Source organism: Diceros bicornis, chromosome 9 (genome assembly GCF_020826845.1).
Source record: "Diceros bicornis minor isolate mBicDic1 chromosome 9, mDicBic1.mat.cur, whole genome shotgun sequence".
NCBI lineage: Eukaryota > Metazoa > Chordata > Mammalia > Perissodactyla > Rhinocerotidae > Diceros > Diceros bicornis.
The window spans coordinates 34,969,925-35,114,103 of NC_080748.1; the positions used below are offsets into that span (position 1 = coordinate 34,969,925).

The 144,179-nt window shown below is 37.5% G+C and overlaps 3 protein-coding genes and 1 pseudogene across 10 annotated transcripts; 3 read left to right on the forward strand and 1 right to left on the reverse strand.

Moving 5' to 3' along the window:
* Positions 1-249: 249 nt before the first annotated feature.
* On the reverse strand, positions 250-69,572 carry NAA16 (N-alpha-acetyltransferase 16, NatA auxiliary subunit). 5 transcript variants are annotated; one of them, XM_058548249.1, is made up of 21 exons: positions 69,301-69,572; positions 65,326-65,410; positions 63,598-63,702; positions 61,444-61,601; positions 58,672-58,806; positions 49,326-49,479; positions 45,491-45,610; positions 44,139-44,165; positions 42,681-42,776; positions 36,689-36,795; positions 20,581-20,653; positions 17,883-18,052; positions 17,386-17,538; positions 13,464-13,592; positions 7,524-7,737; positions 6,448-6,641; positions 5,108-5,216; positions 4,576-4,674; positions 4,090-4,209; positions 2,219-2,316; positions 250-1,641 (listed from the first exon to the last, which is right to left on the reverse strand). In XM_058548249.1, the coding sequence occupies exons 1-21, from the start codon at positions 69,352-69,354 to the stop codon at positions 1,444-1,446; spliced, it is 2,598 nt and encodes an 865-aa protein (XP_058404232.1). In that variant the 5' UTR covers positions 69,355-69,572; the 3' UTR covers positions 250-1,443. The 5 variants fall into 5 exon arrangements, with proteins under 5 accessions (XP_058404232.1, XP_058404231.1, XP_058404234.1 ...); XM_058548248.1 differs by having other exon boundaries at positions 4,090-4,233; XM_058548251.1 differs by lacking the exon at positions 63,598-63,702 and having other exon boundaries at positions 4,090-4,233.
* Positions 69,573-82,517: 12,945 nt separating this feature from the next.
* Positions 82,518-121,973, forward strand: MTRF1 (mitochondrial translation release factor 1). Of its 4 annotated transcripts, none has more exons than XM_058548253.1 (10): positions 82,518-83,049; positions 84,655-85,080; positions 89,578-89,669; positions 91,092-91,173; positions 91,365-91,472; positions 100,541-100,713; positions 106,191-106,308; positions 112,529-112,665; positions 115,302-115,400; positions 119,585-121,973. In XM_058548253.1, the coding sequence occupies exons 2-10, from the start codon at positions 84,663-84,665 to the stop codon at positions 119,696-119,698; spliced, it is 1,341 nt and encodes a 446-aa protein (XP_058404236.1). In that variant the 5' UTR covers positions 82,518-83,049; positions 84,655-84,662; the 3' UTR covers positions 119,699-121,973. The 4 variants fall into 4 exon arrangements, with proteins under 4 accessions (XP_058404236.1, XP_058404238.1, XP_058404237.1 ...); XM_058548255.1 differs by having other exon boundaries at positions 82,518-82,785; XM_058548254.1 differs by having other exon boundaries at positions 82,518-82,750.
* A 2,833-nt stretch (positions 121,974-124,806) lies between these two features.
* On the forward strand, positions 124,807-125,715 carry LOC131409946 (mortality factor 4-like protein 1; annotated as a pseudogene).
* Positions 125,716-129,206: 3,491 nt separating this feature from the next.
* KBTBD7 (kelch repeat and BTB domain containing 7) lies at positions 129,207-134,194 on the forward strand. Its single transcript, XM_058548258.1, has one exon. The coding sequence runs from the start codon at positions 129,802-129,804 to the stop codon at positions 131,839-131,841; it is 2,040 nt and encodes a 679-aa protein (XP_058404241.1). The 5' UTR covers positions 129,207-129,801; the 3' UTR covers positions 131,842-134,194.
* The last annotated feature ends 9,985 nt before the right edge of the window (positions 134,195-144,179 follow it).

Here is a 144,179-nt window from a genome sequence, read left to right on the forward strand (position 1 = left end):
GCTGAAAGTAACATGACAAATTACATGTTTGCCAGTATATTTAGTGATGAAGATTGATTAGTTCTAAAATTATTAAAACACTAAAAAGAAGCCAAGCTGCTGTGGCACCAGAATATACTGGTAGGTGCTTGTTTTTTTATAAACTTGAAAAAATTAAGATGATTAAGTTTTTACTCCTTCAAAGAAAAAACATTCTGCAAAAATATTTTGATAGTGTTAAATGATAACAAAACACAAATACAAATAAGCAACTGTGTACAAAATAATTTATTACACATTATATAGGCTGGCATTATTTTACAGTGAGTTTTTTGTCTCTCAACAATTATGAATCTAAATAGCTTAGAGTGAAGGAAAATCATTTTAATTAGGTCTATTTCTCTAAATAAAATCTCCCTTTTTGAATTTATATTTGCCTTAAGGGGGAAGTATTAATATTACAGACATATTTACACAGTTCTGAAACATACTGAATGACTCCATTACTGTTTTCTGTACAAGATAGAGCAAAAAGCTATCCTCTCCAAAAAATATTGCTCAACAATACTATGTTTTAATAGTTAAACGAATGATAGTTTAAATTCTCATTTTGCTGATACAAAAACATACTTAACAGTCAATGCATGGCTATAAGACTAAGAATGTTTCATTATAACTTGTATGCTGCCGTATTATGCTCCCTTGAAGCACACCACTCAGATATAAACTACTTGTTAACACGCAAAGCAATTTACTCAAGAAAGCATAATTCTTGCCTGTGGGTCTTTAAGACCAATCAGAGATATGCAACAAATTTACCAGTGAATTTCCATGATTAAGAAGCAAAGAAAGCCCCACATTCTGAATCATCTACATAAAAGTGGAGTACCCTTATACAACAGAAAGTATCATTTTCATAGATATTAAAAAGGAAATGGTAAATCATAAAAAAATTAAGATGGAAAAAAAGGCAAACTGAAATAAATTTTTAAATAAACCTCAGTATCTGCCAAAAGGAGTTCCATATTGTTTTGTCCATATAGTTAACATTTAAAACTGATGTGCTTTAATTAAAAAGCAAGCAAGTAAACAATAAAACAAACCAGTAAGGGATCAAAACATAGATCCTAAAACCAGGATCTAAAGAAAATAATACAACGGGGCTGTATACAACTTAGCTTAATAAGAGATCATCATATTTATGATACAGAAGTGACAGCACCCATCACAATGCTGATAATTTGCGAGTTTAAGAAAACTGTACAAGTATAAACAGGTAATTTTCACAGATGCTTATGTAAATTGGCAGAGTCAGATAAAGAATAAAATAAGCTTACAGAATACTCCATTTAAAAATTCTCCCCAATTTTCTCATTTCATATCTATATTAAAATATATCCTGGAAAACAAACCCTGATCTGAATTCAGCTTTGAGTCTTACAGGAGTCACCTTTCTATGGGATTTCAAATTTCATTTGCCAAGACATCATAGTTAGCTGTGTGGTTTAGTGCCACATTATGACTGTCGACTTCATTCACAGCAGGCAGGAAAGCAGACGTAAAGGGAAACAGGTTATGACAGGCCATCCTGTATTCTTCATATTGGGAATTACAGTTCCCAAAGCTGCCATCAAGCAGTGTCTCAGAAACCTTTATTAAAGTCTTTTGAAACAAGGGGAAAATAAAAATTATTAAAAAAAAAGTTTGGTTAACAACCACTTTAATCAAAAAATGCAATTTCTTAATTAAGCAAGAGAAAACTGACAAGTCTAAAATAACTTCTTGCTATCTGTAGTGAGTAATCACTCAAAAAAGGAACACTTTAAAAATCAATTCTGCAAAGCCTTAAAAAAACAGCAAAATTCTAATACTTGAAAAAGTGAACCTCTGAAACTGTGATCACTAAAATGAAAGTGTTTTTTATGAATAGCTGTTCCCATTTACTGGGCGCTCACTATGTGCCAGGCAGGTATTAAGCACTTCACAGTTTATCACTTCCGTTAATCCTGATACCAACTCTGTGAGATACATAGTATTTTCATGCTCATCTTACAAATAAGGAAAAGGAAGCTAAGAGAGGTAACTTGCCTGGTGTGACACAGCTCATAATTGGTGGCACTGAGATTCAAATCCAGGAATAACTCTGAAGGCCCCCCCAAGAATTATGTCGTAAAGACATGTTTTGTTAGATCACTACGTATCCATAAATTTGCAGATATCAGCCTGTGAAAATTCTTACCTTTACATTTTTATCTTTTATAGTTTCATCCAGTCTAGTGGCAATAGCAATTGCTTTCTCTTGCCTTGACTTGTCCAGAAAATACATCATTTTAGCACCTAATACCAAAACATTTCAAAATGAATAATTCCTATGTCTTACATTTGAGCTGATTTACATTGACCAGTGACTTAAAATATGGTTCCAAGTGTTTAATCAGCGGTGCTCTGGTGAGCCAACTGTGACATTTCTTCCCAACTCCTTATTCAGTGACATCCCATTGATAGCTTGGGGCCACAATGGCAGTATTTATATTATGGCAAAACACTACAAATCAGGGCTTTTTCAGTCACCAAGAGATGGTTACTAAACATTTACCAGGAGACCAGATATAACAACTTCCCCAACTCAGAAATGATATAACAATGTAAATATGGGCTGCCCCATGGCATCAATCAATATTTCAGCTAAAATCATTAAAAAAAAGATAATACCCTAAGATAAAACATCTAAGGAACAAATTATTGTTACAGAGTAGTATGGTGGAGGGACAACAGAAAATGTCTGCATATTCACAAAGAAAAAAAAATTAATTTTTAAAGCTATTTTTAAATAAAACCCAGTTTATATTTCTCCTGTAAATTACATGGTCCACATACTACTCTCATTTTTCTACTGGACTTTTATTAATTTATATTGTTTATTGTTAGTTTTTAAGAGCTCTATGTATCTTATTAGCTTTTTATCAGTTACATTTCTGTGAATATTTTTTCCCAATTGGTCTTCTGACTTTCTTTATGGTGGCAAAAATTATCTTTCCCTTAACATTTCATATGATATTTGGAAAGGAATAAAGAAATGGTTTTTTCCATTATCTTGTGTTCTCGAAGAGAAATTCTTATCTGCCCTTACTACCAAGAAGTGTAATTTTTCACAGGAATTAACTTCTTTCCCAAGCTATCAGAACCTAGACGTTTCCCTTTACAACAAAAAAACTTAGGTTAAAATATTTAAATAGATGGCATAAAGTAGGAGCATACTTCATTATACTATGCACTTCATTTTGTCCCCAACTCCTTTTGTACAATCTTTTGTCCAGTTTGCATTTATGCCATCTTGTCATTTTAAGAATTTGTATAAACTGCTTAAAATCCTTCCTGTAACAAGGCAGGATATAAATAAATCCTGAAAATACACAATATGTAAAGTAATAAAAACATAAAAAATAAATCATTCATAACCACAACACCCAAAAGCAATCATTAAAAGCTTTGGTACAGACTTCTTTTCAGCCTTTATCTCATGTGTATTTCTACCTAGTTGAGATTATATTGTATGTTAATTCTGCATACGTATTACAGAAGAATTTGCCCATTATTACAAACTTTTTGAATAAACATCACTTTATATGACTACCTGGTATTCCATCCTACAAACCTACTGTTTCCCCTATTACTGGACATATATTACATTTGTTTCCATTGTTTTCCCCATACTTAAACACAGCATATCAGTTAACATCTTTGCACTTATAGTTCTTTATTTGCTTTGGATTAATTCTTTAAAGTTATTTACAAAAGTTACAACTAAAACAAAAGACACAGATAACATGAAGCTCTTGATAAGAGTGACAAACTGCTTTCCTAAATGGCTGGGCCAATTTACACTTCCAGCAGCAAAATACAAGAGGACTTGTTCACCACATCTTTACCATACTTTAATCTCTTTTTTCCAAAACTAAATCTTTTGCTAATTTGAAAAATCAAACATGGTATTGTATTCATTTCTTTTTCTCTGATAATTAGTGAGGTTGAACATCTTTCCAATTTTTTTTCCCATCACATTCTAACTTTTTTCCATAAACATCTCAACTTTGGGAGCTAAACACCAACCTGAAAGTAGATGCTGAAGAGAGGTAGCATTACGTTTGAGAAAATCCTCATTAAAACTTTCCAAATCCTTGTTGACAAATATTTTCTGCATTTCTTGAGATAGAACTTGGCTCACAATGTCTGGAAGATTACTATGATTAGATACTATAAAAATAAAACATTTGCAATTAAAAAAATTTTTTGATCTGTCCTTTGACACAAAATCAATTAAAATACATTTATTTTCATTACTAAGTTTGATATATTTTACACAGTAAAAATACTGTTCCTTTGAAATATAAATACATTCTAGCTTATAAATGCACTAATTTCTCGCATGTCTTTGCTAGCATATTTAATTTATAGAAACACCTTCATTTAAAATACTATCAACATTATCTTTTTTTTGCTTTACATTGTTGCAAATCTCTTAAACATCCAGTTTAATGGAAGACAGCTAAACTGTCACATTTGCTTTTACTTAAATATTAACTTTTTTATACTTACCAGATTTAGAAAATTTAATTAAACATTCATGTAACCATGGGTTATTACTGTTGATGGCAAAAGCTCGTTTGACAGACTGTAACATTAACAGAAACTTGCCTGTGTTAGAAAAAAATACGAAAGTAATAGCATCAACATTTACGCATGTTATTTTCTTCACTTTATTTTAGCCTCACTTAAAATTCACTAAAGAAATGTTACCTTTCCTGTAACATTCATAAGCAAAATTCAAAGCTGACTTTGATTATCAAAGACAACCTTCATTTTCTAAAGAAAAGCTTGAAAAATCATGAAGAACTGCTTCAGGTGAACAGTTTGTATGATTGTTCAAACTATTCTTAAAATGGATTTGACCATAATAGTCTAATTTATTACCCAGTAAAGTTTTGGGTAGCAAGGGGAAAAGGGATTAAGAGCCTTTGTGGAAGATTAAAATGGAATTCTAAGAAACAAAAATAGCTCTAACTGACAAAGATTACTGAATGTGGTCTCCAATATAATTAAAGATTAGAAACTGAATTCAAACTATTACCTTTTCTAAAATATATTTCAAATGCTAATAGATGAGTGTCAATGTTATCAGCAACAAGGTTCTTAAGAGGTATAAGGAACTTGATAGCTTCTTCTAACGGATTTTCTGTCTATTTTGAAACAGAAAGGAAAATTATTATGTTTAATAAACAGCTACACAAGCCAAATTTCCCTTAAAATTTTAAATACATACCTGAAGTTATTTAGACAGTTCTCTTTATAGAACCAAACAAGCAAGAAAACATTTTAAAACTATCTATAAACAAATTCAAAGTAAACAGTCAACAATTATCAAAATGAAAACAGCTCTATTTTTCTGATTGTAAAATCAATATAATTTTATAAAAATCCAAAATACAGAAAAGTATTCCACAGACTTAAGGAGATGGTATACCAAGAACTGACAGTCCCTTATACTACAAAAATCTAAAGGAGACAAATATAATTGCATCACATAATTGAAGAAAAGTAATGACAAATTTAAAATACTTATCCTAGATTCAGAGTGAATAAACCAGAAAGCTAAGTATTTCCCCAAATCTGGTCCCTAAATAACTACTAATACTTTGAGAAAATCCTGGAGATGAAGTGCTATCTCTTTGTAACTAAAACGTATCTGGCAAGACATATAGAATGCTTTCATATTTAATAGACAATTGTATTGCTGCTGTAACAAATTAACAAAAATTTATTATATTAAAACAAATTTATCATCTTGCAGTTCTGTTAGAAGTCCAATGTGGGTCTCAACAGGCTTAAAATCAAGGTGTCAGCAGGACTGCACTCCCTTTTGGAGGCTCGAAGGGAGAATATGTTTCAATGCCTTTTTCACCTTTTCAAGGCTGCCTACATTCTTTGGCTTGCGGTTCCCTCCCCCCCTCTTCAAGGCAAGCAACAGCGGGTTGAGTCCTTCTCACACCACTCTGACCTCCCTCTCCTACCTCCCTCCTGCACTTTTAAGGCCCCTTGTGATTACATCGGGCCCAAGTGGATAATCCAGGCTACCTCTCTATCTTAAGGCCAGTTAATTACAACCCTAAATTCCATCTGCCACCTTCATTCCCCTTTGCCATGTTATATAACATATTCACAGGTTGCAGAGATTAGGACGTGGACACCTTTGGAGGGCCATTATTCTGCCTACCACAACTATAATTCTATGAATAATTTGTATTAGACAAAATTTGCATATTACCACTCAGAAATAATTGATGACTATCATAATGACTTTGAAATATTACAAATGGCTTCTGATTTATAGATTTAAATGAATCATGTTTATGGCCAGAATAGAACAAATAACATAAATTTTACCAAATAAAGGTAGTAAATTCATCTCACCCTTTCTAATTTTTCAGGTATAAGTTCTTCTTTGAGACCACTGGCTTCTTCTTCTTCTTCATCTCTTTTTTTCTTCTGATTTTTTTGTTGACGTTCTCTTTCTGCATGCTTTCTCTGTTCTTCTAATTTAGCCTTTTTCTGAGCTCTTCTCTGCTTACTAAGCATTTTCTTCAATTCTTTGGCTGACAGGTTTTCTATAAATATCCAAACAAATGAAAATTCTGAATCAACGTTTCTATTTTCCTCATATTCTTCTGTAATACACACTATTAGTGTAGTTTTTGGGGGTAAAGGGGAAGAGGCAACTACATAGAAGTTTTTAGAAAGTGTATTCCTAATGACTGGCACAAAACCTGGCACACAAAAGGCAACCAGCAAATGCTGCATCGACTAAAGTTAACCAATTCTAGGCCAGTTCTGCTGCCTACACCATATACAACTGTAGGCACATCACTTCATCTCTCAGTCTCAAGTCCCAAGCTTTGTAAAGCAGGGCTGATAACACCAACTATCCTCTTGGAATATTTCAAGGATAAGTGAGACGATGCATATAAACACACTTGTGATCTCTAAATACTATATAAATATTAGGAATGAAATATTAGAAATATGCCTCCATACTATTTCTCAAATATTCCTAGATATTAACATTATAGTGAATAAAAACCTGTACAGATATTCTCATTGGCATTATTATTTTTAATCAAAAGGTACTAAAAGTTTTAAGAAACATTTTTCCCTAAGGGGCTCAAAGTTATTTTCAGTTACAATTAAAAAAAAAAGACCCCAGCCTACAGACATCTCTATTGTTCCTGAATTAGCCTTACTAAGGATAAAAATAAAAATGATTGTGAGTCATTCCATTAGGGTGATTTAGAAGCATCAGCTACAGAAAGAACATCATCCTGCCGACTTTTTCTAAGTTTCTCCCCAACTTTTTTTTTGGCATATCAGTTATCTAATGTTGTCTTCACATCCATTTGACAATATACTTTTCTATGTATTGTTTATGTTAACGACGTTCTGAAATTTAGCGTTTTTTCCAAATCTTTTTAAGTAAGTACCTTTTCAGTTACCTGAATTTATTTCTTGTTGTTTGCTTTCATTGGTTAAGGGATTATCATACAATTTCAAGTATATTTCAATCGCTGATCTAGCAGCCTTGAAGTAGAAAGCATGTCTTCTGAGTACATCTTCTAACCTCAAAAGGTCAACATAGGCACGAAGGGTCATCTTTCTCATGCAGTATGTATGGAAGTCAAACTGATCGTCAGTTATCTCAAAAAAATGCTTAAAAACAAAACCACAAAATTATCCTTTACATTTACGTCAATAATGTCTACTTTTGAAAAGAAAATCATAAAAAGCTAGAAAAACAATTTAAACAGTTACAATTTCACTTAGTTGCCCTCGCCACTGTTCAAAGGACATCAAGTTATTCTTTGCATTCAAGTGAAGTTTCTCTTACTACCTTCAATCCATGCTCATTCCCTATAAATCATGTTTTGTGATGATACTCAATTTCTATATAATAAGTCAGACGATTAGGTTATTTTTTAAACCTGGAAACTAGTACATACTGATATTTTAGTTTTTTAATGAAATATTTCTTCCTCAGTATTTCCCAAAAATCAGCATGGCAGAGTTAAACAGCTCTGAATGAAGACTAAATATATATAGGTTCACACTAAATATTTACAAATCAGACTGTTCCACTCAACTCTGAGCTCTTAGAAGGCAAGCAAGCCTTCTCATCTCTATCCCCACTGCCTGGCACAGGGCCTAGCATAGCGGACATTCAATAAGCACATTATTTGCCAACTCAAGAGATAAGCTACTTCTCAGGCATGTGACCTCTTAATTTCCTAGAGCCTCAATTATTTAATCTAAGTTAGGAATAAAGAAATCTATACAGCCAATTTCATAAGGTTGTTAAGGGATAAAATAAGAACATATTTTAAAGTTCATTCTAAACATTACTATTATACAAATGCACAGCGTTATGGTTTTTTCTCACTCAATAAGCTCCCATTAATATACCTACATTCCATTTTAGCAAATTCCATTTTAGACTCCATTTAGCTTCATCTGGAGTCTGTGTGTAAACAAGCATAACATTTTCCTAAGGGGAGAGCTCGAGGCTTTCATCCAATTCTCAGAGAGTCCATGGTCCAAAGAGAGTTAAGAACTAATCTGCTACATGGAAAGAAGACCACTAACTCCCCTAACAAAACAATTCACACTTTTAGTTTCCTCCCCACATACAACTCTACCACTGTCTTCTTCCTTTTCCTCTATTGTAGCTTCTCCAAAAACATACAGAAAATGAATGATTCCATACACAAACACAGATCAAGCCTTTCTACTACTTCATCTTCTCTCTGTCCTGTGGACCTAGTAACTCACTGTGCAGAGGACACATTACTCATTGTCCATATCATTTGATAATTTTAGTTGTCTTGGTAATTGGAAATACATTATACACAGAATTACAGTAAGTACCTGAGACTTAAGGGACGAATTCTAAGATAAGGAGAATAAAAGTACACGGTGTGGCAGGAAAGAAATGAAAAAAAAAAATGAACATTTCACAATAGAATCATGCTTTAATGATGTTATATTTGAAAACTGCATTCCTCCCATCAAGAAGAGAAATCAACTCTTAAATAATAACATAAACTTAGTTTTTTTTTTTAAATCAAAGGATTATGTATTTCATAAAGCTGTTCATGGTTAATGTAAATCAAGTTATGACTAGCACCATAATACCTTAAAATTCAATACAACTGACTGAGGAAAAATGGCAGGGCCAAAAATGATGGAACACATAATGAGTTCAAAACATCTAACAGCTTACAGGACTTTTTTTAAGCCGAGAAATATTTATGTGTAAAAAAGGCAGACACGGGTTTCAAGAGATATTCCTAGCAGCGACACAGATTTTAAGTCAAGTCTCGGAGGGAGCCATATGGAACCACAAACATTTAAGCCGCCTCTTTATCAGTAACAGCCCACAGACTGCCTCTCTCCAGTTAATGTCTTCCATACATAGGGTAACCAACTTATCCCCGTTTGCCTGAGGTTTTCTCAGTTTTTCCACTGAAAGTCTGCATCTCAGGAACCCGCTCGGCCCCAGGCAAACGTGGACGTTGATCACTCTATAATAAGCTATTAGTGGTGGACAGAATATGGCTAAATTAGAAAAGGTAGGATACTAAGCAAAATTATTTTGCAGTATCCTACATTTTCTAATTTAATCTAGCCATATTCTGTATTGCAGAATCCTACTCAAACACAACTAAATAACCTTAGGTTTTCTTTTTTTTTTTTTAACTTTTTATCTTGGAATAATTATAGTTAAAGAGGAAGTTGCACAGGTAGTATAGAGATGTCCTGTATACCCTTCCTCAGTTTCCACCAAAAGGTTACATCGTACATAACTATAGTACAATGTCAAAACCAAAAAACTGACATTGGTACAATGTGTGTGTGTAGTTCTATGTGATTTCATCACGTGTAGACGCATGTAACCACTACCACGATCAAGACACAGAACTATTCCATCACCACAGAGATCTCCCTCGCACTACCCTGTGGTGAGTTTTTAAGTCTCCAAATTTATAAAACATAAAAATACACTAGATAATAACACAAACAGGTAAAGTGAGTTTCCCTGCACTTCAGCCAAACATGAACAAAAGGTCACTTATCAGCTTGCTGTAGAAACTAAGTACACATACATTAACATACAGTTCATGCCCTCAACTCAATTTTCCCTTCATCATAAACACTAGTTCTCTCTTTTTTCTTTGTGGGGGCAGGGATTAATGCTAGCACGAATTGTTTAAACTGTCAAAATTAGGCTTGAGTCAAAGTAAGACAAGTCAGCAAAGAATTAAGAAATGCAATTCACAGCTTAAGAGCGCGGGGTTATTTTAGGAATTTCCTATTAGCCTCTCTCTTGTGACTCACATTCTCACACCCATTACTTCTCAGAGTTCTGGAGGAGACAAGTCAGAGCTCACCACAGAAAGGCAGCAAAAGCCTCTGGACTTAGATAATAACCAGCCCAACTAGGGTAACAAGCTATTCTATTTCTTTTATAGAAAATCTATCATTATAAAGCATGTGTCAATTTGATAAAGATTAAGATGCACTAGAAGATAAAGTTATGAACTTTCTATGGTTTTGATCTATCAGAAATCCCAGATCTTATCAAAAAGTTTTAGAAATATGTATTGTTGCTCTATTTCAGATATAACTCAGCACACTAAAATAATGAGAAATCAACCACCTGAAAAAAAGGAAAATAAAGAAAACAATCCTTAAAAGATAAAATAGTTTAAGATGTTATTCTGAATACAAGTTTATATCCAATATTTTGAAGACAGTTGTTTTGTTTTTAATAAAACCCAAGTTCTAAACATCAGACTGGGTTGGACTATATAACCTTTACATATAATCCTAAAATCCTATGACGAAGGCAAGATGAAGACAGAAAAAGTCCCACAGTGTGGCCACTCTAGAATTCTAATTACTAAAATTCTACTCCAAATCTAATAAGAGTGCATAGCAGTATGTGTCCTAGCCAAAACTGCCTACAATGCAGAAGGCAGAAGGCAGAAGAGAGACTTAGCCCTTACTGGAACTTATTTCTCTATTCACTGACCTTCTATTTAGAAGGTAAACTGCAAAGTTTTATTTTTAAAACTCATTTCTTTACTAAAATATTTAAAACCCAGGCACAAAAGTAATTCAGGGAGATCTCTGAATTCTGTAATTACTCCTAAATCCTTACACTTATATCATTAAGCATTTTCTTTTAGAGTACATTAATTTTACTAGAAATTAATTTTAGAAGTATTAATCAGTCTGCAAATAGTTAATCACCCTATTTGTACTAAGCACTCACATTTCTACATATAAACACTAGAAGTAAGTCTTATTTACATTTAGTATAAATGATTCACTATAAAGACTAGCGTACAAGAGGCATAAGAATAGGCTCTTTTCTTGCTTATCTGCTTCTAGTTCTTTCTATGCTCAAGCACCAAGAGCAAATTCTATAATGGTAACGCTTCTAGCAATAACTATGGCCCAGAAGGCAACATGACTTCTGCCACGCTTTAATCTCTGACAACCACTGATTTCCTTTAATTTTTTTCCTTCAGAAATGCTTTTTACCAGTCTAATCATATTTCTTGAACTGGAAGTAGTTTATGGGACATTATAGAATTTTATTCCATGCTACTCAGCCAAAATCACTAAAAATCTAAGGGAAAGCATAATCTAAATGAAACTTAGTAATGGAATAGCTATTAATCATATTCTAACAATACTCAAAAAATATTAAAAAGAATAAAGTAATACAGTTATTAATGTTAGGAGGAATGGGATTGAAGCTGGAGAAGTTCACAATTATAATGATGTTAAGTATGTTCAAACTTCACTTTCACAGAAAATCTGGTAAATTTCTAATTATGGTCTTGCTGGAATGACTGATCCATAAGTGCCTAGCAGCCTCTTCACTCAGGAAACAATCTACCACTCACTGAGAATGCTCTGGTTAATAAAAACGTACCTTTCCTAAGCAGGGTGCTTTTAAAGTGATAGTCATCTAGGAATGTTGAAACAAGCTAACGACCTACCGTTTTATCACAGAAATAAGAGCCTGATTTAAACTAGAATGCTTGGATATTGACTGAATATTTCACGTATCATCCGAGGGCTTTATGTTTTTCAAGGAGAAGATGAGAAGGATTTTCCCCAGAGATATAGCCATCAAGCCCAGGATTAAAAAGGAAAAAAACCCAAAACAAAGCAAAAACTAGGTTTTTTTTTTTTTTTTCCGAGGAAGATCAGCCCTGAGCTAACATTCATGCCAATCCTCCTCGTTTTGCTGAGGAAGACCGGCTCTGAGCTAATATCTATTGCCAATCCTCTTCCTTGCTTTTTTTTCCCCCAAAGCCCCAGCAGATAGTTGTATGTCATAGTTGCGCATCCTTCTAGTTGCTCTACGCAGGACGCGGCCTCAGCATGGCCAGAGAAGCGGTGCGTAGGTGTGCGCCCGGGGTCTGAACCCAGGTCGCCAGCAGCGGAGCAAGCGCACTTAACCGCTAAGCCACTGGGCCGGCCCCAAAAACTAGGTTATTTCTAAAAGGGCTCAGGTATAACCCTAGTTCCAGTTCCCATCAAAAGCCACCCCCTAAGATTCAGCCTTTCTTTTGGGTAACCTCAGAAGTTTCACATGGGAAAAAGGCCAAAGTGACTGCAGAGTGCAGACATCAGGCTCACCTGACTACGACGCCTGTGGGTTTATACTGCGTCAGCATGGGAACAGTGTGCCGAGTGACCCCACAACTGAGGGCTGCTGAGGACTGCCTGAGGGGTGCATTTGTGGCTCTTTTCCTCCTGTTGTCCATTTGGAAGGAGAGTGCTTCAGAGATGACAAAGAACAGGAAAACAAAAATTCACACAAAGGAAAAGAAAAGTCCCCTCACTAAGGCACATCACACACATAATCTTAAAAGCAAGTAATAAAACACACCTGGCAAACCAACCAGTCTGCTGTTCAAAGTACTGAATGTGAGAACGAATATCCTGGGAAGACAAACTGGAGAGAGGCTGACTACGGAGCAGATCCTGACGTAAAGGGGAAAGAGGTGGCCATCAGCTTGTGTATCCTTCTAGGCTAGTGGTGAAAATCAAATAATGGCCCAATGAAGGAACAGAAATTTTGAATATATGTTAATAATAGCAATAATGGCTTACTAAATGAATTTTTCCTTCTTCCTTCAGACAAAAATATGTAGACATTGAAATTATAACCGTATGAGGAGCAAAAGAAAGCAATCATTTATTCACAACTTCTGAATGTCTGAAAGGCTAAAGATCAAGAATTTTCTTCACAATGAAGTTTCCAAGGTAGTTAGAAGAGGCAGATGATCCCATGTAGAAATTTACCTGTTTTTGTCACATAACAGGAGAAAAATAAAGTCAAAATTCTATCAACTTACCCTTTCTACTTCATAGCATTTTTTCAAGGCATCCCCATATCTCCCCAAACGCTGATAAGCTGAAATGCACTCTGTTTGAAACCACATACACTGCATTTCATTGAGATTTTCCATGGCAGATGTTCCTTCCTGAAATGGAAGCATTCACAACTATAGGAAACACACAATAAAAGAGATCCTAAAAATCTCATTTTCTCTTTTACAACTATGGCTACAATTATTATTATGATAATAAATAGCAATTAACAAATAAATCAATGTGCTTCCAAAAGCCTCTCACCAATTTAAAATTACATAAAGTCCTATTTATCCAGCTCTGTTGGGGTATTCAACACTCTACATAGAAAAGACTCCAGATTACTAAAGCTAAGTTTTTAAACATTAAAGTTTTTAAACTATTTCAGACAGCAATCTTATGAAACATTGCCTATTTTCTGCCTATTAAGCAAGTTACTCGACCTTTCCTTGCTGACTCAGAGTCAGTATTACATACATCCATCATTGTCAAAACTGTTAGTACCAGTTCCAAGCCTGCTATTCAGTTTCCCAGTCTCCTCCCTCCACATTAGGCTATCAGCTGTCCCTTTCTTTTGCCCATGTGTCTGCTTCTAACAGCATCTCCTATTCCGTGCCGAGCCTTCTCCTTTGCAGTAGGCTGACAAAACCAAATAATGAAATTTGTTAATCCGGGCTCAATGTGAATTCTGAGAAGAGTGTAAGACATAAAGTACCTAGTTTCAGTGTATGGGGACTGAAGTTTTGTCACATATTTTCTGTGAGCCCAGGAATGGATGGCAAAGGTACATTTACATAAATAATTTCAGCCCTCAGTTCTTCCTCACACCTACTTTGAGTTAGTTCAATTTCCAGAATTCTCATTAAAAGTGTAAAAACTGGTTACCCCTGAGTGAATGGAAGTATGGATGTATTTTATTTCTTTTTTATGGTTGCATATATTTTTCATTTTTTGATGACTATATATGTTTATAAGAAATTTACATTATTTTTCATTTCAAAAACTTCACCAACTAGAACTATCTAACTTGTATTAGCAACTCTGTACAAAAATTCTCAACTGTGAAAAACTTGCAAGAAGGAAATATGAGCACTTTACTTATTTATTAGCAAGCAGATATTAACTGATTATTCAAGGTCATTAGCAGTTTTCCTCCCCTGGCTTACTATGTTATCCACCACACATTACGGACATGCCTAGCCAATGAACCAGTATGGATAAACTGAACAAGCTCTCCATATGGCATGGCAACTTGTCAAGAATGAATGACTAGAGGCAATTATCATGAGCAATCTGAGCCACAGATTTTGGTGACTACTCTCCTCAAACAGGGAAACTTCCCCTTTCTTTCTCATTCTCCTGTGCCTTTTCAGACACATCCTAGTTGTCTATGTGTTTTTTTTTTAATCATTGGACTTATTTAACTCAAGAAGTTTTGTATACTCATTTTTTTTTTTAATAATTTTATTTTATTTTTTCCCCCAAAGCCCCAGTAGATAGTTGTATGTCATAGCTGCACATCCTTCTAGTTGTTGTATGTAGGACGCGGCCTCAGCATGGCTGGAGAAGCGGTGCGTCGGTGCGTGCCCGGGATCTGAACCCGGGCCACCAGTAGCGGAGCGCGCGCACTTAACCGCTAAGCCACGGCGCCAGCCCTGTATACTTATTTTTAATTGTACTTTATTTCTAATCTCTACTTTAGCCTTCCAGGTGGTATTTTTCTCTACAAACATCATTGCTTTTACATCTACTCTTATATTGTCTTTTAATCTTCAAAATTCTGATGCAGTGGAAAGGGCATCAAAGAGTTTGAACCCCAGCACTATTTACTATGTGACCAAAGATGACTCAAAAGTAACGTCTTCCGAGCCTCAATCACCTTGCTGTAAAATGTCAAACACTTGATTAAGTGCTACATAAACAGTATTACTATTTTCCTAATTTTACTTTTTTCTTCTAAAACCCATCATTCTTGCTAATACTTTTCCCCAACCTTACATCTGCCACTTTGCATCTGCTGTTGATTCTACAGCATCTAAGTTTCAGAAACATTAGTCACTGCAGTTTCTGCTCCTACTACACAATTCTAAAACAGGTTTTAGAGTGCGAGACACCTAAGCTAGAATCCTGGCTCCGAATGAATGACTAGCTGGGTGATGTACACTGGCACAGTACGTGACCTCTCTAAACATCTTAACTGTAATATGAGGGTAATGATATCATAAGATCATTAAGATTAAATAATATTGATAAAGTATTTAGCTCAGTGCTTAATAAGTGTTAAAGCCACTTTTCTATTTCCCCTTACAAATGGTATACAAATTATTAGCATTACTCTAAATATCAGAAAGTAGAAGTCAGGCAGCCTCAGATTAAAAAAAACCCTTTTTGGGGCCAGGCTGGTGGCATAACAGTTAAGTTCGCACGTTCCGCTTCGGCAGCCTGGGGTTCGCCGGTTGGGATCCTGGGCACAGACCTACGCTCTGCTCATCAAGCCATGCCGAGGCGGCATCCCACATAGAGCAACTAGAAGGATGTACAACTATAACATACAACTATCTATCGGGGCTTTGGGGGGAAAAAAAAGAAAAAGAGGAAGACTGGCAACAGATGTTAGTTCAGGGCCAATCTTCCTAAAAAAAAAAATGGTTTCTACCTCAGGCCGTAAAGATAAACTTCTATATTTTCTTCTAAAAGTTTGAAAGGTTTACTTTCCATACTTAGATCTCTTTTTGTGTGTGTGAGGAAGATTGGCCCTGAGCTAACATCTGTGCCAATCTTCCTCTACTTTTTGTATGTGGGACACCACCACAGCATGGCTTGACAAGTGGTGTGCAGGTCCACACCTGAGATCCGAACCCACAAACCCTGGGCCGCCAAAGCGGAGCACGTGAACTTAACCACTACGCTACCTGGCCAGTCCCCATACTTAGATCTTTAATCTACCTGAAATTGATATATTTGCAGTATAAGATAAGGATGTCATTTTATTTCTTTCAACACAAATAACTAATTGTCCCAGCAATCTTTTCATCTCTGATTTTTAAAGCACTTCTGGCTATATACCAAGTGTCCCAATATGTGTGAATCTGTTTCTGAGCTTTCTATTCTGTTCCATGAGTCTTTTTAACCATAAACATGTATTATTTTTATAATACAACAGAAAATCTATGTTGAAAAGGATACGAAAGGATGGTGAAGGACAGAAAGGAAAGGAATGAATGTTTAGCCCAACAATTTCAGAGAACTTAAATTCTTGAATGTCAGAGACTAGTAGTCCCCAAAAGTTAGTTCTACATAGAAAGAACTCTATGAGCAATTCTGAAGTAAGATACTGTAAAGGAGAAATTAAAACAGCAGTCACAAATACTAGTGAAACAAAAGAACTGTAAATCGAATATTACACATAAGCACTAAAGTATGGCATATTGCTTATCTTTGTGTAAAAGTATTTTGCTTCTGCTATTGTTTTTTTTTTTTTTAAAGATTTTATTTATTTATTTTTTCCCCCAAAGCCCCAGCAGATAGTTGTATGTCATAGCTGCACATCCTTCTAGTTGCTGTATGTGGGACGCGGCCTCAGCATGGCCGGAGAAGCGGTGCGTCGGTGCACGCCCGGGATCCGAACCCGGGCCGCCAGCAGCGGAGCGCGTGCACTTAACCGCTAAGCCACCGGGCCGGCCCTCTGCTATTGCTTTTTAACCATCCTCCACCAGAAGTACATGCACACACACACACACTCAACCACAGAAAGAAACTATACTTAGAATATGAGCTAAATGAAATTAAAAAAAAATAATAACAACAAAAATGAATTCTTAAGAACTTCAGCAGCAAACTTCATAAATCGCCACAGAACTTGAGTTTAATTTTTACTAACTCAGAAAATTACATGCTATTTCCTACCCTTGTGAACTTGGAGCACATTTCCTCTGCTTCTTTTATCATATTTGCTCGAAGCATGTATTTTGCACATTTGGAATTGATAAATCTATCGGCTGTGTCCAAAGACTGTGCTTCATCCATCCACTTTGCAGCCTCTTTGAGATTACCTATGTGCTTTAAGAGATGAAAGTATTAAAGAAATCACAGTTCATGATTAAGAGAATATGGGTGCAATGTAAATGGAAAAAGTTTACTAAGACAAATTAGAAATTTGGTAACATTTCTGTCAAATTTATCTAGAAATCTTTACATAAATTACAATTTACATTTACTAAGAGCTGAATCAAAGGATTAACACTGATTACAAAACTAAGAACATAATATTCCTTAGGATTATTAGATTACTATAAATAGATTACCAGAGTGCCCCAAAAGTTATTTCTATACAGAGAGAACTCCAAGGGTTCTTAAAGTGGCCAAATTCTTCAACTATTCAAAATACATGACTAAGATTTTACCTTGTAAATTCTTGCCTTCATATAGAATAATTCTATTAGAGTTGGAGTACTAGCAATTGCAGCATTAATATAATCCAAAGCCAAAGAATATTGCCCAAGTTTATCAAAGTGCTGTGCCAGGAAATACTGAACCCAGAGTAGTGTCGTTGGCGGTTCCTTCTCCGCATTCTCTGCAATCAAACAAATACAAAATTACGATGGGGAAGAAGGCAAAGTAAAGCAAATCATTACTTTCTCTCTCCCAATGCATAATGAAATTAATAATTATTACAATAATAAACAGTAAAAACTCAGCAAAAATGACCAATTTCAACAGAAAGAGGTATGACTTCATGCCAAAAAGTTCAAAAAGTGGCAGCCAAGCACAGAAACAAGATGTTAGTTCCATAGGCTTCTAACTCCTACTGCACTCCAAAGAAAGAATGCTGGGGAAAAGGGGTCAATCAAACTCAATGAGTTCTGAGGCTGACAGCATAATGCAGAAGGCCCAGGAAAAGTCCGGGAAAATAGCCTGGACAAAAGATGTCCCTAACCACTACTGCAAGATTTCCACAGAGGCAAGAACTGCCAGGGTTTAGCAGTGTCTAGGCCTCGATACTGAATCAGGGAAACCCAAAGTTGAAGGGCTTGAGGAGGATATATTCCTGACAAGGTGACATTAACGCTGTTATGTGACAAAAGCCACACACAATCAGCTGAGCTCTGTCCTGTTCCCCATCCTGTACCCTCAAGCTACAGAAGAGCAGATAAGAAATACCAAGCTATTAAAATGGATTTTAGAAGGGAAGACATACAGGTACAAAATGAGGCAGAAAGAGTAGAAAGGAGAATTTACCCCCACATCAGGAAAAAAAGGTCTCCTAGACTAGCTAAACAAATGAAATGACAACAATGCACAAACTAATTAGCATAAATTAAAACACAAATAATAAAGGCAAAGAGCCAAACATTTATCTTGCTCCTCTTATATAAACTATACTTCAGGGGAACCAAATATTTGATGAGGGAAAGTTCTTTATAAGAAGAATTCCAGCTAATAAATGCAGACGAAATGATGATTAGAAGTAAGCGACTGAGGCAAGGATCCTCAGTGGCTGCTAAAATCATTAGGTGAGAGGCCGGTGAGGAACTTGTTAATGGGCAGATCAGGCTGACAACATCTGAACCCTGATCAATCTTAACATCACAAAGAGAGAGACAACCAGAATGTCTTCTGCCTCCAGATGTGATATAACAGGAAGTACAAAGCATCACGTATGAAGCACTCACATGGAACCCGAATCTACTCAAGCCTGTGAATCTAACTATAAAGTTTACAAGAACTGTGGATGATAGCAAAATACATTAAATGTTACCATGAGAAAGCAATCAGCCAAATCCAGAATATGGGACATTCCACAAGACAAATGACCTTTCAACAAATAGCATTTCTTTAAAAAGCGAGGGGAGGGTACTGCTTAAGATTAAAGACCTAGGGGCCAGCCCCGGGGCATAGCGGTTAAGTGCGCACTCCACTACTGGTGGCGGGGGTTCGGATCCGGGCGCACACTGACGCATCGCTTGTCCGGCCATGCTGAGGCCGCGTCCCACACACAGCAACTAGAAGGATGTGCAACTATGACATACAACTATCTACTGGAGCTTTGGGGAGAAAAGGGAGGAGGACTGGCAATAGATGTTAGCAACATCTTCCTCAGCAAAAAGGTCTTCCTCAGCAGAAAGAGGAGGACTGGCATGGATGTTAGCTCAGGGCTGATCACAAAAAAAAAAACAAAAAAAGATTAAAGACCTAACAACAATTGTTGTCAGAGACCTAACAATCAAATGTAAAGTGTGGACTTTAGTTGGATCCAGATTCAAATAAAACAATTATACCAAGATATATATTGTTTAAGATAATCAGGGAAATTTGCATGTAGTCTGGGTGTTAAGATATTATGGTATGAGAGCTAATTCTGTGTGAGATAGCATTGTGGTTAGGGCTTCTGTTTAAGTGTTTTAAATAGTTAGAGATGCATACTAAGGTACTGACAGGTGAAACAGCATGTCTGCTTTAAAAATACTCCACAAGGAAAAGCAGACAGAAGATACTTCAAATAAGACTGCCAAAATGTTGATAACACAAGCCGGGTGATGGTGACACAGGCATTCATTATTCTCTTTACTTCTGTGTCTGTTATTTTATTATGAAATTTGTTTCAAACTAACAAAAACAAAAGGGCAATAACATGTAAAAGACACATGAAGAAACCAGACTAAAGTTACCAACTGCATGACTGAAAAAGCATTCTAGCGTGTTTTCTAAATTAAGTGGTTTTGATTTACATATGCCCCTACAAATAGAGAAACAAAACAGGATTTAAAGTAATAAGAGTAGAAAGAGCAGAGAAGCGGAGATTCAGGAAAAATAAGTTTCAATACATAAACTAACTGCATGATCTTGGCCAAGCCACTAAAACTGTCAAGTCTGTTTACTCATGATAAAATAGGGTTAACTCCCACCTCACAAGATTATAGAAAATTTAAATTAAATAAGATTGAAAGTGCTCTTCTCATTTCATTCACTAATTCAAAAACTATTTAGTAAACAGCTATCACGTAGTATGTACATAAGAAACATAAGATAGTTCTACTATAAGTGACTAAAAATGGATTGAAATGAGTAATCAAATTCCAATCCAATCTAATTTAAACTTACCATAAGGGCTAAAAAAGTCACACGTTTTAAGAGAGGCTTCATAATTAGTAACAAGGTCCTGGATTATAGAAATCTGTTGAAGAAACATAGTTTTAAAATTTAAAAATATTTTATGAAGGTATTTATATTTATTATGGATTAAATCAGATTTACAAACAATATACAGCTTATTTCAGAACTATAAATTAACTAAATTACTAGGCTGTCTGCTTTTCCCCCCTCCCTGTGTAGGAGCAAAGTGAGAAAAAACACAGAAAATGTACTGCTCTCTTCATTAACAGTAAAACAGGAACTCGTAATTTCTCATCTCAATAAGTAGTTTCAGGTTTTGAAGGACAAATTATCACTAGTTACTACAAAATCCTTTTTCTGCCATTTTATACACCTGTATAATTTATTAACAGTTAATTTACTTATCTTTTGCTTCCTGCTGTTATATTGTGAAGTTGTAAGCCATTATATATGTATGTTCAGCTTTTCTAAAATGTCACTCATTACAAAAAAGTCAAGTGAAATGATCCAAATTATACAGTGAGTTGATGGAAGAAGAGGTTAAGTAAACTCCTAACTAGACGTTTAAACTACCTTTGTTTTGAGTGATCATTTTGACAGAATTTGCATTTCAATGCTCAATCAGGTGGGACTGAAATATTACAAACTACACAGTAAATGTGCTATGCCCTGAGAGTGCCAACAGTGACATGAATTAGAAGTGGCAGGAGGAAAAAAAAGCGCTTATGTGTACAGTTGGCTTTAAATGCCTATTGATGTTAACTGTTCAGAATGAGTTGGAAAATATAATCATCTTATTTGTGAACTTCAAAAAAAACAAAGGTCAAAAGTGAAGGAATATTTTCATATTAATAATTTAGAAAGTTTTGTAGTTTTAAAAAATGGTCCTAGGGCCGGCCCAGTGGTGTAGCGGTTAAGTGCGCGCCCTCTGCTGCGGCGGCCTGGGGTTTGGATCCTGGGCGCGCACCAACGCACTGCTTGTCAAGCCATGCTGTGGTGGCGTCCCATAGAAAGTCGAGGAAGATGGGCAGGGATGTTAGCCCAGGGCCAGTCTTCCTCAGCAAAAAAAAGAGGAAGATTGGAGACAGATGTCAGCTCAGGGCTAATCTTCCTCACCAAAAAAAAAAAAAAAAAAAAGGTCCTAATGCTACCAATATCACCAGACAAAAAGAACATATAGATAGCGGAACAATAATAATAAGCTAGTAACCGTTGCAAGTGCTTTACATGTTTTATAGTAACAATTATATTAAAAGTCAACCCTATATGGCACTTGCTATGTGCTACGCACTGTTTTAAGTACTTTACTTGTATTAACTCAGACTCAAAACAACCCTCTGAGGTGTGCACTATTATTAAACTCCATTTTACAGGCAAAGGGAAAACAAAAATAAGCTGAAAGTATGCAACGGCGGAGCCAGAATTTAACCCAAGCAACAAGGCTTGAGTTTAGCTTTTAACGACTCTGCTCTATCAGTCTCTGGTCTACGGGACACCAGCACATCTGTTACTCAAGGGCAATTCTCCTTGACTCACAGGGGTACAGTAAGACTAAAGACTAACAGGAAGACAGGAACCTTGCCCCAATCAGTTTTAGTGCACAAAACACCAAGTGGTACACATTAAATCAGCCAGACCATGGAAAATACACTAAGTGCACCCAAACTGAGCAGGGGGAAACTTTACACACACACATCCCCCCACACACACACACACAAACTGGGTGGACAACAGAGAGGGAAAAGTTTGCCAGAGAGGAAAAAAAAAGTAAGAGAAGGCTTAGGAGGGACAAACTTATAACACTCTTATGTGGCATTAAGCAACACACTTTCAAATACACATTTCCAAATTGAGTCCCCAAAGAATCTTAATGAGTTCTTGAAATTTAAAGAAGTTTTGCTGTGTTTGATTTGGGGGTGGGAGTGGAGTGTGTTACAGAGGGACAAACCGGCCAGCCAACGAGCCTCTCTTTAGGAAGTCCTAACTGCCTATGTCTCAGCGTTCTGTATGTATTCTGATCTCTAATATCAAATGCTATATATTAATTGTATCGTTAAAAAACTGTGAACTCCTATTTCAAGTTTGTGAACATTACAACGTCTAAAAACAAGCAAATACAAAATTAACAAAATAGACATTCCATTTATGAATCATTGTTAGTATGTCTACAAAAAAATGAAAAAGGTTTGAAAAGTACAAGCAAAATTTAAAATGACTGATTTGCTTATCACTGTCATCAGCCCTGGTAAAAGGCAGAAAATGAGAATCAGTACTTAATACAATTATAGGTTTTCCTATCCAAATTCACTTATCTATCTACTACTAAAATAAGGTCTGAAACATTGCTTACTATTTTGCGGAAATTGGGACTTTAGACATTTTATTTTCAGAAAAATAATTATACTTTTCTTTCTAGGCCTCTTTACAAACTAATCAAAATTTACTACAGTTTCACTGTCAGTGAAGAGCATACCACGTATTACAAAGTCCTAAACAAATTTTGGTATATATGGCTATGAAAGAAACCACTTCACACATTCCGTGTAATACAAGATGGTATGATTTAACGAGTTTAATTTTGAATCCAAATTAGAACCCCGCTCCACAAAGTCACAGGGTATAGGGTCCATAAAGCCACTGACAATCCCACTGACACCAGTCAAAAAACAAAAAAAGACCAAATTAAAACACTTTTCAAGCCTACATGGTATCTTTGTGATACGATGTTATGTTATATGGCATAATTTTCTGGGATAGAAAGGCAATAGGAAATAGGTGGGACCATACGTTAACAATGAGGAAAAATACGTAACATACAAAAAGAGAGAACACAAAAAGAATTTGCACACAGTATGACTTCACTAAAACACGTATGTATAAAGACATAGTCAACAAAAATACAACCAAATGGATTAGGGTAGTAGGATATGGGTACATTCTTTTGAAAAACAATAATGCCGTATTGTTTCAATAAGACTTTTAAAACAAAGACTGTTTAAAAACAATGTTTCTTAAAATGTGAATAGACCTACAACTAGTAAGGAGATTGAATCAACAATCAAAAATTTACCAACAAAGAAAAGCCCTGGACCCAGGGGCTTCACTGGTGAATTCTACCCAACACGTAAAGAACTAATACCAAACTTTCCCAAAAACTGAAGAGAAGGGAAAACTTCCAAATTCATTTTATGAAGCCACCATTACTCTGATTCCAAAGCCAGATAAAGACATCATAAGAAAACTACTAATCAATATCCCTGATGAATATGGATGCAAAAATCCTCAACAAAATACAAGAAAACAGAATTCAGCAGGACATTAAAAGGATTATACGTCATGACCAAGGGAGATTTATTCTGGAATGCAAAGATAGTTCAACATATAAAAATCAGGGGCCAGCCCCGTGGCGTAGCAGTTAAGTGCCTGCCCTGCACTGCTGGCGGCCCGGGGTTCAAATCCCGGGCACACACTGATGCACCGCTTGCAGGTCATGCTGTGGCGGCGTCCCACATAAAGTGGAGGAAGATGGGCATGAATGTTAGCCCAGGACCACTCTTCCTCAGCAAAAAGAGGAGGATTGGCAGATGTTAGCTCAGGGCCGATCTTCCTCACACACAAAAAAAGAAAAAAATCAATGCAGGGTGCTGGCCCCATGGCATAGTGGTTAAGTGTGTGTGCTCCGCTGCTGGCGGCCTGGGTTTGGATCCCAGGTGCGCACCAACGCACCGTTTGTCACGCCATGCTGTGGCAGCGTCCCACATAAAGTGAAGGAAGATGGGCACGGATGTTAGCTCAGGGCCAGTCTGCCTCAGCAAAAAGAGGAGGATTGGCATGGATGTTAGCTCAGGGCTGATCTTCTTCACCAAAAAAAAAAAAAAAAATCAATGTAATATGCCACAGCAACAAAATGAAGGAAAAAAAACACATGATCATCTCAATTGATGCAGAAAAAGCATTTGACAAAATTCAACACCCTTTCACAGTAAAAACACTCAACAAACTAGGAATAGAAGGATACTACCTCAATATATCGAATGAACGCCATATACGAAAAACCCACAGTGAATATCACACTCAATGGTGAAAGACTAAAAGCATTTCCACTAAGATCAAGAACAAGGCAAGGACGTCCGCTTTCCACACTTGTATTCAACACAGTTCTGGAAGTTCTAGCCAAAGCAATTAGGCAAGAAAAAGAAATAAAAGGCATCCAAACTGGAAAGGAAGAAGTAAAAATATCTGTTTGCAGATGATGTGATCTTACTTGTAGAAAATCCTAATGATATCACATAAAAAAAAAACCTTTTAGAACTAAGAAATGAATTTGGCAAAGCAGCAGGATACAAACGTCAATACACAAAAATCAGTTGCATTTCTATCAAAAATCAGTTGTATTTCTATACACAAACAATGAACAATCTGAAAAAGAAATTACAAAAAAAAATTCCATTCACAATAGCATCAAAAAGAATAAAATATTTAGGAATTAACTTAACCAAGGAAGTGAAAGACTTGTACAACAAAAACTACAAAATGTTGCTGAAAGAAATTTAAAAAGACATAAATAAATGGAAACACATCCCATGTTCACGGATTGGAAGACTTATTATTAAAATGTCAGTACTACCCAAAGATAACTACAGATTCAATGCAATCACTATCAAAATCCCAATAACTTTTTTTGCACAAATAGAAAAACTCATCCTAAAATTCACACGGAATGTCAAGGGACCCAAAACAGCCAAACAATCTTGAAAAAGAAGAAAAAGACCAGAAGACTCACAGACTGATTTCAAAACTCACTACAAAGCTACAGTAATCAAAACAGTGTGGTATTTACATAAAGACTGACATAGAGACTAAAGGAATAAAAGAGCCCAGAAATAAACCCTCCCATATATGGCCAAATGATTTCTGACAAGGGTGAGAATGGGGAAAGTACAGTCTTTTCAACAAATGGTGCTGGGAAAACTAGATATCCACATGCAAAAGAACGAAGCTAGACCCTCACCTAATATCATATACAAAAATTAACTCAAAATGGATCAAGGAACTAAATGTAAGGCCTAAAACAATAAAACACTTAGAAGAAAACATGACAAGAGTTTCATGACACTGGATTTGGCAATGATTTCTTGGATATGACACCAAAGGAACAGGTAACAAAAAAAAAATAGACAAATTGGACTTAATGAAAATTTTTTAATTTCGTGCATCAAAAGACACTACCCACAGAGTAAAAAGGCAACCCACAGAATGGGAGAGAATATTTGCAACTCATATATCCAATAAGGGATTAATATCCAGAAGATATGAGAACTCCTAAAACTCAACAAGGAAAAAAAAACTTGATTCAAAAATGGGCAAAGTACTTGAATACACATTTCTCCAAAAAAGACAGACAGACAGCCAATAAGCATATGAAGATATGAGCAACATCACTAATCATTACAGAAACGCAAATCAAAACTACAATGAGGGCCAGCCCCAGTGGCCTAATGGTCAAGTTCAGCACACTCCAATTCGGTGGCCCAGGTTTGGTTACCGGGCATGGACCTACACCACTCTGTTAGCAGCCATGCTGCACTGGCAGCCCACATACTAAAAAGCAGAGGAAGACTGGCACAGATGTTAGCTCAGGGTGAATCTTCCTCAGCAAAACATAAATTAATTAATTTAAAAAAATACTACAATGAGATACCACCTCACTCCCAGGAGGATGGCTACTATCAAAAAAACAGAAAACAAGGGCCAGCCCCATGGCCTAGTGGTTAAGTTTGGCGTGCTCTGCTTCAGCGGCCCAAGTTTGGATCCCAGGTGTGGACCTACACCACTTGTTGGTGGCCATGCTGTGGTGGTGACCCACATACAAAATAGAGGAAGACTGGCACAGATGTTAGCTCAGGACAGATCTTCCTCAGCAAAAAAAAAAAAAAAAAAAAAACCAGAAAGCAACAACTGTTGATGAGGATGTAAAGAAATTGGAACCCTTGTGCCCTACTGGTGGGAATGTAAAATGGTACAGCTGTTATGGAAAACAGTATGGCAGTTTCTTAAAAAATTTAAAATAGAATTACCAAATGATCCAGCAATTCCATTTCTGGGTATATACCCACAAGGGTGGAAAGTAGGGTCTCAAAGAGATATTTGTACACCCATGTTCATAGAAGCATTATTCACAATGGCCAAAACGTGGAAGCAACCGAAGTGTCCATCAACAGATGAATGGATAAGCAAAATGTGGTAGATACATACAATCAAATATTTTTCAGCCTTAAAAAGGAAGGAAATTCTCTAATATGCTACAACATGGATGAACTTTGAGGACATTAAGCTAGGTGAAATAAGCCAGTCACAAAAAGAAAAATACTGTATGATTCCACTTACAAGATACTTTGAGCAGTGAAAATCATAAAAACAAAAAGTATAATGGTGGTTGCCAGGGGCTGGGAGGAGGGGAAAATGGGAAGTTATTGTTTAATGGGTATAGAGTCTCAATTCTAAGAGTTCTGGGGATGGACGGTGGTGATGGTTGCACAACAATGTGAATGTATTTAATACCACTGAACTGTACGCTTAAAAATGGTTAAGATAGTGAATTTTATGTTAAGTGTATTTTACCACAATTAAAAAAAAAACAACAGCGGTTCTTAAAGTGTGATCTTCAGACCATTAACATCATCAACACTAGCATTAGCATCACCCGGTAACATGTTAGAGATGTAAATTTTTGGACCAAACCCCAGATTTACAGAACCAGCGATCTGTTTTTAGCAAGCCCTCTAGTTAATTCTGATACACACAGCAGAGTTCAAGAACTGATAAAAATGTTGCAAAAAGACTATTATTATAAAACAAAATTAAACGTCATAGACATTTTTAATCCACCATGACCAATACCACTCCATCAATCTCAATTAGAATATCTGTAAGTTAAAAAAACTTTCCAGGCTTAGAAATTCAGTACTCAAGTTGTTCAATTTATGGAAGCAGATATTTTTTTCATGAACTTACAATGCCATCTACTGGCAGTTGCAAAAACTGCAGCTGGAGCAGGTTTTTAATAAGGGTCTCTGCATCTCTAAGGGTGAAGCATATTTTTAAAGTCAGTTTAATAATAAAAAAAAAGTACAACAAAATATATACTGAAGTTACATGTAATTCTTCATAAAGGCATATAAATACCAGTAATTAAAATAGATCTCCAGCTTTAGAACTTCGAAACAAGATCTTATTGAGGAAAAATCAAGATAATGTAAAGTCCACATGAAATCTCCTAAATAAAAAACCTGCGAAGAACATGGGCCTTCCTGGTTCATTATGCATATTTCTTGAATCTAAAAATTTACATTATAGTCACTAACTCAGTAATTAAGTGAACAATTCAATTTTCCAGATTTGTCTACGAAAGTTAGTCTAAGAGTTTTACTCAGGTATAAGGACCCATTTTACTTCAAGTTTACTTATTTATATCTCAGGACGTATATTCAACTCCTTTCTTGTAAAACTTAATATGTAATGGCTATTCTTCTTGAAAATAATATTTTGCCACTGCCATTTAAAATCAAGAAAGCCAATCTACTTAATTTAGCCATCTAAGATCAGAATAAAAACTTAAAGCCTCAAAAAGGACAGCTTAAATTATACAGCCAAAATTTTATGAAGTGAAAAAATTTCCAAGTTCAACCACCTTATCCTGATTTAAATATTTTCTTCTATAGTTGTATTTGATCAGGATTGAAAAAGCTTTATTTTTGCTAACACAATCTAACCTGGGCAAATTGTGACTACTACAGATAATTTCCTAAATTATGACCCTTGATCAGCTTTTCTTATGAACAAGTTAAAAGAATTCTTTATTAACCTTAAAGACAAAGTCCTACAACACCATATTTGATATACAATTTTTCACTATATAGATATAAACCACATGTTTAAAATATTACTGCGACATGAAAGCCATTGAAACTATCTTTTCATTTTTTTACCCAAATTAGAAAATTAAAGTGCAACAGTTTATCAACAAGGATCAAAACTGGAGTAATTTCCAATAAATAAGGGGGCTGGCCCCATGGCGTAGCGGCTAAGTTCACACGCTCCGCTGCTGGCGGCCTGGGTTCGGATCCCGGGAGCGCACTGACGCATCACTTGTCAGGTCATGCTGTGGCAGCATCCCACATAAAGTGGAGGAAGATCGGCACGGGTGTTAGCTCAGGGCCAGTCTTCCTCGGCAAAAAGAGGAGGACTGGCATGGATGTTAGCTCAGGGCTGATCTTCCTCAAAAAAAAAAGAAAAAAAATTTCCAATAAATATACCATCAGTAGTGACAATTTTGGTTGCAAAGGAGCTAGTTACAGAGGTAAGTTGTCCAAGAACTATGACACTTAATAAATGAAAGTAAGTAATTTCTTACAGGGATGAGATATGAGGAGTGGGGACAGTGGGAGAAGAACCAGATCTTGAACATTTTCTCTGAACCAAGCACTTTACTTGGTTAATTATCATTTAATTGAAACACATATCAACTCTTTAAATATTATTTTCCCCAACTTTATGATTCATAAACAGACTCACGTAGTTGCTCAAGCAAGTAAGTGATGGAGTCAGAATTCCATACCAGGCCTGATTTCAAAGCAGTGCTCTTTACCTTGTACAGTATTTCCCAAAGTGTGGTGCATATGGTGAAACAGAAGATGATTATAGTTAACTCACCAACTTTTAAGTTATATTTTTATTTTATGTATTTTATAAAAAATATACTAGCATAAACCTGTGGTTTTTATGAAAAACAGAAAAGCAATCAAATTCAATGAAAAATCAAATTATAGGTATTCCCCAGCACAACAGCCAAATGATTCAGTACTTCCCACAGAAACATTCCAACGAAGTTCATGATGATTCTTTCTTCAATGAACAAGAGGTCAAGTTTTTTGTAACTGTTTGTGCCTACTGTCACCAGTTTTTAAACGGCACACATAGCTCCATACGTTTTTTAACTAAATGAGAATCTAGGTATACTTCCACAGCATGGGCAGATTTAACACAAGAAAGAAAGGCCCCCTGGGAAACAGCCTACCTTCCTTTCCTGTGAATGGACAGTCATATAATTTTTGTTGAGACATCTGACACTTCATCCAGTCAGAATCTCATCAAGTACTCAATTTCCATGTTGCTTTAAGTTACTCATATTCAGTACCCTGTGCACTGATAGCTAGCTTCAATGGAATCAAATGCACCCGCAACGACCCAGACAAAACTCAACGATGATTCACTATCTTCACTCCACAATCTTATACTCACACAGTAAATGGCTACAGAAGAAAACTAGGAAGTACCATCCATTATACGTGAAAATGGAAGTCCAAAATTAATTTGCACCTCTTCTTAGAGTCATTTTGGTTTCTTTTACAACACACACACACAAATGTATAAGCTGTAGCCTTGACAGTTGAACTAAAATTAAATAAAAACTGATTTTACTAATTATCTTTTTTGTGCAAATACAAATCTTTATCCTTAAAGAAAACCTATTTTTCTCACTCAAATCAGCAAAGTAAAAGATAAAAGTATAGAACGCAAAGAACATGTTAGAAAAAAGACACTGAAATAAGATGAGCAAACTAAACCTAAAACAAGCAGAAGTAAGAACATAATAAAAATTAGAGCGGAAATTAACAAAATAGAGAGAAGGGGAAAATAATCAGCAAACCTAAAATTTGGTTCTCTGAAAAGATCAACAAAATGAGCAAATATTTAGTTAGATTGACCAAGAAAAAAAGAAGACTCAAATTGTTAAAATTAAAAATGAAAGAGAAGGGCCGGCCCCGTGGCTTAGCGGTTAAGTGCACGTGCTCCGCTGCTGGCGGCCCGGATTCGGATCCCAGGCGCGCACCAACGCCCCGCTTCTCGGGTCATGCTGAGGCCGCGTCCCAGATACGGCAACCAGAAGGATGTGCAACTATGACATACAACTATCCACTGGGGCTTTGGGGGAAAAAACAAAGGAGGAGGATTGGCAACAGATGTTAGCTCAGAGCCGGTCTTCCTCAGCAAAAAGAGGAGAATTAGCATGGATATTAGCTCAAGGCTGATCTTCCTCACAAAAAAAAAAAAAAAAAAAATGAAAGAGAAGACATTACTACTGACTACAGAAATAAAATAATTATAAAGGAATATGATGGACAATTGTTTGCCAATAACGGATAACAGATGAAATGGACAAATTTCTAGAGACACAAATTTCAGAAACCAAGTCAAGAAGAAATAGAAAATAAGAGTAAACCAATAACAAGTAATGAGTTTGAATAGGTAATCAAAAACTACCCACAAAGTCCAGGCCCAGATGGCTTCGACTGGTAAATTCTACCAAACATTTAATATTAATGCCAATTCTTCACCAACTTTTCAGAAAAAAACAGAAGAGGACGCAACACTTTATAGCATAATAATAACAGCCAACTGATTATAAGGCTATTATTACCCTGATACCAAAACCAGACCATCACAAGAAAACTACAGACGAGTCTCTCTTAGGAACAGAGATGCAAAAATTCTCAATAAAATACTAGCAAATTGAACCCAGCAACATATAAAAAGAATTATGCACCATGACCAAGTGGGTTTTATCACAGTAATACAAGCTTGGGTTAACATCTGAAAATCAACTAATGTAACATAGGAAGTCAATAGAATAAAAACCAAAACCACATGATCATCTCATTAGACACAGAAAAAGCAGTTTACAAAATTCAACACCCTTCCACAATAAAAACACTCAACAAACTAGGAACAGAAGGGAACTTCTTCAACATTATAAAACGAATATACGAAAAATCCATAGTTAACATTAATGGAGAAAGACTAGATGCTTTCCTCCTAAGATCAAGAACAAGACAAAGATGCCACTCTCATCACTTCCCTTCAACACTGTACTGGACGTTCTGGCCAGGACAATCAGTCAAGAAAATGAAAATAAAAGAATACAAAATGGAAAGGAAGAAACAAAACTTTCTATTTGCAGATGACATGATCTTACACATAGAAAATCCTAAGGAATCCATTATACCAACTACAACAACTAATAGACGAGTTCTGACGAGTTCAGCAAGGTTGCAGAATACAAGATCAATATACAAAAATCAACTGTATTTTATATACTAGCAGTGAACAATCTGAAAATGAAATTAAGAAAATAATTCTATCTAGAACACCACAAAAAAAGAATAAAATACTTAGGAATAAATTTAACAAAAGACGTACATTATGTCTTTGGAAAAGACGTACACTGAAAACTCCAAAAAAAAAAAATTAAAGAAGATCTAAATAAATGGAAAGACATCCACTGTTCACAGATTGAAAGATTTAATATTGTTAAGACGGGAATATGTCCCAAAGTGATCTACAGACTCAATGCAATCCCTATAAAATCCCAGCTGGCTTCTTTGTAAAAACCAAAAAGCTGATCCTAAAATTCAAATGGAAATAAAAGGAATCCTGAATGGCCAAAAGAATCTTGGAAAAGAACAAACTAGGAAGATTCACACTTCCTAATTTCAAAACTTACCCCAAAACTACAGTAATCAAGACAGTGTGGTACCAGCATAACAACAGACGCACAGATCATTGGAATAGAATTGAGAGTCCAGAAATGAACTCTCACATTTGTGGTCAATTTATTTTCAACAAGGCTGCCAAGACCTTTCAACGGAGAAAGAACAGTCTCTTCAACAAATAGTGCTGGGAAACTGGACAGTCACATGCAAAAGAATGAAGCTGGACTCCTACCTCACAACACATACAAAAATGCACTCAAAATGGATCGAAGACCTCAATGTAAGAACTAAAAGTATAAAACTCTCAGAAGTAAATATGTGTAAATCTTCATGACCTTGGATTCAGCAACAGTTTCTTAGATACAAAAGCACAAAAAACCAAAGTGAACGAAGATAAACTGGACTTAATCAAAATTAAAAACTTTTGTGCATCAAAGGATACTTTCAAGAAAGTCAAAATACAACCCACAGAATGGTACAAAACATTTTCAAATTATATATCTGATAAGGAACTCGTATCTAGAATATAAAAAGAACTCTTACAATTCAATAATAGACAAATAACACAATTAAAAATTGGGCAAAGAATCTGAATTGACATTTCTCCAAAGAAGATATACAAATGGCCAATAAGCACAGGAAAAGATGCTCAACATCATCAGTCATCAGCGAAATGCAAACCAAAACCACAAAGAGATACCACTTCATATCCATTAGCATGGCTATAATCAAATATCACGTAATAATCAGTGGATTGTTGGTGAGGAGGTGCAGAAATCAGAATCCTCATACACTGCTTGTGGGAATATAAAATGACAGAGGCACTTTGGAAAACAGTCTGGTACGTTTTTAGAAGTTTAAACATAAAGTTACCATTTGACCTAGCAATTCCAATCCTGGGCACATACAAGCCAAAGAAATGAAAACATGTACATGCAAAAACTTGTACACAAATGTTCATAGCACCATTATTCATGATAACCAAAAGGTAGGAACAACCAAAATGTTCATCAACTGATAGATAAAATGTGGTATAGCCATAAAATGGGATGCTACTTGGCCATAAAAGGGAGTGAAATACTCATTCATGCTACCACATGGATGAAAATATTATGCTAAGTAAAAGAAGTTAGAGAGAAAAAGGCCACATATTGTATGATTCTGTTTGTATGAAATGTCCAGAATAGGCAAATCCATAGAGAGAAAGTACATGAGTAGTTGCCTAATGCTGGGGGGATGGGCTTCTTTTTGGGGTGATGAAAAGTTTCTAAAATTACACTGTGGTGACGGTTGCAAAACTCTGAATATACTAAAAATCACTCAACTGTACAGTTCAAACAGTTAAATTTTATGGTATGTCTCAATAAAAGTTAACAACAACAAATACTGAGGGGAAGCTACTGGCATCTAGTTGGTAGAGGCCAGGGACACTACTAAATATCCTATAATGCACAGGTCAGCCCCCCTATAACAAAGAATTATCTAGCCCAATATGTCAATAATGGAACTCTTTGCTGTGGGGGGCTGTCCTGTGCATTGAAGAATGTTTAGCAACACCCCAGCCTGTACTCATTAGATGCCAGTAGCATACCCCCACAATGGTGACAATCAAAAATGTCTCCAGACAGGACAAAATGTCCCCCGGGGGACAAAATCCCCTCTCCCATCCCACTTTGAGAAGCACTGCTCTAGGAAAAGAGGACATTCCACAGTGTTTCTAAAACAGTAGACGAACTTCCACAATAAAAATAAAGATCAACAAATCTGGTTACATTAAATTTTTAACCTCTTTACGTTAAAAATTAATGTCCATAGAAAAGCAAACACAAGAAGGGAAAATATTTAACAGAACCTAATGCTGGTGAGAGTCCAGTGAACCTTTCACACACATTGTTAGTGGCAAAACAAATTGGTGTTTACAATCTTATAGAAACCAATGTATCAGTGTTTATCAAACAAACACAAAACATTCACACCTTTTACCAATTTATTCTGAGAATTTACGAAAAGGAAATAATCCTAAGTAAAGCTATGTGTATAAAGACACATATTTTTCTAACAGTGAAAACTTGAAGAACAAAAGTTCAACAATGGAGGTATGATTTTATAAAAGACTGCAGTCATTACAAAGGAAGATAATGAAGACTATACAATAACACAATAAAGTTATGAAATTGCTGGGGGAAAACGAAAAACAAAACTTTAAGATCAAAATTACTACAGCTACATATATACACCACAAATTCACAAGGCAAAAAATCTTGAATTACAAGAAAAATGCTTCTTAAATAGTACATTCACAATTTGAAATGCTGGAGACATTTTTAAAATACTTCTTTACAATTGTACTATGTCCTGAGCTGACTTCAAAAGATTACTTTATTTTCATGCTACCTGACATGAATTATTCTTCAAGATTTGTAAGGTTACCAAACCATAATCGTTTATCAGACTTAATCTCTTTGAAATCCTTCCTTGTGAGTTAAAATGCAGCCCTTAGCTAAAAAGCAGGACGCACTGCTGGTTAGAAATATGCAAATTTTAAAATGAGCTTATGCAGAGCCGGTCTTCCTCAGCAAAAAGAGGAGGATTAGCACGGATGTTAGCTCAGGGCTGATCTTCCTCACAAAAAAAAATAAAAATAAAACAAAAAAATAAATAAAATGAGCTTATGAGCAATCACACATATATGTGGCCAAAATTATTTGAGAGACATCCCATACTTGTAAATTTTTTCTTACTATACTAAGTCCTGGTAACTTGAACTCAATTTCCTGCAGTTTAATTCAATTCTCAAAAACACTTGGTAAACATTCCTGTTGCATGCTTAACACTAAAGAGATGTCAAAGATTCCTATATAAATTGATGCATTCTCAGTGCCTTCTTTAAAAATGCAATTTCCATGCTTTATAAAATACCAACAGATGCTTAACACCTTTATGATGATAATTTTGGATCAATATTGGAGGGTTTTGAAAAGGTCTATGCCCCTTGTGAAAACTGAGACACCCAGAGAAAGCCTAAGAGAACAAATTTTTTAACAACCACTGCATTCGGTTGTTGCTGCAAGACAGTGTTACAAAAGCAGTAGTCTAATTCACATACGTAAGTTCTTTCAGACATTTCATCTCACCTTTCTTCTCTGTCACCCTTGCCAAAAAGAGTAAGAGAGGAATTTCGGCAAACGTTAATTTAAATAACGTACAGAAATTACTGGTAGGCACTGCCATGTGTTTTCACATGAATCAATCGCTATTTTTCAAAAAATCGATAGCACTGCCATTACAGTCAAATAAGCACACTACAACATCAAAGAATTGTAAGATTTTTTTAAATGTAAATGACACTTTTTACTAATCAAGTACTAGATATTATTAGTTGTCCCTTTATAGTTTATGAAACCTGCTGCCACAGGGAAGAAAGTGCCCATCAGTTATACCTATCATTGACTTTGTTTTCAATATTTTATTATTTACAATCATTGCTAATTTACAAATAATTATGGGTCAAACCTAAATAAATACAAAGTAATACAGGTTGAACTAAAAATATTTTGGCATTTCTAATAAAATCTTTTCCTTATCAACTAGTAACTTTCAAAAACTCCGACTACAGGGGCCAGCCCAGTGATGCAGCAGTTAAGTTCGTGCTCTCCACTTTGGCAGCCCAGGGTTTGCAGGTTCAGATCCCGTGCAGGGACCTATGTGCTGCTTATCAAGCCATGCTGTGGTGGCATCCCATATAAAGTAGAGGAAGGTGGGCACAGATGTTAGCCCAGGGCTAATCTTCCTCAGCAAAAAAGAAGAGGATTGGCAACAGATGTTAGCTCAGGGCTAATCTTCCTCAAAAAAAAAAAAAAAGGAGGAAAGAAAAAGACTCTGACTACAGTAAAGAATACAAGATTTTAGGCATTAATAAATAAAAAGTTATGCTTAGAAATATTTTGTTTTCTATTAACTTTTAATTCTCTAATTATCTTTCTAATTGAAGAGCAAGTGCCTATTTTCTAATTTTTAAAAGCAGAAAAGTACTATGCTCTTTAAGAACTAGCTAAAACTATATTTATTAAAATATAGCCTATTTGTTAAAAATAATAGTACCAAATGACATTTTACTGTTGCACTAACTCAACTGTCTATGTTCTAACTTTAAAAGCACGCACAACAAATTTAAAAAACCACTATCATACTATAAAATAATAGATAATTAATCATGAAATAGTTAAATATAGATCTCTGGTGACAATATGTCAAATTTAAAATCTCACTAGAAAAGTATACCCATTAAAAACAACAACCTTTTTCATCTTAGTGCTTTTATAAAGCCTTCACACTCTTGTAAATTTCACAGATTGACATTTCCTTTGACAGTACTTATACCATATGCATATAATTTCAGTTCATCTATTATTAGACTAAGGCGAATAACATTAGTAGAATAGAGAAAATGATCAAATCATAGCATATTTACATGGAAATCTTTCTATAATAATTAAGCTAGTAAAAAAAGACCATAGCAAAACAGAATAAAGACCAAATTTTACCTTTTCTGTATTGTAATATAAAGATTTCAAAGTAGTAAACAAGGGTGGACAGCCTTTACTGAAGTTAACCCTCAGGAACTTATCCATTAGTTCTCTAAATTTTTCACCTAGAAACAAAAGTATACTTTGTTATACTTAGACTGAAGCAACCAGTTCTCAAAATGATTCTACAAATAAAAATAAAACACCCTCAAAAACAATTATCCCCCTCTCCAAATTTTAAACACAAAAAGTCAGCATTATTTCTTGTTTGTTACCACCAAAGAGCTTAACACCCAATATCTCAGTTGGCAACTATATTTTCCCCTAGATCTAGGTTCAAAATATCTTCAAGGAACCCTTCAAAAGATAGGTAAACAAAATGATTGCACAGGTTTGAGTAAAAGTAACCTACTATTCATTCTGAATATACCCCACAACAAGTATCTGTCCTGATCTCACTGACCAGCACAGACTCAGTCCTACTGTCTGCAGACAACTCATGAAGCACTCTGTAGACTCTAAAAAGATTCTACTGTAACCAGCGCTATATTCAAGTATCAGCAAAGATATCTTTTTAAACACTAAAGCAGTATTTACAAATGTTTTCCGAATCAACTAGTGATTTACTTCAACATTCATTCATTCCACAATTATCTATCAAGCACCTACTACGTGCCAGGCACTGTTCCAGGTATTGGGGAGATAGTAGTGAGTAAAACAAAAAAATTTTTTTTAACCCTGCCCTCATGGAACCCAACATTCTAGTGAGTGAGCTGGACAGTAGGTAAACACGTTAGACACTAGACTGAGCCCTGGGGTATTCCAACGTTAGAATTAAAATAAATACCTTATTTACAACATCAAGTAAATAATTCTATTATTGTTACATCTTTACCATAAAATTGTGGTGTCATTTTTTGAAAGCAGAAGAAAATTGAAAAAATTTTCATTTTAAATACAAAGGCTCTGGCTCAGACAAATGACCTTTTTGACAATAAGGGTTAATACATAAGGACATGGATTTGCCCACTCATTAAAAAAAACAAAAGGGATATATATGTCATGAATGGTTTAACTTAAAGTAAGACTACTGAAATGATCTCTTAAGGTTTCTTTACGAATCACAACACTTCACAAAAAAACCAACAACCCACAGTGTTTATTTACAACAAAAATTTATTTTTGTTGTAACTGACCATGTTGAATAAAACATGCATACGCAATATAATTAGATGTCATAAAAATTTGAAAGAGAAATTTAAATTTTATTGACTAGAAAATTTATAAAATACAAAAACAGGTTTAACATTTGTTAACTCAATTTATTATAAAGGCTGTTTTCAGATGATCTCTAATCTTTGTATCGGAGGAAGTGCTGGAAAGATTTGATCTCTGAAACCACGTTTGATTTTTAAGGAAGTAATGATATATATTTAACTCAGTGAAATTTTGTGTTGTCTTGGTATACATCCTATACGATCTTTTGAAAATCACAGTTACTTAGAAGAATGCATAAATCTCCACTTACTTTGTATGTGATCTTGGGCAAATAACTTGTCCACTAAAAACCTCACTTTCTCTACTATAAGATGAGGATACTACCATCAGCCTCCAAAGTACTCTTGTATGGCTCAAACAAGCTGGTAAGTATACAGCAATAAGCAGAGTGTCTGGCATACAGTAACCACTCAATAAATGTCTATCATATAGATATCTGACAGCTATTGTATTTCTATACTTAACATATTTTCCATATTTGCTATCATCTAAGAAAATAGCATTTTATCTTCACGTCAGAGGCTACTTGGAACTCCTCTTCTTGGTCAACTTTCTCAGTCTATTCAGATCATACTGGTAGATTTGACTTAAAAGACAATATACTCAACTCTCAATTATCCACAATATTGAAAGCCTCTCCTCCCATTAAACTGTTATTTAGACTATGCAGCTATGAGAACGAATGGGGAAGCACTTCTGCTGATAGAGCACTGAACTCCAAATACTGAATTCTAATTAAGAAAAACGGAAAACTAGGTGCAATCTATGCTACCACTTTTGTATAGAAGGGGGAGAAAAAAAGAAAACTATGCACAAACTCCCCACACATTTTTTGTATGTGTATGCACAATGCATTTCTGGAAGAACACACCATCTACTGGTAACAATGGCTGTCTCTAGGTAAGTAAACTTGGTGGCCAGGGGACAGAGACAGAAAGAAGATTTTTCATTTAAAAACTCTTTTGTACCCTTTCATATGGAACTGTATAAATGTATTATCTAAACAAGAAGCCTACATTCAGCTACTCAACTGCTCAGTCACACACTATAACCCCAAATCACTATTTACCCATCTCACAATTTTTTCCTTTAGGTATAAGAAAAACTCTTTCACAAAATAAATAATCTCCCTTCTTCCTTAGTTATTTTTAAATAATTCTTTAGTACTCCCACAGTCCTTCCTTTAGGAGGAAAAAAAAAGACCATCAATCATGTGCCAGTTGAGCATCACAGCTTACAAAACAGGTTATCTGACTACACAGATGCTATGCTCATTCTTCTCTAGATGTGTAGCATAGATGCACAGAAAAACTGATATCCCCAAATCCATTGCTAAAATTATGTACATAAACAGCAAGATCAGACTGTATCTGATTCACTGGAAATTTATTCTAAATATTGGAGCATGTCCCCAGTACAAAAAAGAAATGATAATTATGTGACCTGATTGGAGGTGTTAGCTAACACTATGGTGGTAATGATAATGAAATAAACAAACATATGAAATCAATATGTTATACACCTTATAACTGACATATAACCTTGTGTAAGTTTATCTCAATAAAAAATAAAAGTAATCCAATGAAACAAAAATAAAATAATGAAGCAAAATTTGATTAGCATTCTATGTTCAATACACTGGATTATCTCCTTCCCTCTCCCTCCCTCCTTGGCCAGTGAAGACTAACAGAACATGATGAATTGGACTAGTTATTTTGAAAAGTACCTACATCCCTGCATTATTTTCACAGCACTTAATATTTTAGGCTGTTGGAGAATCTCCCCAGGACTTCCTGTGTTCACTACTCTGTAAGTAATAAATCTTTTTATCTAAAAACTGGAAAGCATTTTCCAAAACTTATCTTGCATTCTCAAGTTCCATCACATTTCTTTTTTTTTGTGAGGATGATTAGCCCTGAGCTAACATCTGTTTCCAATCCTCCTCTTTTTGCTGAGAAAGATTGGCTCTGGGCTAACATCTGTGCCCATCTTCCTCTACTTTATATGCGGCACACCTGCCACACCATGGCTTGACAAGGGGTGCATAGGTCCATGCCTGTGATCTGAACCTGCGAACCCCAGGCCACCGAGGCGGAGCGTGTGAATCTAACCACTACGCCACCAGACCAGACCAGCCCCTCCAACACCTTTTTTTTTTTTTTTTTATAATTTTATTTATTTATTTGTCCCCCCAAAGCCCCAGCAGATAGTTGTATGTCATAGTTGCACATCGTTCTAGTTGCTGTATGTGGGACACGGCCTCAGCATGGCCGGAGACGCAGTGCATCGGTGCGCGCCCGGGATCCGAACCCGGGCCACCAGCAGCGGAGCGCGCACACTTAACCGCTAAGCCAGGGGGCCGGCCCCTCCAACACATTTCTTAAAAAAGATCTTAGTGCTTTTGATAATGCCGAGATGCCTTTCTTATTACACATAAAAATATTTCTCGGCAGGCAAAAATACTTCTTGAAGTATTCAACTTTTGCACAGGTACAAGTATTTGCACAATTTTATATATGCTCAACGGAGCTTTGTAAATACATATATGTTGAACCTCACAGTGATGTCGACCTTGAACCCAGGCCATCAGATCCCTCTAAGTGGGACCTATCTTGTAAAAAGATCCTTTTAGCATTTCAAAGACAGAATGCCCCGAGGGTCCAGGAAGATTCCACTTTAACCTAAATCGCACTATCACATCAACAGTTGATTCCAAGCTATCTTTCAGTAAAAATGTAGTTCCTATCATGTACTGAGAGCTTTTAGCAAACTTTAATGACTATGAAAATAAATCTAGGCAGTGTAAATTTGAAGCTCCATGTTCCATAAAGGAATAATAGAACTAAGAAGTCTTGTTTGTAATCTTAGTTAAATGAGTTTTTTCTTTTCCTTAAGAGGCATATGAATGCATCTGAAAGCTCCAAACTAAATCCCCACTCACATTGTGAAACACAAGATACACCCTGAGACAGATTAAAAAAAGGAGAAGTCAGACGCAAAAGGCCACCTATAGTATGATTCCAATTATATGAAATGTCCAAAACAGGCAAATCCATAGGTACAGAAAGTAGATTAGTGGTTGCCTGGTGCGGGGGTGGGGGTCAGGGGGGTGAGGGATTGGGAGTGACGGCTAATGGGTATGTGGTTTCTTTCTGCAGTGATGAAAATTTTCTGAAACCAGATAGTGATGATGGTTGCACAATTCCATGAACATACTAAAACACTGAGTTACACACTTTAAAAAGTGAATTTTATGGTATATGAATTATATTTCAAAAAGCTGTTATTTTTTTAAAAAGGAGATCTAGAAATGAGCCCAAGCATCTTCCATAAAAAACTTTTACTAGGGAAATGCTCTTCCCTGACCATATATCACATCTTGGAAATTCACAATGCATATATTAAAAGTTCTAGGAGGTTCTACAGAAACCTGATTGATTGTGATTAAACCCAAGTTCCCCAAACTCACTGAACTGAAGAACATCTCAGTACACCAGCACCCTCCCCACTAAGCCTATTAATATCCACTTACACTTAACGTTCCCTGGAAGACATTAGCGAAATCTGTTCTCAGTCTTTCACAAAGACAAAACAAACAGAGAAGATCAGAATATTATTATTCATCTTCTGTGGAACCAAAGGCACTAACGGAAAATGAATTTTTTAAATAAATTCGTATCTACTGTCTAATCCCATACATTTCTAAGAGCCTTTTCATATGTTTTTAAAGTCAGTCAACTAAAAAACTTTTAATTTCCATGAATCTTTTGATAAGAAGAAAATTATAACCCAATTATTTAAACAAATATTTTCATTGTAAGGGAGAATTCACTAGAAAATATACTCCCTCCTCACCCCATGCCTAGATTTTTAAGTTATATTAGCTTTCTGGGGTCTGACTTTATCAAAAGACATGCCAGAAGTTCCAATAAGTAATTCACAATCCACAGCACTTTCAACTAACAATAAAGACGACTTTAAGAAAAAAGGCACAATTTTCTATAAAATCATTAAAGATATTAACTATCTAAAGAGCTAATATACTCTTTACCTCCTATACAGCGCAAAAGTGAATGAGGTCAGCTACATGCAACAACTTGGATCAAGGTCATGAATATACTACTGTTCGGTAAAAGCAATTCACAGAATACATATCATAGTACTCCAATTTACATAAAGTACAAGAGCAGGGGTTCTTTTGTTTTTGTTTCTAGGAATAAAAAAATACATAGAGTGCTACAAAAATAATGGCATGATAAAAAGCAAATTTCAGGAAAGTGGTCAACTCTGAGGAGAGAGGGCCTTCAAAGGGAATGGTGATGTTCTCACAGACTGCATTGGGCATAAAGAGCTCACAACTCTTTCCTTGAATTTATGCTCTAAAAAAAGATCTAACGCTACAAAACTTCTACCACTAAATCATAATACCTCACATATAATTTGTCATTAATTCCAGGGAATTATTTTACCTTCTAAATCTGGTGTTTAATTTTTAAAGTCACGAAAGAAAAACAATTTTATATAAATAATTTCTGATACTTAAAACCAACACATACACATACACTGAACACTCTTATTAACATATACATAATAAATTCATAACTGATCACTCTCACCCACAAAACTAGTGTAGATGTAAACTCTATACCACAAACAAGTTTTTAAAATGTGAATGGTGTATGAGTAATTTCAACAAATAATTATTAGTGTTACAAAGATATCCTAATATTACCTGGGACAAGATTCAAAGGTAATCTTCTAGGTGACATTGCTCTGGGGTGCTGCTTACTAATTTCTTCATAAATTTGAAGCCTCTCTTCTAAAGTGCCTATTATCAGTAAATACGTATAAGAATCAAAGCATCAAAACTTTTATCTATGATAAAATGCTAACAAACTTTAAAAATTACGATATAGAAATTGCATTATCAATATTAAAGCTGCTCTCAATTTTGGTAAGAATGACATTAACTTTGTGGTGGTGAAATAATATAATCAGTAAATCACCATTTTAAATCCAATCTCTGGAGAAATTCAAAACTTCTTTCACCAAGACAAATTCTACATCCAACTCAAATCATATACACACAAGACACACAGATACACTGCACTTCTCTTATATTCCTTAGGGCATAACCCATGAAAAAGAAAAATGTTCCTTTATAACATATCTTACATAAACCCTCTACCCCAAGGAAGCCTACATATATCCCCAGAAAAGTCTATAATGCCTACTGATTAGGCTTAAAGAAGCAACAGTTTTAGGATCATAAATGCAAACATTTTATAGTTAAAAAGATGAACTAAACGTCTAAGGTGGCTTTGACACACAAAATCTCCAACGAAACTCCAATATAAAGAACCCCATTAGTACAGATTGTTTCAAGTGGCAATTATTTCTCCCAAATATAATGATATAAAATATACTTCTAACAGAAAGCTGTATCTTCCCTCCCAAGACCAACCTAATTTTATAGTACTAAATAGAGGATCTATATATAAACTACATGACACTCTGCAACAGCAATTTACAGAGTAGGATCTGGGTCTACTTCATTATTCTAAAATAACATCCTGCATAATTTACAAAGAGAGATTACATGTATTATTTTATATAAGTAGAAGACAATTTACAGCAGAATTTTAAGAAAAAGCAAACAAACCTGTTTTAAAACTATAAGGTTTTAAGTGGATTTTGATTCAGGCCACAGAAATATAATCATTTTAAGAATAACCCTTGGTGCTAGAAATCAAGGTATCTCCATAGTAAATGTAGTGTTCAGTATCAAGATTATCAACACCACACTTTAAAAGTAAAGTTTGATTTTGTTTAGACTCCTTCCTTCCCCCAATAATATGTTTTGGAGCTCCAATGTGGTTGGATTTTAAAAACTGGGATATGCGAAAAATAATTTTCACCTTCTGTTAACAATTTGGAGACTTCATGAAATATTAAGGACCCTTATATTAAAATTTACATGAAGGGTATTGCATATTTTTAAAAAAAGCAGTTCTCATATTTATGCCTAATCTTAGAGAAGGACAAACTGTAAGTATAAAAAAAACTTCTCTACCACCCCACATATAACAAGTCTTATAAATGTAGTTCAATTAACATTAAGACATTAAGACAAAACCAAAACCATTTCAACACCCTATTTGAAGTCACAAGTTGGAGCTCCAGAACTTACCATGGGGGAGAAAAGGTCCTAAGGAACCTAAAAAAATAAAGTAATGTAATTAGTTTTGTAATCAATACATTTTATAGTAAGCATGGATCCTGACATTTGGAACATATTACATTCATTTTACTAAAACATTTAAAAAATCTCTATTATTAACTACACGTCAGTAATTGGTAGTTTAAAGAAAAATCATAGTTATCTCACATTTTCAACAATCAGACATATGACTTGTGTCCTATTTTTTTAAAAAAAAAGATTACTGATCTAATATTTTAATTATCATTTTCTTAAAAATATTTAAGAAAAAAATTTAATAATTTGTGACATTAAATTTTAAATACAAACAGAAAACCTAGATTAATTTATAATAGTGATTAGGATACAACAAATAAATTTTTCTCATAGCTCATACTATTATTAAATGAATATGGATAGCTACCTATTTACCATACTTTTTAACTTTAAAAATTCTGCTGTTTCAATACCATTCAGTCATAGTTTCATAATTATTTCAGCCATATATTTATCCATGAGTAAATATAATTTTAGGAATATCAGCTGCTCCTAATAATATTTAATTATGAAAATACTAGGAAAAATCTGGAATAATACTCTAGATTTCTGAAAAGGGTCAAGATTACCTAATTTCAAAAGAAGATGTATAACATTTTGCTCTACATAAAATTAGCCTAGTTTGAAATTAAGAGAATAATTTTTATGCTGATACTATATACTACATACCCTCAGCAAAATGTCTTTCTTATGTTTAGAGGTGGAGGGCAACAGACTTCTAATTTTTAAAAAATATTAAATAATTATGGGGGCCGGCCCGGTGGCGCAAGCGGTTAAGTGCGCGCGCTCCGCTGCGGCGGCCCGGGTTTCGCTGGTTCGGATCCCGGGCGCGCACCGACGCACTGCTTGGCAAGCCATGCTGTGGCGGCGTCCCATATAAAGTGGAGGAAGATGGGCACAGATGTTAGCCCAGGGTCGTCTTCCTCAGCAAAAAAAGAGGAGGATTGGCGGATGTTAGCACAGGGCTGATCTCCTCACGAAAAAAAAAAAAAAATAATTATGATGTCTCCCAGAAAGGGAATGCTCATTTTCTTCCCCATCTCTCTAGTTAGTCTAAATTGGTAACATTTTAACAGGTCAAGGAACTTAAAATTACCTGTAAGTATTTATCACTTAAGTATAAATATCTGAATTCATTTTCACTCTCATGTTTAACCTGTATATTTCCTAAATGGAAAAATGAATGCTAATGCTGAAAATATTTACCCTCAAGTATTATTACAAATTTACATTTTATTATACTTCAAACACTAGTTAAGAGAAGGTAGAGGAGAAAAATTACATACTAAGTTGTAGAGCTTTTTCCAAGCCTTCATAATAACACCAATTTTCTGCATTCCGATCAATTAAGTTTTTGAATACTTCACTGGCTTCTTTTAATCTTCCCAATTTCAACAGCATTTCCCCTAAAATTAAGTTTAAAGTCAAATTCATTTTACTTAAACATTAAATATCTTCCTGATCCCAGAGATTTCACTAAGCATTATTAGTATAATAGATGTTTATAAAGACAGAATTGCATGTTCTTCCCTTTGGAGCACAGTTTATATAACTAAACATAGATTAATTCACAGCTTGCCTTCAGAAATGAACTTTCATTAACACATTCTACTTACTTACATTCATTTTTGGCTCCCTCTCACACGCCAAATACACATATAGGATATTAATTTGTTAGTAAAAATCTTTGCATTATACACATTTTTATATACCCTTTAAGATCAAGACATCCTATAGAGATTGGTAAATAATTCTAAAGAAATATCCCTACCTTCCTACTGCAAGATTTGAATGTACTTTTCCTGATCAATTCATATATTAAACAAGTCTCCACTCAATTCTCTTAGTTTCCTTTCCAAGTTACTAAAATTGGAGAAATTTAACTCAGCAAAACAGTAACACTAACCACCACTCCACAGCAAAAACTACACAAACCATGTTCACACGTGGGTCACTTTAAGATTCAGTTCCTTCTACTAAGCCATATAAACTGAAATTGGATATGGGAAATAAAAATCTAAACTTCTCAGATATAATGGAAAGCATACCTAATCCAAGATAAGAGATTCTCAAAAAAAAACATATCTCGGGCCGGCCCCGTGGCTTAGTGGTTAAGTGCGTGCGCTCCGATGCAGGCGGCCCGGGTTCGGATCCCGGGCACACACAGACGCACTGCTTCTCCGGCCATGCTGAGGCCGCGTCCCACATACAGCAGCTAGAAAAATGTGCAACTATGACATACAACTATCTGCTGGGGCTTTGGGGGAAAAATAAATAAAATTAAAAAAAAAAAAAAAAAAAAAAACATCTCTCAACTTTCTATCCCTAAGATTTCACATTCCCCAAAGAATCTATTTCAAACAAATAACCCTTTGAAATGTCTTCAGTCATACTATTTCAGCTTTCATCATCTTGGAGGAGGCAGCATATTATAGTGGTTATTACACACTATTATTTTACTATTTATATGTATTATATATTACTCAAGCTCTAGAGTAAGACTACAGGGGCTGGCCCAGTGGCACAAGCAGTTAAGTGCACGCACTCCGCTGTGGTGGCCCAGGGTTTGCGGGTTCAGATCCCGGGCGCGCACCGAAGCACCGCTTGTCACACTATGCTGTGGCAGCGTCCCATATAAAGTCAAGGAAGATGGGCACAGATGTTAGCTCAGGGCCAATCTTCCTCGGGGAAAAAAAAAAAGAGGAAGGTCAGCATCAGGTGTTAGCTCAGGGCTGATCTCCCTCAAAGAAAAAAAAAAAAAAACAATAGAGTAAGACTACCTAGGTGTAATTACCAGTTTTACCACTTTCTAGTTTTGTAACCTTGAGCAAGTTACAAAATTCCAATGTCCATATCCTTACCTATAAAATATCAACTACCTCAGTCTGCTTTTGTGATAATCAACTGAAATAATTTACTTAAAGTGGTTAGCACAGTGCTTGGTATAAAGTGAATACACATAAACATTTGCTACTTGAACCTATAAACATGCCCCATTCCTCCACAATTAACTTCTGGCTAGTCCCATTTTTACTCTGCTTACCCTAGATATAATACACAACAGCATATTTTTCAATTCCAAAAACCTCTGTCACCTGCTAGCACCATAAGGCAAAGGTTATTACTCAAGCAACATACAGGACAAATAAGTACACTTGCATATATTCAGAAAGTAAGTGAAAATCTAACCTGAAAGTTTTTTAAAGGATCTTAGTATGCTAATGACTACAAAAGACAAATGTGTAAATATCAAAGGTCTCTGGGCCTGCAAAGTTCACTGAAAACATAAAAATACCATAACCCATTGCTAGAAGCAATGTGGAGCATTGTCTTTACATTCAAATTGATGGGCCCCAAATTACCCTCACTAGTAACATATGGATGAATGTGGCCATGCTGCAACTTGCAGAATTTTTTAACTAGAATTGATCTCACTTTATCATATCTAATTTTTAATCACAGTATTCCCTATTGATGCCACAAGAGAGAAACAGCAATCTCAGAGTTAACATTTAATCAGGAAACAGCAATAATACATCAGAACATAAAATAACTGCCTTTTGTCTTTGCTCCCATCAATTACAGGAGGTAGAACAAGAAAGAAACCAAAATATTATTTATCCTTATTTCACCAATAGTTTGAGAAATAGTGTTGTAGTCGATATTATTAATACTATTCACAATAAAAATTAAACCAGTCAGATGCTATACATTACCAAGTAAGAGTAGAGGATAGCAGCTAAAATGACTCATGAAAAGACATGAAGGAAAATTAAATGCATATTACTAAGTGAAGACAGACAATCTGAAAAGGTACATACTGTATGATCCCAACTATATGACATTCTGGAAAAGGCACCACTATGGAGACAGTAGAAGATCAGTGGTTGCTAGGGGTTGAGGGCAGGGAGAAACAAGCAGGCAGAGCATAGAGGATTTTTAGGGCAGTGAAACTACTCTGCAAGATGCTATAACAGTGGATATATGTCATCACACATTTATCAAAACCTAGAGGGTGTACAACACCAAGAGTGAACCCCAAAGTAAACTACAGAGTTTGGATGATTATGATGTGTCAACGTAGGTTCACTGACTATTAACAAACGTACCACTCTGGTGGGGGATGTTGATAGTGGGTTGTGCATGTGTGGGGACAGAAATCTCTGTAATTTCCACTCAATTTTGCTGTGAACCTAAAACTGCTCTAAAAAATAAAGTCTATTTAAATTTTAAAAAGAGGCTCTGAAGTCAGAAAGATGTGTTTAGAAATTAACTCTCCCTCCTAAATGGCTGGGTGACTTTGGGCAAGTCCTGAACCTCTCTTAAGCCTTAGTTTCCTCAACTATAAAATGAAGATACTAAATAGTACCCACGTTAAATGCTAAAAAATTAAATGCAATAAAGCAGTTTAAGCAATTACCATACTCTGATACACTGTAAGAGTAAATAAATGTTAGTTATTATTTTTAATAAGTTTTACAAGTCCTGCAAATATATGAAATTTTAGTTTTAAACTAATTAATTTAGTCGAACATTCTACTTAACACAGTATTGCTCAGGAAATGGATAACTGATGAGCAAAGATTTGTATAAAAGAAAAATAATGCTTTACCCTTTGTTGAGGAACATTTTTAACAAACTATTTATCAAGATCCTGCCTTGATAATTAGCCCCTAATGAAAAGAAACTAATCTTGTTTTTATGACGATCCCAGTGTCATCCTTTACTATTCCCATTATATTTTACTATATATGGAGATATATATTGTGGGGGAGAAGGAGAAGATATAAAGGCAGTATAACATACTGCTTAAGAAAATGGAATCTGGAGTCAGAATCCCTGGATTCAAATACAGTACTACCCAGCTTACTCAGCTGTGCAACTCTGGGCAAGTCACTTAACCACTCTGTTCCTTGGTCCCTCGTCTCAAAAATAGATATAACAACTACATCATAGGGTTCTGAGGATTAAATTAATTAATAATGGCTTAATAATAAAAGTGTTTAGAGTACTGCCTGATAACAGCAAGTCCTACTTAAGTGTTAAGACAGAAAAAAGTATATAGTTTTTGTTCTTTTCTCTAATTGAGGCCATTAAAAAGGAAAAAGCAGCTCAATTTACCTTTAATTTCCTCCACCAAAAGTTTATCACATATTTGTCTCTCATATGTTTCTATATGTTCCAAAGATTCCTGAAATAGATCTGCCTCTCTCATCACTTGATTCTGGTATAATATCAGTTCACTATATTCATAGTCTATTTTGTTGGGAGGAACCTGAAAAAAAAAGACCAAATTACCTTATTTATATAATTACATAAAGCAGTTACAGATCTTTAATATAACTGCTTTCTCAGGAAAGTCATTCACACAGACTTAAAAAAGCAACCTACGAGCAGTTACAAACAGAAGAGTGACTAACAGCAAAGATGATTAATACATTCTTTAAAACAAATGAAGGGATGAGAACTTCTGCCTATGGCAAAGTGAAGAGGTCAGCAAATCCTATACCCCCAAAAAAGTATAAAAATGGTTAAAATCCTAAAGAATCTACAAAAAGAACTACTAGAACTAACAAGGAAGTTTAGCAAGGTGAGAGAATATAAGATCAACATATGAAAATCAATTATATTTCTATACACTAGCAATGAACAACCTGAAAAGGAAATTAAAATAATTTCATTCACAAAAGCATCAGAAACAACAAAATATTTAGGAATAAATTTAAGAAACAAGACCCACATACTGAGGAGTACAAAACATGCTGAGAGAAATTGAAGACCTAAATAAATGGATAGACATTCTATTCCATATTCATGGATCAGAATATTCAATATTGTTTTGATGGCAATTCTCCCCAAATTAATCTAAAAGTTCAATGCAATCCCTATCAAATCCTCAGTAAGCTTTTTTTGCAGAAATTGACAAGCTAATCCTAAAAATTTAAATGGAAATCAAAGGAACTCTTCATGGACAAAAGAATCTTGAAAAAGAACAACAAAGTAGGACATGCACTTCAAATTTCAAACTTACTATAAAGCTACAGTAATCAAGACAGCATGGTTGGTAGTGGCATAAGGATAGACATATAGATCAATGGAACAGAATACAAGGTCCAGAAATAAGCCCTTATATTCTGTCCGATTTTCTTTTTTTTTTATAATTTTTATTTATTTATTTATTTTCCCCCCAAAGCCCCAGTAGATAGTCGTATGTCATAGCTGCACATCCTTCTAGTTGCTGTATATGGGACATGGCCTCAGCATGGTCGGAGAAGCGGGGCATCGGTGCGCGCCAGGGATCCGAACCTGGGCCGCCAGCAGCGGAGCGCAAGCACCCCACCGGAGCGTAAGCACCCAACCGCTAAGCCACGGGGCCGGCCCTGGCCAACTGATTTTCGACAAAGGTGCCAAGGCAATTCAACGGGGAAAGGGAAGTCTTCTCAACAAATAATAGTGAGACAATTAAATATTCACATGCAAAAAATAACCTTAGACACATACTTCACAGCATATACAAAAATTAACTCAAAACGGATCACAGACCTAAATGTGAGTGCTAAAACTATAAAAGAAATCTTAGAAGAATAGGATAAAATCTATGTGACCCTATGCATAAAAGAAAAATTGGCAAATTAGACTTCATCAAACTTATAAACTCTTCCTCTTCAAAAGACACCATTAATAACATGAAAATACAAGTTACAGACTAGCAGAAAATATCTGCAAATGACATATCTGATAAGGAATTTATATTGAGAATACATAAGGAACTCTTACAACTCAGCTGTAAGACAAATAACCCAATTAAAAAATGAGCACAAGATTTGAATAGACATTTCATCAAAGAAGAAATAAAAGTGGCTAATAAAAACATGACAAAATGCTCAATATCATTAGTTGTTAGGAAAACGCAGAGATATCATTAAAACAGACACTATTACACACCCACTAAGATGGTTACCATCAAAAAATTGGACAATAACAGATGTGGGCAATGGGTAAAAAATTCTCATACACTGCTGTTGAGAACGTAAAATGCTTCAGCCAACTGAAGAAACAACTGGGCAGCTTATTAAAACGTTAAATATATACTTAGCATACTACCAACTAATTTCATTCCTATTTATCTACCCAAGAGAAATAATAACATATGTCCACACAAAAACTTGTACACCAATGTTCACAGCAGCGTTATTCATAGCAAGTAAAACTAAAAACAATCCATGTCCACCAATTCATGAATGGATAAAGTGTTGTATATTCATACAATGAAATAGTTTTCAGCACTAAAAAAGAATGAACTACAAATACATGCTCTAATATGGATGAATCTCAAAAACATTCTGAATAAAAGAATCCAGAGACAAAACACTACATTATGACTGCCTTTATCTGAAGTTTCCAAAAAAGGCAAATCTATAGAGACAGAGGCAGATCACTGGTTGCTTGGGGCTGGAGATTAGAGTGGAAATTGACTGCAAATGGGCACAAGAGAACTTTTTGGGGTGATGAAACATTCTAAAACTGGATTGTGGTGATAGCTACACAAGTACAGATTTACTAAAAAAATCTTTGAGATGTACACTTACAATGGGTGAATTTTACAGTATGTAAATCATACCTCAAAAAAGCCTCTTATATCTCATACCTCTTAATTATACCTTTTATTATGAAAAATAAGAAAATTCCAAACATCTGATTTTAACCAACAAATTGTAGTAATATTGTGTTTAAAAGGAAAGAGTGTTTATCAAGCCCAGTGAATACAGTACAGTACACAACTGTCTTTGGGTAAAGACTTCATTCCTAGATAAAGACAAAGAACTAGTCTCAATAGAGAATTCTTGAGTTGGCAGTAAAAAGCTAAGACACTAAGTAAACATAGTGGACTTACCACACAGTTTACCTCCTCCCTTAAGAGAATACACAAAAATAAGAGAAGATTAAAAAATATATAAACCAATAAAAATAGAACATACAAGATTTCAATGAACTTCTGGGAGATAGAAAGCAAACGAAGAATAAAGGATGAAGTAAAACAGAAGTAGCTCAAGCCTAGAGCAGCTGTAAAGAGGAAATCATTAGGGAGGGTTTCCATCTACCCTGGAGACCCCAAGCAAGGTCAGGATTCTGACAAGTAAACAGAGGGAGGAGGAAGGCGACATGCGGCTCAACATTAAGGGATTAACTGAAAGGTTGACCCCCACTCCATTTCCATCAACTCTGCAGCCAAAACCTTGTCTAAAATACCCTGTATCTTAGGCATCTATCCCACTCGAAGAGTAAAGAGCTCTTCTCCAAAGTAGACAGCCCCAGAGAACTGGAAGCTAAGGAAAAAAAAAAAACAAGATATCTACACACCTATGTTCACTACAGTGTTATTCACAATATCCAAGATATGGAAACAACAGAAGTGTCCATCAACAGATGAATGGATAAAGACGACGTGATATATATATACAATGGAATACTATTCAGCTATAAAAAAAGATGAAATCTCAGGGCCAGCCCAGTGGCGTAGCAGTTGAGTTCGCTCACTCGGCTTCAGTGGCCCGGGGTTCGTAGGTTCAGATTCCAGGCTTGGAGTGGTGCACCGCTTATCAACCCATGTTGTGGCGGTGTCCCATATAAAGTAGGAGAAGATGATGGGGCTGGCCTGGTGACGTAGCAGTTAAGTTCACTCGCTCTGCTTCAGCGGCCCGGGGTTCGAAGGTTCAGATCCCAGGTGTGGACCGACGCACTGCTTGTCAAGCCATGCTGTGGTGGTGTCCCATATAAAGTAGAGGAAGATGGGCAAGCATATCAGCCCAGGGCCAGTCTTCCTCAGCAAAAAGAGGAGGATTCGCAATGGATGTTAGCTCAGGGCTGATACTCCTCACAAAAAAGTACGGGAAGATGGGCACGGATGTTAGCCCAGGGCCAACCTTCCTCAGCAAAAAGAGGAGGATTGGCATTGGATGTTAGCTCAGGGCTTACCTTCCTCTCACACAGACAAAAAAGATGAAATCTTGCCATTTGCGACAACATGGATGGATCTTGAAGGCATTATGCTAAGTAAGATACGTTAGAGAAAGACAAATATTGTATATCACTTACATGTGGAATCTTAACGAGCTGAACTTATAAAAACAGAGAGTAGAATAGTGGCTACCAGGTGCTGGGAGTGGAGGAATTGACGAGATGTTGTTTAAGGGTACAAACTTGCAACTAGTAAATAAGGCCTGGAGATCTAATGCATAGCATAGTGATTACAGTCAACAACACTGTATTATAAACTTCAAAGTTGCTAAGAGACTAGATCTTAATTGTTCTCAACACAAAAAAGAATGATAATTATGTGACATGACAGAGTGTTTTAGCTAATGCTACTGTAATAATCATAATATCAATCAATATATAACATATCAAACCAACACATTACACTCAAACCTATACAATATGTCAACTATATCGCAATTAAAAAAATTTAAAAATAAATTTTTTTTAAAGACAGACAAAAGAAAGAACAAAATAGACCTTTTAAAACTAAAAACATGACTGCTAAATAAAAGCTTCAGTGAAAGGATTAAAAGCAAACTTGTTCCTGATTGTGGTGGTGGTGGTGGTGGTAGTTACACGAATCAGCACATGTTAAAATTCATAGAACTATACACCAAAAAAGGATCAATTTTAATGTATGATATTTTTAAACAAAATTTAAAACAAGAAGAAAATTAAAGAAATGTATACAAAGTAGAATAAAAAGACAAAAAGACTGGCAAAAGTTAAGGGAGGAAAAAAGGGATAATCTAGCAGAGCACTATCAAACTAATAAGCGCTCCAAACAGAATAAACAATGAAAAAGAAATTTTCAAAGAAACAATCTAGGATAAAGCTGACAACCCAAAAACCTACTTCTCCGCCTAAATAGACCCACTAAGTGGCCAGCACAATGATTTAATTAAAATCAACACTCAGACACATTCTAGTAAAATTTCAGAGTCCTTATCAGCAACCCTAGATACCTTCAGAGTTCTACGGGAATTATGATTTTCTACCTAGAATTCTGTAACAACTAAACTAACAAGTGTAAGGATAGAATAAAGACATTCTCATATATACAAGGACTCAGAAATTTATGTCCCATAACCTTTCTAAGAAAGTTACCAAAAGATATATTTTAGCAAAATAAAGTAAATAAAGAAAATACAAATTTCAGGAAAGAATAAAATCATTTTTATGGTTTTTCTGGGTTCAGGAAAAAAGAACAACAGGAAAAAAAGATTTGATAAAATACCTAATATAACGAAAAGAAAGAAAAATCCTGAGGCTATGATAAAGGCACAAATTGTATAAGAAAAAAAGAAAACAATTAAAATTCCAGGAAAATCTAAAAGCTATACAAAAAAGGAAATTAATAAAAGTACACAAAAATTAGCTCCTCAGTGAATAATATTTACATAGTAATATAAACACCATCTATTGATTTTCAACTTTATAAATCAACCTAAAGAACAAACTATTGATACACACAAGAACTTGGATGGATCTAAAGGCATTATGCATGGAACAAAAGCCCATCTCAAAAGTTACACACTGTATGATTCCACTTATATAACAAAGTCGAAGCAACACAGTTATGGTGATGGATGACAGATCACTGGTTGCTGTGGGTGAGGGGAGGGGTGCAACTGTTAAGGGATATCACAAGGGAGTCTCTCGAGGTGATGGAACAGTTCTCTATCCTGACTGTGGAGCTGGGTACGCAAATCTACACACACGTGATGAAATTTCACAGAACTATACACCATGTAAAAACTGGTGAAATCCAAATAAGGTCTGTACCAAGTTAATAAATTGTACCAACATCAATTTCCTGGTTTTGACAATGTGCAATGGTTATATATTATCATTTGGGAGCACTAGGTGAAAGGTAACTCTCTGTACTATTTTTGCAAATTCTTGCAAATAACCAACCATTTCAAAGTAAAAAGATTAAAAAAAAAAATCAACCTATAGACAAAGATAAGAATTTATTGTTATAAAACAGACTCTAAATATTATCAACTCTGACAATGTAAAAAATAAAATCAGAGATGACAGAAGTTAGGAAAGGAGCACAAATGAAGGATAGATTCCTCAATACCCTCATCTTACAAAGCAGAGCAAAGGAATACTGCAAATAGTTGCTGGCATAAGACACAAAGGTATAAATATGTTCCCTAATGATAAAAAGATAACACTTAAAAGAATTAAAAATATTCTTATAACTCTATCAGGAGAATAGGGAGGAAGAGATGGTACGGTGACCTAAGTGAGCTCTATACTACTCTAGCATAGTATTGGCAGAGAATGGCTAAAATACATGCAAAAGAGTTGCACATGCATTATTTAGACATATGGAGGACTATGTTCTTCCATATGTCTTCTCTGAACAAGGCTCTGGAGAGCAAAGCAGGGATGGAGAGGTAGAATAGAGGACTGTTATCACACGTACTCCGTATTGAGAATTACCTGACAAATGAAAAGAGAAAAGTCTATCACTCTAGCAGGTAGAATTAGGCTGGCTATCATTCCAAAAAACAAAACTTTGCTTTTAAAGTAATCTGTCAAAACAAAAAGTTTTCATCAAGAAAATACAAAGAGGATGATGTCAGCACAGATGGCAGAGTAAAGACCTCCAAAAACTCGTCTCTCCATAAAAGCAACGAAAGAACTGGCAAAAACTGTCAGAATCACTTTTTTGAGAACTCTGAAAACTAACCAAAGGCTTACAGCAACCTAGGGAGCATTTATTGATTAAAAATGGCTGGATCATGGTAAGACCAGCGAGCTTCATGGCATTTTAACTTGCCTTAGTCCTATCTAATCTCTCCAGCTAGACAGTAGCCTTGAAAGATAAGCTTGTATTCCCAGAGCAGCTTGACAGCCACCAGAGACAACAGAATGAAGCTAGAGCTCTTTCAAAGCCTCATTCTCAAAGAACTGTAATTAACTGACCTATCTGGTCGTTCCCTGCGAGATCCTGATATACAAGGCTAACGCAGAGCTTGCCCGGAGCAAAAAAGCCTTGGAGGGGAGGGGAAGGCCAAAGGTGTTTGTCAAAAGCGATTACTACAGGCAAGTGTTTTATCTTTACCGTGACTGAAGTGATGGATAAGGTGGGTCCAGGCAAACAACAGACTAAACAAAAATCTTAAAGGAAAAGCTGAGAAATGTAATGTCCACAGGAGCTTGGAAAAGCCACACGCATGCAGAGAGTTATGCATATGCTCAGGAAAGACCTGAGAAAGCCCTAAGTTCTCACCTCTTGCTGACCTTGAAACTCCGCACAAGAAGGAGGTGAAAGCTAAAGCCGAGTCGTAAACTGCGCAGCTGAGTGCTGAGGGCATACCCCAACACACCCACAGAGGAAATTAACAAAACTGCAAGTTGGTTCTTTGAAAAAAAATCAACAAAATTGACAAACCTTTAGCTAGAATGACCAAGAAAGAAAGAGAGAAGACTACTAAAATCAAGAATAAAAGGAGGGACATTACCACAGACCGTACAGAAATAAGAAAGATTATAAATTAAAGGACTATTATGAAAAGTTATATGCCAACAAATTAGGTAACTTGGATGAAATGGATTAATTCCTAAAAAACACAAATACTGAAACTGACTCAAGAAGAAAGAGAAACTCTCAAGAGATCAATATCAAGGAGAAAATAAATTAATAATCAATAAACTTTCCATAAAGAAAAACCCATGACCATATGCCATTGCAGCTGAATGCTACCAAAGGTTTACAAAAGAATTAACACCATCCTTTACAAACTCTTCCAAAAAATGGGAGGGAACACTTCCCAACTCATCCCATGAGGCCAGACAGACATCAAAAGAAAAGAAAACTACAGACAACTCTTATCCCAATATCCCTTAACCTCACTAATAATCAAGGAAACACAAATTAAAAGGAAAATGAGATAAATTTCACATCCAGAACAACGGAAAAACTAATAAAGCTGATGATAACTGTCAGCAAGGACGTGGGGAAGTAACTGCAAAACCTCGCTAGTGGGCATATAAATTTGTATAGCTACTTCAGAGAGTGATGATATAATATTTAGTAAAACTGAAGACACACAGAGCTACAACTCTGCAATTCTAGTTTTAGGGACACAGTGAAAAGAAACTCACAAATGTGACTAATGAAACAGCAGACAAGAATATTCATTGCAGCACACTATTTTTTAATAGAGACAAAGTGGAATGGATAAACTGTGTTTTATATAAGGGAATGCCAAACAGCAGTTTAAAATGGATAAACTAGCCCTACACCTATCAACATAGATATATCTCAAGGAATGCTGAATTAAAAAAACTGCACATTGGAGGCCGGCCTGGTCATGTAGTGGTTAAGTTCACGTGCTCTGCTTCGGTGGCCCCGGGTTCGCAGGTTCAGATCCCAGGCACCGCCCTAGGCACCGCTTATCAAGCCACACTGTGGCAGGCATCCCACATATAAAGTAGAGGAAGATGGGCACAGACATTAGCCCAGGGCCAATCTTCCTCAGCAAAAAGAGGAGGCTTGGCAACAGGTGTTGCCAAGAGCTAATCTTCTTCACAAAAAAAAAAAAGAAAAACTGCATATCAGGGGCCAGCCCCATGGCCTAGTGGTTAAGTTCAGCATGCTCTGCTTCGGCAGCCTGGATTTGGTTCCTGGGCATGGACCTACACCACTTGTCAGTGGCCACGATGTGGCAGCAACCCACAAACAAAACAGAGGAAGACTGGCACGGATATTAGCTCAGGGCGAATCTTCCTCAAGCAAAAAGAAGACTGGCACAGATGTTAGGTCAGGGTGAATCTTCCTTAGCAAAAAACAAAACAAACAAAAAAACTGCATATCATTCATGTAAATTTTTAAATACACAAAATAATAGTCTAACTTTTATGGACTTACACATAATGTAAACATGACTAGGAATGGTCTATATCAATTTCAGAATAGTGGCTACCTTCAGGGAGGCACATGGGAGGACTTTAGTTACTTCTGTAACATTTTATTTCTTTAAAAAATAAAATCTGGCACAATTATGGCAAAATGTTAACATCTAACTTCTCTTATGACACACAGTACATTTTTGTATTTTTCTACTTTACATATATATTAAAATGTATTTATTAGCAAATATTTATATAAAATATAAAGTAATACATTAGAGAAACAATTCCCACAGTCACAAAACTATTTTAGTTTTTATGTATTCTTTTCTTTCGTTATTCATTTGAATATTGCTGAAATGAAGAATACAAAAATTTTTATATTATTCATTTTGTATTAAGAATTCTATGTTTTAACTTTTTCCAATTATTTCTAAATTTTTTCAAGTTTTTCCATAGATCTCAAAGACTTTAATTCATATTTGGGGGTGGGGTCAATACTGAAGTCAAATATTTTAGTTTGTGAAGGTAGGGGAAAACGTTAAAATGAAGTTCTTACTTGCTGAGTTTGTCTAAATTCCTCCAGTAGTTTTAGTGCCATATCGTAATCTTTCAGTAAATGATATGCAATAGCATATCCAATCCAGGAAGCACGCTGTGTTGGGCGCAACTGAAGAAGCTGATACCTTGTCTCCTTAGAAAAAGAAAAAAGAAAAAAATTCTTTATTTTTTTTACTTTTTTACCTTTCTCTAAAATATTTATATTTTATCACAGAATTGTAAGAAACAATTTAATACCTTTTATTCCTTTCTAATGAATTCAGTGAACAAACATCAGTTCCAGAATAAAACAGAAATATTTATCTTCCTTATCTCACTGACTTTAGTTCTAGAATACCCTGTAATGCTCACTGTAAGGCTGTCATTGAAAAGCAGTCCTTGGGGCCCATGCTTGTGGGCTGCCTTATAAAATTACGTTTACATAATGAGAATTTCTTTTAGTGAACAAACATCTTAGAAGAGAGACTAAGATAGCTTTTTATTAAACTCAATTTTGCTGTTTACAGAATTATTATGTGAAATTACAATGTATTTACATTGTTATAATAGGCCCCAAAGACAGGGTGGTCAAGGTCAGGGGAAACACTCCAATACCTGACTGGACTTTTCTAGCAGAAACACCACTGCTGCCGCTCTAAGGCAGCTCAATATCTATGACATCAGGGAGAAAACACCAGCAATTCCCCCATGGCTGCCCCAGAGAAATCAAGATACCTTCACTACCAGAAATCCAACCTCCCTACACAGCCCCACTGCCTCATAGTTCATATCTGCCTCTAAGATTTAGACAAGTGCAACTGCTTGGAGGAACAGGGTCTCATGAAGAACACCAGCCGCAATGAAGTTTTGAAAGTACAGTGTTTAGCTTCTGTGACTCTGCTGTTGAATGGGTGCCAAGCAAGTCCATCCACACCATATGCCACAAGGAGTAACATGATCAGCTCTTGTTTAAAAAAGATATCTTTGACAAATCAACTTAGTACCACTCCTCTACATTCATGTGTGTCTGGTTCCTTTTAGGTATATGACATTAAGCTCTATCACTCTCATCCCTTATTTTCACTGTTGCTTCTCTGTCCCTCTCCTCCTTCACTCAAGTCTATCTCAGTTTTCTTCTCTCTGCCAAATCCTGCCATTATCCTGGGCAAAAGCAACACTGTGGATTACCCATCCAACAACTTATCTCCTTAGATCCAAGATTTCCCCATATTTAGTGACCTCTACCCTGCTTCAGGGACCCACTCCCACAACCACACCTTAGACTTCACCGCCACCAGACATCATAAATTCAGACATCTCACTCTCTGGCCACAGTGCCTATGCTACCAACACTCATTCACTGACATTCCTACCCTTGTTCTTGGACACCACCGGTACCTCTAGTTCCTTGGGTCCTTCACTTCCAAGCACTGGCTCTTTTATCTTCATTTATTTCACCATCCCTCTCAGCAACCACTCTCTTGCCACTATTCTTAATTTCTTTACCTCATTCCTAAAGATATCTGATTTCAACTCCCACCACATCCAGACTGCTAGGTCCCGTTGAAGAAAAATCACACAACCTTGAAGAATGGTGCCATTATTAAGCTCAGCAGAACCTCTGAAACTTTTGCAAAAATCTAGGCATTGGGTATAAGGATTTATATGGCAGTAGAAGGGCAAAAGTAAAAAGTAAACGAAAGATGATTTGTTTAAAGAGAACTGTCAAGAGTTGGTGGCCTCCCTCACATAAGAAAGTGAGAGAATTCTATTTTGAACATATTGAATTGAGGATACTAAGTGGAGTAAACACATGGAGATGCCCGGCAGAGTTGAAGATGCCAGTTTGAAGAGATCTGGACTACAGAAATGACAGATTTATGGCAATCCTTCTCACGTTATTTTATATTTACTAACTCATAATAAAGAAAGCTAATTAATCTCTACATTTACATTTCAATTGTAAAAACTCTGTTTACCAAATTTGTTAATGTCAAACTCTCAAAGAATCTAGTACAGCATTTGCACATAGGAGATATTCTAGTTTTTAAAAAGGCATTAAACGAATAAACACTTCTCCTTTTTTCTTATTTTTTGTGAGGAAGATCAGCACTGAGCTAACATCTGATGCCAATCCTCCTCTTTTTGCTGAGGAAGAGTGGCCCTGAGCTCACTAACATCCACATGCATCTTCCTCTACTTTATATGGGACACCGCCACAGCATGGCTCTACAAGCAGTGCATCAGTGCGCACCCGGAATCCGGACCGGTGAACCCTGGGCTGCAGCAGCGGAGCACACGCACTTATCCGCTTGCACCACCAGGCCGGCCCCAACACTTATCCTTTTTTGATGGTCAGATACACAGTTCCCGGCGCCGGCCCAGTGGTGCAGCGGTTAAGTGCACGTACTCTCTTTCAGTGGCCCAGAATTTGCAAGTTCGGATCCCGGGCACGCACCAATGCACCACTTGTCAAGTCATGCTGTGGCAGAGTCCCATATAAAGTAGAGGAAGATGGGCACAAATGTTAGCCCAGGGCCAATACTCCTCAGCAAAAAGAGGAGGACTGGCATCGGATATTAGCTCAGGGCTGATCCTCTCAAAAAAAAAAAAAACACGCAGTTCCACAACTACTGGGGGCAAGCTCCAAAGTGACTTTCCCCTTCTACTACAGACTATAATAACAATTAAATCTACACGATCTTGGCTTACGTTCACCTCATTCTGAATTCACATGCTTTTAAAGTGTATCTATTGTAAAAACATTTACATTTAAGACTAAAGTACTTACTCGGTAACCTTCAAGGTCTCTCATTTGGATCTGCAACAGAGAGAGATCCCTCAAAATTTGTAGATTATCTTTATCTAATTTGAGAGCATTTCGGTAACACTTAATAGCTTCATCATATTTCTTATCAGAACGCTGCAAGAGTCCATATACATGCCAACCTATTAAGTTAAGGAAATAGAAACATTCACAGATACTAGAATATACTATGCTACATACCTAATATAAAGTTTACCTTAATGAAATGCTATTTCGTCTGGGATCTACCTTAGAATGATCAGGGGTCAGAGGGAGGGGGACAGTGAGCAGGTGGTAAAAGATGAAACCAGATCAGCCTTGACTGACAACTGTTAAATTACTGAAGCTGGGTGATGGGCACACGGAGGTTCACTATTCTATTCTATTTTTGTACGTGTTTGAAATTTTCCATATTTTTTTAAGTAATCTTACAAAATTCTTCACATTCCCTACCCTCTATCCCCTCACTTTCTTACCCCAGCACTTCAACATTCACTTATTCTTAATCACTAAGTATTAAAAGAGAATATACACAAAAATTGCAGTTATCTTTTAAAACAAGTTTATATTCAATCAATTCTAAAACAACATGTAACCATCAGTTAATTCACTGGTGATATTAAACACTACAAAAATTATTAATCATAAATTAAAGTTTTAGCATATCTCGGAGCCAAAAAAAACTATCATACTTACATGCCCTCTCTCTTCACTGGGGTAAGCACTGAGATAAAGAAATAAGTATTTAGTATTTTGAGAGAACTCTAAGCTAAATATGTGAAAACACTGCTAACACTACTGATGCTCAATACTGGCCAATAGCTAGACGAATTAAATTTAAAAAATTAAGATACAAGGGCAATATGTGAAAAGGTTGTAAACAAACATATAGATAGGCAAAACAGAAATGAAAATCAATTTCAGTGATCCACCCTTAAAAAGTATTTTTGTTTTCCACAAACAAAAATATCTAGTATCTGGGATACTAGCCAGAGAAAAATACAATTATAAGTATCTAGTGAAATAACAGCTATGTCCCTGCCCAATGGGAACCAAGCTGAAGAACCAAAATAATACTTAATACTAGGGCCGGCCCCATGGCTTAGCGGTTAAGTGCGCACGCTCCGCTACTGGCGGCCCGGGTTTGGATCCCGGGCGCACACCGACGCACTGCTTCTCTGGCCATGCTGAGGCCACGTCCCACATACAGCAACTAGAAGGATGTGCAACTATGACATACAACTATCTACTGGGGCTTTGGGGGGGGGGAAGGAGGAGGATTGGCAATAGATGTTAGCTCAGAGCCAGTCTTCCTCAGCAAAAAGAGGAGGATTAGCATGGATGGTAGCTCAGGTCTGACCTTTCTCACAAAAAAAAAAAAAAAAAAAAATACTTAATACCAAATAAAATCTGTTTTAAAACAAGTTTCTTCCGAATTTTTCTTCTAAAATTTCCAAAAGACAGTTTAAGGAACACAGATTTTACTATACAGGTAAGTACTATACAGGTAGGTCATTATTTGGAATGATAAGAAAGTCACGCACCTTATAGATGCGTAGGGAAAAAAATGGGTTTCAAGTCACATATAATTTTTTGTGTGTGTGAGGAAGATCAGCCCTGAGCTAACATCTGCCAATCCTCCTCTTTTTGCTGATGAAGACTGGCCCTGGGGTAACATCCATGCCCATCTTCCTCCACTTTATATGGGATGCCGCCACAGCATGTCTTGACAAGCGGTGTGTCGGAGCGCGCCCGGGATCCGAACCAGTGAACCCCAGGCCACCGCAGCGGAGCGCATGCACTTAACCACTTGCGCCACCAGGCCGGCCCCCCAAGTCACATATAATTATTAAAGTTACTTTTCTCTCACACTAAGCACAACTGAAGTAAATACATACTGTATAAGGATTCTCTTTAAAATACAACAAAAAAAACAAGAGGTAGGGAACAGATGAAACTAACATTACAAAATGCTGATAATTACTGAAGCTGAGTAATGGGTACATAAAGTTCATTAAATTCTCTCTTCTATATAGGTTTGAATTTTTCATAATAAAGTTTTTTTATTTGAATTAGAAAAAACTAGTAAATGGAAACACACAAATGAAATTGGAGTACTCAACTACTGCAAAAGGATACAGACATGACTCTTGACATCATTACGAAGTCCTTTACGAACAAATTCATACGCTTCTTCTTTTTTTCCTAAACAGTTCAATGTTAATCCTTTCATAGCCAAAGTCTCTGAAAAATATTTTTAACCTCTATTTACACATGAAAGATTCAAATTATTCTCTTAGCACTATTTTAATTTTAGAGATCTGCCAATGCTTATATTATTCATCTTTTTAATCCCATAGTTAGAAGAACTTCTCTCCAAATACAAAAAGTAAAACTACATTTAAGTATTTGCTTAGAGCTTAGTCCAAGTTCTTTTCTGAAATTTCTTAGGCCAGGACTGAGTTGCCAAAATGCTTTCTGCCCTTTAGAAGACTCTATAAAGGGGGCTGAGATTATTCTGCTGAAAACTGTAACCCAGCAGGCACCTGAGTCCTGCAGTTAAATAGACTGCAGTAGTCCATGGCTTTCACCTGAGATCAATTCTAATCAAGAACCAAATAATCTGACTTAACATCACACAAAAACACTCAATCTACCTTAAAGAGATGTATACAATTTAAAAATCACCTTACTCAACATTGGAACAGACTTCATTTTTGGCATCAAGTTTACTCCAACTAATTATAGTTAGGCTAATTAAGATCAGTTTGCATTTCAAGAGTACAACACTCGACTACGGGAGCGGCAACCCAAGAATATGTTTAAGGTAGTTAATGAAAGATGGTTTAGAATCAAATAATTCTCTAAATAATCCACAAGAAGGGAATTAGACAAGAACAACGGTTTTGAAACTGATCTCTGTGGGCTCTGGTTTTCAGAACAAGGTGACCCAGCAGTCCAGGCCCCTATAACCAAACATCATCTTTCACCTGTTTTCACATAATGAACTTCCCCACAAGCTTCCATTTGGATAACGGTTCCACAGCTAAAAAGCTTGAAAACAAGCTTTAAATTCCTAAAATCCTATGAAATGAAGACTTCTTTTTATTTCCTTCAAAGAATGTTCTAAACATTATTAGAAAGTGAGCAGGGTCAGCCTATTTTCCCAACAAGATGGTCTTAAGAATTACCCAAGGCTAATATTCAGAGACCCCAATTAGCTTTGCTATGCTACAGGACCACGCTTTGCGTGTCTAACCTGCGAGCTTTTTAACAAACACTGGTCACCACGGAAAAAGAATGATACAAGCCAATAGAGACTTATTAACACCAGTGCTAGAAAAACAACTCAAGATAAACAACTAACGGTAAATCAGTACTATCATATTTAAAGGTCAGCAGATATATAAAAAAGACATCTTCCAAAGAATAAAATGCACTTGATTGTATCTTCATATTACTTCTGTATTGCAAATGCTGTCCTAATTTTATACATAGGAAATCAAAGTACAAATTAAGTTCTATTTAAAGTAACAGATGAAATCAGGTTTATAAAAATACCAGTATATACTCCATTTGTTCCCCAACAGATCAACCAACCACTTCTCATCTAAAAGTAAAGATTGTACATATACCTCAGTATAACAGAAGTAAAGTAACCTAGAATACCACGGACTACTACTACAGAATACTGTCTATAGAATACTATCTGTTATGATATGAGGCATAACAGAAAGTATTAAACATTTATACACGCTAATGGAGAGAAGTATCTGGGAAGTATTCTTCTCTCACTGCTAGGAATCCTGTCGGTCTGATTTTGGAGTTAGATTTCCCCAAAGCAATCTCTCACAGATGAGACAATACCTCCATGTTCCGCAAATTTTGGATTCGAAAGAATCATCTTGCAAAACTTGAGGCCATTTTTGTATTGCTTCTGTTCATAACATTTCTGTAAAGAAATATGAACAAAAATTATTTTATAAAATGAATATACATGGAGCAACTCTTCATTGCAGTATATAAATTCTAAATTCAAAATGCAAAATTAGGTCTAAAACATATGTGACAGAAAAGTTTTATATCAATTCATATCACTTATAACATGAAAGGTACTTATTGCCAAATTGTTCCTTGCCAAATTGTTCCAGTACCTGAATATTTTCACTTTTATAGACAATAAAGAAAAAAAACACTTAATAAACAGGGAATTTAATTGTCAACCAACAGTGCTACAAGTTTTCAACTCAAAATCCAAAAGCAAAAACATGTGATAAGAAGACAAAAAAATACTAGAAATTGCATCAAAAACCTCGGCACAAAATACTGCCATTTATTGAGCAACTACCATACGTCTGTACAAAACCTGTTATAACTGAAAACAATTCCTTAAAGTAGGTGTTATTTCCTCCACCTTACAGATGTGGAAACCGAAACTTAGGAGTTCATAAAATTTATTTATAAGTGGCTCAGCTTAGTTGCAAACCCTGGTCTGACTCCCAAGACCATGGTCTTTCCATCACTAATCTAATACAAGTGTCAACAACCTCTTTATTCCTAAATGTCACTGGCCAGGCTAACTAATAGTGCCTGTCCTCCACAGCCATTGATCATGAGAACATCTCCTCTTCTTTCACTCACCCTCTCACTTATGTTGTTTTGGGTGTTCCTTCTAGTACTCATCATGTCAAGCTATCCCCACCTCAGGACTTCTGCACTTGTATTCCTTCTTCCTGAAATGTTCTTCCCCAGATCTTCCCATGGCTGATTCCTTATCATCCGAGTTTTAGACATCACCTACCTGACCACTCTAATACTGCTAGCTAATGGCCAGCTATCTAATACCCACTACACACACATACTCTCTATTACTCTATTTTCTACACAACTCTATCATTTCCTAAAACTGTTATTTATTTGATTACTTATTTAGTGTCTATCTTCCCCACCGTACCGTAAGCTCCACAAGAACAAGGATCTTGCCTATTTTAAACACTTCTGCATCCTCAGGTTCTAGACAAATCAGCACTGCTCAATAAGTACAGCCCACTAAGTTCAAAGCAACACAGCACCAGCAAAGGAGGAGGAAGTGATTAATCCTTGCAGCAGGGGTGGCATGTGGAGGGGAGAATTAGAAAAGCGTTCACAGAAAAAATGTTTAAATTGAGGCTTCTTAACTGCCTCTGTGGAAGGGAACTTAGTGGCTGGGAGACAAGGATAGGAGAGAAACCTCAATTTTGAACCAGAATATATTACCTATTCCAAAAATATTTAAAAATAAAAAAAGAATAACAATCTGAATTTGACTACAGGCGTTCACCTGACAAATGACAAGAAGAGGAAAAACAAGCAGAAGGAACTACCGGGGAAGAGGAAAAGAAGAGAAGTACTATGTTTTTTATGACTTACCAAGCAATCTGGAAGTAATAACAATCATACTACCAATAACAGTAATAATAATAGTTAACATTTATTGGAAGCATTTACTATGTGTCAGGCACTGTTCTCATTTAATCCTATTCAAATGCCAGGAAAGCCTATGAGATACCTGTTATCTCCATTTTAGATGGAAAGACTGAGGTACACAGTTACTGAGTTTACACAGCTAATTGTCAGAGCCACAGTTCAAACCCAGGTAGTCTGTCTCCGGTATCCAAGTACTCAGGTTAAAGAAAAGTCTTAAGTTCAGTATGGAATATACACCTAGTAGAAAAGAGAGATTCTGGTTTCAACTTCAGTACTAACCAGACAGAGAACCTTAGATACTTAGTCATTTACCATTCCTGGGTTTGACTGTCTCATCCGTAAAAGAGGACATGGAGTAGCTCCAAAATTCAACAAAATGTAATGCTAATAGCCAGTCTGGAGAATAAGATAGGCAGGTATAAGCCAGGCAGAACATGTGATAAGCTAACTGGTGAATCTGTATGGGTGTGTTTAGGTACACTGATAATAAAAAGAAAAATTTACTATTGGTGGCAAAGCACTTGGGTCCACTAACCAAACTTAAAAAATAACTTTATTATAGAGACTTCTGTTTGCCATGGAATTTATTGTAGCAAAATTTTATCCACATTTATTGCAATTGTGAGACGACAAAATCATTCACTTTTGCTGCACCCTCCCAAATTCATCAAACCTTATAATAAACATTACATACCGAGATAAAAAAATGTTTAGCATTTCCCAACTTACTGGGGGATAAAGTTAACTCAGCAGCGGCTTTAACTTTTTTGTAGCTAGAGTATAATAAATCATAAACTTGTTTTTCATTATGCTACTGATAGCATGAAGTAGAAAATATCCATATATAGAGAAAATAAGTGTTCTGTCATCTTTTATGTATAATGCCAAATATCTTGAAATCCAACTAACAATTTATAGATTTTTCATTAACATGTTTCAGATTCCCTAGACCAAAAAAAAAAAAAAACCTGAAAAGGGGCAAAAAAGTTTACTTCTCCCATTCCGTACTGTGAAAAATATAAGGGTATGAGAAAAATGAAAGCAAAAGAAAAATATCTACTAAGCCAAGTGAAGCAATCTGCCAAAATGCTTTAAACAGAATTTTTTGTTTTTACACTTGTCTCTCATTATTTGCTCAACACTAAGCACCATATGAAATTAAGACTTAAAATTTTCACCCCATCTACTATGTATCTTTTTCAACACTCTGAAGACTGAGTGTGACGTTTCTACTGGCTTGAAACAGAATAGCTACTATGAATTTTTATCTGCTGTTGATAATACTTAAAACCATTCTAAACTTAGTATTTTATTTATAGTAAACGTAAGCAACAGCTAATAGTCATATAACCAACACAAGCTCTAAATAATAAATAAATTCACTCTTAAAATCTAAACGCTTGTTTTCAGATGAAAAGGTAAACTAGAAAAAACAGCTATATATTTACAATATTAGTTGAAAATCTACGGTCCCCAGTGCACACTGAGGAAAGCAGAAGCATGGTGCCTCTCCTCGAGGAGAACGGAACCTGGAACCCCGCGAAGACACCGGGGACGGTGACACGCTACAGAAAACTCCCCTCTCGGCCGGGCAGCGGTCATTACCGGGCCATTATTCACGTTCCTGCTCGGAAACGAGGTGAATGCTCCCCTCAAGTGCAACACCAGCCAGTACGCGCGGCTTGTAATCACTTAAGACAGGGCCTTGCGCGAGTTAAAAGCAAAGAGCTGTGTTCGACTTGTTAACTTAGAAATGCAGTTCAAGTCACTTTTTCACTTTCCAAAGAGGGTAACCGCGGTACGTGAAACACATCCAAACTCTCTCTTAAAGGGAGGCTTGGCCTCCTAGGGTTCCCTGTCTTATTTTCCCGTAACCAGTATACACCCGAGCGCCACCCCACCATGGGATCGCTCCCGCTTTAATAGGTATCGGGGTGCGCTGTGCAATAAACCCAAAGCAGTGAACGAACACCTCGCCGAGGGGAGGCTGGCAAAAAAAACAAGTGAGGAGGATGGGAGGGAGGAGGTGGCGAGTCCCGCCGCAAGGCGCCGCAGAGGGCACGGGGCCACCACCCGGCCGACGCGCCCTTGCCCAGAGAGACTGCAGAGGGCGGCGTGAAGTTTCTGGAAGGAGCGCGGCGGGGGCGAGGCGAGCCGCTGCAGAGCGAGCGAGCGCGCGGAGAGGAGACCCGGTGGCCCGGTCTCCCGGCCGGGGACGCAGGCTGCCTGGCGGGGCCCGGCCGAGGCGAGACTCAGGCAGTGCGGGCTCGGAGATAAACAAAGAAGCGAGCGGGGCCGAGCCCGGTCCGCGCAGGCGCCGTCGCCTGCAAACAGCTCGCGAGCGCGGGGACAGCGGCGCCGGCTCCGGCGACTCACCAAGATGCGTTTGAAGAGGTTGCTCTCCTTGGGCGGCAGCTGCACGTTCGGCATCGCGGCCGGCGGGGAGGCTGGGCGCCCGGGCGCTCCGTTTCGCGGGGGTGGGCACCGGGAGGAGCCGCTGCTAAGACTCGGGCTGCGGGCGATAGGTCAGTTCATTGGCCTAGAGTTGGGGCTGGGCAGCCTGCGCAGGGCTGTGGGGCAGGCTGGCAATGGAAAAAGAACGCGGTGTGAGGACACCTGAGCTCCGGCCCTACTTCTGCGCGGGCGGCGGCGGCTCCCGCGCGCTGCAAGATGGCAGCCAGGGCCCGCCCCCTCGAGCGGGCCGGTGTGCGCACGCGCGGGGCGCCCGGCGGCCAGGGCAGCAGGGAGGCTGCGGGGGCGAGGAACAGTGGGGGCGTGTGTCTGGCCGTGGCTTCTGTCACCGGAACCTCGGCACCGGGGAGGTCTCGTGCACCGTAGCCCATCATAAGTCGCCGACTTGTGCTCTGATTGTTAGGCTTGTGGCCCAAGATAATGTTAGTTATGTCAGAGTCAGACTTTTGGTTTCTCTCCTCTCAGGAACTTAGTGCTCGACTCAAAGTAAATTCTTAATGTGGGACGAACTTGTTTTCCTTCATTTCCCCCTCGACTTAGACTTTAAGGGAAGTCTTCTCTTTTCAATGCAAAACAAAGAAGTATTCGCAAGTATGTGAGGCCATCGGGCAGGCCTTAAAATGGGCTAATGTGAAACCATGTTTGAAATGACAGAAAAAAATATTCCCAGCAGTTTAGAATACCTAACATTGTCGGGGAGGATTATGGTGGTTTTATGGGGCCACTGATTCTCCAAGTCTATCCACTAGATACAAGTCATATAATAATGAAAGAAACGAGATTGAGACCCAGAATCTTCCAACTCCGGGACACTTCCTACAGTACATAAAAGGTAGCATAGTGATAGAAATGTGTGCGTCTAGAAAGATACGGATATCCGTCTATGACAAGAAGATACATACAATATAGATTTAATATTAAGGAGTATGTAATCATTAGGTGGATAAGCTCATTTATACTTGTTCTGGATCTTAATTTGTGCATATTTATGAGACTATAGGGTAACTGATGCATAATTGCATTTAATGGGATGTAGTCAGAGATAAGCTGGGACGTATTTGATTTTTTCCCTCTAGCCTGAGTTTGTTGGAGATGGGAGAAAGAGAGAAGTCTTTTAAAATAGGGAAAGGACTGTTATTAAAAAGGAAGAGGTCCAGAAGGGCCTGTGTGTTCTGGACAGAAACTCGACTCCCCAAGCTATTAGAGAGGAAGTAGGCAAGGAGGGCTTCGTGGGAAACTTGGCTGGGTTGCAAGTGAACCAGTGGTAGTCTCCTAGACCACAGAGCAGGGGCAGAGAAGTGCCTGTTCACACACTCTCATAGCCAACCACTTCCATAGTCCCTACCCACTGTTTGCTCATCATGGCATTACTGATCCCTGAAAATGCTTTGGCTCTCAATTTGTCTACATCCTCAGGGGCAAAGGGTTAACTGTGGGAAGAGCTGAAGCTCCAGTGCTCCTGTCAGGCCATCCTTTGACTCTCACAGGACATGGACTTTCCTGGAATGTACCTCAGCCAGCTCAAGCCACTCTGCCTCACCTCAAGGCCAATTTCAAAATGACAAATTGAAAAAAGAAAGTAAAAGAGAAGAGGGGAAAAAAGCATAGTGCCAAATGTAAATATTCTGGAGACAAGTAATGTTTATCTTTTATGAAATTTTCCTGTGGGCCTAGGCCAGCCTAACTTACTACAAATCATTAACTGTCCCCACTCTCTGTGGTAGCTGCCAGACACTCACCACGACTCTCCCCCACCCCTAAATTAGGCAGCCCATGCTGGTTCTTCATTCGCACTGGGCAACTTCCCACCCACTGCCAAATTCTCCCCCTTCCCACAACCCCTCAGCATGTCCCAGCAGTGCAAAGGAAACCTGTATTCCCAAACACTAAGAAGTGGGCTGTTATACTCATATTTAATATTTTCCTCGTCTGTCATCCACACACTGCAACACACAATGCACACATACCTTGGATGTCTACACTAGGGTAGGGGTGAAGAGAGAGGCGAGGAATTGAAAAGAATGCCAGTAGTGTTGCTGATAGTTATCAGCCTGAACCTTAGAGTGTACAAAAGATGTAATGCATGCACAGTCAGAAAGCCTAGATTAGCCAGTGGCTGTAATTTTATTACTGACTTCCTGTTTAGTCTGGAGCAAATTTATGTCCACCTTTCAACAGAAAATGGGGTTATAATAACATTATTGTAATCTTTCACAGCAGGGTTATGTGAATGTAATGCTTAGTCATTTCTAAGCTCATAGAAAAAAACAAATGCATTGTAAATCTGAACTGGCTGTCTCAGGAAGAATGCTGAAACCCCACTGGGGGCATGGTGGGCCTCCACCCAGGTGTTCCTTCCTGCTGCTTCACGCAAGGTATATCTCCTTTAGAATCAGGCACACAGTAAAATAACAGTAACAACATCTGTAAAGACCTTAGCAGTTCCTGAAGCACTTTTTTTGTTTTTGTTTTTGCTGAGAAAGATTCGTCCTGAGCTAACATCTGCTGCCAATATTCCTCTTTTTTTGCTTGAGGAAGATTAGCCCTGAGCTAATATCTGTGCCAATCTTGCTCTATTTTGTATGTGGGTCACCACCACAGCATGGCTAACAAGTGGCATAGGTCTGTGCCTGGGATCCAAACCTGCAAACCCAGGCCGCTGAAGCAGAGTGTGCCAAACTTAACCACTATGCCGCGGGGCTGGTCCTCCCAAAGCACTTTTTACATACATGATGTGACCCAGTGATTCTCTTGCTAAGCCTAGTAGAGCCAAGGAGGAAAGAATCTAGAAAAGGATGTTTTCCACCCCATATACACAGCAAGCATATCTTGCAGAGCCAGCTGACAGGGTAAAATCAAGTAGTTTGCTGCTATTCCCATAACTAGTTTAACCGTGTAATTAAAGACTGATGGGAAAAGAACTCATCAGACTGCATGATGCATTTCACCTCAGATTCCCTAATGTTTCTGCTGTCTTCTTCCTTCCTTGCTCTTGTTTCAGAGGAAGAAAGAGCACTTCATTCCTCCCCTAGAGCTCTTGATCCCATCTTCTTTTGCTTTTCCTGAACTTTTCTTCATCAGTTATTCCCCCCACTATCTGCATTTTCTCCCTCCTTATATTGATTATATTCTAATGGGAGGAGACAGACAATAAACCCATAAATAAGCAAGATAATTCCAGACCATGGGAAGTCCTAGGAAGGAAATAAAACAAGGTCATGTGAGGGCAATGGGGGTTGAGGAAAGGTACTTTAAAGCAGGTACTCAGGAATGATCTAGAAAGGCCTCTGGGGAGGTGGTAACACGAGAACACAGACCTTAAGGATGAGAAGGGAGTTAACTAGGTGAAAAGCTGGGACAGCATATTCTAGCCAAAGGGAATCACATGCAAATGCCCTAATGCAGGAACAAGATTGGTGTGGTCAAGACATAAAAGGGACAGGTAACAACTTCAGGTTTAAGGAGGTGGCTGGAGGGTAGTGTGTGATAGGGAACGTTGTGCACAGTTCAGTTGCAAATGTAGGCCAGGTTGTGCAGGGTTTGCCAAATCAGGCAATGTGGTTTAGTTTTATCCTAAGTTCAGTGGGAAGCCATTGAAGCATTTTAAGCAGGAACGTGACATGATCTGATTTATTTTTTAAAAGGTCATTCTGAGTACCTAGGGAAAATGGACGAGAAAGAGATACTAGCTTTCTTCTAGAAAAGTGGCAACTCTGTGTGTTCCTTAAGATTTGGCTTCTGCCTCCAACAGTCTTCTGAAAATATGTTCTGAAATATTACCAATTCATTTGTTCTATACTTAATTATTGAGCACAATGTGACAAGCAGTCTTCTAACAAACAAAAATATCTGCCCTCATCAAGTTTACATGTTAGGGATTGCCTAGTGTCCAAATCCAAAGATTTTTTCAGTCCACAGTTTCCTTAACCTCTCTGTAGCATTTCACACAGTGGACTACCCTGTCCTTCTTGACTTTTTCTGGCTTAGGTCACTAAGACTTTGCAGAATCCTGGGTTTCCTCCTGTCTCTCTTCCTAGTCATTATCTGAGTCCTCCATCAACTCGTCTTCCTTCTCCTCAATGTTGGTTGTCTAGACAATTCTGTTTTCCCTTTCAACAGCAATAAAACATGTTCATCAAGCACCTGCTACTCACCAGCAAAACAGAATTAAGAAATTCTCCTGCTCCCATAGCTTCCATTATTAGCATCAAGCAAATTTGAAGTCTGTCTCCAGTTTCAAGCCCTCTTTTGATCTCCTAGCCTCCATTCCCATTTGTTTGTTAAATAGTTCCATCTGGATGTCAAATAAGCATTTTTCTACTTGAACAGTAAAAAAAAAACTTATCATCTTCCCATCAAACCAGTCCAAGTCCTGACTTCTCTATTTTTGTTAATGATACCACTCTTGTAGTTAAAATGTTCTGATGGCCTTTGACTCCACGTTACTATTCCCCACATCCAAGTTGCTTAGTCCTTTAGATTCTAGATGTCATGTTTCTCCCTTTCCTCTCCTGCTCTCCATTCCCGCTCCACCTTAAAACTAAATATTGCAAAATACTGAGGATGTTTTGGGAGGGAGAGGGGCATTACTCAGCCTACCACATGATCTTTGTGAAGTACAAAGCTAATGACACTTATTGCTTAAAATCCTTCCATGGCTTTCAGGAGAAAGCTGAATCTCTTTGCCTAAGTGACACCCTTTATGATTTGGTTCCTGCCTGTCTTTATAGCCTCATGTCCCACCACTCAGCCAGACCGCACTACCTGTAATTTCCCAAATGCTCATTGTGTATCTGTGATGCCCTTCCTATTTGTGCCTAGCTAATGCCTACTTGTCCTTCAAAACTCACATTAAGCATCATCTTCTCCCAGAAGCCATCCCTGCCCCTTATTCTGATGTGGCTGCCCCTCCTCCATGTTTTCTCAAAACACTCAGTACTCACCTCTAAATAGCACTCATCATACCATGTTGAAGTCATTAACTTGTCGCTCAGACTGAAGTTCCTCTGGATCAGACACCATGTCTTATTTGACTGAGTATTCCCCATGTTTTACAGTTGCTCAAAAAAACCTTCGTTGAATTAATCATCTTCCTGTAGCACGTAGCATAGCATCTTACGGCAGAGAGTCAAAAACATATTTGTTAAACTAAACTGCAGTTGTTTTTACCTCCTCAAGAATAGAAAGATAATTTACCATCTTCTGCAAAAGATATTCAGAATTTGGGAATTGTATCCTGCTCCCCAGAAGTATAAAATCTAGTGTGCATAACAAATTGCTAAGTATAATACAAGGAAAGACTTATTGCTGAGATTATATGGGAGCTTGAAGGAAGGAAGAACTAACTGTGATTAGGTGGAGGATCTGATCTATAAAAGACAATGACAGCTGGAATGGTGTCTGTTTTCCTCACCATTGAACCCCTAGCACTTAGCAGAGTGCTTGGCACATAGCAGGTATCCAATAAGTACTGGTTTGATGAAGACAATGTCAATGAATTGCACTCCAGGCAGAGGAATTAGTATTGTCAAGAAAAATTGTGAGACATTGAAATGGACAAAAAGATTATAAAACCCCCCTGTTGAATAAACTGTTTTTCATTGCCTCTGAGCTATTTTACAACTCTTTTAAGTTGTAGAAAACTGCTAACAAAGCAAATGATTCTTGTCCCTAGAAATGCAAATTGTGTATGATGGAGATGCAAGTGATTGTTGCCTTGTGTATATTGACCAGCTTCTCATCTTTTAAACAAATTCATTTCAGCATTCTTTATGGCATATTTATGTTTTCTCTTGGGATTTTTCTTTAACTAGTTATAGCATCCCTCATTACTTAATAATTAATTAATAAATAAAAATTTTCACACATGTATATGACATATTTGTACAAGGGTCATAATCTTACCTTTAAAAAATGCCTGTTAGTAATATGAACAAAAAAGACAAGTGTGAAAGTGTGTTTTTGGGAAATATGGAGTCATCTGGTAGAGCTGAAAAATGAGGTTCTTGGAGGATGTCATGATAGAAAAAAGAGGCTAGATTGGAGTCAGATGATGGAGAGCTGGGAGAATGATGTCCCATTTCATGAGACAGAGGACACAGTGGGCAAAGTGCAGCCCAGCCGTCTTGGTTCAAATCTCTTTGGCCATTAGATTGTCCCTTGGGCACAATCTTGAGCAAGTCATCTAGCCATGCTGTGCCGCAGGTTCCTACAATAGGCACTACAATTGAACCTACTTCATAGGGGTGTTGTGAAGATTGAGTGAGTTAGTTAAATGTTAAACATTTAGGGCATTACTTGGTAAAAAATAAGTATTCAGCAGATGTTAACTACTATATTACTGTTACAGTTCACAGTTCTCTTTCTGAAATACTTGGGACTAGTTGTTTTTAAACTTCAGGATAGTTTGGATTTAGAAAAGTAGATGCATATACTGTACATTACATAACACTCTGAGCAGGATCTGGGCCAGCATCCTGTAATCCAATACATAAATATTTCTTCAGTAATGTATATGAATATTCATTCTAAGTGGGATAAATACAGATATAAATAGCTTCACATCAGTCCCAGTCAGGTTTGCCTGCCAAATTGGTTTGGATTAGGGCAGGTTTGCCCATCAAATAAGTTACCAAAAAAATATTTAGTTCTCAGAGATTTTTGATTTTTGAATTGAAAATAAGGTTTTTCAGAGCTTTTGGGATTTAGGAATTGCAGAGAATTGCTCTATTACTAAAGTAAAAAAAGAGGGCTGGCCCTGTGGCTTAACGGTTAAGTGCACGCACTCCCCTGCTGGCAGCCAGGGTTCAGATCCTGGGCGCGCACCGACACACTGCTTCTCCGGCCATGCTGGGGCTGCGTCCCACATACAGCAGCTGGAGGGATGTGCAGCTATGACGTGCAACTATCTACTGGGGCTTTGGGGGAAAAACATAAATAATAAATAAATGATTTTAAAGTAAAAAAAGATGAGAGTGAAACAGAATTTAGAACTCCTGGAAATTGTTCAGAAAGCAAGCTTTTGAATTAGATCACCTCTCTACTTTGGCAAAGTTTTAATTTTTCTTTTTAAAAAGTTCAAAGCAAGGGCAACAAATAGTTCATGAAGGGAAGTTTCTCTTTATAGAGGTTCCAGCTAATAAATGAAGATGGAATGATAAAATATTACCATTTTGCAACCTCTAATGAAATAATGAATCTAGGCAATCAACAGCTTCTAGTATCATTTTGAAAAGATACAACTAAATATTTTGCACCTTCTTTTGGAAGTATCTAACCCACCTATGAAGTAGTTTTGCCAAAAAAATGTAAATCTGAGTCTGATCAAGCTTCTAGCCCAGTTTATAGGAAATACAGGGAACAAAGGAACATGATAAACACAACACAAGTCTAGAAAAATCTAGACTGTGTGAAATTTCTCAAAACAAAGGATCTAGTTTCTTCAACAAATACATTGCAAGGAAAAAAACAAAAAGGAGGGGAGAATCTATAGATTACAACAAACAAAAAATATAGCAACAAATTGCAATGTATGGACCTTATTTGAATCCTGATATAAACAAACTGCCAAAAAAAAGAAAGAAAAAAAAAATCTTACACAATCAGGGAAATTTGAACATTGACTAGATATTTGATAATCTTAAGAAGCAATTTTTAATTTTTAGGGTGATTATATATTTTTTAAAGTCTTTGTCTTCTGGAGCTACATACTAAAATATTTACAGATGAAAAGATATGATGTTTTCTATTTGCTTCAAAATAATCCAGTGAGGATGAGAAGGGGGAGAGAGGAAGAAGGCAGGTGAAACACTGAGTTCATAACTGTTGAGAATTTGTGATGGCTGCATGGGGGTTCATTGTACTGTTCTCTCTATTTTTGAGCATGTTTGAAATTTTTCATAATAAAGAGGGAAAAATAATAAGATATATATCTACACACAACACAGAGTATAGATTACACTGTATTCCTCAATGCAGACCACTTTGGATCTAAGTTGGAAAATAATGCTTATAAAGGGTATCTGAAGACTACTGTTAGTAGAAAAAGATGGAAAAATAAAATCTATTGAAATGAAGATTTGAAAATGTACAATTCAAAACTAAAGTAAATGATTTAAGAAAAATATTTAGCATGAAATTTAGGATGATGGATGGAAGAGATGAAATTACCAAGAAGGTGTAGGAGACAACACTAAATGAGCTTCCTAACAAAGCTGACATCAACCTCGCCTAATATCAGATTAGGGGAGACAAAAGAGCTTCCAGGATCAGTTAGTCTTTGACCGGCCTTTGCTTTTTTTTTTAAGAGTAAAAGGTTTGAGTGATCTAGTTTCAATAATGCCAGCAGGTGGCGCATTTCTTAGCTTTTTTTTTCCAAGCTAAGGAAAATTTGAAAACTAGTATGAATATATGAAAATAAGAAATGCTGTCTTTTCATCCTTCGTATTCTGCTTTTCTCAGGGAAAACAGTTTATAAAAATACAAATAGAATAATCTTTGTTTTGCTATTTCTTTTCCACCTTAGTGAAAGCTTGAATTTTGTGTTAAATTGCTAAATAATTCCTGATTTCACTTTTTTTGTAGTAAAATATATCTGATTAAAATCCCAAGACATTGCCAATCTTCACACTGTGGGATGTCTCTAGATGTGGTCCAGAACCTAAACTCCAGGGAACCAGAAAGCCAGGTGCATCTTCATAGTGTGCTATGAGACATAATGTGTTATGGCTCATGTGTTGGGATTTTATGTTGCTTTCAGTGCCTCTGAAAATTTCCCAAATGGGACCAAAGGTTTCAGCTTAGCCTGGAACAGTCTCTATACCCACCCCAGTCTTGCTCCCCAAAGAATGTCGGGGGCTGAGGAAGCCCTGGTGCTCTGCCTCTCTCAGGGAAAGCCCTAAGCTGACACTTTATTGATGTGGAATCCCTGTAGAAGGACACTGTGGACCAGGAAAAATTCACTACAACTCAAACAGCAGATATTTATTTGGGCAATTAGAATTGCAATCCAGGAGACACAGATTCAGGTAGAAACCCAAAATGTGTTCCGAGGAAGACAAAGGACACAAGAGTTTATAAGAACAAAAAGAGAGAAATTACACAGGTTGTTTTGCAAAATTGGTGGTTGGTGCTGGCAACAACTGTTACTTCTTGGCTAGACGTGATTGGTTGCTAAGGACATCTCTAAGGCAAAAAGTTCTTATCTATGGGAGTAAGCATATTTCTTGAAAGAAGGTCAAGATGACAACAGTGAGGCACAGTTCAAAAGTTACATTCCATCTGGGTAGAGACGCGATGTGTGTGCATAAGCCCCATTTCCTTGATGGCCTCCCAGCTCCATTTTAGAAGCCCCGACATATGTCACTCTATTTTGTTATCACTGTCCACAACACAAGTCAACCTTCTGTTAGTACTGCAGACACAAGTGTCCTCACAATCTTTAAAACGATCTGGAAGTCTCTCAGAGGAAGCTAAGTGAAAATCTCTGTTCCCTACCCCTTTGGGTTTTGGGCTGAGTTTGCTCTAAATAGATCTGAAAAATGGCTCCACATATTTTTTTGTTTTAGCTTACTCCAAGTGGAACAAGGCTCCCCCTAAAGGAGGGGGACACAAGTCATTTAGTTTCTCAAAGGGATACCAAATTGTCAGTGCCCATTACAAATTCATTCAACAAAGAAACTATTCATAGTCGACTTGATTGTGAGAATTATTTCAGACATGGTATCTCTTCTTGCTAATTTAATCAAATGCTTTTTTTTTTTCCACTGAATCAACCTTTTTTATTACTATTTCTGGAAATTTTTCTTTTTTTTTTGTGAGGAAGATCAGCCCTGAGCTAACAGCCATGCCAATCCTCCTCTTTTTGCTGAGGAAGACTGGCTCTGAGCTAACATCTATTGCCAATCCTCCTCCTTTTTTTCCCCAAAGCCCCAGCAGATAGTTGTATGTCATAGTCGCACATCCTTCTAGTTGCTGTATGTGGGACGCTGCCTCAGCGTGGCCAGAGAAGCAGTGCGTTGGTGCGTGCCCAGGATCCGAACCCGGGCTGCCAGTAGTGGAGCACGAGCACTTAACAGCTAAGCCACGGGGCCAGCCCCAATTTCTGGAAATTTTTATCCTGTAATATATCAGATGCTTTGGAAGTAGAAGTTACTTAACTTCATAAAATGATTCATATGAAATCTGAAGTTATCCATATTATTATTCATAATAATTTCCATAAGGTTTTTCAATCAAAGATTAAAGAATGTCTTTGTTATTTTTTTTTTCTGAGGAAGATTAGCCCTGAGCTAACATCTGTGCCAATCTTCCTCTATTTTGTATGTGAGTCACCACCACAGCATGGCTGATGAGTGGTATAGGTTTGCGCCCGGGATCTAAACCTGTGAACCTGGGCCGCCAAAGAAGAGCGCACGGAACTTAACCATTATGCCATGGCACCGGCCCCCTTTATTTCTTTTATAGCTTTCTTGTTTATAATAATACTCATCACAAAACCTCGGGAAATCTAGAATACTATAAAGAGAAAAATAAAGATTACTTATAATTCCACCAGATTTTTAAATATATGCATCACATATGTTTTGTTGTTATTGTTGTTGTTTTGAGGAAGACTGGCCCTGCGCTAACATCTCTTGCCAATCTTCCTCTTTTTTCTTTTTTCTCTCCAAAGCCCCAGTATATAGTGTGTATCATAGTTGTAGAGTTGCAGCTCTTCTATGTGGGATGCCGCCTCAGCATGGCTTGATGAGTGGTGAGTAGGTCCGCGCCTAGGATCCGAACCAGCGAACCCCGGGCCACCGAAGCAGAGCGCATGAACTTAACTGCTACGCCACTGGGCTGGCCCCTCAGATATGTTTTTTTTTTTTTTTTTGAGGAGATCAGCTGTGTGCTAACATCTGCCAATTCTCCTCTTTTTTTGCTGAGGAAGACTGGCCCTGGGCTAACACCCATGCCCATCTTGCTCCACTTTATATGGGACGCCGCCACAGCATGGCTTGCCAAGCAGTGCATTGGTGCATGCCCAGGATCCGAACCAGCGAACCCCAGGCCGCTGCAGTGGAGCGCGCGCACCTAACCGCTTGCGCTACCAGGCCGGCCCCTCAGATATGTTTTTTAAATGGAATAGTTTGCTGAGTTTTTTTAACATTCTCTTTCACTTAATAATATATTGTGGACATCTTTGCATATTAATAGATATAGATATGCCACATTATTTTCTATCTTAAAAAACATGGAGGAGCAAGCCGTATTTATAGTACCAAGCATAAATGTCTTTACAGATTTTTTTTTTAATTGAGGACTAACATACACAAAGTGCATAAAGTTTCATGTATATTTCAATAAATTTTTACATATGTAAGTGTCTTAGTCTGCTTGGACTGCCATAACGAAACACCATCTTGGTGGCTTAAACAACAGAAATTTATTTCTCACAGTTTTGGTGGCTGGGAAGTCCAAAATGAAGGTGTTGGCAAGGTGGGTTTCATTCTGAGGCCTCTTCTCTTGACTTGTAGGTGGCTGCCATCTTGCTGTGTGCTCACATGACCTCTTTGTGCTCTGTTTGGGGAGAGAGGGAGACAGAGAGAGACCTTATAAATTCTCTGGTGTCTCTTCTTATAAGGGCACTAATCCTATCAGGTTGGGGTTCTATGTTTATGACCTCATTTAACCTTAATCACTTCCTTAAAGGCCCTATCTCCAGTATAGTCACATTGGGGGTTAGCTTCAACATACTGAATTTGGGAGGGACACAGTTCAGTCCATAGCAGTAAGTGTTTTTTTTTTTAAGGAGAATAAAGCTTTATACATAATACTTAAGTTATATATCTACATACACAAATCAAAATACAGAATTAAAGGATTTTGTTGGATAATTTAGGAAAATGACTTATGTGGGTCCTCTGGAATTTGTTCCCTATTGGAATATAAGCTCCATATGGGCAAAGATTTTTGTCTTTTCTATTCATTGTTAAATTCTCATGTCTAGAACAGTGAGTAGCACATAACTGGTGCTCAGTGTATATACATATATTTTTTTTTTGGAGGACGGAGGCAGTATTATCAGAGCTTAGGAGCCACAGATCCTTAAGACAGACTGCCTTGATTGAATCTAGGCTCTATCACTTACTATCACTTACTTACTTTTACCTTGGACAAGTTACTTAAGTTCTTTGTGCCTTAGTTTTCTCATCTGCAAAATGGGTATTTTAGGGTTGTTGTCAGGATTAAATGAATTAACAGGTTTAAACCATTTAGAATAGTATCTAAAATGTAGTAGGTAGAAGTAGATACATAGAAGTAGATATTTACATTTATGGATAATTCTCCCTTTTATATATGTGGTCATAACCTTAGAAAATATCCTGTGAATTCAGTAACATGAGATTCTTTTGCCTTTGCTTTTCAGGAAGAAATATTGAGGCACAGAGGTCAAATGACTTGTGAATGTGATCGCCAAGGGCTGTATCCCACTGGAATATTCAAAGTAAGGCAATATGTTTGCATTTTCCTGGAATTGGTTATTATTTGGATTTTTTAATCCTTTATTTAATCAGTGGTTTACAAGCTGTGAACTGAAGTTGATCCCCTAAATTCTGTATGTGCATGCAACATCTATAAAATCACTAACTTGTGGATATATATAGTCTCCTATCTTTTGGATCCCGTTATGATTTTTAAAAATACAAATTTATAGTCTCATTTAGTCATTAGTTATTTTCTCAGGCAATGGAAGCTGAAAGTACAGTTATTAATATGCAGAATCGCTGAAAGTTTTAAATGATGAGAAGGGGGTCCTAATAAAAAAAAATTCAGGAACTACTGCTTTAGTGGCTCCATATATAAGGAAATTCTTGTAATTTTACATTAATATATTGTAAATCTTGATCTCTTAACAGAACTGTAGAGACTCTGTCCTGGGCTTGTCTGAAACTGAAAACCAACCCTCCACCTTCGGCCCAGAGAGCAGGCCGCCTGCCGGGGGATAAACTACAACTCCCAGGATTCCTGGGTGAGAGCTCCTGGGAGTCGTAGTTCATTCTACACTGCGGCGGCGCCCTCCTTAACCTCCATCTCCCCGCCCCCCACTCTCCCAAAATCGCAACCCACGCCCTCGAGATAAGTACGCTGCGTGGTCGTCTTGTGGGAATTTTTCTCGCTTTGTCATTTTTCCCTTTTGTTTCTTCCGTTAGCTCATTGTTATGTACACCCAAGGACGACTCCTCTGGAGAAGGGTCGAGACGGAGGAGGAGCCGGGATCAAGTGTTAACCCGGAAGAAGTGAGCCAGGAAGTAAAAGTGATCCCGTGTCTATCGGTCTGAAATGTAGCGAGTTACAGAAGGTTCCGACCTCAGTAAGGAAAGCTAACGTCTTTTTTCTTTTTCTTAGGTACTCACAGTTCATTTCTTTCTGCTGATCTTAAAAACTATTTTTCCTTTCTCCAGTTTTTTTTCCCTCATGTTGCCTCCTTGTGGGGTCAGTCTATACTGTATGCTAAGTTACACAGTATGGCTTACACGTGCTGCTCTCGCGCGGGCTTAGTGTCAATTCTGACATGCCGACACTGAGAATTGTTCCTAGAGTATCAGAGCAATCCTGTTACTGTGGTGGGTGATGGAGAAGACTTGGTGTTCTCAAATATAGATAACCCTAGTGAGTAAACGTCTTTTTTACCCCCTCTTGCATTGAGGTTCATGACCTTGAGAGTTACTTATTCTACTACTGTTCCTAAAATGGAAATTTTAGCCAGCAGTGTCCTACCAAAAATCTGTTTGCCATCCTTTTATTCTGACCGTTTTCAAATGGATACACCTCCTCTGATGCGCTTGAGACTAGATATGAAGACACACAAATTTCTGCTGGAGGACTGTAACATTTGTGGCTACTGGGCATTGGTGCATTCTTCCACAGGCCTTTCCAAATGTTATTCAGTGTGTTAAAGTTCATTAGTAGAGCCCTGCAAACTTTTCGGGTTTTAGAGACCATTCTGAATATTTTATTTCTTAGGAGATAATGATATGTAAGTTAGCAGACTTATAATGATCAAATAAGCTAATAGATGAATGCACCTCCTACCATAGTAGGACCATTGGAGACGGTAAATGTTGATTGTGATAAATTTTGACCCTTATTTCAACTTTGAACTTCAGGATTTTAGGGGCAAAGTATTTTTATTAGAACACTTTATCTTTTCCTTTTCTTACTCAATAAAACCATTGTGTGCTTTTGTTAGCTTTTGATTATCTCTGTTAGAGGAGAAGAGAACAGATAATTATTGTACACTGCCAATTTCACCTAACTTGTAATTTTTTTAAGTAATTTTTTTTCCTGATTGTAAAAGTAATATGTGCTATAAGTATAGAAGACTTGGAAAACACTAAAAAGTAGAAAAAATAGAAAGCAAGCAAAAGGTATCCATAATCCCACAACTAGAGATCATCTTATTAACATATTGGTATAATTCTTTTTTAGTTTTCTTTTTTCAAAATACTCTGTACCTTTTTTGTGTGTGTTCCATATATTGTAGAGAATTCTTAAAACCTAACTGAGGTTATGTTTTCTATTCTGCTCTTTTCATTTAATATAATTATCGCCATTGTCCCTTTTTACCAGACCTCCTACTTTCTTAGTCTGTTAATATTTGAAGTATTCTTTGAGGATCTCAGCTAAAAGGGAAGCACCTTTGAAGAGTGATTGCAAAATTGAAAATGAAAAGCACTGAGTCCTGAACAGGCAACCTGCATTCTGGTATCAGCCCTGCCTCTGTCCAGCTGAGTGAATAATCATGATTAAGTTACTTGACGTCCTTGGATATCTGGATACTTAAAGAATTAGACAAGAAAATAGTTAATATTTCCTTCAAACTTTGTAGAAATCTATTAATGTGTGAACCACCTAAAGTCTGCGTGATTATTTCATACCTTTCAAGTGCTCGTTCCTACACTCAGTTCTAGATTCTGGATACTTTCTAGATAATACCTGATTTAACCCATTCTATTTGTATATTTATTAGTTACACTCCTACTGATTTGCCTTAATTATATATGTTGAGTGGGTGGAAAACAGTGCTATCTTCATTTATTTTAATATGTTATGTTCAGAGGTTTGAAGAATTATTTTCTTTTTGTGGGTTATTGAATTTTGGGACCGTGTTTGGAGCTGGCTGAAACAGTGAACTGAGCAAGATTTCTTGAGACTCCTTCCAGCTTTTATATCTGTAAAGTTGATTTTTTTCAGATTGTGTTTATTATATTTCAGATGCTGAGATGAATCGTCACCTGTGTGTTTGGCTTTTTAGACATCCGTCTCTTAATGGTCACCACCAGTGCCGCATCCAGGCCCATTCTTATCAGTTTACACAGATACATCTTGATACAAGACTGTGGGGTTTTAGACAAAATAGAAATCACATTCTCCATCATCTATTAAATAAGAATTGGTTTAGGAGATATTGTCATCAAGACACCAGGATGCTCTGGAAGCATAAAGCACTACAGAAATATATGGAAGGCCTGAATAAGGAGTACCAAACACTTGATCAGTGTTTGGAGCCTCTCTCTGTGACTGAAGGAGACCGAAGGTCCTTGAATCGAAGGCGTGCTGAGTTGGCACCACTTGCAGCCATTTACCAAGAAATTAAGGAGGCTGAACAAGCAATTGAAGAATTAGAATCAATGTGTAAAAGTAGGTAAAAGATATGTGTGTGTCTGCAAGTACAGGATTGATTTTCTAAGTTAAAGCTTTATTGAACTCAGTCTTTTAAAAAGCTTACAAGTAATAAGCTCTACACTTGGAAAGAACAGGACTCTGTACCCTGGGTGTTTGAAGTATTTCAGCTACTAAAGATCAACTACTAAGAGACCAAGCTCCTCGTGGTGCTTGTCAAGAAGTTCTCAGGGTCTGGGAGACTGAATATTGACCTTTGCAGAAGCTTTAATTTATTGAACAGGGCTTTATTGAGCACTGTCCTACAGCGCCAGATACCAGGGACACAAAAATACAGTTCCTACCCTATCAAAGGGCTTATATGGTCTGGGTATTATTTCATCACTCCAAAAAGAAACTCTGCACCCTTCAGCCATCTTGTCGCAATCTCCCCTTCCCTTCTAGCCCTAGGCAACCACTAATCAACTGTCTGTTGCTATAGATTTACTTATGTGAGGCATTTTATATAAATGGAATCATAATATATTGTCCTTTGTGACTGGCTTCTTTCGCTTAGCATAATGTTTCTAAGGTTCATCTATGTTGTAGCATGTATCTGTACTTCATTGCTTTTTTATTGCTGAATTATATTCTGTTGTATGGATATACCACATTTTATTTATCCATTCGTCAGTTAATAGATATTGCGTTATTTCCACTTTTTTAGTTATTATGAACAATGTTGTTGTGAACATTTGTGTACAAGTTTTTCTGTGGACATAGATTGCTGAGTCATATGGTAACTCTATGTTTAACCTTTTGAGGAACTGCCAGACTGTTTTCCAAAGCGGCTGCACCATTTTACATTCCACCTCTGGTATATGAGGTTTCCAATTCTCCACATCCTCACCAGACCTTGTTATCTGCCCTTTGGATTCTAGCCATCCTAGAGGCTATGAAGTGTTATCTTATTGTGGTGTTGACTTGTACTTCCCTGATTAATGATATTGAGCATCTTTTCATGTGCCTGTTGGCTATTTGTATACCATCTTTGGATAAATGACTATTTAGATCCTCTGCCCATTTTTTAGTTGAGTTGTCTTTTTTTATTGAGTCGTAATAGTTCTTTATATTATAGATACAAGTTCTTCATCAGATATATGATTTACAAAAATTTTCTCCCACTTTGTGGGTTGTCCTTTAAAGCACCACAGTTTTTAATTTTGATGATGTTAAATTTATCTTTTTTTCTTTTGTTGCTTGTGTTTTGGGTGTTATATCTAAGAAACTGTTGCATAATCCAAGGTTGCAAAGGTTTACATCTATGTTTTCTTCCAAGAGTTTCATATTTTTAGCCCTTACATTTAGGTCTTTGATCTATTTTAGTTAATTTTATATATAATGTGAGGGGTGTTTATTTTTAATTGTAGTATTTCTTAATATTGCTATTACCTTAACATTCTTAGGAAAATTTTTCAAAATATACAGAAGTTGAGAGAAAAGTACAATAGACTAATAGAGGGTTCAACATTTATCCAGATTTTGTGATTGGCTTTTAGTTTCTAAACTTTCTTCTGTGCTCCATCCTGTTTCCTTAAGCCTTAGATGTTAAGCAATGTCAAGACCTGTAAAGTCCTTGATGTCCAAAGCCTTGCATTTTCCTGCCTTCTGTTAGTGGCACCACGAGTCTTTCACCTACGTTTAATGAGGATTATTTTTTAATCTTTTCATAATGCCACTCAAATTTGTAGGTAATTAGTTTTGGGAAAGTTGCTTACACGTAACAGGAGCTTACTAAATGCTTTCCAAATTATATTGACATAATCTCTTTCAGCCTTGGTTGTATCATGTGTAATATTAGTAAATTGGATTATATTGTTTCTAAAGTCTCCTCTAGGTCTGCAATTCTCCTATTCTATAATAAAAGTGATAATAGCTACATTTAGTAAGTCTTACCATTGGCCAGGCACTAAGCTAAGTATTTTGCAAATATTATCTCATTTGAATGTTCACAATAACCTTATGAGGTCGGAATTATTATTCATATCCCCATTTTATAGATGGAGAAACTGGGAGGTTAAAATGCCAAAGGTCGCTTAGCCAGTCAGGAGAGGAGCAAGGATTTGAACCCAATCAAGGAGACTCCACAGCCTCTGTTGTTACCCACTGCACAATAATTCGAAGTCCAATAGAATCTACCTCTGTAATGTATCTTGCATGAGCCCCCTTCTATTCTTTCCACTGATGTATATCTTCATTATATCTCATCCTAGATGATTACAATGAATTCCTGACTTGTCATCCCACCTTCAGGCTTTCCCAGTCGAAGTACAACCTTAATCATATTACTCCCCTGCTCAAAATTTCAGTAGCTCCCATTGCCTATAAACGTGGATTTCTTGGTTTGGCATTTAAGAGCCTCTGCAGGGGTCAGCCTGATGACATAGCGGTTAAGTGCACGTGCTCCACTGTGGCAGTCCGGGTTTGGATCCCGGGCGCGCACGGATGCACCGCTTGTCAGGCCATGCTGTGGTGGCGTCCCACATAAAGTGGAGGGAGATGGGCACACATGTAAGCCGAGGGCCGGTCTTCCTCAGCAAAAAGAGGAGGATTGGCAACAAATGTTAGCTCAAGGCTGATCCTCCTCACACACACAAAAAAGAGCTTCTGCAGAGTGACGCCAGTGGCTCTGTGTAGTTTAATTCCCTTTGCATATTCTCTCTTCCAACCAAAATAGACAACTTGCCTTTCCTGAATATACCCATGCCATCCCATATCTGTCTTCGTTCACATTGTTACCACAAATTTCACCTTGTTAAAATTCAGTCCCCTTACAAAGGATGGCTTGGATGCCATACTTTAGTTTCAATCCCCTCTGTGAAACAAGTATGGTTACTTGTCTCTTTTGTATTCTTATCCTTTGTGTAGTTGTCTCAACCTCAGCCCCTTCCCCCATTATCTGTTCCTCAAGGACAGGGCCTGTGTCATCATTTTTATATCTCCTGCAGCACCGAACATAGGATATAATAGGTTATCGAATCTTTGTTGATATAATGAAATTGAATTAGGTTGGATTTTACAGTTTAGTAAATAATAAGAGGCCACAAAAATAATTTTATATGATTGCAAATCAGAAGATTTTTCTGATACCTTTGACCAAGCAGATATCTATATTGAGTGATGTCAGCCTGGTTTCCATTTGTGAAGTGTGTGCACAATGTGGGGCCGGTAGTGACGTTACAATTCAGCAACAGATGATCTATAATTAGATTTTAGTTCAGACAGTGCCTTATCCAGGAAGCCTTCCTTAAGTGCTGAGGTCTGGGTTAGATCCCCTCCGTGGCACTGCCCTTATTACGTATTGTAATCGTGTGTATGTGTCAGTTTTTCCCACCAGCCTGAGCCACTTGAAGCCTGGAATTATGTTTTATTCTTCCTTGTGTCCCCAGGAACTAGCTGAGTATCTGGCACATATAAGTGTTAAATGTTGAAAGCATGAATGAGGCACAGAATCTCACCAGACCCTAATGACTTCTATGACTAGAGAAGAATTGTAAAGAGCCTTCTCTCTTACAATTGATTCTTCATTTCTCTTTTCCTCTTTGTTATTATTAAGAATCAAAAATTTCTACCTCACTTTGCAAGCATCACCACTGACAAATGAAGTCTCTAGGGCATCTAGAGCATGGAGTCAAAGGTTATGGGATCCACCATGCTTGGTCACTCAGTGTTAGTTTATTTTGTTAGAATTCCATGATTTAACTTTCTGTGTTTGAAATGATGTGAAAAGGACCATAGTTTCCATAAAGCAGAGCTTACAAAGATGTGTTTTGTTTGACCCACACAATGTTTTTGAAAAATGCTTATTAGGTATGAACATTTCAAGAAATTTCAAAATTTTAAGGAAATTGAGGCTGTAGCCATGCTAGATTACTCACAGTGTGCTGAGTAATGGCTGCTACCTTTAGATAAGTGGTCAACCCAGTTTACTCCAAGACTTACCTTATTAAACCTGTTTGGTTAATCACTGATTTCTATAATTACTTATAGACACTTTTTTTGTGTGTGTGTGAGGAAGATCAGCCCTGAGCTAACATCCACGCCAATCTTCCTCTTTTTGCTGAGGAAGACTGGCCCTGAGCTAACATCCGTGCCCATCTTCCTCCACTTTATATGGGACGCCGCCACAGCATGGCCTGACAAACGATGCATTGGTGCGTACCCAGGATCTGAACCCAGGCCGCCTGCAGCAGACCACACATACTTAACCGCTATGCCACGGGGCCGGCCCCTACTTATAGACATTTAATCACAAGTTCTTTGGGGCAAGATCGTATTTCTTTTCACACTGAGTTTTTTGGACATTCTTCACAAATACTTAATTGACGTTCTCTAAAGATTCTAACTATTCTTTTGTATAATCCTTTGCCTTCACAACTGAAATGAAACTTAGTAGGCAGAGATTAGGTAGTTTTTTAAGAGTTTCTCTGTAAGTATTTTAAAACTTTTACCAATATTTCTATTGCTTGTTTGTAGATCTAAATAAACAAGATGAAAAGCAGTTACAAGAGCTTGTATTGGAAGAAAGGCAAACCATTGCTCAAAAAATCAACATGTTATACAGAGAGGTATGTTTAGGAGGTAAACTAATCTCAATAGTGTTAATAGAAAGGAATACTCTTCTTGCTAGACTATGCTTTGGTGCTCAAAGTACTTTGCGAACACCAGTTTCTTAAGTCTTCTCTTACGATAAGTGATTAAGCTGGATTTAGTGCTGTAATTTGCTACAGAATGAGATTGAAGAAATTGTGATGTCAAAGAATAAAACAAATTCCTCCCTCCCCCCAGAGCAATAATATTCCAAAGCTGAATCTACTAACTTGCCAGGCAGGGGAACACATGCTGGTGAAGAAATGTAGTTCACCATTGGGAAAGAGTTAGGGGGCTTTAAGTATTAGAAAGGGGGAGTTGTTCATGGTGATTATGTTAATTAAGGACTGAAAATTTGCATTCTGGATAAATTGGGATGAATTCAAGGATATAGAGATAATTGGTTAACACAAGTCTTTAACTCCTAGCTTAATGAATGATTTGTCTAAAAGACAATGGAAAACACAGTACTATGTACCATGTTACCCTCTGTCCTACTTGCCATCCTCCTGCCTTCACTCTTCCCTACTCTGGGAATCCAGTAGAGGGGCTTGTTAAGGGGTTGAGGGGGATGAGGTGGAGGTATCAGTTTTTGTTATCATTGATTTAACCAGCTAATCAAACGTAGAAGTAAAATGTCTGACTCTTAGTCTAATATTCTCTCCCACAGACTATATCATTTCTAGCAAAGATGGAGTATTTCAAAAATTGGCAGTGGGGAGAGTCATGACACGTAGGCACTTTTAGTTTGACTTGAAAGGCCTTTTAGTAATAATAAAAATAAAATTACTTCTCATTTCTTCCTAAGAGGAAAGTTGGTTACTTTCTTTGTTAGGAAGCCCCCTTTTTTCTTGTCGTGGCTGAGAAACTATTTGGGCCTTATCTTGGGAGTCCTCAACATACTCTTTAAACAGAGCAACTCTCCTGAGAAGACAGGGCATGGCCTGATGTCCGCTGTCATTTGTGGCAAGAGAGAACACGCAATCATATGTAAAGAGTCCTCATTTTCTCCAAATGAAGACTTTCAAAGCTTTACTTCATTCATCTAGATGAAAGAAGCTACTGTCCAGAACTAATTATAAGGGCAAAATCTGAAGAAAATGGAATGGAACACTCTGGACTTTGATCTAAACTTAAGCATTTTAGACAATTAAGATAATCTGATAGCGTTGTAGAGAATATCCTGACAAGAACCTTCATTGTTAACATGAATTGATCGCTTATTTTAGGTCTAATAAGGTCTATTTATTACAGCATTTTAGGACTAGACCTCATTGGGATGCTATATGATTTTGTTAATTACTGATTTTTTAATGTCTGGAGGTTTTTTAATCTAAGTTTGAGTAATAATAGTATACCATGGAAAATATATAGACACTAATGCTGATTTTTTTTTTCAGCTTTTCCAGAGTCTAGTGCCAAAGGAGAAATATGACAAAAATGATGTTATTTTAGAGGTGACATCTGGAAGAACAACTGGAGGTCAGTAAAATAATTTTATTGTAAATGATCTAAAAAAATACTTATATTTTACATTGATTTGACACACTGTAACCTTAAAAATTTGTTAGCACTTTGGAATTAGCTACTCCTCATTTCCTAAGGGGCCTGTACGTAAGAATGACTCTCTTAGAAATTTGTGCTGACTAAATATTTTTTGTATTTTATTTTAGGTGATATCTGCCAACAATTTACCCGGGAAATATTTGACATGTACCAGAATTATTCAAGCTATAAACACTGGAAATTTGAACTTCTGAATTATACACCGGCTGATTATGGTAGGCGTATTTGAGGATTTTGTCCATAGATGATGCTGAAAATTATTTTACCTCTGATCTTGATTAGAACCATGTTATCTCATTTTCTAAAACTTTTTGTCTTTACCTGCTAAATACTGTGACATAGGCTTGACAATCACAGTGGCTTACTATAGTAGAGTTCTTAACTAGGAGAAGACAGTGGGAGGGAGGGAAGGAAGGAATATTTGAATTAGAGAAAATTTCCCTGTGGAGGATAGATATATACTTTGCCTTGAAAATCCTTGTTCTCTGTATTCAAAGCAAAGATGTATTAAGGTTTTTACTCTAAAGAACTTTGTCATTTATATGATATAATCAGAAATCATTATTGATTAGATTAAGTGGCTAATGATGTGCTAGATGTTTTATGAGAATACAGAAAAAGGTAATCATTTGTCTTTATTTTCAAGAAGCATCCACACCAGTTGGGCTGCTAAAAACTTATACAACATAAACAATAACAAACAATACAAGTCTTTAAACTTTTAAATACTCAAATATGTTAAATCAGAACATCTAATAGTAATTCTCTTTTTTTCCCTTTCTTTTAATCCACCTGAAATTTTTTGTCTGCTTGGTTACATAGTGATACGCTGTAGTAGACAGAGGAGTCTTCAATAATAAACCACAGATTCTCAAAGTGGGGAACAAGAATTAAAGTAGGTTAAGCAATAGAGGGAAATGAAAACCAGTATACAGCATAAGTAAGTTGTGCTTGATACAGATTTTAAATATTGCCAGTGGTCAGGAAAGGGGACTATCAGTGAGAGCAGACGGAAGGAACAACCTGAGCCACAGCAGGGTGGTGGGAAAGATCTTGGTGTGTGTGTAGGACAATAAGGAAGCCAATTTACCCAGAGGCTATGTGTGATAGGAAGAGATGGGAAATAGGTTTGAACTGATAGGGTTTGAACAGCCTTGGAAACTGAACAGGCCTTGATTGTTAGGGAGTAGGGAGCTGTTGAAGATTTTATTAATAAGACTATGACTTGATAAATATATATTTTAAGAAGATTACTTTGACAACAGTATGAAGGATGGATTGAAGTGTCTAGATTTAAGGCAGACTACTAAGAGGTGATTAGGGTAATCCAGATATGACTAAGAGTTAGAATTGGGAGTAAGGAGACATGTGAGAGACCTTCAAAGGAAGAATGGGCAAAGTTTGCTGACTGGATACAAGAGAAGCTATTGCTTGCCTACTATGTCCTGTATGCAGTATAGGTTATTTGACCTACAACCCTGTGAAATCGGTATTGTTAATCCCATTTTACACATGAGAGTCTAGGCTCAGAGAGTAAGTAACAAATCCAAGATCACACAATAAGTAATGGCAATCGTGGGATTAAATTTAAGTCTGTCTGATCCAGAGCCACACTACATCCCATTAGTCTATTCTGACACAAAGGGGATGAGCCATGGGGATTCTCATCTTTCTAAACAGGAAGATTGTGATATTCATTCATGCCATTGAATGGAATAGAAATTGGAAGGCAAAGCCCATTTAAGAAGAATAATGATAAGTGGTGTTTTAATTATTAAGTGTGTGGTTATAGTGAGCATCCATTTAGAAATATGCAGTAAATGCTGAAGTTGTGTAACCAGAGCTTTGGCGAAAGAACAGAATTGAGGAGAAATATTTGATAGCTGTTAGCACGGAGATAATGTCTGATACTGAGAGAATAAATGAGGGAGAGACTATAGAGAAGAAACATTCAGGGCACCAAACGTTGGAGAGTGGCCACATTTAGAAAGATACTCTAGTTGGCAAAAGAAAAAGAGGAGTCAGATAAGCAGAAAAAGGATGAGTACAGTATACTATTATGGAAGCAAGAGAGGAGAGAGTTTCAAGGAGAATATAATCAGAAACAGCAGCATTTTAAAAGAGAGAATAGTGGAAAATGTCATCAGTGACCTCTGAGATGTATATTTTGAATCCGACTTTCAAGAATGAAAGGGAGATGAACTTAATAACAGGAAGAGAGATTCTGTTCCAGATATGTGGAGTAGCCTAAACAATGGTTTAGGCTTTGGAATGGAAACTTTTCTTTTAGATACACTGACTCACTGGCAAAATAAAATAAAGATATTTTAAAAAATAAAAAGGCCTTTTTTTAAAGAAAAATTTTAAATGTTTCTTTCATATACCTTTAAAATGAAAGACTAAGAATAAACCTCTATTTATTAAAATTATAAAATAATTTTTAAAAATGGATTTATTATTTATAACCAGGAAAATAAAAAGATGTGGATAGGAAAAGACTAAAATAGAGAAAGGGAAAAAAGTACCTACCTTATAAAATATGTTTATTAAGTTATATATATACATATTTTTTTAATGTTTAATTGAAATAGAGGGGAACTCCACAGAGAGTCACACAGCACTAAAAGCTAAGAATGGAAAGAAACACTTTCATGCAAAAATTTATATATCAAGTGACTTAAAGTCTTGTAGTTTTGTGACTACAGGTGCAGATAGAGACAATACTCAACCGTTACATAAATAGTTAAAACTAAATGATAGCCTAAATAATTACAAGCTAGCCTTTGTGGAAGGAGTGGAGGGTGATGGCTCTTGATATGCAGTGTGGATCTGACACTGTGTTATTCTGTATACCTGCTGTCTAATGATTTGAAATATTTTCCAAGTTAAAGGGATTCTATGAAATTGTTACATTATTTCCTCCCTCCCAACAGATTAATGTTTATAATTATATTTTTTTATTCTCTGCCCACAACTTGAATTCAGGGAGAGGTCACTTAAAGTAATGTGATGGTTAATTTTATGTGTCCAGAAGACATACTTTTCACCACAACTGGGAGAAATAAATTTGTGAGGGGAGCCCCAGCATCGTTGAAGAGCTCTATGATCACTCTTCTCTGTAGGCCAGCCCTTAAAATGGGAACTCTGGTAACTGAATTGGGAAATCTAAAGGCAATGGGAGTAACTGGATCTCAGAGTGGCAAGTGATGGCACTCAACATCCAAAGGCAAGATGGGCATGGTTACCATAACGGACAGCAGAGTCAAAGCAGCAATCAGAATAGTCTGACTTGTGCAGACTTTTGGTGTTGGGCAGTTGATCATGGTGTCCCTAGATGTAAAGTAAAATGGAAGCCTACTGGATTCTTACTTGATCTGTATAAGCAGAAAAGTTCTAGGTCAAGTGAACAAAAGTCTAACCTGTATCATAAAAGCAGAAGTCATGGCCCCTCAGTCATTTCCCAGACTTGAGCCAGTTTGCAGACCCAAACCCCTTGAATGAGGGGAAGGCTGTGTCCCCCTGAGGAACCCAGTACACTACCAGAAATTTGTACTGTTAATCTTTTTTTTTTTTTTAATTAATTAATTAATTTTTTTTTCCCCCCAAAGCCCCAGTAGATAGTTGTATGTCACAGCTGCATACCCTTCCGGCTGCTGCACGTGGGACGCGGCCCCAGCATGGCCGGAGAAGCGGTGCGTCGGTGCGCGCCGGGATCTGAACCCGGGTCGCCAGCAGCGGGGTGCGAGCACCCAACCGCTAAGCCACGAGGCCGACCCCGTGTACTGTTAATCTTTTTCTTAGTCTTCCCCAGAGGGGCCTATGGCCTTTTACCAGGGTAACTGTGCCTTGGGGAAAAGAAAATAATTATACCTTTCAGGGACTAGTGGACACTGGCTCTGAATTGACATTAATTCCAGGAGACTCAAAACATCACTGTGGTCTGCCGGTCAGAGTAGAGGCTAATGGAGGTCAGGTGATCAATGAAGTTTTAGCTCAAGTTTGTCTCACAGTGGGCCCAGTGGGTCCCTGAACGCATCATGTAGTTATTTCCCCAGTTCCCGATGTGTAATTAGAAAAGACATACTCAGCAGCTGGCAGAATCTTCACATTGGCTCCCTGACCTGTGGAGCGAGGACTATTATGGTGGGAAAGGCTAAGTGGAAGCTACTAGAACTGCCTCTACCTAGGAAAATAGTAAACCAAAAGCAATACCACATTCCTGGAGAGATTACAGAGATTAGAGCCACCATCAAGGATTTGAAAGATGCAGGGGTGGTGATTCCCACCACATTGCCATTCAGCTTACCTATTTGGCCTGTGCAGAAGGTAGATGGATCTTACAGAATGACAGTGGGTAACTGTAAACTTAACCAGGTGGTGACTCCAACTGCAGCTGCTGTACTAGATGTGGTTTCATTGCTTGAGCAAATTAATACCCCCTGGTACCTGGTATGCAGTTATTGATCTGACAGATGCTTTTTTTCCATACCTATTCATAAGGCCCACCAGAAGCAGTTTGCTTTCAGCTGGCAAGGCCAGCTATACAGCTATACACCTCCACTGTTCTACTTCAGAGTTATATCAGCTCTCCAGCCCTACATCATAATTTAGTTCACAGGGATCTTGATGTCTTTCTCTACTACAAGATGTCATACTGGGCCAGGATAGCTGATGGGGTAGTTCCAGTTACCACTGATACTTGTTGACAGCTAGATGTCGACACTACTAAATGCTCTGCAAGTGTTTATCACAGTTACTCCTCACAACAACCCTTGGAAAGTAGGTTGAATTCAGGGCTATGTCATATGCTTACATAAGCCTTGAAGCACTACTTACATAATCTACAATATGAATGGCTCCCCCTTCAGGTATGCAGTGCTGTAGCTTGTTATATATTATTATCGTTTACAAATAAGGAAACCAAAGCACTGACAAGTTAAATGATTTGCCTGTGGACATATAGCTAGGAAGAGGAGGAGCTTGAGTTTGAACTCAGGAGGCCTAAGACTGGCTCTGTTAATCTATACAGTAAACTTGCAACCTTCTTCTTTTCAGCTCACACAAATTCAAATATTTACACTCAACATGAAGTAAAGAGGATAGGGGGAATAATTTTAAAAGTACAGAATGAATATAAGATGGGATATTTAAATTGTTGTGGCCTCACTCTGTCTCAGTTCCTGGGTATTTTTCATAATATGACCATCTTACTAAACTGAGTGTGGATGGTCAACAATTAAATTTTTTGTATCATCTGATCCCTAAATGCATGTTAGCTTTATCTGGTATTCAAGAAAATAAACAGTAGTCTATTCCATTGCTGGAGGAAAACTGGCTGTGTTGGACATAATTATTGGGAGACAGTACGTCAGTCTCTGATAAGATACCTTCCTAAGGCATTTTCCAGGGAAATCTAAAACTATATGCAATTTTTGTCTAACATGCTAACTTTAGAAACCAAGTAGGTTAGATCTGCCTGTAAAACTATTTCTTTTCACAGTAAGAAACAGTAAGAAAAAACAAGGTGTGAAAGAACCCCATAAATCAGGATTAGAAATGAAGTGACAGACTCAGGAAAGAATTAGAAATAAATGAAAAATCACTTCAGAGATGAAGAATAAATCAGAAGGAACATATGAGTGGATACACAGAACAGATAATGCCTTAAGAAAACAGTAGTCAAAAAGAGGAAGTTTTTTTAGAATCAAAAAGAAATGAAGAAAAATAAGAAGGAATCAAAGAAAACAATATCGAAGATAGGCCAAGAAGATTGATAACATAATAAAAAGAATCAGCAGATACTGTATCTATCTGTCACGGTGTAACAAATTACCAAAATTTAGCAGCTTTAAAGCAACAACTGTTTTTTTTAATCTCACGATTTCTGAAGGTCAGGAATTGGGGAGCAACTTTCCTGAGTGGTTCTGGTACAGGGTCTTTTGTGAAGTTGGGGTCAAGCTGTTGGCTGGGGCTGTAATCCTCCCAATGCTTTACTGGGGTTTAAGGGTATACTTCAGAGCTCACTTGGTTGTTGGCCGACCTCATTTTCTCGCCAGGTGGGCCCTCTCCATAGGGCTGCTCACAACACGGCAGCCTGTTTCTCCCAGTGTGAGTGATGTGAGAGAGAGAGAGGAAGCCAGCTCCCAGTAGGGAAGCCAGGGTTCTTTGCAACCTAGTTTCAGAAGTTGTACTGTCAAGTCTACCATTTGCTATGCATCATACAGACCGGGGGAGGGAATTATAAGTGTGTGAATAGCAGGAGGCAGTGATCATGGGGGCCATCTTTGAGGTTGCCTACCACAAATACTAATATTTTTCAACAAAGCTCTTCTGAAATAGGAAAAAAAAAAGATTTAAAGCCATGTATTTAAGCACATATGAAGATATCCAGCCAGAATGACCAATACTAAGACATATTCTAATAAAATTATTGGACTGTAAAAAATAAAGGAAAAAAATCTATTAGACTTGGAGGAAAAAAGAGCCCACGACTATAAGGGAAAGAAAATGAGATTTTCATCAGGTTTTTCATTAGCGACACTTTGTGCCAGAAAGAGATGAAGTTCATTCAAGGAAAGGAAGTTTGAATTAAGGATTTTATGATCTGCAGAACTGACTTATAAGTATAAGGGTACAAACTGTTATCAATATGTGAGAATTCAGGAAATACTCTTCCCATGATCTCTTTCTGAGGAATCTACTAGGAAACAAAACTTCAGACAATTAAAATATAAGGTATCAACATAAGAAGTAGGGGTGAGCATTAAATATGTGGTTACCTATAGAACTAAGTATAATTGAGGACTAAGAGAAAGAACACAGTATATAAGGACTGTAAGATCTGACAGTACAGATAGAGTACAACCATTTGAAAAATGGGGGGAGAATGGGACAAGCATATACAAAAAAGTTTTATTGTTTTTAGTAATCATATTGGTGGTAGAACTAGTATTGTTGTTCTGAGACTGTTGTATGTGTAATATGGGATAAAACAGACGAGTAATTATGAAATATTCTAATTCTAGTATCCTCTCTGAGAACTAAGATTCTCAGTGTGGAAGACAAGAAATGTAAGAGTAAAGAAGAGGTTGTAATCTTGCATTTACATTTGAAGTATCAATTGTCAAAAACTGTGAATGGTTAAGATTCTACCCTGCTTGGAAGCTAAAAAGTTAGCATGCCACAGTTTCATGGGTCAGAGACGAAGGAAAGTTGATTACAGTAGTAGCAGTAACCAAAATGTTAGCATTTTTGTGCTGGTTCCATGAACTCCAAGTCCCACAAGGCAACTCAAAGAAGGCCAGATGATACCTGCCCACACAGTGGGTTTCATTACAGGAGAGGAACCCTGAGTTTAGGGATCTCGAGTCTTTTTTAATGGGCAGTAAGCATGCCTGCTCATTGCTCTAGAAGCTGTCTCTATCTTCCAAGGCTGTAAGCAAACTTGTCCTTTGCTCTGGAGGGAGACATTTCGCCAAAGCTGTTCACTATACAAATACCCTTAAAAAGATGTTCTGGAGCAAAAGGGCAAGCAGTGCCTTGTTTGCAAGATGTGCAGAAACACAAGAAACCAATAGGGAATTGTCTCCTGATGTCAATATGAACTCATGAGGTATTTCCTATCTCTGTCCACTGAAAAGGCCTAGAAACAATGACCAACCCAGTAGTAGTGAACATCCCTAGCGCCAAATATTGAAATATTATATCTCTCCGAAAGGAACCAGGGCTTCTTTGAGAAATGGCTGATTCCAGGTCAGAGCAAGAAATGTTCAAAATAATCCCAGAAAATCTTGTTATACAATAACAAGAGGCATGTCAGAAGACCTCAGAAATTACCTTGAAGAAGCTCCCGCTGGCCAAAGATGGGACAAGTTGGGCTTCAATAATAATAATTGCCATTGATTTAAACATGCTAGATGTGTTCAAATCCTTGAGTTCATAATGATATTTTTTAAAATAATTGGTCATCTTGAGGGGATTAAAAGGACCCTAATTCATTATATTGCAAAAAAATATATTGGTAAAACTGGTAAAGGGACAGAATCCAGCAATTATCCTGCCTTTCCTACATAACAGTGTCACTGGGTAATCAAATAGTAGACCAAGGAGAAATGTCTCTTTATAAATGTATTTTAACTAATAAGTGAGAAAGAGATGATAGAATTAGACTATCACCATTTTGCAACCCCCATGGTACATTAAGCGTCAAAGGCTGTCAGGCCCATAGAGAGACAGACCCCAGACACTATGTGCCGCCTGTGGTCTTGCCAAGGAGCTCAAGCTGGTGTCTGGTCCAGTCTCTGGATCCAGCTGCCAAATTGCAGCCAGTACAGAGGGCAGAAGAACAGGTTGAGTTGTGCCAAAAGTATGTAATCAGCAAAAGCAGACTGTGGAAAGTTTTACAGGTCAACAGCCCAGGTTCTTCAGCAGTTAATGTGTGGGAAACAAAAGAGATGGATGATGAACCTATAGATTAAGAGATTTAAAAGACATATCAAACTTTTTTAAATGGAAAAGACTAAACTGTAGTGCTTAGGGTGGCACATTTAGGTAATAAAATTATAGTCAAGAAAGAAAGAAAAGTCAGGATACTATTTACTCATTAGAAAGGGAGGGAAGGGCTTTTGGGGTGACTGACAAAGTTCTTTTTCTTGATCTTGTGGTCATTAAACCGTACATTTGATTCGTGTAGTTTTCTATGTCTATATATTATTTTAAAATAAAAAAATTTTCTCAAACATATCTGATAAGAAGAAGCTAGCCTAGGCATTAATATTTTTTTGTGCTTATTTTCCCATTCCACAGACAAAAGAGAACTAAATTTCAATAGATTTTTTGAAAACTTGGGAGGATCTATAGAGTTGTTCATCATTATCAAATTATTATGTTATTGATCGTTCTTTTATATATGGCACCATATTAGCCTAAGTTTGCGTAGGGTAGTTCAATGCAGAAAACATCTGAGTATTCTTTTTTTTCCCAATAGCATTTTTATAAAAGTAAAATTTGTTCATTATAGAAAATCTAGAAACAAAAGAAGTATAAAAAGTAAAATAAAAAATATGCTGTTGTTCTATTCTCCAGAGATAACCATAAATAATATTTGGCTGTGTTTCCTTTTATATATTAATACATTTACATTGGGAAAATATAGTTTTGTACCTTCTTTGTGATCTCATGTCAGGCTCTATACTCACATTCAAGCCATAGATTAAGGGCATTTAAGATCCTGATCCCCTTCAAAGTAGAATTCATTAATATTTCTGACTATCTTTTTTTATAGGTGGGCTACATCATGCAGCTGCCCGAATTTCCGGTGACAACGTCTATAAGCATTTGAAGTATGAAGGTGGGATTCACCGAGTTCAGCGAATCCCTGAGGTGGGCCTGTCATCAAGGATGCAGCGTATTCACACAGGAACAATGTCAGTTATTGTCCTCCCTCAACCAGATGAGGTAACCTCACCAGGAGACATTGAAAACTCGCTCACATAAATGGGTGTTGTGCTGAGAAGCCTTGCCTCCAGGAAAATCTGTGATTTTCAGGGTTACAGATTGAGCTTTACAGACTCCATTGGGAAATCCTTAACTCTTCCCCAGGTAGAGTTGCCCCTCTTATCCCTGAGCAAGGTGTTTTGTTTTGTTTTAAATAGAAGTCACTTCTCTTCATAAAACAGAATCCACGAAGCTTTTAAAATGTTGTTGCCGAAGTTTTATCTTAAGAAAAAAAAATGAATTCCACAGATAATATTTTGAAGTCAATGATGTAATACCTATATGGAATCTATATTGTATTAGTTGAATACAGCCATATCCTCTATATTTTTCTTTTTCCTAACCTTTTTTAAAAAAATTTTAAACATACAGAAAGTTGAAAGAATACCACACTAAAAACTTTTGTAACCTTCATCTGGAATCAACAGTTGTTTACATTTTGCCACATTTGCTAGATTCCTATAGATGTGTGTGTATACGTTTTTTAAATGAACTATAAAGGATATAGCAGACACTATGAGACTTTACCCCCTATATCTTCAACTTACATCTCCAAAGAATAGGACAGTCTCCTACATAAACTCAATACCATTATCTATGAAGATCAACCATAATTCTGTAATATTATTGTCTAGGAAAAATTCTCGTGTGTTCTGTCTACTCACAGAATACTTGTGTACTCCAAATATGTGAATTTTTTTCCCCCATCAAAAATTCTTCAGCTCTCTGTGGACACCAAGTAGGTGTCCTATAATTCAATTGAATTCTGACGCTGTTTACCTAGAGATAGCGCCAGATCTCACAGGCTAAGGACTCAGTCCCAGAAGACTCCCACTTCAGAGGCCAGTCACAAGTCCAGGTTGTCACCTCTGCTTCTGACCAACTGGCTATAAATTGAGAGGTTCCCGTGATCCCCTCCTCAGCTTCAATAATTTACTAAAGTGGCTCACAGCACTCAGGAAAACATTTTACCTACTATATTAATGGTTTATTATAAAGCATACAACTCAGGAATAACCAGATGAAAAGATGCATAGGACAGATGCATAGTTTGTGGGAAGAGGTGCAGAGCTTCCATACCCTGTCCATGCTCACCACCCTTCCAGCACCGCCATGTGTTCACCAACCTTGGAAACTCTCTAAACCCTGTACTTTTAGGATTTTTATGGAGGCTTTCATATATAGCCACGATTGATTAAGTCATTGGGCATTGGGGATGAAGTCAACCTTGAGCCCCACTCCCCTCCCTGCAGGTTTGGGGTGGGGAGGTGGAGCTGAAAGTTCCAACCCTCTAATCACATGGTTGGTTCCCCTGGCAATTTTCCAAAAATCGCCTCATTAACATAAGGTGTAGTTGAAAGGGGCTTGTTATGAATAACAAAAAACAACTTTTCTTGCTTATCACTTAGGAAATTCCAAGGATTTTAGGAGCTCTGTACCAGGAACTGGATGAAGACCAAATATATGTTTCTTATTATAAATCACAGTATCATAATTATCTAATATCTAGTCCGTTTTATAGTTTCCGCAGTTATCCCAAAAATATCTTTATAGCTATTTTTTTAACCGGAATCCCATCAAGTTTCACATATTGCAATTAGTTGTTATATCTCTTTAAGTCTGGAACAGTCTCCCAACGTTTTTTTAAATGACGTTGACTTTTTGAAGAGTCTAGACCATTTGTTTTGTAGAATGACCCACATTCTGGATCCATCTGATTGTTTCTTCATGGTACTCTTTAACTTGTTCCTTTATCCCCTGTATTATATTGAAAGTTATACCTAAATGTTCCGTTCCATTCAGGTTACATGTTTTGAGGAAGAATACTTTATATGTGTAGTTATATTCATGTTGCATCTTATCAAAAGGCACATAATATCAGATTGTTCCACTTTCAGTGAGAATTAATTTGAGCATTTAGTTAAGATGGTGACCACAGAAATCTCTCTATTGTAAAAGTATTTTCTCTTTGCAATCACTAAGTAATCTCTAGGGTACATATATCCTGTTCCCCAAAACTTTTCTTCCTTGGTTTTAACATCCATCTGTGATCTTTGCCTGAATCAGTTGTTTAGTTTGGGGTTGCAAGATGGTGATTTTCTAATTCTACCATTCCTTCTACATGTATTAACTGGCATTCTTTTCTATAAAGTGCTTTCCTCTCTACTATCTTCTCTCCTCCTTCCTTCTTGCTTGCTTTCTGTTTTATTTTACCTCATTATAAACTCATATATTGAGTTTCATATATTGAGTTTCATATATTGACCTCATTATAGACTTACTGGATTTGTTTTTTAAGTTCAGTGAGCTATAAACACTATTATTTTTGATGTTCAAGTTGTCCCAGGTTTGGCGAACAGTAGCCTTTTCATGGTAGCCCCTTTTGAAATGACCCCATCAGTCTTGGAATGTGTCCTTGCTTTCTGGTATAATTAGTTATCCCAGGCCCACCTTGTACTCTCCTGCCTCAGACTTGGAGTCAGACCTCACTCCTTTTAGTGGGGAATGTGCCTAGAAATCAAAATCTTAGTAATAGGTGTGCTCATTATTATCAAAGTGTGTTTACATCTAAACTCTGCAGTGGACAGAGCATATGTGATTTTAAATCACCAGTTCATGCTATTATTACTGATTCCAATTTACCGTTACAGGGAGTTTTTCCCCCTCACCTTCTTGCATTTTATATTTATATCTCTTTCCACTTAGAGTAAAATCTTGTTTCTTAATCACTTTAATATGTTTACTTTTTGCTTTATTATACAATATATAAAATAGTTTCAAAATTACACAGTAAACTACTGAGTAATGTTTAAGATTTCTGTCCTTAGAATTTTTTTTTTTTAATTTTATTTATTTACTTTTTTCCCCCCAAAGCCCCAGTAGATAGTTGTATGTCATAGCTGCACATCCTTCTAGTTGCTGCATGTGGGACGCGGCCTCAGCATGGCCGGAGAAGCGGTGCGTCGGTGCGCGCCCGGGATCCGAACCCGGGCCACCAGCAGTGGAGCGCGCGCACCTAACCGCTAAGCCAGGGGGCTGGCCCTCTGTCCTTAGAATTTAACCCACCAAGAAAGCATGTCAGAGCATTATGTTCAAAGACCACCTGAAATAATATTTTTCTATGTGGTTATGTTATCATTATGGTAAATATTTTGGTTCATTTGTTTCTGTTTGTATTTAATTTTAGGATTTGATTTTTCTTTCTTCTTTTATCTAATTTTATTTTTGTTATAATAAGCATTTAGGTGGTTCAGAAATCAAAACTATAGAGTTGTCTTGCTTTCACCCTTATTCCTTCCACGCTGTTCCCACCTATCCCCTTATTGTCTTCATATTCTTGAAGATTAAACTCATTTAGTGGAGCTTCATTTTTCTAAAAGAACAAGGTCTTATTCTCTTAACTGACATTTAGAATTCTTTGTATATTATTAAATCACTGTTTCTACGTTCAGAATTCCCCAAAAGTCATTAGGTAGTTTCTGTAACATTTGGGAGAATATGACATATGTCCACATATTTGCAATATAACTACTTAATATACTGTAACCACAAGAAATGGGAAATTACTCTTCATCTCTTTAGTGTTTATTGAAATTTTAAGGTAGCCAACACTGGCATATTTTAACAAAAGCTGTATAATCTTTGCACTGTATAATCTTTTTCTTCACCGTATGGTACTCATTTTAGAGGAAACAAAAGAACAACCAACCAAGTTGTATATTAGATTCTAACTTTGACCCTATTATTAGCGTACTTTTCAAAGAGAAAAGTCACACTTACTGTCTGTCATTCATACAAATAGATGATAAATGTGGAACGAAATGTTAAATCTCTCCTCAAAAAATCATATTTTTTAGCTATTTGTTTATATATATACTTATTTATATATATATTTGTGTCTGTGTGTGTATATAGAGAGAAGAAAATTTCCTAAGGCTGCCATAATAAATTACCACAAACTTAGTGGCTTAAAACAACAGAAATTTATTCTCTTACAGTTCTAGAGACCAGAAGTCCAAAACCAAAGTATTGGCAGGGCCGTGCTTTCTCCAAAGGTTCTGGGGGAGAATTCTCCCTTGCCTCTTCCAGCTTCTGGTGTCTCCAGGTGTTCCTTGGCTTAAAGCTGTACAACTCCAATCTCTGCCTCTGAATTCACATGGTCTCTTCTCTCTCTTCTAGGTGTCTCATTTAAGGACACTTGTCATTGGATTTAGAGCCTATCCAAATAATCCAGGATGATCTCATCTTAACTCAATTACATCTGCAAAGATGCTTTTTCCAAATAAGGTTCCAGTGGTTAGAATGAGGACATATCTTTTTGGATGTCTCCATTCAGTCCACTAATAAGCACATGCACGCACATGCTGGATTCTCGTTACTCACAGTAGTTATATTCTGTAAAGTCACATCAAACAGTGCTTTAGTGAATACTGAATATTTCTCCTGGGGGGGGAATATATATATGTGTGTATATATATATCACATAGATTATAATCTTAAATCCTTAAAACAACTCATCCTGGCAGATTCTATTTTCTTCATTTTACAAAAGAGAAAATGAGGTTGAGATGTGTTAAGTGATTTGCCTGAGGCTGCCTCACTAACAGGTGTCAGAGTTGGGATTCAAACCCCATCCATCTGGCCCCAGAGCTGGAGCTTCTTGCACTACGCTACCCTGCCCCCTCCCACCTTCATCCTCTGGTCATCTCTGTAGGAGAGCTGAAACACAAAAGCAAGAGTATCACTTTGTTCGCCCTTAGCTGATAATGTGCATGTGTAGAGCAACTTGAATTTTTTGCTACTTTGCACATGTCTGCAAATGACTGTGAAAGTGCTGTAATAACTGATTTTGGGGAACAAATAAATTTTAGCGAGTAGGTGAATTTGCAAATACAGAATCAGGGAATAATGAGAATCAACTTTATATATACATACATAGGGCCGGCCCTGTGGCTTAGTGGTTAAGTGCACGCGCTCCGCTGCTGGCGGCCCGGGTTCAGATCCGGGCATGCACCGACGCACCACTTCTCTGGCCGTGCTGAGGCCACGTCCCACATACAGCAACTAGAAGGATGTGCAGCTATGACATACAACTATCTACTGGGGCTTTGGGGGAAAAATAAATAAATAAAATTATATATACACACACATATATATTGTATCTAATATAGCTTTGTGGGATGATGGATGATGAAACTTTTGAAAGATTGCAAACTCAGTGATCTCATAGCATCAAAGTCAGTGTTAAAAAATAGCATCCATTGGAATAAGGAGTTTATGATCCTTTCTTTGGTATAAGTTATTTCACCTCTTAGTCTAATGGCTATGGCTTATCTTAACACTCAACAGTACAGTTTATTTGAAAAATCTTGGAATAGATTTAGTATTAAAGTATTTGTTGAGTGTAGAATTTACTTATGCTCCACATTTTGTTCTAGGTAGATGTGAAGGTGGACCCCAAGGATTTGCGAATAGATACATTTCGAGCCAAAGGAGCAGGAGGGCAGCATGTTAATACAACTGATAGTGCTGTCAGACTTGTCCATCTCCCTACAGGTAAGCAGGTCCCTTTGCTTTTATGCTTTTAACCTTTGTTCATGTCTTATAAAACTATTCAGCATTTAGAAAGAAATAGTCCTATGTTAGTGTCTGGTTCCTTGCACAAACCCTTTAAAGGTGACACTGGGGTTGTGGGTCTGAAGTCCTCAATGTGTTCCTATTCCCCTTCTGTTTGGAAAAGGTACTACTCTTAAAGGATGCAGACCTATTCAGAGAAGCTGCCCAGGTGTGCTGGACAGGCGTGAGAAAACAGAGGTGCTCTAGCCTAAAAACAAATGAAATACAAAAGTAGGATTGGACATGCCACTGCGATGGATCTTTTGTCAGCTGGTAGATTGACTGCTAGCTCCATTGCATTAATGCTGTTATTCTGAATATTGGTAATTTTGGTATACTGAGATAGTTTTATAGTCTTTAATGTGATTTTAAATATTTCTATCATTTTTCAGATTTTTAAACTTTTTTCTTTTTTAAATTAATTTTTATACTACATGTATATGATTTTAAAAGTCCAATGGTAAAGTCCTGTGACAAAAAACAGCAGCTCCCTAGACCTCTTCCTCCTTCCCCTCCCTCCTTCCTCAACCGTAAATTCCCATTACCCAAAGGCAACTCCTTTAAACTCTTAGCTATTTTTCTCTGGTAATTACCTCTTTATTTCTAAATAATAGGCAGATAGTACTCTTCTGGTCAATTAATTATAAGATTATATATTGACTTTTTAAAGTAATTGATGAAGACTTTGGCTCTCTTATAATATCCTCTTTTCCTTTTCCTAATATATTTATATTTTGGCAAAATTAATCTTCACTGTTTTTGTATAATGAGCAGGTAAATAGTGTTCACTGCTGAGTCAAGTAGTATATTATGATTTAATTTCCTAAAGTTAGTAATTACGTCACTGTTTTTTTATTTGCTTAGTTTTCTTTGATTCTAAGTTTACCTATATCTTCCAAAAGCTCTATAAAATGAAATTAACTCAATTTTCTACAGGGCTAAGGCGTTGTGGCAACACCTCTGACAGAGCACTCCATTATCCTGCTCCAGTCTGGATGAGCTGCTCTCTAGGGCTGCCACACAGAGGTTGTCCTGGGCACCAAGAGTCACGGAATTCTCTTCATCTCTATTCTGTGTTTGAGCCTCCTGTTTCTTGAATCCCGTGTCATTTCTTTTAGTTGACTCTTTCGTTTTAGTGAAGCTCACCTTTAAGTGGCTTCCTGAGAAAAGGTACATTAGAAATAAATATTTTGAGACTTTGCATATCTGAAAATAGCTTTATTCTAACCTCACGCTTCATTGATCATGAACACTTGTTGGAAATCATTTCCACTTGTAACATTTAAAGCTTTTGTCATCCATTGTTTGTTGCTTTCAATTTGGAGACTCACGCCCTTTACTTCTGAAATATTTTCATCGATAATTTCTTACTGTTTTCTTTGTTCTTCCTGGAATTCCTATTAGACAGATATTAGACCTTTTGGATTCATTGTGTAATTTTCTTCTTTTTTCTCTCACATCATCTGTCACTTTGTGTTTTAGTTCTTTTTCCAATCTTTCACTCAATTTTTAATTTTTTTTTTAATTTTACTTATTTATTTTTTTCCCCAAAGCCCCAGTAGATAGTTGTATGTCATAGCTGCACTTCCTTCTAGTTGCTGTACGTGGGACGTGGCCTCAGCATGGCCGGAGAAGCAGTGCGTCGGTGCGCGCCCGGGATCCGAACCTGGGCCACCAGCAGCGGAGCGCACGCACTTAACCGCTAAGCCATGGGGCTGGCCCTCACTGAATTTTTAAAACTTATTCTTTTTTAAAAAAATTTTCAAAAGCCTTTTCTTATTTTCAAAATTATCACTTTTTCATAGCCTCCTTTTGTTATTTTGTTGATGCATATTTCTTCTTTTATTGCTCAAGGATATTAATTTTAGTTTCCCTGAGGTTTTCTTCTGCTTTTTGCAGTGTCTCTTTTTCCTCTGAGTTTATATTTTCTGTTTGTTTCAGTCTTGCTTTCATGCTGGAAATGTCTAGGAATCCTTGGCTGTGTGTATATATTTAAGATTGAGGTTCTAAAAGCTCTGCTTTCGTGGGTGCCACTTATCCACTATTAAGTTTCATCTATAAGGCAGTTGGTGATTAATCAGCTTTTTTATAGGGACCCCCAAATGTCACTGTTTGTAGATCTTTTCTCTTGGGTAGTTTGTTTTCTCCTGAGAAGGATCCTCCAGGATACCTCTGAGAATAAGGTCAAGGTCTCACGATTCAGTAAGCAAACTTTTGCTTAATCCTCTTGTTTTCAAGCCCATGCCTCACACTTGCCCTCTTTTGTACCTAATCTCAAGTTGGGAACTTTCCTTATTTAATTAATTCTCTGAAGACTATACCTCCCACCTCCTACAGATTGAGGGAAGGGATTTGAAAATCCACTTGTTATATAGACTTTCTGATTTTAGCCCCCAAATCATCAGCCTCGTCTTCTGAAGTAGCCAGTGCCTCAATTCCTGAGCCTTTCTGGCACTCAGCAGGGCAGATTGGCTTGCTCCTGGTCAGCATCTCCCTCTCCAGGGGGCTGGGTTTCACCTGCCTCCTCTCTGCTAAGTCATTTACCATTCTTCCATCCACTTTCTGTCTTTATATGTTGTGTTTGGGGACTGCATACATCACCTCATTTTATTTCAGATGGAGTTTCTGTTTCTGTTTCTTGTTCTTGTTGTTTTAGTGTGATTTTTAAAAGAAAGAGCAGGCCATCTTGAAATCAGATGTCAATTTTAAATTTTAAATTCATTTCCAGCCAATTATTATTGCTTGTACTGTTTATAATAGCAAAAGTTAAAACAACCTGAATATGCAACAATCGGATAATTTTATAATTTCTCTTAAGTTTTCTTTGTTGATTTTTATTCCATAAGAAACTATAAAAACTTAGAATATATACATGAGCAAAAAGAACAGAAAACCTCTATAACGATACCCAACAACCATTGTTGGTATATATCTTTGATGTATATCCTTTCAAATTCTTTTCTATGCTTATATAAATATATCCTTTTTCACCAAAAGTGAGGTTATAATTTTTGTAGTTTACCATAGTTTTCTTAAGAAATCCACAAATTGTTGGATTCTTAGTGTGTTTCGTCTAAACCCTGTATACTATATTATATGCAGTCCAGAACAGTAATTAGCTTAAGAAAAATTAGAATGAGAAAAAATAAGGTAAAAGATGACCAAAATTGTGACAAAATGAACCAAAATACTTTAAAACATATTATAGGATTGTAAAACCACCCTGTGCAATCATAAATTACTGATTTTACAAAAAATGACTGATGTTTGTGTTGCCAAACTTACTTTGGGCCAATTTAATTTTTAGCCACTTAGATCTGGTTCTTTGATTTAAAGAGGCCTTAAAGTATACCCTCAAACCTTCTCCTTAGGCAAGGATGTCAGAGCCTGCTGACTCTTACGAATCCATGTAGTTATGAGCAGGTGATTTCTTGAGTCTACTTCTCTGAGGTTTACCTTGATTTCAGCATCTACTGCAAGGAAAACTAAGCCTTTTTTCTATTTCTTCCATCCCAAGACCCTTAGAATGGGAACTATGTCCCTGCTTCAACTGCAAGTGAGAGCTGTAGGTCATTATTCCATTTTCTCCTTGCACTTGGACTCTGATGAATCACATTTTTTCTAACCTACTGCTTCTATATAACTCCATTTTCTACCATTGGAAGAGTAGTACTACCATAGGTGTATGGTTAGATGTTTGTACAGGGAAAAATTACTTTTTTTTTGTAAAGTTTATCAAAACAAGGGTGAAGACAAATTAATATTGTGTGCTTTAAAGCAAGCTTTTTAGTTTGTTACCAGTTGGTGAGTGACTGTAGACCTCTGTAATTCTTACGCTGCTTTCCCACATCATCATAGATAATGGATAACACCGAATTCTTCCAAATCAGATTTAATCTTTTTTTTTTTTTGTAAAGATAAGGCAATTTTTTTTTTATAATTTTATTTATTTATTTTTTTCCCCCAAAGCCCCAGTAGATAGTTGTATGTCATAGCTGCACATCCTTCCAGTTGCTGCATGTGGGACACGGCCTCAGCATGGCCGGAGAAGCGGTGCGTTGGTGCACGCCCAGGTTCTGAATCCGGGCCGCCAGTAGCAGAGCTCGCGCACTTAACCGCTAAGCCACAGGGCCGGCCCCAGATTTAATCTTTTACATCAGTTTGCCCTTTTAAGGTTAAAGGCTTTTTATTTAGGCTTTGATTATATGTAACTTATTTCATCTAACCTTAACCTAAGAATGCATCAATTGAAAGACATCACTATTTTATTACTGTGAAGGAATAAAAAAGCACTGCCAATTAAGCTATGACATTCCAATGATGGTAAGATGTATCCCAATTTCAGAGATGTTAAACTTTTTTTAAATGGGCTTTTTAGAATAAAAATATGATATTTTTCTTCTCATTTATAACTGCAAATTTTTTAAATAATATATTTAGTTATTCAGCAAATATATATTAAATGCCCACTTGGTCCCATTGCTACTTAGAATTTTGGAATCTCCTGTAGTGTATTGAAATAACACTGAGAAAACTTTTTTTCCCAAAGTCCTTTTATAGTTTTTTAAACAATACCAGCACCTTCTTATTTCAACAGCTCTTCTGTTATTCAATATACTCTTTTTCCCCCAAATCCTCTATGTCTAAGGGAGTACTTATGATTAAATACTCCCCTATAGGAAGTGTGGTAAAATATATAATCAAGTGATTCCCTTAGGAATTACTGAGCTGGTAAGTAAGAGTTATAAGCTAAAATTTCTGACTTGAGCCACTGGATAAGAATAATGCAGGTGTATAGGCAAAATTCACTGTGGGTCAGCTGACAAGAAGAGGAATTTGAAACAAAGCTTATGAATGTCTGGCAATCTTGAAATGGAAATTTTCATATTCTTTTGGGTGGTGAAAAAAGGATACCAGATTCAAGAGAGCTCCAGGCAAATGCTTGGAAGATGGGAGCAAGTTGGTGCCCCAGCCCAAACATGTGGCTGCAGTAAAGCAGTCAAGCAATAAGTTTAAACTAATAGAGGTAAAACCTAGATGCCCTACTAAAAGTATTAACACATGTAGATTGTAGCTTATTAAGTCAGGGAGAAAACATAATTTGGAGAGTAGAATTTTATAGAAGTTTTTTAAATCTCCAGTGAAATAGTTACCACCATATCAGTGCAGCTGACCTAAGCTCATCGGGTTTTTGGTTTTTGTGATTCAGAAAGAAAAGTACCTTTCACCTCTAGTGTACCTGGGAGCAGGTTTGGACTCAGACCTTCAGAGTGGTAGCTGCAAAGTTAAGAACACATCTGAAATCAGGGGTCACCTTGTCAGGGCTAGATTTGGGCTGGTAAGTGGGCTGCACAGTGGGCCAAACCCACCGAAATGCAGAAGTTGGCTGGCCAAACATATGTGGTTGGATGTGTTGATTAGCTGGATTTAGAACCAAGACAACTGAGAAACATTCACTATAAACTCTTCCTTTTAAAGAGTTTGAGGTGCCGGCCTGGTGGCGTAGTGGTTAAGTTCGCACTCCACTTTGGCAGCCTGGGGTTCACGGGCCCGGATCCCGGGTGTGGACCTGTGCACTGCTTATCAAGCCATGCTGTGGCAGGCATCCCACATAAAATAGAGGCAGATGGGCACGGATGTTAGCCCAAGGCCAATCTTCCTCAGCAAAAAGAGGAGGATTGGCAACAGAGTTTGAGTAGTTTCTTTTCATTGCTTTCTATATATTAAGTCATTTTTAAATCATCAGCTCCGTGTGACTTAAAGGGCAAAGGCTGAGTCCTCCTTGAGTAAAACAGAGAATGGAGCAGCGCTGCACAGCTGGTGGCAGTAGTTTGCTTTTTGTTGAGCTGTGAAAGTGTCTAGCGTAGGATGGAGAGGCGGAGCTCTGGGAAGGAAAGTATGTGTAACCATCTGCAGGTGTGGCTGCTTTCAGTCTTCTGAAATTTCTCATTCAGATGTCAGAATGTTTATAACCATCTACTGCTATTACCATCATAACCCAGATATAGTTTCTGAAGTGTGCTAAATCTAAAATGTTTTTAATCCTCTGTGATCTTTTCCTGATTAACCTTTCCTCAGTTAATCAAAATATGTTCCTCAGTTCCATCTTAATTTGGCTTGTGGAGGCTGCAGTTTACCTCTGATCTCTGTTACTTTTCAGGGCTTGTAGTGGAATGCCAACAAGAACGATCACAGATAAAAAATAAAGAAATAGCTTTGCGAGTGTTAAGAGCTAGACTCTACCAGCAGATTATTGAGAAAGACAAGTGTCAACAACAAAGTGCTAGAAAACTGCAGGTAAGATTTATTTGGTATAATCATTTAACACCTCTGTACAAAAAGTCATCATTTTATGTAGAAAATGTAGTATTTATTCTTGATTGAATGGAAATATCTTAGAGCATAGGAAAACATGCTTGTTTGTAAATAAACAATCATTTAAATGCATATAGACTGACGGATTATGGCTAAACTTGAACATGCCAATTTGCATACGAGTAGATGAGATATGAGTAAAATAAAAATTATTTCCCAGTTGTTTCCCTCCAGTGTTTATATTACAACTGTATTGAGAGGAGATTGGTTTAAAAGACAAACTAATCCTCTGGAAATTAAGAGATTTTCAGATTTTTAAATTTAAAAACCTATGTTTTTATTATAATTCTATGTGGGATCAAAAATAAATGGCACCTCAAAAAACTGGTAACAGTGATTGCTGCTGATGGGGTCTGGGGACAAGGGATAGAAGAGAGATTCAGTTTTCACAATATACCCTTTTGTACTTTTTGAATTTTGTATGATATACATGTATAGTATTATTTATGCAAATATATAAGTAGATAAGTTCTAAGCAAAATGAATGCATTATTGTTTTAAGTAAACAAAGTGTTGTATAATTTTAAATTCTAAAAAATAGGATTTGTCTCTGAGAGAGGTTGGAAGAGAAAGTGGAACCTGAAAATAACTGTGATTTTGTGTTATTTGCAGATAGGTATTCTACAGTAAACCTGTAAGATTTTGTGGCCTTTTGGGATAATGAATTGTACAAAACTAAGCATTAATTATTCTTTTTGCCTGGATGTCCTAGTCTTTTCACACTTTTGCCCTTCTAGTTTCCCTTATGCACATTCTAACCTGCAAGTAGTAAAAGTGACAGGAGAAGTAATATATTAATCCTCTATTTGTGGTAATCCCAGACTGTGGACAGCGTCAGTATATACATTTGCAGATAGGAATGCTCATTTACAAACCATTACTTCTTGGCAAGTAAGTGAGAACATAAACATTATGTGTAACTCTGCCACATTTGATTTAATAAAGGGCATTGGGATTTACGTGCCATTTGGTGTTTTGGCACCAGATGTTTCACATGGTAATTTTTAAAATAAGTATTCAAGATTGGCCTTATGCAAATTGTGTGTCCATCTTCTTCAGTAGTCTGGCTTGAGGAGCAGAAAAGACCTCCATGCCTCCCAGTTAACTTGTCCATCTGTGAGAAATTTTTCTGTGGATATTTCTAATGCTAGAAGTTTTTCTTCAGCTAATATATACACTAGTGTTTATATGGAAGGCATTCTGCCAGGTTCTCAACCCTGGCTCCCCGTATCACCTGAAGAGCTTTGTAGATGCCTAGGCCCCACCCTTAGGGATTCTGGTGTAATTGATCTGGGTGGGGTTCTGGGCATTAATATGGTGCTTTGGGATAGTAGTTTCCAAACCTGGCTGGTTGCAGAATGGATGGCCTGGGGAATGTTCTAAAAATACCTAATCCCTGATTCAGTGTATCTGAGGTTGGGGTTTGGAATCTTTAATTTTTAAAAATTCTCCTGATGATCAGACATCTTTAGGAGTTTAGTTTCATATCATTTGTTTTAGAGGTTAAGAAAATAAGTTATGGGAATGTCTTTTTATCTTAAAAAGTGAAAGCGAGAGAGGGTGTTGTGTGTATCGTGTGCTGGGGAGGTAGAGGAGATGAGCAGTCTAAGAAGAATGCAAGTAACCATAGCATAAGGCAAACTGTGGTGTGCTGTGAAGCAGATTCCCAGTGCAGGGGGTTTCAAAGGAGGAAGATAACATACTTCAATTGTTGGGACCAGGAAAGGCAGAGATGGTAGGAGAGTGTGAGGGAAGGGTATCCCTTGAGATGATGTTTTAGCAGAGTTAACAGACACACACACAATAATGATATAATATAATAAGTGGCATTATAGAAGTTCACATAATTTTCAGAAATAGCATTGGGAAAATTGGCCACATTATGAAATGCCTTGAATACTGAGTTGAGTGGTGTCTGCTTGGTAGACAAGAAGGAACCAAAGAAGAAAATTAATCATAAAACTGTTATAAGAAAACTAAGCAGAGCAACACAAGGTAAGCAGAGAAATATAAGATTAATCAGGAGATTTTTTACAGGAATGTAGGTGAAACTAATGAGCCTGTGAATGATAGATGGTAGCAATGGAAAGGGCAGGATATAATAAGAGACCCTTGAAACCACTAGGAGTGGGCTGTTAGAGACAGGGAGGTGGTTTCTCCTCCAGAGTCTATGTCAAAGCCTGGCAGTTAGTAAGCTCCCATGAAATGTTTATTAAATTGCAGGATGTCCGAGTTTCCTTCTTGGATCAAAGGGAACATGGTAGTGTCATTTATAGAAACCCGGAGGAAGAACTAATTGGGGTGGAAAGATAATTTGGTTTTAAGTATTTGGGGTTTGAAGAACCAAAGAGACATTAATTCTTATTCCATAACGAAGCTTTACAAACCTGTAGTCTCAAACATTAAGTTCTGCCCATTCTTGTTCCTTGTCACTTTGTATGTGACTTTTAGAAAATATTTAAAATGTTGAAATAGAAAAGTCATTTACAAGTACTTTTTCCATTGTAATAAAGGTAATTATAAAGTTAAAATATGAATTGCTTTTTGTTATGGCACAGGTAGGAACAAGAGCCCAATCAGAGAGAATTCGGACATATAATTTCACCCAGGATAGAGTCACTGACCACAGGATAGCATATGAAGTTCGTGATATTAAGGTAATATTACTGAGTATGCTTTATGACTTTTGATTTTTGAAGAAAGTATAGTCAAATTCTAGAGAGTTATGTCTAAAATATTGCCAAGTAATTTAAAATCATTAAGCCAGTTTATGTTAGTTGATGCCCTAAAATTTGCAAACGTTTGTATTAGTTTGCTGGCAAGAAATATGGTCTTTATGCCAGTTGGAGGCAGTTATCTTTTAAATTCCAAATTCTTTGTGATACAATCGCAACGTATTAACACATATTCAGGGGCCAGCCCCATGGCGTAGCGGTTAAGTGAGCGCACTCTGCTGCTGGCGGCCCGGGTTCAGATCCCAGGCGCACACCGACGCACCACTTGTCAGACCATGCTGTGGCGGCGTCCCACATAAAGTGGAGGAGGATTAGCACAGATGTTAGCTCAGGGCCAGTCTTCCTCAGCAAAAAGAGGAGGATTGGCGTGGATGTTAGCTCAGGGCTGATCTTCCTCACACACACACACAAAAAAAAAACCCACAAGATATTCAGTATACATATATACATGTGTATCAGTTTTGTAGTGCTATGTAACAAATTACAACAAATATAGTGGCTTAAAATAATACCTATTTGTTATCTCATAGGTACTGTAGGTCATAAATCCAGGTACGAAAGAGCTGAGTTCTCTGCTGTCTGCTCCTAAAGACTGCTTGCAATTGCTTGCTACATGGCCCCCTCCATGTGCTCTCTCCCATTTTGAATCTCTTGCAGGAATGGCTCAGGTCTTTTTAAGGACTCATCTGTTTAGGCCAGGCCCACTTGGATACTATTCCTTTTGATTAACTCAGTGTCAACTGATTAGTCACCTGATCACTGGAGTGATATTCCATCATATTTGCAGCTTCTGCCTGCACTTAAGGGAGGGAATTACACAAGGTGTGTACACCAGGGGACATCTTAGAATTCTGCCTACCACAGTGTGTGTTGATTAGATTCAGGTGTTAACACTTATGCTGTTTTGGAAAAGACCCTGTCAAGATGGTTTGAAAGTTAACCTAACTAAGTTTCGTCTAGCCGAGACCACTGACATTAATACATTAATGGTGAAGCACAGAAAAATTTCCCTTTTGCTTCCACCAAAGGGGAAGGTGAACTTGTTCCCATAAAGGACTATGTGGAGAAGGCAGGTGACAGAAAGTTTTGATTTTTTTCCTTGGTGCCTTGAGATACCTAGGGCTTCTTTCACTTGATTCTGTCCCATTCTATATTCAAAATTAAAGTCCTAATTTTGCAAGGGAAATGTCTGTGTTTTGGATATATTTAGAAATTTCTGTGTATCTTATGCCACTTCCTCTGTCTTCTCGGCAATTTAAGGTTGTCTTGCATAGGAACATAATAACCTTGTCGAAAAGAAGAAAATATTTGCTAACTTCCCTTTCCTCAGGAAACACACAGAAATAACCAAGAATGTTTGGCCGTATTGTTCTAATTGCACCATATTCTTTCAGTTGTTTTTCTGGTAGTGGTGGTGGTTTCCCTAAGACAGCCACATTCTTATGACCAGTAATATTTTTTAGAAGGGCGCATAGGTGCTCAGTATAGTATTTAGTCATGAAACAGAGGCAGGCGAACTAGCTTTAATAGTAATAAAAATATCTTAATTTGGCCTAAATACTAACATGTTATTACTAACTAAACTAGCATGCCAGACTCAGAAATAATAAGGAAAATTATATTGGTATGCTCTAATAATCACTAACCAGCTTACTGGAAAGAAAGAAAACATTCTATATTAGTGAAAGGAAAGAATTTGAAAATGGCATGAAAAAAATGTTGTAGTAAAACATTAAAATCTGAAGGACAGGAAAGAGCTGAAATATGTGAAGCTTACAAAAGGTTAGAAACCACGTTTCCAGCCAACCTGATATAAGGAAAGGAGCAAAAATGAGAACTGGATGGAAAGAATCCTGGTGATATGAATCCTCACAATCATTTATTCCTGAGGCCCAGCTTCATTCCCAGGATGGTGGCAGCAGCTTGTACATTCCTATCCCTAGGTTCTGTGAGATCACCCAGTATTCTTGCCATGCATTCTCTTGTAGGTTATTTTATTCTATTTGTCTAGATGATGAGCACAGGCTACCATGTAATATATTGTTTTGTATTTTTATTCTGTTTCTCAAAGTCCTTGTGCAGATTCCTTATCAGCTTATCTCCTGCCCTATAGTCCAAGTACACTGGAAATTTCCCCTGCCCTGGGCTTTAGATGTACTTTCTTTCCATGCCTTTCTTCATGCTCATTGTTTTGACTGTTCTGCCTGCCTCTACAGTCATGCGCCACATAAGGACATTTCAGTCAGTGACGGATCGCATATATGACGGTGGTGCCATAAGATTAATACCCTATAGCCTAGGTGTGTAGTAGGCTATACCTACCGTCTAGGTTTGTGTAAGTACTCTATGATGTTCGCACAGGGACGAAATCGCCTAGCGAGGCATTTCTCAGAACGTATTCCCGTCATTAAGTGAGGCATGACTGTATTTGGAGAAATACTATTCTCTTCTTAAGATCTAATCCAAATTTTTTCTTCCTTCCTAAACTCTTTCCTGATGCTACCTTCTTGTCAAAATTAATGGCTCCTTACAACCCTCACTTTCTTGTTTATTTTTTTAATTTCTTGCACTGTATTGTGATGCTTATATATTTGCCTGCCTCTCCTACTAGATTATGAGCTTCTTAAAGTTAGGAACTAGACTCATTGATCTTTGATCTTTGTATCTCTAGCACTCTGGTTAATCCAGTTGAACTCTCCATGTGATTATCAGTAAGAATGCTAATCCTTTTTACATAATTTCCAAATGATGAAATCACGTTGGCAATAATAATTTGAGCTCCAGGCACTCTAATTTTATAATCAATTTTCATATTTTGCTCAGTATGGCATAAATCTTAATTTTCCAATTCCATCATAGTGCTTTTGCTTTTAGTTTAATAATAAAGTTTAACTGAGGTTTTACTATATGCTGGTGTTTTGTGGAATACAAAGACAGTAAGGTATATCTTTTCCCCTACAGTTTAACTTGAGAGATAAATGTGTCCACTTAACCTAAAATTCAACTTTAAGACCGTTCAAGAAAGACTAAATATAAGATTAGTTTATGCCTACATCAAAACTTTAAATGTTCTGTGTTCCAGATGCCAATGCTATAAAGTATTTCCATTAAGCCACTGTCTAGATTTTGAGCATTTCTCAAATATGAAATTGTGCTAATTCGCTAATCCCAACAACTCTGTTATACAGAACTTCTATAACATTTTGCTACGTTTGCCTTCTCTTCAACCTCCATCTCTTCTTTCTCTCCATATGTACACCTGTGTTGCTATTGAACCATTTGAAAGCAGTTGCAGACTTCAAGACACTGGTCCCCTAAATATTTCAGCATGCAGGACTTCTAGATTTTAAAACCACTGCATTTTCAATTTAAGGAAAAAAAACAGAACTATCATAAACCACTTAATGTAAATTTGGAGGATTGGCATAAGTGTGAGCTAGAATGGTCTGGGGAGGCTTTATCAGCCAGGTCCAGAGGGTTCGGCAAGGAGAGAATGGCAAGGAGCAGTGTGCACATTAATATGGCAGCAAGATGCCTAGGCATTAAGGCATTTCAATCTTTTTTCCCCTTGGAAAATAATGTGGTATGAAGGAAAAGAGTGGAATTTTCAGGGCAAGAATAAAAACCCTTAATTTTGGGGGGGTAAAAGAGGAGAAAGGATTCAGCAAACATATCCTCCCAAAGATGGTTTGAGAACCTAAAATGGTGTTGTCAGAAAAGTCAAGCAAAGGAATTTTAAAGAGAGAGCGGTGTAAATTCAGAAGTTGATTCAGATCTCTTTGTTTTGTTGTCTCCAGAGTTGTTGGAAAGATCTAAATCTCAGAAGATTGATTTTTAAACATGTTGCTAATTTAAACAATTTAAGAAGAGTAGTAGAATTCCATTTACTCTTTTGGATTCACTTTTTATATAAAAAGCCAATACTAACTGGGTATCCTCCCAGCTTAGCAAATGTGTTCATTATATTGTAGAACCACATTAGTAATCCTTGGTTGCTATTAGATAGTGACTGTAAAGAAACCAAATAAATACACACTTAATTCTTTGCTTTGTTTCTTCTTTATTTCTAGTCATCAGGTTTTCATAGTCACTCTCTCTTTTATCAGGAATTTTTATGTGGGGAGAAGTGCCTGGATCAGCTAATACAGACACTACTTCAGTCAGCAGACGAAGAAGCCATTACTGAATTTTTGGATGAAAACCTTAAATCAGCAAAATAAATGCTGATTTATTATTTATTATTATATAAATGAAATGGACTCATATCAAGAAACAGACTGAGGCATGGAAATCTTTATGAATGTTCATAAACTACAGCCAAAAACACACAGTACTTACAAATATATTTTTTAATGAATCATCACATTTCTTGACCTAAGAGTTTATTTTAGTTTTCCTGTAAAGTATTGTACAACTCTTCAAGTAGAAAACAAGCATGTGTCGTTGAAAAGAGAACTAAAGTATTGAGAATTAATTAGGTGATTTAGGACAGGTCACTTGTTCTCTTTATATGCCTTTTTTTTTTTAAACCATCTATAAATTAATTTAAACACATCTTTTATCTGTTATTTAAGGACTTCACTACCTGGTAAAATTTAGTGATATAAGATTTATAAACTTCTTTGTAAACCCCTATTTAAAGACAAAGTACTGTTAATCATGTTAAATTTAGGCCTTAAACTGCTATTTTTAAATAAAAAGTAAATAAGAGTTGTGAAGTATGTGAGGAATAACAATGAGCATCTCTAGGATATAGATTGTAGAGCTCTTTGAGAGCTGAATGAATTCTATACTGTATAAACTGCAAGCCAGTATTTAAAGTAGACTCTCTGCTTGCCTTCTGTTTCTTCTTGTTCTTTGGCTTAACTTAATGAACATCAAGAGATGTGGTGTAATATGAGTAATTCACTGCAATTGGTTTTGTGCAGTGATATATAAAACCTCGTCTTTACCTCATAGAGCTTCCAGTTGAGTGAGGGAGCCAAAATAGAAATCACCAACTCAAATACAAAGTAGGATGATGTATCTAGTAATTGTTCTCTGGAAGTTTCTTGATTAAAAAAAGAAAGGGGTTATTATTTTAGACATTCCTCAGAGAGGAACTATATGCCAGGAAAGATTAGCTAAAATAGAGTGTTAAGACCAATGGAGTAATTCGGAGGTAAAGAGGAGAGAGAAATTTCTTCCCAAATTTTTATTTTGAAAATTTTCAAACACACAGAAAAGTTTTAAAAACAATTTTTAAGAAACAGTTCAGGGGCTGGCCCAGTGGCGCAGCGCTTAAGTGCGTGCGCTCCGCTTCAGTGGCCTGGGGTTCGCATGTTCGGATCCCAGGCGCGCATTGATGCACCGCTTGTCAAGCGATGCTGTGGCAGTGTCCCATATAAAATAGAGGAAGACAGGCACGGATGTTAGCCCAGGGCCAATCTTCCTCACACACAGAAAAAAGAAACAGTTCAGTGAGCACTATATACTCTAGATTCAACATTATATATTCATTTTGCCACATTTGTTTTTCCTCTGTCTGGACACCTAACACACACACACATGTGTGGTGGTTGTTGGACTATTTAAAAGTTATTTGTAGACCTCATAACACTACTCCAAAATATTTCAGCATATCCTAAGGACATTCTCCTACAGAACTATAACTTTATTATCATATGTAATTGTATAATAATAATAATAATAATAATAAAATTGTATAATATGATCAGTTGCTTTTACATATTAAAATTTCTTCAGTTATCCCCAAAATGTCTTTTTTAGCTATTTTTGTTTGTTTGTTTTGTCCAATCTAGGACCCACCCAAGATTCACACATTGTGTTTGGTTGTATCTCTTCAGTTTTTGGATTAAGCCCCCAACCTTTTTTTTCACATGACATTGACTTTTTGAAGAGTCCCGCAAGGTTGTTTTGTAGAATGGCCTACATTCTGGATTTGTCTGGCTACTTCCTCATGCTGTTGGTAACTTTCATCCATCCCCTCAAATTATTATAAAGTAAAATTAAGTCTAAAGATTCAGAATAAACACATTTGGGAAGACTACTTCATAGGTGATGTTGTGAAATTTATACTGTATCATATCAGGAAGTTCCACTATTAGTGATGCTAAGTTTGTAAACTGTCAAATCTCTCCATTGTAATGGCACATGTTCTCCTTAATAATTAGTATGTAATCTGTGGGGAAATGGTTTGTTATCATATAAACATTTGATTCCTCATTGTTAGGCAGTTTCTGAGATGACTCCCGTGATCCCTGTTCCTGGCAGTCATGCACTTGTGTAATCTCCTCCCCTTAAACATGCACTGGATTTACTGACTCTCATCTAACAAATAAAATATGAAAGAAGTGGTGGGATTGTCACTTCTACCTGATATTAGGTTATAACAAGACTTGCTTCTGGCTCTGTCTTTCTGTCTCTCTCTCTCTGTCTCGCTCTCTTTCTGTCTCTGCCTCTGCCTCTCTCTTGAGCCACTCAACTTGGTGGAAGCAAGGCAATGTCATGAGCAGCCCCATGGAGTGGCTCACATCACATTGTGTGGCAAAAGTAAGACCCCTGGTCTGACAGCCCTCAAGGAACTGAAGCCTGCCAACTAGCTCATGAGTGAGCTTGGAAGCAGATCACTCCACCCTACTCATGTCTTGAAATGACTGTGGCCCTGGCCAACAGCTTAACTACAATTCCAGGAGAGCCCTTGAGCCAGAGGCACCCGGCTAACCTGCTCCAGGATGCCTGACCCTCAGAAACTGAGTGCATTAATGTTTGTTGTTTTCAGCTACTAATTGTTGGGGTAGTTTGTTACACCAGAATAGGTAGCTAATACACCCAATGATCTTTCATCTCATTGATTTAACATCAATTAATGATTCTTGCTTTGCCTGAATCAGCTGTTGCACTGGGAGTTACAAGATTGTGTAACTCTCATTCTTTCATTCCTTCTACATTTATTAGCTGGTGTTCTTTAAAGAAAGCTTTCCTTTGTTTTTCCTCTCACTTTCTCTGAGTTGAGAGGTAATTTAATCCTATTTGGATTGATCATTATTATTTCCCTAGGAGTAGGCATTGCCTCCCAAAATAATTGATGTCTCTGGAGAATCTGATATAATTTGAGAGAATATTGAAGGAATAGAGAGTTTCAGGGTAAAAATTAGAAACGGAGAAACTGATTTTTGTTTTCAGGCATTTTACATAACACAAACTTTTTCAAAGGAAATATAAATATTAAACATTGTCTGAAACAAGGCAAAATGCAGATACTCTAATTTCCTATACTATGTCAAGTATGAGACCATCTACAATTTTTTAAATTCTACCTTTTTTCCCAAAAAAACACTAAATACATAAATCCCCAAAACATGATTTCTGCAAAAAATTCATTAATTTGAGAAAGTGAAAAACTGTAAGAGAGAAAGCAAGAGAAAAGAGTATTGATTTGTTACCATTCATTCATATGATGATCAGTGTTAACATTCTCTACACATGCCAAGGAAGGGAAGGCTTTAAGAGGGAAAGAGGACAAAAGGGAAAGTGCTTCTTTAGCCAAAGGGAGGCACCACCTTAGTTTGTCCAGTAACCCTCCTACCGCTACCAAGGTCTTTGCCCTTCCTTCATCCTCCAGCTCTGGCTTTTCCTTAAAGCACACAATTTATTTGGAGGAAAAAGAAGTCAAAACAATTGAATAGTGGAGCTATGAACCTACAGAAATTCCAGTGGTATTTTTCTCAAACCTCTGTATTGCTTGGACATCTTGCCATAATGCAGATTTTGATTCAGTAGGTCCAGGGCCTGTGATTCTGCATTTCCAACAAGCTCCCCTGTGATGGTGGATGCTGCTGACCTGCAAATAACACTTGGAGTAGCAAGGACCTAGGACATCTATTATTCAATTAATGGATACTTTCAGTTGTTATACACTTTATTTTCATACAATAGGAGTCAATTAAAGTCATAATCCTACTTCATTCAGATAGACTTATTCTCCCAAACTACAAAGACAAACGATATCTTTTAACTTTTAGTAGAAAAATGTTAGGAATGAACATAGAAGCCAAAGATAAATCAGGGTTCTTGTAAAAAATCTGGAAAGCCAAAGTTTGTTGCCTCATATGCACAACACTTTTAGGATATCAAGGAATAACTTAATTTAAAAAATAAACTTTAGGGGCCGGCCCGGTGGCTTAGCGGTTAAGTGCGCGCGCTCCGCTGCTGGCAGCCCGGGTTCGGATCCCGGGCGCGCACCGATGTACCACTTCTCCGGCCATGCTGAGGCCGCGTCCCACATACAGCAACTAGAAGGATGTGCAACTATGACATACAACTATCTACTGGGGCTTTGGGGGAAAAAATAAATAAATAAATAAAAATTAAATAAATAAATAAATAAACTTTATGGGGCCAGCCCTGTAGCCTAGTGGTTAAGTGTGCGTGCTCTGCTGCGGCGGCTCGGGGTTCGCAGGTTCAGATCCCGGGCGCGCACGGATGCACCGCGTGTCAAGCCATGCTGTGGCCCTGTCCCAAATAAAATAGAGGAAGATGGGCACGGACGTTAGCCCAGAGCCAATCTTCCTCAGCAAAAAGAGAAGGATTAGCATCGGATGTTAGCTCAGGGCTAATCTTCCTCACACACACAAAAAATAAAAGAATTAAAAAAAAATAAATAAACTTGAGAGATTTTTTTAATTGAATTTGAAATTGAGTCAAGGGACCTAGGATCAACACACTACTACAGACAGTCAATAATTTTTTAAAATATTTTTGAAAGCATATTGCTCTTATATTGGGGGGCAATAATGATTAGGAGGATATGTGTTGGGGGGGATGCTGGTAATACTCTATTTCTTGACCCGAGTGGAGGTTACAAGGGTGTATTCCTTTTGTGATAATTTGTTGCATTTACAATTTTGATTTTTTCCCTTTTCTGTATGTGTGCTACACTTTAAAGTTTTTAAATAATGAATTTAAAATTTTTTAAAGTATATAACTGATTTGAAACAAATTAGCTGCCCCTAAACAACGTGGAACAGAAGTCATGCCTCAGGCAGCTCAATCGCTAGGCACTCTCCAATTGAGCAAGAGTGGACCATAAAAACTCTTGTGGCAGCCAACAACTAAAGGCAGTGCGAGTCATTTTGGATATAGAAATAAAGGAGTGAACGGTCTGTAGACTCTATTTAAAAATCAGAGTGAAAAACAATACTGATGGGGCCCAGGATGACAAACTGGCAGCCCCTGACTGCGCGCAGGACCTGAGTTAGGTGTGGTGGAGAGTAAGGGACAGTACTTGCGTGGGGCGGGAGGAGGAGGCGGTGGAGAATCACTTATACATGGCGCCGAAGCCTGAATTCCGGCAAGGCGAACCTGTGCTGTGCTTTCATGGGCTTCTTCTTTATGAAACAAAGTGTGTAAAGGTTGCGATAAAGGACAAACAAGTCAAATACTTGATATATTATAGTGGTTGGAATAAAAACTGGGATGAATGGGTTCCGGAAACCAGAGTACTCAAATACATGGAACCAATCTGCAGAAGTAGAGCTTCAAGAAACCAATCAGGAGCAATATTCAGAGGGGAAGATGAGAGGAGCTGCCCCAGGAAAGAAGATATCTGATCTGCAAGAGAAAAATGTTGGAGTCACCAGGAAATGGAAATGGTGGCAGTACTCGTGAGATGCCTCAGCCTCCTCAGCAGGAAAGGGCCCAAGGAGATCCTGCTGTGGAAGCATTCATGAAAAGAGCTGAAGTTCAAAATTTTTGAAGGACTAAAATCATGGCTTGCTGATGACTGAGGCTTATGTATCAGGCAAAAACAGCTCTTTTATCTTCCTGCCAAGAAGAATGTGGATTCCATTGTAGAGGATTATGCAAATTACCAGAAATCTTGAGGAAACACAGATAGTTAGGTAATAATAATGCTGTTACTGAAGTTGTGTCAGGAATAAAAGAATAATAGAATGTAATGTTGGGCACTCAGCTACTCTACAAATTTGAAAGATCCCAGTACACTGAAATCCTTGAAGATTGCCCTGAGGCACCCTGTCCCAGGTGTATGGAGCTCTGCATCTAGTGAGAATTGGAGCAATGTTGGCCCATATACCTCTAGATGAGAAGAGTCTTATTTTATTTTTGACTGAACAATCTTCACAATTTTCCTGGCAAAGAATTCTGCAACTTTATTTAGTGCCAGTAATTATGAAGTGGCTCATCCTAAGAGGAGGTATAATTTAAAGTAAATTAAATGCACAGATCTTAAGAGACAGTTCATTGAATTTGGCAATTGCGTGCACCCGTGTAACCACCAGCACAATCAAGAAGAGAACATTTTCTTCACCCCCAAAATTTCCTTGTGTTCCTTTCCAGTCAATTCAGCAATCTGCCAACCCCCTGTCCCCAACAGTGGCAGCCTCTATAATGATTTTTATTCATCATACCTTATTTTCACTGTTCTGAACTTCACGTAAATGGTCATACAGTATGTGCTCTTGTATATCTGGCTTCTTTTGTTTAACATAAAATTTTTGAAGTTCATTTACATTATTGCATGTGCAAAGGTTCTTTTTTATTTCTGAGTAGTATGACAGTGTATGAATATACCACAATTAATTTTTTTCATTCTCCTATTGATACACGTTTGGATTATTTCCAGTTTTGGGATATTGTGAATAAAGCTACCATGAACATTCTTGTACAAGTCTTTTTGTGGACAGATGTTTTAATTTCCCTTGGGCAAATGCCTAGGAGTGAAATTATTGGGCATTTAACATTCAGAGAAACTACCAAACAGTTTTTTTAAGTGGATATACCAATTTATATTCCTATTGTTAATATATGAGGGTTCCAATGGCTCCCTATTGTCACCAACATTTAGTATCGTTGATCTTTTTAAGTTTAGCCATTCCAGTGCATGTGCAGAGTTTTTTCATTGTGAATACAATTTGCATTCATCTGATGATGAATGACATTGAGCAGCTTTTCATATATTTATTGGCTATTGGGTATATGTATTTCAGATATTTTTTACCAGTCTATAGCTTGCCTTTTATTTTGTTTTTACTGCTTTTTGATGGACAAAAGCTTGTAATCTTGTTGAAGTTCATTTCATCAATTTTTTTTGTTTTATGATTTTATTTATTTATTTTTTTCCCCCAAAGCCCCAGTAGATAGTTGTATGTCATAGCTGCACATCCTTCTAGTTGCTGTGTGTGGGATGCAGCCTCAGCATGGCCGGAGAAGCGGTGTGTAGGTGCATGCCCAGGATCTGAACCCGGGCCGCCAGCAGCAGAGCGTGCGCACTTAACCGCTAAGCCACGGGGCCGGCCCCTCATCAATTTTTTTAAGGTTAGTGTTCTTTGTGTCCTAAAAAATCTTTGCCTGCCTCAAAGTCACAGAGATAATCTTCTATGATTTCTTTTAGAAGCTTTATAGTTTCACTTTTCTGTTTAATATTAAGATCTATTTTGAATTAATTTTTGTTTATGGTATAAGTTAGGGATCAAGGTTAATTTTTTTCACATTGTGATCCAGTTGTTCAACACTGTTTGTTGAAAAGACTTTCCTTTCTCCATTGAATTGCATTGATACCAATGCTGTGTTTCTAAAATTTAAAATTCAGTTCCTTTTTCTTTTTCGTGAGGAAGATTAGCCCTGAGCTAACATATGTTGCCAATCCTCCTCTTTTTTGTGTGTGTGAGGAGATCAGCCCTGTGCTAACATCTGCCAATCCTCTTTTTTTTTTTTTTTTGCTAAGGAAGACTAGCCCTGGGCTAACATCCGTGCCCATCTTCCTCCACTTTATATGGGACGCTGCCACAGCATGGCTTGCCAAGCAGTGCGTTGGTACGTGCCCAGGATCTGAACCGGCGGACCCTGGGCCGCCACAGCGGAGCACGCAGACTTAACCACTTGCACCACCGGGCCAGCCCCACCAATCCTCCTCTTTTTGCAGAGGAAGATTGACCCTGGGCTAACATCCGTGCCCATCTTCCTCTACTTTATATGTGGGACACCTGCCACAGTGTGGCTTGATAAGCGGTGTGCATAAGTCCAAGCCCAGGATCTGAACCCACAAACCCTGGGCCGCCACAGCGGAGCGCACGCACTTAACCGCTGCACCACCAGGCTGGCCCAAAAAGTCAGTTCCTCAATTGCACTAGCCACATTTCAAGAACTAAAGAGCTACAGGTGACTTCTGGCTACCGTATCAGTCAGTGCAGATATAAAATATTTGCAACATCGCAGGAAGTTCTGTGACAGCACTGCTCTAGACCTTAGGGCACAGTGTCTACTAAATATTTTGAATTCTGTGAAGGGTTAGCTAAACCAAATAACAAAGGGCAGATATAAGAAAGTTAAAAATCAATCACTGAACTTATATGAGGTACTTAGAGTAGTCAAATTCAAAGAAACACAAAGTAGAATGGGGGTTACCAGGAGTTTTGGGGTGGGGAAAGGAGAGTTATTGTGAATGGGTACAAAGTTTCAGTTTTGCAAGATGAAAAGAGTTCTGGAGATGGATGGTGGTGATGGTTGCAAAAAAATGTGAATGTATTTAACGCCCAAGAAATGTACACTTTAAAATCGTTAAAATGGTAAATATTATGTTACATATATTGTACTAATACAAAAAAATTTTTTTAACTGCTTTTTCCCCAGCTGGTGTTTAGTGCAGGTGAGAAAGCAATTGGTATTACTAGTGACTTAATTCTCTCTGGTTTATCTGAGGGATACCCAACAGAGGTACAGGGGAGATATTGGAGCCCAGAGCCCCACTTAGTTTAATGTCTCTGTCTTAGGGTATTTCCAGTAGACCCTCTTCAGCTAACAGGAAAAGAGAGAAAAACAATTTGACTGAGTTATTCTCCTGTTATGAGTTATCCACCTATTCGTGTAACACTAAAGATTTCGTTCATTGGGTTATGGGAACCACTGCAAACTAGTAGCAGGAGCAGTTCGGTTTTTAAATAAAAGTTCTCTGTTTTTTTAGTTAATCTCTAAGCACTTGATTTTGACGATTTAACTAACAGACAATGTTGATCAATATATATAAAAAATACTTTTATAAAGCATAGACTGTACTATATTAATTCAGGGAACATCAGGGCATATATGAATACCAAACTCTGAGGATCTTGTGCTTTTGTACAAGATCCTATTTGTTTAAATATCTTAATTTAAAACTCGCGTTAAAACTCCTTAATAAAAACATTTCAGAATCTTCAACTGATTTGTGGAAAGGAAGTGAAAGAAGCAGTATTAGACGACTAGAAAACATTCATATTAAGAGCTTATGAAAATAATCTTGCTCCTCAGGAGATGTGTTGATTTGGTGAGATGCCAATCCATCTATATTTAGAAGCCTGATTTGCATATTTGAGGACATCTATAAATGTTATTCACTAGGACCTCATCTCTGTCAAAGACAGCCTAATGAATCTATGGATACAGTTTAGTATTGAAAATATTGCAGTACCCTTCAGAACCTTTCAAAAGAAGCAACATTAAAAGCTGGAAGTTTTCTTTGCAGAAATTGCTCATGGTTTCAAATTAGGAGGTGCCTCATTTTTCAAAAACTCTAAAAGAAAAGCTAACAGTGATTGAATATATTCTAGGCACAGTGTAAGCATTTAATTAATTATTGTTCTAATCAACAAATATTTGTTGAAGCATCCTATGTCCTACTCAATTTATCTCATTCCATCCATCACACAATCCTATGAATACTATTATCCCCACTTTACAAAGAGGGGAAAGCTCTCAGAGAGAAGTCACACAATTAACAAATACTAAAACGAGGCTTCTACTCTGGACTTCAAAGACAATGCTCTAAACCATCCAATCCAGGAGAATTAACGCTTTTTGATTCTGTTAGCTAAAGCAGTCCACCCCAAGAAGCCTCGCGATATTACTCAAACTACTACTCCCGACATGCAAAGCGGCTTCTGTTGGTCAGCCTATGCCGGTGAGTCTGGAGGGCCCCAGCATGCCTCGAGGCGCGAAAGGCAACCTGGGAGCCGTAGTTCTCTTGGACGCGTACCGGTATTGCCAGCGCGGCAGTGGCGGCTCTCTCTGTTCCGGCTAGCGGATCTTGTGAGGGCGAGCTGAGGCGGAGAAAGGGCGCGGAACTGGAAAAGGGTGAGTCAGGCACTGTCTACGCGATAAAGAGAGGCAGCAGCGTGGCGTAGGGCTGAGTTGAGGAAGTGCGGCCCCTGCGACAGTCTGTTCAGGGAGACCGCGATCTTAGCGCCGGCGAGAGGAGGGTGAGGAGGAGCCAGAGCCCGGTCCTTGCACCCGTCCTCGCCCTCGGCACCGCGCCGCCATCTCCACCATGCAGTCCCGGGAAGAAGCTCCGCGTTCTCGCCGCCTCGCCAGTCCCCGCGGGGGGAGGCGGCCCAAGAGGATTTCCAAGCCCTCGGTTTCGGCTTTTTTCACGGGCCCGGAGGAGCTGAAGGACACGGCCCATTCTGCAGCCCTGCTGGCACAGCTCAAGTCTTTCTACGACGCGCGGCTGCTATGCGATGTGACCATCGAGGTGGTGACACCTGGCAGCGGGCCTGGCACAGGCCGCCTATTTTCCTGCAACCGTAATGTGCTGGCTGCCGCGTGTCCCTACTTCAAGAGCATGTTCACCGGCGGCATGTACGAGAGCCAGCAGGCGAGCGTGACTATGCACGATGTGGATGCCGAGTCCTTCGAGGTCTTAGTTGACTACTGCTACACGGGTCGCGTGTCTCTAAGCGAGGCCAACGTGCAGCGCCTCTACGCGGCCTCCGACATGCTACAGCTGGAATATGTGCGAGAAGCCTGTGCCTCCTTCCTAGCCCGCCGCCTAGACCTGGCCAACTGCACCGCTATCCTCAAGTTTGCGGACGCCTTCGACCATCACAAACTGCGATCGCAGGCCCAGTCCTTTATAGCTCACAACTTCAAGCAGCTCAGCCGGATGAGTTCAGTTCGGGAGGAGACTCTGGCAGATCTGACCTTGGCCCAGCTGGTGGCTGTCCTGCGCTTGGATAGTCTAGACATCGAAAGTGAGCGGACAGTGTGTCATGTGGCCATGCAGTGGTTGGAGGCGGCTCCCAAGGAGCGTGGGCCTAGCGCAGCAGAAGTCTTCAAGTGTGTCCGCTGGACACAATTCACTGATGAAGATCAGGATTACCTGGAAGGGCTGTTGACCAAGCCCATTGTGAAGAAGCACTGTCCGGACCTTATTGAAGGGGCCCTGCAGATGCGATGCAGTGACATGTTGTACAAGTCTGTGGTGCCTAAGTCAGAGGACAGCAGCAGCTCTGTTGTATCCGCAGCAGAAAATCCACCCCAGAGGCTGGGCATGTGTGCCAAGGAGATGGTGATCTTCTTTGGACATCCCAGAGATCCCTTTCTCTGCTATGACCCGTACTCGGGGGACATTTACACAATGCCATCACCATTGACCAGCTTGGCTCACACTAAGACTGTCACCTCCTCAGCAGTCTGTGTCTCTCCAGACCATGACATCTATCTAGCTGCCCAGCCCAGGAAGGACCTCTGGGTATATAAACCAGCCCAGAATAGTTGGCAGCAACTTGCAGACCGCTTACTCTGCCGTGAGGGCATGGATGTGGCATACCTCAATGGCTACATTTACATTTTGGGTGGGCGAGACCCTGTTACCGGAGTTAAATTGAAGGAAGTGGAATGCTACAGTGTTCAGAGGAACCAGTGGGCGCTGGTGGCTCCTGTACCCCATTCCTTCTATTCCTTTGAACTAATAGTGGTTCAGAACTATCTTTATGCTGTGAACAGTAAACGCATGCTCTGCTATGATCCTAGCCACAATATGTGGCTGAACTGTGCTTCTCTTAAACGAAGTGACTTTCAGGAAGCCTGTGTCTTCAATGATGAGATCTATTGTATCTGTGACATCCCAGTCATGAAGGTCTATAACCCAGCCAGGGGAGAATGGAGGCGGATTAGTAATATTCCCTTGGACTCAGAGACCCATAACTACCAGATTGTCAATCATGGCCAAAAGTTGCTCCTCATCACTTCTACCACCCCACAGTGGAAAAAAAACCGGGTGACTGTGTATGAATATGATACTAGGGAAGACCAGTGGATTAATATAGGTACTATGTTAGGTCTATTGCAATTTGACTCTGGCTTTATTTGCCTCTGTGCTCGGGTTTATCCTTCCTGCCTTGAACCTGGTCAGAGTTTCATCACTGAGGAAGATGATGCACGGAGTGAATCTAGTACTGAATGGGACTTAGACGGATTCAGTGAGCTGGACTCTGAGTCAGGAAGTTCAAGTTCTTTTTCTGATGATGAAGTCTGGGTACAGGTAGCACCTCAGCGAAATGCACAGGATCAGCAGGGTTCTTTGTAAATATTTTGAAACACCGAGATGTTTCTACTGCTATGGAATGTATCTTAAAAAGATATCCTCTCCTTTTTCTGGAAAAAAAAAAAAGTGATTAGGACCACAGATTTGGTTTAGAAAGGGTAATGTTTGAATTACTAATGTAATGTTACAAAATTTAAGCAGTCCACATAAGAATTTACTGTGCTAAAAGTTGAGATTGAAATATGCAAAAAGTGAGCTATATCGTTGATTAGAAAGCTTGGTGGTTTTTTCATTGTTCAGTTATTCATTGCACCAGTGGATTGTTTTGGTTAGTTACAGTAGTTTATATTTTGATTATCTAATTTAGTCTTCTGTTAACTTTTTAATTCTATTAGTGCCACAAAGAATTTAACTTCTTAATTTTTATAATAGAAAATTGGACTAGAAATTGTTGGTAGGGTTTTGAAGGTTTATATTTTCCTTCAGAATAATGAAAGTAGTAGATTTCCCAAATTTTAAAGTAGTCAGTTTCTAATATTCTAAGTTAATATAGTTTGTTAAAATTTGTTTTTTTTTCCCTTCTGCAAATTAAAAAAAATTGGACACATATGTATTAATAGTGATTCATTTTGGTAATGTGAAGAGTGGTCTTAAGAGCTCTCAAAGTGAAAAAAACTTGGGATTCCACTGTTCTAAAAGAAATTTCACTTTTAATTTTGGAATATAAAATGTGTATTTGCTAATTGTGACCATTTTTCTGTCTTAACATCCATTCTAGTAGTGTCACCAATTATTTAAACACTCTTCTAAACCAAAAAACAATAGGTAACTTGCTCTGTAAGTTCATATTTTTCATCTGTATCTAATACATGCTTCATTGAATCAGAGGAGCAATCATTTTTTTCACTGGACATATGATTGGGTAATGTAAATTTTTATCCATTGGTCATGGCTTGTCTTAAAAAGTTTTTATGCTTTCCTAAAATATTTTGGCTGTGTGGTTTTGGTGTTTGTCTTAGAGGATTCTTCAGCAGGAAGTGATTTATTCTTTACTGTTTTTGTGAGGTAATATTGGTTTCGAAAATATGTATAAACTAAATACAGTATTTTATTGAGATCTCTAGTTATTGTGTCTATCATCTATAAAATCAAGTGCCAGCAGAGAACTTTAAAACTTTAAGCTGTGTATAGAACTGTTTTGTGGAGCATTGAAGTATTGTCAGATTTGTACGTCACTGGAAATGATTATCAGCTTGAAGGTATTTTTGTATTAAAAGTTGACAGTTAAAGAACGTAGTGGATGGTGGCATTTGGGGCCAATAGTGAAAGTATGTTTCCTCTAAAATGTTTCCGTAAGCAGTGGTATACATGGTTTTTTTTATTAGAATATTTGTATCTGTTCTGTATTTCTCTGTGAACCATGTTTCAGTCTTTCTTCTTTGGGTTGTTTTGTTTTGTTTGTATGCCCATAATATAAGGGAAAGTCCAGAAATAGAGACTAAATCGCACAAAATTGACCTTGTTAAATACAAGAATATATAGGTGCTTACCTTTTGAGGGTCTGTTAATACATATGGTTGTCACAATCCATATACGTGATAAATGGTGTACATATACAGATGCTTATGGTCTATAAATTTTTCTGTACCCATTTAGAATTATCTTCTTGAATCTTTGTTCACTAACATGCTAATTCCTCTTCCATGTTTATTCTCTAGTGACGGAATGCTAACATTTCGTACACCCTGGCAGAGTACTGAGGAGTGTGTTCCTGGATTGGGAACTGAATTTTGAATGAAAAGAGAGAGAGGCAGAGAGAAAAGGATTAAAAAAAAACAAACACACAGATAATGTTTTCTTAGCCATTTAGATTGGCCATTTGAAGAGTCCACAAGACTTTCTTGTTGAACATTATTTCTAGTGAAATAAGATGCTTGCCCTAGCAGTATGTGCTCCTTCGAACGGCAGACATGCTTTAGTGGCCTAAGGCTAACTTTTTTTCCGTTTGATATCAGGGATGTTATAAGCACTGCTCTTAACATAGAAAGCTATTTTCTTAATAGTGTTATTTTTTGGCCAACTTTTCTTTACCAGTAACTTCTTGATAGCTTTTTGTTTTGTAAGGTTGAAATAGGACAATGCTTATTTCGACCAGATTATCCATCTGCAGGATTAAGATATGCAACCGATTGATAACAGACAAAATCGCTAATTTGCCCTTCTCAACCTTTAGGTTAGGTACAAGCTAATTAGTAGTAAATCTTGGTTTACAAAAAGGTTTTCTTGGGAAGGATTTTGGTTTCATGATATATTTGTGAATTAGGGAATATTTGTTAACCATTTTATAGCTAAGTGATTTGTACATGGTTAGTTACAAATAAAACTGGCACTAGAACCCAGGCCTTCTGACCTCTTAATTTAGTGATTCTGCTAAAGGTTTAAAACCCTTGCTTACACAGTGAGTGACACAATTAACAGTGTTGAAATCCCTTCTTGACAGGAAAGCACCTTTGTCTCAATTTTACAATTAATTGGCACATCGTTTAGCAAATGCTCAACATAATGTTGATTGTAGGACTACTGTTTTTAAGCTTTAGAATGATCTTAATTATTTTTTGTATCTGTGTGCCTGTCGTCTGAAGAACCCAAATTATTTCAAATACTTTAAAAATTCAAACCATAAGTGGCATTGGTGTTTTTAAAAGAATAAAATAAAAGACTAATTTAGCAAATAATTTGTTTAATTTGGGTTTAGGATTAAATTTAAGCAATAGTTCCCTTCTGTCTCCTCAGGTTGAGCAGTGTTTTTTCTGTTTTCTACCTGGCTCTTTTTGAGAATCTGACGAAAGCTTTTGGCCCATTCCCCAGAAAAATGTACATACTCATGTTTTCATAATTTCAAGGGTATTATGACACTTTTGAAGTTCGTCCACACACCCAGGGTAAGAACGCTTGTGACAGAGTCCCAAGAACACTTCTACAAAAAGGAATTAGCGTTTTTCACACAGTATATTGCTCAAATGTTTGTAAGGGGGGAAGGGCATTATTATGTTGTTCCTAAAATAGAGCTAAAGAAATAATACACATTTACCATCTGATAGGGGTGTGAATATTAATGGGTACCTCAGAACTAGGGCTTTCTGAAATTCAAATATTTTCATGATGATTAACATGAGAATAGTTAAGTAACTAAATGTAAGTGATTTAAAGAAATGAATCAAATGAACTAATATATATGAAAGCTTTGAAACTTGAAGTGTTATACATATATGTGATATGATTATTGTCTAGGAAGGCTGCGTATATATTAGAATGTAAAGCAAAATATAGGTTCCTGATGTTCCATACTGCAGATGTCATAGCTGTTTGTTAGACGTATCTAAGTAGCAAGAGTTCTTTTTCTCATAAAGGGCAGCTAAACAGGTGGTTGGAAAAGGGCATCTACCCATAAGGAATCTATTTAAAATATAATGAAAAATATAATCAATTTGCTACTCACTGCTCATTGAACTAGGATCCAGTGCTTTGCCCAGTGTCATTTTTACCAATTTGTACTGAAATGAGGAAAAAATATAAAACATGATGTAGGGGCTGGCCTGGTGGCCCAAGTGGTTAAGTGCCCGCCCTCAGCTTTGGCAGCCCGAGGTTCACAGGTTCGGATCCCGGACACCCACCGATGCACCACTTATCAAGCCATACTGTGGCGGCATCCCGTATAAAGTAGAGGAAGATGGGCACGGATGTTAGCCCAGGGCCAATCTTCCTCGGCAAAAAGAAGAGGATTGGCGATGGACGGAAGCTCAGGGCTGATCTTCCTCACCAAAAAAAAAAAAAAAAAGATGTAAACTAAAATTATTTCATTTGTTTTAATGTTCACAAATTGGAAATATAAAAAGTTTGCAGCTCTAGGTCAGTTCCCTAAACTTTAAAAGAAAGTTTACTTGTCTTTGAAATCCTAAAGTGTGATAACTGGAATGTAGACATCTACATGCTTTATTTTTATTTACTTATTTATTTGTTTATTTATTTATTTTTATGAGGAAGATTAGCCCTGAGCTAACATCTGATGCCAATCCTCCTCTTTTTGCTGAGGAATATTGGCCCTGGGCTAACATCTGTGCCCATCTTTCTCTGTTTTTTAATATGGGATGCCAGCACAGCATGGCTTGACAAGCGGTGCGTTGGTGCGCACCCAGGATCCGAACCTGCAAACCCCAGGCCGCCAAAGCGGAGCGCACGCAGTTAACCACTACGCCAGTGGGCCAGCCCCATCTACATGCTTTAGGTTTGAACTCTTGGAATCATTTTATGTTGTGTGCTTCTTAGCTGTTTCACTTTGCCTCTATCCTCATCAGATCTCTCCCATATCTTTGTAAAAATTTCAACACGTTTTCATCATTACAACTAACTTTAGAAGAATATTCATTATAGCAAATATGAAAGTATTAGGAGACAAAATTATTTATAGAAAATGTGACTAACTAGCAATCCTGAGAGAATTAATTGATAAGCTATTTTTAGAACCATTAAGATGGTTAATTATATAAAAACCAGCTGGTTTTTTTGTTTTGTTTTGTTTTGTTTGCTGAGGAAGATTTGCCCTGTGCTAATGTCTGTTGCCAATCTTCCTCTTTTTTTGCTTGAGGAAGATTAGCCCTGAGCTAACATCTGTGCCAGTCTTCCTCTATTTTGTATGTGGGTCACCACCACAGCATGGCTGAGAGTGGTGTAGGTCTGCGCTGGGTATCTGAACCTGCAAACCCGGGCCACCAAAGCAGAGCGTGCCGAACTTAACCACTACGCCACAGGGCCAGCCCCCCAGCTGTTTTTTCAAATGAAGAAATAAAACGATCATATTCACAGAAACTGCCAAGTCTTACAGCACCAGATAGACAATAGGTTTTGTGCCCTCTCTGTGACTCTGGGGCATTTTGTCACCTGGATCTATTCTATCAGCTTCCGTTCCTTGCTTCTTAACCTTGTGGACTAAACATGGTCCAAGACACAGGGAATATAGAGAACAGATATTGTTGCATACCATTCTCTCCATTTTTGAGACATATTTTCTCAGAAACCATCCTACTGTGTGGGCATTACCTCTCTCCAATGGAGTCAACCTTTTATATTCTCACCTGTGAAGCAATTTTAGCTGCTTAGAACAACTATATCTTAATCAGGAATACTTTGGTGGGTCAAACTATTCCTTAATTCTGGAGAAACTAACAAATAGCAATGGTGTCACTTCAAGGCAGAGTGTCACCCAGAGTCTCAATGTCCTGATGGCTTTCTTTTTACAGAGAAGATATCATGGGGCAATGTTTTCCTCTCACTTTATACATTAGTTAGGATCTAAGTGTGGTATATACAGAGACACTATAGTTGCTTTAGTAAGATAGACGTTTCTTATGTAAAAGTCCAATCTGTTATGTTGGCCCTAATCTAGAAGGCTGCCTGAGACCCAGGCTTTTCTGTTTTCCTGTTCTGCTATCTCTGGGGTGTTGTCCTGGTCCGCGTGGTCCAAGCTGGTTCGTCCTCGTGTCCACATTCCAGCTGTCAGGAAGGCAGGAACAGGAAGGAGAGGGCATGACCCTTCCCTGTGAGGGAAGTTGTGCACATCACTTCCAGTCAGCTAAAATGATTGCCAGGACTCCCAAGACCCACAGCTTAGAAACTGCAGTGGAAGAAGGCAGTGTTTTCTGATATCTCTGGCAGATAACTCCTGGGAGGTCTAGGACTCTGAATAGCCAAGTTTGGTAACTTGTAATAGATAAAAGTTGGGGGATGAAAATGTTGAGGAAGACAGGTAAGGAAATATACTCAGTAAAGGGTTATAGTTCCTACTGTGGCAGACTCGGGGTTCTATTACTAAATAGATTAATAAGCTAATATATTTTAGTATAGACATGTCAAGGCTTCCTGTATTCAAATGCAGACAGTTCACAACACCATGCAGGCTTTATTGCTATGATGGTCATTTCAAGTCTCCATAATCCTCCTTCCACAATAAATTCACAGCCAAAAGTTAAATTCCGTATATGGTGAACAATGATTTTTCAAAAAAAAATGCACCCCTGAGTGCCTTTAACACACACATTTGTCACACACAGGAGCACTTGTCACATCCTTGCCATTAAGTCCTATCTCAGTCCAAGTTTTCCTAGAAAGGGCAGAAATTAAGCCTCCAGGGTTCTCTCCCTAAATGCCCAAACTCTTTTCTAATCCTGTCTTCTCCTCTGGGAACCTACCAGCTTAGCCCTCTCACTTATGCTACACCCCAACAGCTCTCACTGTTGCTAAAAGGAAAAAGAGGAGAATGCACTGGGGCAGTTGGCATTCTCTGTCGCAGTTGACTAAGTGGATAGTGTTGTGAGTTTGAGAATATAGGAGACAGATCGTATTTGGAGACACTAGTAGATGGATGTGGAGTGACACCCTTTTGGCCAGCCTCTGAGTTCAGCTGCAACTATGGCGGACACCCCTAGACCCTGGTAACAGGCCACTTTACTTTGTTTTTCTGCCTCAATGCTTTCTCTGAAGGATCATTCTCTTGGGCAATGCTCGTGCAACCACAGCACATGAGTTCAAGGGGAAGTTAATGCCCCGGGGCAGTCCTTAAGCAATGGAGGATGGGAATTGATAGATACATGCCTCAGCTTTAAGAAAGGGACAATTTTAAAATACATAGTATATGGATCCTCAGAGTGTCCCCTGGATTGAACCTCAATCTTCCCACAACAGTAATCAACTCAGTAACACATCTTCCATGTGTCACTTTTAGAGTATGGCCAACCATGTCACATCACAGAAATTTGATTTGGCAGTTAGAAGTTCATTGGTGGTATTTTGCAAAGAAGTTTCAATCTGAACATTGCTTGGGGGCAGAAGCTTGGTAAGAGTGGATTGGAATGAGTGAGATGAAGCTTTAGTTAGCCACAAGCCAAATATGGGTTTACCCCACCTCTAAAGGGATCAGGCAAATTCAACCCTTCTTGAAACAAGATAACAAAAAAATTTATGTTTTTATAAAAAAAAAGTTGCCAAAAATGTTGAACCTGAATCTCATTAAGCCATTAGAACAAACTTCCAGTTTACAGGAAAGACTATGGTCAGAAGGACAAATTAAAAACACTGTGAAGAAGCAATCAGCCAAGTCTAGAATGTGGGACATCCAACAGGACAGCTAACACAATGTCAACAGTAATTTATCTTCCCTCACATGGTAAGATGTGACAAATTGGAAACAGAAACTGTTACCACCCAAAAGGTGGGGGTGGGGGGGTCCTCTGCCTGCCACAAGACATGCCAATAGTCAAGAGGCAAGGTGGTAGGAGAGAAATGGCTTTTTATTACAGCTTGCTAGCAAGAGGGAAGATGGCCGACTAATGTCCGAAAAAAACTCATCTTACAGAACAAAGACTACAGGCCAGTTATATAGGGGGCTGGTCTCTGGGTGGGGGAGGCATCTGGTCTCTAGGTGAGGGCATCCATCTGATCTCTGGGTGGAGGCAGATATCTGGTCTTAGTCCCTGACAGTCTTTGGTTTTACATCAGAGACCAGAGCAACGCCCTATACCCTGATCTTTTAGTTGTTCTTGCTGATGGCTATCAGCATATACTCTCTGTACAGGGGTCATCACATTCCTAAGGAACTCAAGAGAACAAAGTTATCAACTTATAGCAGCTGGAAGGAGCCATAAAATCCACAGAGCATGTCTGGGTTAGTTAATCAGAGGTCATTCAAAGTTACAGTATGGTTTCTTTTCTACAATATGGCTTCCCTCATATCAACCTTGTGTTGAGCCGGTATCAAAAGCATGGGCTATTGTTGGGAAGGGAATGGGCAGTACCTAGTAAGTGACAAGAGATTTTCACATATTGAGGTATATGGGGTAAGTATTTGGGTTCAGGACTGGTTCAGCTTGAACTAGGGAGGCCTGGTTTATGGCATGTTGGGCATGCATTGTACATCTGCTTTGACCATTAAAGTCAAGAATGCACTCTCTTAAGAGAAGAATGCATACTTCCCCTCCTACGCCCTATTGGTAAGGCAGTATTGGTAACACCTGTATTAGTCCCTTTCCCAACATCAGGGTCATGTTGACATGCTAATTCGCAACTGAATACCTCTTTGAAACTTTGAAAATGAATCCTGGGTGTTTTTGATGTATGTTCTTTGTTCTAAGAAGAATAAAACTGTACTGAAAACCACACTTCTCTGGAACATTTTCTAAGTCCTTGCCAGGTTATAATCCTCACTCTGGCTCGAGTAAAATTCACCTTATTTCTCTTATCTATAGAATGGGTATTGGTTATTTTGCCTCAACATGAGGGAGAGAATACCTAGAATGTGTTTTTGGTTGCTACAAGTCTTAAACACTTTATTAGGTTCAGGCAAAAAGCCATTAGAGAAAATAAACCTGGAGGAAGAAGGGGAGGGTCATGTAGATGGAGATGAGTTTCTAGGTGTGGCTTTGGACTTCAGGAAGCTAATACCTCTAACCTTAATTCTTTCTTCAAATTAGGATGCAAGGTTTTCTGCTGAAAGAAAAGGAGCAGCAGGGGCAGGGTGCTTGAGGAGAGGGCGAATCTACTAACTGGTCAGCTTTGTGAGGGCAGGAGGGATAGGGGCTACTTCATCTTTGTATCTCTCATAACACCAATCAAAGTGCCTTGTACAGAGCTGAAAAAACATTTAAGACTGGAAGTGTTGCAAAACAGACCTGTGCATATCCTAGATCTTAACAATACAAGACGTATGAAGCAGAGGAAGACTATCCTCTACCCACTCTGGGTCCTTTCTGGCTGAGCTACAAATTAAATTGACAGGAAACTGAATAGTAGCAGAAAGTCAAACAAAGCTTTATAGCATGTATACATGGGAGAGACCAGGAAAACTGAGTAACTCGACAAAATGGCAGAGGTTCTCATCTTAAATACTATCTTCAGCTAAAGACAAAGGAGGATGTTGGGGGTGGGGGGATTACCAGAAAAGCATGTAAACAAGAGTAAGGTTATTATGCAGATTTAAGGCCTCGCCTTCCACATTGATAAGTTTCTATAGATGAGATCATCCCCCCTTCTTCCTGGTACAGAGAGGGAGATACCTTTACAAATGGAGATTTCCCTTACAAATGTAAATGTTTGGTAAACAGAACTTTGATAAGAATGGGTTTAGCAAAGACCCTCCCAGTCTATCCATACCCAGAGTTATCTATGGTGATGGCCTGTCCTGGGGACAGGTCTTCTATCTTAAATCCTTTTAGGCAGTTAGTGGACAAGGAGATCAAAGTTTCTTTCTTCTGAGCCTTTATTGTCTTCAGCTTGAAATAATCCACATACCAGAGTGGCATATCTTGGGATGGCCTGCCCTGAACCCTATCAGTTATCATTGAAATTTCTATTTTTTAAATAATCCTTAAATGGCTTGAATTTCTGATTATTGTTCCTGATCACTAGATGATTCTGATTTTCTGTCAGTTATGTCTATGCAAAATAACCAATAACTATTCTATAGATAAGAGAAATAAGGTGAGTTTACTTGAGCCAGAATGAGGATTATAACCTGGGAAGGCCTTAGAAAGCATTCGAGAGAAGCATGGTTTTCAGTACAGCCTTATATCTTTTTAGAACAAAGAACATACATTAAACACACCCAGGATACATTTTCATCAAAATTTCAAAGAGGTATCCCGTTGCAAATTAGCAGGTCAACATGACCGTGATGTCAGGAAAGGAACTAATCTGGGTAGGCATTGCCATTAGGGCATTACCAATAGGGCGTAGGAGGGGAAGTATGCATTCTTATCCTAAGAGAGTGCATTCTTTACTTTAATAGTTAAGCAGATGTACAATGTATGTTTGATAGGCCGTAAGTCAGGCTTTTTAGTTCAAGCCGAATCAGTTTTTTTTTTTTTTAATAATTTTATTTATTTTATTTTTTTCCCCCAAAGCCCCGGTAGATAGTTGTATGTCATAGCTGCACATCCTTCTAGTTGCTGCATGTGGGATGCGGCCCCAGCATGGCCAGAGAAGCGGTGCGTCGGTGCGCGCCCGGGATCTGAACCCAGGCCGCCAGCAGCGGAGCGCGCGCACCCAACCGCCAAGCCACGGGGCCAGCCCAAGCCGAATCAGTTTTGACCCAGAATAGTTACCCCATATACCTCAATATGTGAGAATCACTTGTCGTCTAGAATCATAGAATAGTAGAGAGCAGTTTTCTTATTTAAACCCAAAGAACTTTAAATAATATACCAAGGGTCACACTGCTAGTTATTAGTAAAACCATAATTAGAACTGTGTTTCCTGTCTTTTCAATTAGGGCACTTTCTGGTACATCCTCTTGCCTCCTGAGTAGCATTATGATGCTATCTATACCATTTTTTCAATGTGTACACCATCTCAAACATAGGACTTGGAAAGTAAAACCACTGTCGTTCTACTTGAGATTTATTTGGTCCTCCAATCTAGTTATGATGCACCTTAGGACACTGAGTCTGGAATTTCTGCACCTCTTACTAAGAACTCTGAATAAGGAGAGGCCCAGACTTGAAGCAAAGTCATCTTAGCACAATTGAGAAAGGAAATGAAAAATTGTTTTTAGTTCAAAAAAATTCAAGAAAACCTCCAGTGATCAAATTTGTTTTATATATTAAAACATATAGTATTATTTTCAGTATTATATTATTCTTGTATTTTTAATTATATTTGGTATTTATACTATTTGTATTTTTTTATTAATATCTTAATAGTTTATAACATTGTGAATTTTTGGTTGTACATTTTTGTTTGTCAATCACCACATACAAGTCTCCCTTCACCCCTTGTGCCCACCCCCCACCCCCTTTGCCCCTGGTAACCACAATACATACACAGTTCTCTTTGACCATGTGTTGGTTTATATTCCACATATGAGTGAAATCATGTGGTGTTTGTCTTTCTCTTTCTGGCTTATTTCACTTAACGTAATACCCTCCAAGTCCATCCATGTTGTTGCAAATGGGACAATTTTGTCTTTTTTTATGGCTGAGTAGTATTCCATGGTATATATATAACCACATTTTCTTGATCCAATCATCAGTCGAGGGACACTTGGGTTGCTTCCACTTCTTGGCTATAGTGAATAATGCTTCAATGAACATAGGGGTGCATAACCCTCTTTGGATTGTTGATTTCAGGTTCATTGGATAGATTCTCAGTAATGGGATAGCTGGATCATAGAGTATTTCTATTTTTAATTTTTTGAGGCATCTCCATACTGTTTTCCATAGAGGCTGCACCAGTTTGCATTCCCACCAGCTGTGTATGAGGGTTCCCGTTTCTCCACATCCTCTCCAACATTTGTTGTTTTTTGTCTTAGTGATTATAGCCATTCTAATGGGCATGAGGTGATATCTTAGTGTTGTTTTGATTTGCATTTCCCTGATGATGTGATGTTGAACATCTTTTCATATGCCTATTGGCCATGTGTATATCTTCTTTGGAGAAGTGTCTGTTCATTTCCTCTGCCCATTTTTTGATCAGGTTGTTTTTTTGTTGTTCAGTTGTGTGAGTTCTTTATATATTATGGAGATTAACCCCTTGTCACATATATGTTTTGCAAATATTTTCTCCCAGCTGGTGTGTTGTCTATTCATTTCAATCCTGGTTTTGTTTGTCTTATAGAGGCTCTTTAATCTGAGGAAGTCCCACTTGCTTATTTTTTCTTTAGTTTCCCTAGTCTGACTAGGCATGACATCTGAAAAGATTCCTTTAAGACCAATGTCAAATAGTGTGTTGCCTATATTTTCTTTTATGAATTTTATAGTTTCAGGTCTCACCTTCAGGTCTTTGATCCATTTTGAGTTAATTTTTGTGAATGGCGATAGCAGATGGTCCACTTTCATTCTTTTGCATGTGGCAGTCCGGTTTTCCCAACACCATTTATTGAAGAGGCTTTCCTTTCTCCATTGTATGTTCTTAGCTCCTTTGTCGAAAATTAGCTGTCCATATATGTGTGGTTTTATTTCTGGGCATTCAATTCTGTTCCACTGATCTGTGTGTCTGTTTTTGTACCAGTACCATGCTGTTCTGATTGCTATTGCTTTGTAGTATGTTTTGAAGTCAGGGATTATGATGCCTCCAGCTTTGTTCTTTTTTCTTAGGATTGCTTTAGCTATTTGGGGTCTTTTGTTGCCCCATATGAATTTTAGTATTCTTTTTTCTATTTCTGTGAAGAATGTCATTGGGATTCTGATTGAGATTGCATTGAATCTGTAGATTGCTTTAGGTAATATAGACATTTTAACTATGTTTATTCTTCCAATCCATGTGCATGGGATATCTTTCCATTTCTTTATGTCATTATCGATTTCTTTCAATAATGTCTTGTAGTTTTCATTGTA

Coding starts and splice junctions, on each gene's coding strand:
- NAA16 (XM_058548248.1), bottom strand. CDS start 69,354: ATGCCGAACGTGCAGCTGCCGCCCAAGGAGAGCAACCTCTTCAAACGC. Junction 36,796..42,680: donor ACCTTTGAATCTTGTCCCAG/GTAATATTAGGA, acceptor TTTTGTTTCTAG/GTGAAAAATTTAGAGAACTA. Junction 5,217..6,447: donor TACCTGAAAAATTAGAAAGG/GTGAGATGAATT, acceptor GTTTCAAAATAG/ACAGAAAATCCGTTAGAAGA.
- MTRF1 (XM_058548253.1), top strand. CDS start 84,663: ATGAATCGTCACCTGTGTGTTTGGCTTTTTAGACATCCGTCTCTTAAT. Junction 85,081..89,577: donor ATTAGAATCAATGTGTAAAA/GTAGGTAAAAGA, acceptor GCTTGTTTGTAG/ATCTAAATAAACAAGATGAA. Junction 89,670..91,091: donor TCAACATGTTATACAGAGAG/GTATGTTTAGGA, acceptor TTTTTTTTTCAG/CTTTTCCAGAGTCTAGTGCC.
- KBTBD7 (XM_058548258.1), top strand. CDS start 129,802: ATGCAGTCCCGGGAAGAAGCTCCGCGTTCTCGCCGCCTCGCCAGTCCC.